Raw genomic sequence first — 144179 nt, 5'->3', positions numbered from 1 at the left:
TGAGGTTGTGGGCGGCGGTGTCTGGGTCGGTGGGGTTGGAGGGTGGGTTCTGGACGAGGGTGTTGGTAAGCTGGTCTTCTGTAACTTTGCTCCAGCATCGGCGGGGTGGCTGTTGGGTACGATGGTGCTCGGTATGTTTCTTGTAAGTGAAATGGATGCAGTGGTGGTCGGTCCAGTGGAGTACGGTGGTATGGTTGAAGGTGATGTGAGTGCTTGAGGAGAAGATAGGGTAAAGCGTGTGGCCAGGGATGTGGGTTGGTGTGTTGACGAGTTGTCTGAGGCCGTGGTTGGTGAAATTGTCAATCAGGGTGGTGGAGTTGGTGTCGTTGTTGTTCTCCAGGTGCAAATTTAGGTCCCCGAGGAGGATGTAATCTGTCTAGGTGAGTGCATGGGTGCTGGTGAGGTCGGCGAGGGATTCGCTGAAAGGTGCTCGTGGTCCGGGGGGTCTGTAGATGAGTGTTTCTCTGAGAGTGGTGTTGGGGTCGGTGTGGATGCGGAAATGTAGGTGTTCGGCGGTCTTGAGGGAGTCGTCGGTGTGGGTGTCGACTTTGAGGGTGGATTTGTGGGCGATGGCTATTCCTCCTCCGATTCCGTCGGTGCGGTACCTACGGATGATCTTGTAGCCGTCTGGGATGGCTATTGCGATGTCGGGCGCCGAGGAGTCGTTCCACCAGGTTTCGGTCAGGAAGGCTACGTCTGGGGCGTGCTTGCATGCGGAGCGGGTGTTGAAGAGTATGCAGTGGAGGTGGTTTGTTCCGGTCTTTGTTAGTTTCGTTGTTCTGTCGCAGGTGAATCTGCAAGGGTCCGTTGGTGTTCCTTGGTGAGGACTGGAAGCATGCTGGGATGCGGCCGGGATTGAGGGCGTTGAGTTGGTCGGGCGTGTAGCAGCGTCTGGAGGTGCAGGGGTCTCGCGGATCCGGGGGTGTGGCGCTGGGCGCGGTCCAGGTGCAGACGGGCGCAGACGGGCTTGGCTCTGGCACGCCAGAGGTGCGCCCGCTGTGCAGCAACCACCATTAAGAATGGAGGGGGGAGGGAGGAGCAGCTGGGAGGCGGGAGAAAGCGGCGAATGGGGGTACGAGGGGGGCGGGACCGCAGGGAGGCAGCGGCGGGGAAAGCGGCTCAGAGAGAGCCAGCAAGGGGGAGCCACAAGGGTCAAAATCAGCAGAAAAACCAGAAAAAAGGCACAGAAGGAAACTGAGGAATGAACTGCACAGTAATTCAGCAAGGCACAGAAAACGAGTCACAATTACATGAACGGCACAATAATTCAAGGCACAGAAAACGAGTCATAAAACTTAAAATGGTACTAGGCACAAATCTAGTGACGCTTACCAGAGCCCACTAGACACCAGGGATGAGGTGCAGGCGGATGCCTGGGAATGGAGGAGGGCCTCGAACACGTGATTGGCAGCGTGTGCGGGTCAAGGACAAGGGAACAGCTTGGTGGTGCTGCGGACGTGGGGGAGCGATCTCCTGACCAAAATCAGGTCAGAGGTTGCCCACCCTCGACGCGCAGCGACCGCCATTAAGAAGGGAGGGAGGAGCAGCTGGGAGGTGGGAGGGAGTGGCGAATGGGGGCGCGAGGGGGGCGGGGCCGCAGGAAGGCAGCAGCGGGGAAAGCGGCTCAGAGAGAGCCGGCAAGGGGGAGCGCACAAGGGGCAAAAGCAGCAGAAAAACTGGAAAAAAGGCACAGAAGGAAACTGAGGAATGAACAGCACAGTAATTCAGCAAGGCACAGAAAACGAGTCACAATTACATTAACGGCACAATAATTCAAGGCACAGAAAACGAGTCACAAAACTTAAAACGGTACAAGGCACAAGTCTAATGACGCTTACCAGAGCCCACTAGACACCAGGGATGAGGCGCAGGGGGATGCCTGCGGGTGGAGGAGGGCCTCGAACACGCGATCGGCAGTGTGTGCGGGGTCAAGAACAAGGGAACAGCTTGGTGGTGATGCAGACGTGGGGGAGCGATCTCCTGACCAAAATCAGGTCAGAGGTCGCTCACCCTCGACGCGCAGCGACTGCCATTAAGAAGGAAGGGAGGAGCAGCTTGGAGGTGCGAGGGAGCGGCGAATGGGGGCGCGAGGGGGGCGGGGCCGCAGGGAGGCAGCAGCAGGGAAAGCGGCTCAGAGAGAACCGGCAAGGGGGAGCGCACAAGGGGCAAAAGCGGCAGAAAAAACAGAAAAAAAAGGCACAGAAGGAAACTGAGGAATGAACGGCACAGTAATTCAGCAAGGCACAGAAAACGAGTCACAATTACATTAACGGCACAATAATTCAAGGCACAGAAAACGAGTCACAAAACTTAAAACGGTACAAGGTACAAGTTTAATGACGCTTACCAGAGTCCACTAGACACCAAGGATGAGGCGCAGGCGGATGCCTGCGGGTGGAGGAGGGCCTCGAACACGCGATCGGCAGCTTGTGCTGGGTCAAGAACAAGGGAACAGCTTGGTGGTGATGCAGACGTGGGGGAGCGATCTCCTGACCAAAATCAGGTCAGAGGTCGCTCACCCTCGACGCGCAGCGACCGCCATTAAGAAGGGAGGGAGGAGCAGCTTGGAGGTGGGAGGGAGCGGCGAATGGGGGCGCGAGGGGGGCGGGGCCGCAGGGAGGCAGCAACGGGGAAAGCGGCTCAGAGAGAACCGGCAAGGGGGAGCGCACAAGGGGCAAAAGCGGCAGAAAAAACGGAAAAAAAAGGCACAGAAGGAAACTGAGGAATGAACGGCACAGTAATTCAGCAAGGCACAGAAAACGAGTCACAATTACATTAATGGCACAATAATTCAAGGCACAGAAAACGAGTCACAAAACTTAAAACGGTACAAGGCACAAGTCTAATGACGCTTACCAGAGCCCACTAGACACCAGGGATGAGGCGCAGGCGGAAGCCTGCGGGTGGAGGAGGGCCTCGAACATGCGATCGGCAGTGTGTGCGGGGTCAAGGACAATGGAACAGCTTGGTGGTGCTGCGGACGTGGGGGAGAGATCTCCTGACCAAAATCAGGTCAGAGGTCGCTCACCCTCGACGCGCAGCGACCGCCATTAAGAAGGGGGGGTATGAGCAGCTGGGAGGTGGGAGGGAGTGGCGAATGGCGGAGCGAGGGAGGCGGGGTCGCAGGGAGGCAGCGGCGGAGAAAGCGGCTCAGAGAGAGCCGGCAAGGGGGAGCACACAAGGGGCAAAAGCGGCAGAAAAACCGGAAAAAAAGGCACAGAAGGAAACTGAGGAATGAACGGCACAGTAATTCAGCAAGGCACAGAAAACGAGTCACAACTACATGAACGGCACAATAATTCAAGGCACAGAAAACGAGTCACAAAACTTAAAATGATACAAGGCACAAGTCTAGTAGCGCTTACCAGAGCCCACTAGACACCAGGGATGAGGCGCAGGCGGATGCCTGCTGGTGGAGGAGGGCCTCGAACATGCAATCGGCAGCGTGTGCGGGGTCAAGGACAAGGGAACAGCTTGGTGGTGCTGCGGACATGGGGGAGCGATCTCCTGACCAAAATCAAAGGTTTCAGGCATTTTTAAAGTAACTTGGTCAACTTATAATAATTTCACAGAAGTGATACAGGCACATAGTACCCTTTACAACTCATTTACACTACAAGATACTGTAGCAGTTATTCCTGCTATTGAAAGGTTTGCCTTCCTATGGCCATTTTAGCCAAGAAACAAATGCTAATATGACTAGGGTTTTGTTATATGCACAGAAAAATATGAATTTAGTTAATATCCCCCAGGTATGTGCTCAGGGTAGACTACCAGGCGAGACCTGCTTGTGGATACGCCCTTCAGAAATCCCCACAGCCTCCGGACTTGAATATATGTGGTTGGGCCTGAAATAGTCTTTTCAGTGACTGCCATCACGAATCACTCAATTGCATGGAGACGCCGACTCAAGAGAATAGATCAGGTGAAAGTAAAAAGTGAATTTACTCACTGTGCCAATGTGCAAAGGTTGATTTACCCTGAAGCGTTTTTTGTGAATGCGACGGTTGTGGCTGTGATGATTTTAATTACATAAGCATACTTTTAAACATTTTAGAGACCAAAACGTTAATGTTAGTACAACAGTTTTTTAACTTAATATTTTTAGTACCTTATAGAAAAAAGTTTATCAGAGACAGAAACTAAACAATAAGAAATAAACACAGTTTTCCATAGTTAACTTGCCTTTCATTTTGTGACTTGATTAAGAGATACTATTTACTTTGATACGTAATTAACAGCAATAATTTTCTGTGATATTTGAGCTTAAGATTTCATTTAGCCCCTACTTCTGAAGATTTCATTAAACCCCTACTTCAATATTTTTTTTTTTTGTCAAACTTTCTTTATTGAGTTTAAAAAGGGCTCATTACCATTCAGACACAGTGCAGCTCAAAGAAGTCATCAAACATTACATATAGGTTGCCTGCCAAAGATATAGTAAGTTGCTGAAAAAAGTGACATTTCTAGTACCTCAAGCAAGGTCAGATCAATCTACGTAAACATTTAATAATTTGGGTGCCCTACTTATCCCCTCCGTCTCCCCTCTAATGATCCCAAACAATAAACCATGAGTGAGTGCGGTGAAACCGTGTAGCATGTGATGAGTGTGAAGTGAGCCATAATCATGGAGCTTCGTATGAGTGATCACATGTTTTCTGAGGGGTGACCATAAAGTCCTCCGGGAGGATCAGAATTGAAAGAGGTGAAGTGCTCTCATGTGAGTGGGACAGGTGCTGAGTGGGAGACCCTCCCACTGGAAAGTGACAAGGAACCCCCATTGATATTCAAAATTCTTATAGTTATCCAATAGAATGTCTGCCATTCTTTCCATTGTCAGCACTTACCAAATCCTGCTATTGTGAGAGTGAGGGTGCCATGGTTTTCCTCTAAGCTGCCGCTGAGGCTGTCTTAGCTGCTCCTAAATACAGCCACATAATGGAGTGGTCGCTGGAGGTTTGGCGCTTAAGGGTCTTGTATCTTATAACTAATGGAGCAAAGCCTGGTGCAGATGGAAAAGGATAACCCAATATAGTTTGAATTTGCACCCAGATTTCTTCCCACTGGAGTCGAATGATCGGACAGTTCCATCAAATGTGTCAGAAGTCACCAAATAACCCACACCCTCTTCAGCATAAGTCAGATGTGTTAGGATAGATTGTTTTGAGTTTGGTTGGGTAAAGCTACCAATCAAGCAGAAGTTTATAATGAGCTTCCTTCAGTCCCAGGGAGTGATTAAATCTAAGGTTGTCTGTCCATAGCTTCTGCTATTGTTAATCCATCATTGGGTCGCCAAGAACTGTAATCCAAAATTGTATATGGACTGGCGTGGACAAGGGGAATATCTCAAGCAGGTGAGCATAAAGGAAGGAGATAGAGCCCTTAGCTCCTGCTGCTCATCATACACATTTTTTGACGGGGTGGGATCCCTGGTAGCTGCTAGTCACATAACTGGATGGAGGACCCAGTGTTTCAGTTGAGTATAGTGATATCTCTCCGAGGTGAGTAAGCCAATGTCTTGTTGGCAGTTTTCGAAAGTGAGACAGAAACAGTGAGGCATCCCCCTCTCTCCACCAATCAAAGAGGCACAGTGTGAGAGCAGGAGAGAAGGCAGGGTCAAAATGAATGTGAGTGTAGGGGGAGGGGAAGGTAGCCCATCCTGCCACCCAAGTCACAGAGTCCCACACTTTAAGGGTCATTTGAGTGGGTGTGCATAGGGATCAATCAACTTTCGATTTCCACAAAATGTCCCACACATAGAAACCAACCACTGCTCTATCCATAAAGAGCTAATGTATGTCCGATTCCCTCAGCGCCCACTCAGATATTACTCTCAGTTGCTCTGTCTTATAATATCGGAGAAAATCAGGCAATATAAGGCCACCAGCTTCCTTCGGCAGCCTCAATTGTTTATAGGGAAGACAGACTCTATAGTCCTGCCATATGAAGTGTATCACCAGGGAGAGAAGTTCTGAAAAAAAGTCCCAGTGCAACTCAATCAGGAGGCCTTGGAAGAGATATAGAATCCATGGCAAGACCATAATTTTAAATGCATTGATGTGCGCTAGCCATGATAAGTAGATGGGCACCCGTCGTTTAAGTTGTGGTTAGAGTTGGCAGAGAAGTGAAGGAAAGTTGGTGTGGCAGAGGTCTGAGATCTTGGGGGTGATTTTAATCCCCAAATATGCTAAATCTTTCTTTGCCCACTGAAAGGGAATTACACTAGTACCTCCATCTCTGGCAAGGGCAAGTTCAAAGATTTGTGAAAGTTTATGCTGTAGCCTTCCATGGTTTCATAGTGGGTGAATTTCTGTTGCAGGGCTGTCAGTGACATGGAAAGGGATGTAAGAGTGAGTAACACATCATCCCCGAAAACCAAGCTTTTGTTGTCTACAGAGCTGAAGGGGATACCTCGGATTGTAGATGTGGCTCTTATTTTGGCAGCATGAGGTCCTACAGTGAGTACAAATACAAGTGGTGAAAGGAGACACCCTTGACAGGTACCACACCCTAGTTTAAAGAAATCTGAGCGTATTCCGTTAACCAACACCTGCGAACGTGGATTTGCATAGTCGCCTGGACCACAGCTCTGAAGCATTTGCTAATGCCAAATTTGCAGGGATTGTGGAAAAGAAAGGACCAGTCAACCCAGTCAAAGGCTTTTTCATCATCTAACACCAGGATTGGTGGGATTGGTTTTTTGGTAGCCAAGGTGGACCATCCTCCTAAGATTTGCATGTGCTTGTCTTCCCTAAATAAAGCTTGATTGGTCTGGATGGACCAAATCTGGTATAATACCAACCAGTGTAGCGGCCAGCATCTTAGTGTAGATTTTCACATCCAGATTAAGCAGGCCTATGGGCCTCTAGGATGAGCAGATATTCAAGTGGTGTATCCTTGCTCAGTGCCTCAGACGTGTATAGGGTTTTGTAAAAATCACGAAGCCATTTGCCATATCTTTCTTGGATCTGACCACCTCTCCCGTCACTTTGTTGATGCAGCTAATGTGGTCTTTCTTGTGTTTGACTCATAACTGTCATGCCAAGAGAGTGCCCACTTTGTTCCTCCTATCTTACCTCATGTGTTTAAGGTGTACCAAGGTAAATTCTGCTCTATTTGTGTATATTGCATTTTGTTTCCTTCTCAGAGATGTGACCTTTCTCTGTAGTGTTAGGGTGGAAGTATCTTTATGGGCTCGTTCTGCTATTTGAAGCTCTGCTTCAAGCGCAAGTCTATCTTGGGCTTTTTGTTTAGTTAACACAGATGAAAGGGAGATACATTTTCCTCTAATCACCTCCTTGAAGATGTCTGATATATATGTTTGCTGCTTGTCGGTGTGTGTGGGGTAGAATATCTGGATTCCACTGTATTGTATTATATTGTATTTGATTGTTTTTAGGATTTTTGTATATTATTGTTCCAGACATATTTGTTGTCGCAACTTGATATGCATATAATAAATATATTAAAGAAATTTATGATTGATTCAATTAAGTAAGTCTTAAAGAACTAAACAAGCAGACACAAATGGAGTGTTGTTAGATCCATTATGAAGGAAATTAAATTCTATATATGAATATAGCATGGTGGGATTTGAGATACAATAATCTTCTGACATATCCTTTAAATATATGCTCATTAGATATAAACGGTGTATTTTTTTATATATATATCCTTATAATATAATCTAAGAGTAGCTCGACTATTCTTATCTCTAATTGTGTATTTCCCTGGCTGAGCTACTATATTATAGCAGGGACCCTCAGTGTAACTTACATTGCAGGTGAGTGCGAGTCCTGTGCATCAGTCTGTTGAAAGTAGCTCGAGACACTGTTAGTGTCTGTTTTTTTTTGAGGCATATGGAATATGGCTGCTGATGCAAGTAAATGATTGGTGAGTAAGCACTCCCTAGGACACTCCCAGGTGTTGGTTGGGAAGACAAGCAAAGGGCTGCAGCCTCCTTAGATATCTTGCTGCCCTCCTCTGGGTTGCTGGGAAGGGTCTACTCAGCTACAATGTCCCCCTGGAGAAGTGCTCAGGCTGAGGGCTCAGAGTGCACTGCCTCATCGGGGATGCAGGGCTTATTTACTCTGGAAATGGAGGTGGGCTCCGCCATGATGGGCTGGTAGCTGGTGGGTCAGCACCCAGGCAAGTTTTACTAGCACCAGACTGGAAGTGTGTAGTAGATGAAGGTGAAATTGGCAGTAACACAGCAGGTCTATCGTTTAATTTAAGATTCACCAAGTGTGCCAGAAAGGGGACCCTGGATGCACATTCCCCACCTCATACTTTGCTCCTCACCTTGTCTCCAGGTGTGGGATCTGGGCCCTGTAGGCCACAGGATAGCGGCTGTAGCCCTGGGTCCCTAGTGCTGCCGGAGATGCAGAATTACAGGGCTGCCAGTTGTGGGAGAAGCATCTGCCATTTGTAATGTACAGCACTCAATGGTGGAACTTGTGCTAACATTACCCCTCATGTTTCAATACCTGGGCAGTCTTTCACCTACAGCCAGTGTAGTGCAGTTGTGTAGACTATCCCCCTGGATCATCAGTGTGGTAGCAGTGTTGTTGAGCACTGCTACAGCGGAACACTGCATATCACATCCACAATTTTGAGAGCAGGCAATGGGGCCTTTCCAGGGAACCACAAGGCTTCCGCTGGGTGGCACTCGCAGGGACCCAACAACCTGCATTCATGTGTCCTCAGGTTGCTGGGTTGGAGCAGTTGAAGGCGTGTTATCCCTCGAAGCCCCAAGTTCCTTGGAAGGGACGTGTGAAAATCTTCTTGCATCGCAGTCTCTCGGTTCCAGGGCGCCGGGCTAAGCTAAAGTTGGAAGGCCGCTTGGAGGGTGCAATGTTTAATGCAATGGTCCCTGGCTCAGCCCTCAGCTACTACCTTGAGGTGAGTAGTTAGTAACTGACATAGCTGTTACACTCGGCAGGTTGTTGTGTCTCTACCCAGGCTCCACAGATATCAGGAGCATCAGTGTAGATAATGCCTTCGAGGTCCCTCTGCGGCATCTCTGGGGGTTACGTTCAAGCCCCTCAGTGTCCGCCCCCATTCTCAGCTTCCTACGCATCAAGACAGGGCTTGAAGTGTCACCGATAACTGCCAGATATCTTGATTTGTGGAGCAAATGCAGTGGAGCTCCTATGGATCGCGCCCGTGCGGCAATGATGGTTGGCCACGCCAATCTGACATTTCATTTGTTAGTATAGCTAGTGAAATATTGTGTTTTTCAACTTTATTAGAAATTAAGAATTAAATATTGATCTTGCAAAAATGTTAGTTTGTGCCTTTTTTATACAGATTTGACTGCTGAAAATTTTTTAAAAAAAGAATTGGGATTGATTCATCCGTTTACAATTTATAAATAATTCCAAATCATTTTTCCCGGCGCAACCATAAAGATCTCACTCTTTTTTTATTGAAGATTCAGAAAGACAAAATGCAAATTACAAATTCATCCATAATCATATCACAATGTTGTAATCTTCTCAAAGCAAATACAAGGTATAGATTTATGCACAATCTTTTAACAAACTATTTCATTATGATCTTCACAAAGCCTATACAAGATACAGCTTCTTTCACAGTTGTATCATCAACTATTCCATCTTGCATTTTAATTCTCACAAAAAAAACTATATGCCGGACATACTCTAAACCTAGACGATTTTGTCAAAGGAATTAGAAGAAGGACATAAAAACCCAAAATTCTCCAAACAACTGACTAGAATCAGCTATAATATGATCCAAAATAATCCTCTAGATCATGCACAAGATGCTGCCTTATCCACAATCAGTTTATAGAGGGAACCCGATAGCACATTGAACTTACAGAGCTCGCCAAAATGTTTGGTATTGGTGTCTCTTTTGTGCAAATGTCACTCAGTTTATCTTTCCATTGATTTTAAAGAGGAGGTGCAGCTGACTGCCAGTGGGCTGTAATGATGAACCTTGCAGTCAAAATGCTGACAAACCGTGCCCTTCTTGCCCACTTTGAAGGTAGGCCTAGATGTCTTGAACCTACCCTTAAAATAGCCAGTGCATCTGGTGGATTGATCTTGAGTAGGCTACTGTACATAGCTGCTAACACGATTTCTCAGTAGACCAGGAGTATTTTACATGTCGTCATGTGAAGCCAGGGGCCCACCTTCCCACATCTTGGGTATGTGTTTGGAATCTCTTAGGCCTATATTTATATTTTTTTAGCAAAACTGCACAAAAGCTCAGCATCAGCAGAGCTGCATGTCGAACACAGGATTCATTCCAGGGCAGTAGTGGCTGGAGTGCTCCTCTGATCCCTGAAGGTCAGTGCATTATTTCTATAATCAAAGGCACACTCTGTTAGAGGCACAGGTCTGAGGCAATGATATTTCTTGATGTTAGAAGCTGTCTCCGAACCGGCAACGAAAGCAGTAGGATATCTTATTCTTCTTTTCTAGCTTTGAGCAGAGTGTACAACTTACATAGCGAGAAAAAGGCTTTCTAAAAACAAGCAGCATGTAAATCATCTTCTCAGAATAATATTGTGCAGGCATTAAGGGGGTCATTCCTACCCTGGCGGTCTATGACCACCAGGGTAGGTGACGGAGGAAGCACCGCCAACAGGCTGGCGGTGCTTCCGGGGGCATTCTGACCGCGGCGGTAAAGCCGCGGTCAGAAAAGGGAAGCCGGCGGTTTCCCGCCGGCTTCCCGCTGCCCCAGGGAATCCTCCACGGCGGCGCTGCAAGCAGCGCCGCCATGGGGATTCCGACCCCCTTCCCGCCAGCCTGGTTCTGGCGGTTTTCACCGCCAGAACCTGGCTGGCGGGAACGGGTGTCGTGGGGCCCCTTGGGGCCCCTGCAGTGCCCATGCCATTGGCATGGGCACTGCAGGGGCCCCCTAACAGGGCCCCACATAGATTTTCAGTGTCTGCGTGGCAGACACTGAAAATCGCGACGGGTGCAACTGCACCCGTCGCACCCCTTCCACTCCGCCGGCTCCATTCGGAGCCGGCATCCTCGTGGAAGGGGGTTTCCCGCTGGGCGGGCAGGCGGCCTTCTGGCGGTCGCCCGCCAGCCCAGCGGGAAACTCAGAATGACCGCCGCGGTCTTTTGACCGCGGTACGGTCTTCTGCCGGTTCCCGCCGCCCGCCAATCTAGGAATGACCCCCTAAGTGTGTAAACTGTCATTGCTAAAAGCGATGGCAGCCTAAATAGTGTAAAATGTAAAATTAAGCTAAGACGGAAAACCAGAGTGGGCCCAAGAAGGCCTCACAACAAGGGTACAGGGTTGTAAGGCTTGTTAGGTTTCAGGAATGGGTAAATGTACGGGGTAGTAAGGGTTATTAGGGCCAGATGTAGCAAACGATTGCGACTCGCAAACGGGCCGAATCGCAATTTGCGACAGTGCAAAATCGGAAATGGGATGCAAAAAGCCCATTTCCGACTCGCAAAAAGCGATGGGACCCGTTTGCGAGTCGCATCCGGTGCGACCCCATTTTGCGACCCGCAAATTGCAAGTCGCAATTTGCGAGTCGCAACCCATATGCAATTGCAACTCGCAAATTGCGACTAGTTGCAAAAAGCCCAGTTTGCATGTCCCATTTACCACTAACTCAGAGCAGGTGGTAACCATTACCAAAGTATAAAAGGGGACCCAGAAGGCATCTGGGTTACTCAAGATGGCGGAGATATACCTGATAGCAGTGAGGAGGAGAGTCTACGCAGCCCAGCAGAGGAGGAGGAGGGGCCACAGACAGGAGAAGATATATAGAACCAGACAGAATCTTTTTTAGCAAACTGAAGAGGAGATCTATGACAAATACCGCCTTAGCAGCGCAGCCATTCTAGAATTAATAGATTTACTGAAACCACAGCTAGAACACAAGACTCTGCGTGGCTGCGCCATCCCTACGCATGTGCAAGTACTATGCGCACTGCACCTCTTGGCCTCAGGGAGCTATCAGGGGGTCATTGCCGTGGCAGGAGGGGTATCCCAAAGTGCAGTGTCAAGGTTCCTCAGGGCATTCCTAGATGCCTTAGTCACGCACATGTCTCACTTCATATACTTACCAAGGAATGAGGCAGAAATTAACAGCACCAAGCTGGACTTTTACCGCATTGCCCACTTTCCTCATGTCATAGGGTGTGTAGATGGGACACACATTCAAATATGCCCCCCTGCTAATCTGGAACACATTTTCCGCAACAGGAAGTGTACCCACTCACTCAACATACAGGTTGTTTGTGATGCCCATTATGTCATCACGGACATCGTAGCTAAGTTTCCTGGCAGTACCCATGACTCATACATTTTTAGGCATAGTGGGATACATCAACGCCTGGAACGTGGGGAATTTGGAGACGGTTACCTCCTAGGTAGAGCCACAGACACTTGCAGACATACACACAGGTCACTGTGCACGACAATCTGGACTTCCTAACCGTGTACTTTTGTGCCCAACAGGTGACAGTGCATATGCTCTCAGGCCTTGGATCATGACTCCGTTTTTAACACCCAGAACTGAATCAGAGAGGCAATACAACAGTGCGCATAAGAGGACCAGGAACCTGATCGAGCGCACCTTCGGACTGCTGAAGGCAAGATTCAGATGCCTCCACCGCAGTGGAGGCGCCCTCCAATACACCCCCATTACCGCTTTCAAAATTGTGGTCGCATGCGCCATCCTCCACAACATAGCCACCCGACGTGGGCTACCTCTCACCCCTGCAGACCCAGATCCTGATGATGAAGAGCAAGAACAACCACATCGCCATCATGGGGATAGGAGTCTAGCTAATCAAGGCAGACTGAGACGGGACCACATTGCAACGCAATATTTTGGACGGTACGTGTCAACTCCCACCATACTCATCTATTAACCATTTGTTAAGTGGAACAAAAATAACTGTTTTATTAATGTCATGAAGAAACTATATACAAGTTGAAATTGTCCATGGGCAGGAAAATGCCAACCAGTCATGTGGCACATTAACACCATGTGCCACATTAATCTGTCCTGGCTGTTATCTATGATCTCCTGCCCCTCCTGCCAGCCTGGCTGGTCCCTGCTGCGTCCATGGTGCTGTGCCTACCACTCCTCAGCACCCTACTGTCAGTGGCAGAGACACTGCTCACTGTTGAGCCCTCCTCCCAGGTGTATTTGTTAACTTCCTGGCTGTGATGTCATCATCATGTGCCAGGAAGTGTTTCCAGAGTGTTCTGGTATGCTTTCTGGAGTGTTCTGCTGCACCTGCAAGCAATTTTGAAGGTAATCGCAATTTGCGACACCCACTCGCTAATTGCGAGTTCGTTTTTTGCACACTCGCAAACAGTGACCTCGCAAACTGCGGACTCGCACACAGCGTTGCGAGTCCGGCTGCGAGTCGCAAAATCGGATCGCTTTTTTTTCTGACATTCCAATTTGCGACTCGCATTTTGCGAGTCGCATCAATTCGCAAAATGTGAGTCGCAATTTTTATTTTTGCTACATCTGGCCCTTAGAGTTTAGAGATGGGTAAAGGTATGTTGTGATAAGGTTTTTTAGGGTTCAGAGAAGGGTAAGGGTAGGGTGTAGTATGGGGCAATAATGGTGTTTTTATGGTTCCTGGATGTCTAAGGATATGTAGTAGTGACATGTTTTTAGGGATCAGAGGTGTGTAAGGATAAGGGATGTGTAAGGATTCAGGGATGGGGAAACAATTTTAAGGGTTTTTAGAGTTTCGGGCGGGTAGCAAAGGGTTTCAGGATTCAGGTATGGGTTAGGGGTATACATACATACACATATATATATATAGGGGGTCATTACAACATTGGCGGTATAAAGCGCTTACCGCGTGCAGAAGACCGCCAACACACCGCCGCGGCTGCGGATTTCCACCACAGCTATTATGACCCACAGCTCGGAATCTGCCGAAATTCAGACACCCACACAACTCCGCCACACCAAAGGTCAGTGATGAACTGGCGAAAACAAATCCTCCACCATCACACCAACAGAAACACGCCCATGCTATTACGACCCACGAATCCACGCAGCGGTCCTTCAACCACGGTATTCCATTGGCGGTACACACCGCCGCCCTCAAAATACACACACATCTCCAAAACACCGCCACATTGGACAATTCAAAATACACACACCTGATACACATACAAACACCACTCCCACACACCCAACACAATATAAAACAAACACCCACATCACCCACAAACCCCTACGACCACAAAAATCTGAAAGAAGGCCAGAGAGAGACTACAGCAATAGACAACCCCACCACACAGAGGCACACAACACCATCACCCATACAACATCCACGCTCAAAACACCACACACCACCACACATAACCACACTCATCAACACATGCACCACCCCACACATCACCTACACCACACCATGTCACGCCAAAGACACCCCAGGTTTTCCGAGGAGGAGCTCAGGGTTATGGTGGAGGAAATCCTACGGGTAGAGCCACAGCTATTTGGAGCACAGGTGCAGCACACCTCCATAGCCAGGAAGATGGAGCTATGGCGAAGAATCGTCGACAGGGTCAACACTGTGGGACAGCATCCAAGAAATCGGGAGGACATCCGGAAGAGGTGGAACGACCTACGGGGGAAGGTGCGTTCCGTGATATCCAGGCACAACATCACGATTCAGCGGACTGGCAGCGGACCCCCACCTCCTCCCGCACAACTAACAACATGGGAGGAGCAAGTCTTGACCATCATGCATCCTGAGGGCCTCGGAGGAGTCGGTGGAGGAATGGACACTGGTAAGTCAAATCTTAACTATCATATCCCCCACCATATCTGCATGCTATCACACAAACCCACCCTCACCCCCTCCCCTATCACGCCAAATCCTCAATAATGTACTCATAACACAAACCACACATCCCAACACCAAGCCCTGCATGCAACACCAAAGCATGGTCACCCCTCACTAAAGCATGCCCACAGCACATACCCTTAACACCCCACCAACCATCATCACACAAGCCCCCACACTGGAATGCTAGCACTGGGGTACACGCTCACCCACCCATTGCACACCATGACACACACACATGCAATATTCATGCTTTTATACCCCTGCAGGACTACTACCCAACGTCACCAGACAGGAGTGTCCAGACATCTCTACCCCACCCACAGAAGAGGCCCACAGTGATGACAGCAGCTCTGGCCAACTGGATCCAGATGACCAGCCCGGACCATCGTGGGCATCGAGACAGTCGGTTCCCCTTGCACAGGCACAGCCCAACACTGACCTTCCACCCTCTGGGAACAACAGCACAGCACCCAACCAGTGGGCCCATACCTCCGTACCCAGGATACGTCAATAGCGGTGTGTCCACCACTACAGGGAACCCAGGATAACCCACCACCACAACAACAACAGGGACCTGGGGGCAGTGGTAGTGGGCACACGGTCCAGGGGACGGAGGCACAGTAACACAGGGGAACTGGGAGGGCCGCTGTGGGACAGGGGGCGGACAGGCCAAGGGAACCCACTCTCCACGAGGCCCTCTCCTCCATCATGGGAGCATACCACCACTCCCAGGAGACGATGGCGATGGCCCTGGCCAAGTTTCAGGAGACCCAGCGCATGCAGGACGAACTGTATTTGGGGTTCAGGGAGAAGCTTAGAACCATCAGCTCCACCCTGGGCACCATCGTAGGGGTGCTGAAGGATATACAAAAGACCATGAGGGACACCGTGGCACTCCAAGGGTTCCCCTGACACTAGCATGGACGATGAACTGCCCACCACCTCCGCCGGCACTAGTGGACAGGATGCCCCGCCACAGGACCACCACACCAGCACCCCACCCCCTGCAGATGGACAACCACCCTGCAAGCGGTCCCTGAGATCCAGGAACAGGACAGAGCAAGATGGCAAGACCCCAGCCAGTAAATGAGACCACCCTGATTGTCCTCTCACTTTCCCACTTTGTTACCCTGTCCAGATTGTAACTGCCCCAGCTCCACTTCCTATGCCCATATGGGTAATGCACCTGTGTGACTAATAGACTGGACTCTGCCATGGACATTCCTCCACCATCACCCATCACCATTTTGCCACCCCCTCCAATAATTAGCACTTCAATAAACACCCTTGAACCACAAAACAATCTAGAGTCAGTCTGTGATTTTGAAAATGTGTATTAACTATGACAATGGCAAAATCCGTTCAAAAATGTAATGTCAACATACCTATGTCACACATCACAAGTCCATGAAGGATGCAAGCAGATGACACACGTTGGTAACCACACCTGTGAAACCGTAATGAAAATGTACAACTCAGTTACCATATACTGCTTGAAATAGACAGACAGGATAGAGGTAGAAGTGTGAAAGTGAATGTGATAGTAAAAAACTTTTTCTCACCTGTGTTTCACTGGAAATATTGCTGTATGACTGACTCCCTGTTGTCTATGTCTTCTTCCTCAGCTTCATCCTCATCACTGTCCACAGGCTCCACAGCTGCCACAACACCGTCATCTGGACCATCCTCCTGCAGAAAAGGCACCTGGCATCGCAAAGCAAGATTGTGAAGCATATAGCAGGTGATGATGATCTGGGACACCTTCCTTGGTGAGTAGAATAGGGAAGCACCTGACATATTTGAGGCACCTGAACCTGGCCTTCAGGAGGCCGAAGGTGCGTTCGATCACCCTCCTAGTTCACCCATGGGCCTCATTGTAGCGTCCCTCTGCCCTGGTCCTGGGATTCCTCACTTGGGTCAATAGCCAGGACAGGTTGGGGTAACCAGAGTCCCCTAATAGCCACACACGGTGCCTCTGGAGTTGACCCATCACATACGGGATGCTGCTATTCCGCAGGATGTAGGCGTCATGCACTGAGCCAGGGAACATAGCATTCACGTGGGAGATGTACTGGTCTGCCAAACATACCATCTGTACATTCATGGAATGATAACTCTTCCGGTTCCTGTACACCTGTTCACTCCTGTGGGGGGGGGACCAGTGCTACATGGGTCCCATCAATAGCACCTATGATATTGGGGATATGTCCCAGGGCATAGAAGTCACCCTTCACTGTAGCCAAATCCTCCACCTGAGGGAAAACGATGTAGCTCCTTACGTGTTTCAGCAGGGCAGACAACACTCTGGACAACATGTTGGAAAACATAGGCTGGGACATCCCTGATGCCATGGCCACTGTTTTTTTAAATGATCCACTTGCAAGGAAATGGAGCACCTGCACGTCAGGGGGTATTCCAGTGGGATGGCGGATTGGTGAGATCAGGTCTGGCTCCAACTGGGTACACAGTTCCTGGATTGTGGCACGGTCAAACCTGTAGGTGATGATCAAATGTCGCTCCTCCATTGTTAACAGGTCCACCAGCGGTCGGTACACCGGAGGATTCCGCCATCTCCTCAAATGTCCCAGCTGACGGTGCCTAAGAAGGACAACATCGACCACAGAGTCAACAAAGTCCCAGGTATGTACCCACAGCTACACAGAACACGACACCAAATACAAAACTCATTCTGTATGTGTGTTGATTGTAGGCCTAGGTATGTGTGACGCAGTAGTAAATGAAGCCATGTGGGCCCCTGAAATGGCGGCTGCCTGACCTCTAAACTGGGACAATGGGGTGTGAGGTATCTGCGCTGGCGTTGTACACCGTCGTGGTAGGCGGTCGAAGACCACGGCGCAATGCTGCATTGGTTAACATTGGACCCTATGGGTCCCAGGAGCCAATGAGGAAGTGCGCCGGCGGTGATGATACGCACCGCCGCGGATGTCACCGCCACGGACGTGACCGCCATTTTCTATCTGTTCAATCACTTGATATCTGATCTTCGACAGGAGAGGACCTACACTGCAAGTGCTGCTGTGACCTCGGTCTGGAAGAGACAATGGCTGCTGCGTCTGGGGAAAGGGCCCCTGCCTTCACTGCTCAGGAGTTGGAGAAGCTAGTCAATGGGGTCCTCCCCTAGTACATGCTACTCTACGGTCCTCGGGACCAACAGTTAAGTACAAAGGGAGCACGTTGTATGAGCTATGCTGGGTGGAGAGGGCTGAATTGCAGTAGCAAGGGGGCAGAGTTAAGCGACCATGAAGGACTGTGAATGCATGTGCCACATGGCAAGGGTAGGGATGGGGGCCACTCACGTTGACGGTGCACTTGTTAATGACTTCTCTTCTTCCCCTGTACATGTCATGTAGGTCAGCGCCCACCAGAAGAAGGACATTTGGCATGCCATCGCCAAGGACGTCCGGACCCTGGGGGTCCACCAGTGACGGGGCACCCACTGCTGTAAAAGATGGGAGGACATTCGCCGCTGGAGCAAGAAGACGGCGGAGGCTCAGCTGGGGATGGCCTCCCAACGTGGGAGGGGTGCCCGTCACACCATGACCCCCCTGATGTTCCGGATCCTGGCGGTGGCCTACCCTGAGTTGGATGGGCGCTTGAGGGCATCACAGCAGACACAAGGGGGTGAGTACAACATCATTCTGCTGACTTTTCGCACAGTGGAGGGGTCTGGATGGGGGAGGAGGGCTGTGAGTTCCCCTAGGCCAGGGCGAGTTAGGTAGGCTAGGCCCCTCCGTAATGCATGCCATGTGGCACTACACCCCACCTCTGTAGAGTGCCAAGTACAGGTATACATGCCCCTGTGTCATCTATGTGTGCAGATGTCCACCATAGCCATGTAGGCCAGATCCCAGGAACTGCATCTGTAGAGGCCAAGAGCACGGCGTAGTGCAGGGGGCTGCTGTGTCTGTATTGTCCGCCAACTGTAGCGGTAAGCCATGCACTCTCCTGTCTTTCTTCTGTTGTCCCCCCCCCCTTTTTGTGCTCTCCCTGTTCTTTTGTGCTTCAGCATCATCAGGCAGAGGTACAGTGGCACCGGAGCACGAGGGACCTACATCCCACATGGCCATGGTGGGCGACACCACAGACTCCGAATACACCAGTGGGACGGAGGGCAAGGGGAGCTTCACGTCGGTCACCGGATCACCAAACAGCGACATGGACTCGTCCGCCGATGGGAGCTCCCTTGTGGTGGTGGCACCATCTGTGCCCCCCACTTCTACAGGTACAGCCACCAGCCCCCTACCAGCACCACCCTCCCAGCAGCCCCTCAGCCTTCGCTCCGTGCCCGCTCACCCAGGAGGGTGGGCATCACCTTCACCCCAGGCACCCCAGGCCCTGCCCCAGTCACCCCTGCTGCCCTCAGTGAGGAGGCCATTGACCTCTTCAGGTCCCTCACTGTTGGGCAGTCTACCATTGTGAATGCCATCCAGGGTGTAGAAAGGGAGGTGCAACACAGTAATGCATTCCTGGAGGGCATTCATTCTGGTCAGGCTGCCCTTCATCGAACCCTGCAATCTCTGGCCTCAGCCCTGATGGCAGCCATTGTCCCTGTGTCTAGCCTCCCCCCTCGAACTTCCTCCACCCAGACCCAATCCCCTGTACCCCAGCCTATCCCAAGCACACCATCAGACATGCATGTACACACCCAACACACAAAAGTAGATCAGGCAAACATAGGCACCACATAACCCACAGGCACTCACGCAAGCATCACCCACATACAGACACAGCAACATCCACTGCCTCCACTGTGTCCCCCTCCTCGTCGTCTCCCTCCTCCCTCCCAGTGTCATCTACACTCTCACCTGCATGCACTACATCTACAGGCACTAGGACTCGCACCAGAACACCCAGCACCACACCCCGCTCACCTGCACTCACCACCCCCACTACCATTTACACATCCTCTGTGTCCTCTCCCAGTGTGTCTGTGACGCCCCCTCCCAAAGTACACAAACGCGGGCACCCACACACACAACATCCATCCACCTCACGACAGCCTCCAGTACCTGCACCTGCACCCAAATCACCTAAAGTGACACCTCCTACAGCCACCTCCTCCTCCTCCACTCCCAGACCCCCTCCAGCTACCCATCCCAGTGTTCGTCAGAAACTCTTCCTCAGCGTAGTTGACCTCTTTCCCCCACCCCCACCCCTCCAATTTATAGGTCCCGTAGTAGCACCTCAGCCCAAAAAAGTCTGGTACCAGTGGTGCGTGTTAAAGGTCTGTGGAGTGCACCGGCCACCAGGGCAGCCAGTGTGACACGGAGCCAAAACAATGGCAGTCCACCCCCTGTAAAGCACCTTAAGTTGGAAAGTGGCCGACGGGAGAGGGTGAAGACTCCTGGCGGAAAAACAGCTCACAAGGGTCCCGGGGGGAGTGCTGAGTCTGCTGTGACTCCTCCCAAGGTGTTGAAGGGGCAGAAGAAGTTTCCAAAGTCTGGGAAGAGCAGCACGGCGGAGAAGGCCTCCATCCTCCCCGCCGGCCGGGATACCACCGCCAGAAGTATTGTCACTGGTCCGGAGACCACCACCAGAGTCAGTGCCCTGGAGGGCACCAGTATCGTCACAGGTCAGGAGACCACCGCCGGAGTCAGTGCCCTGGAGGGCACCAGTATCGTCACTGGTCCGGAGACCACCGCCGGAGTCAGTGCCCTGGAGGGCACCAGTATCGTCACAGGTCAGGAGACCACCACCAGAGTCAGTGCCCTGTAGGGCACCAGTATCGTCCCAGGTCAGGAGACCACCGCCGGAGTCAGTGCCCTGGAGGGCACCAGTATCGTCACAGGTCAGGAGACCACCGCCACAGTCAGTGACCTGGAGGGCCTCGGCAGCCACTGCCCCGCTGGGCACTGAGGGACCGTAATGCCACACACCGCTGCACAGGTCAGAGACAGCAAAGGCAAGCACCGCTGAACAGGGCAAAGCACCACCATGGTGAAGACCGCTGAACAGGTTAAAGCACCGACATGGTGAAGACCGCTGAACAGGGCAAACACCGCCATGGTGAAGACCGCTGAACAGGGCAAAGCACCGCCATGGCAAAGCACCGCTGAACAGGGCAAAGCACCGCCATGGTGAAGACCGCTGAACAGGGCAAAGCACCGCCATAGTGAAGACCGCTGAACAGGGCAAAGCACCGCCATGGCAAAGCACCGCTGAACATGGCAAAGACCGCCATGGTGAAGACCGCTGAACAGGGCAAAGCACTGCCATGGCAAAGCACCGCTGAACATGGCAAAGCACCGCCATGGTGAAGACCGCTGAACAGGGCAAAGCACCGCCATGGCAAAGCACCGCTGAACAGGCCAAAGACCGACATTGTGAAGACCGCTGAACAGGGCAAAGCACCGCCATGGTGAAGACCGCTGAACAGGGCAAAGCACCGCCATTGCAAAGCACTGCTGAACATGGCAAAGACCGCCATGGTGAAGACCGCTGAACAGGGCAAAGCACCGCCATGGCAAAGCACTGCTGAACATGGCAAAGCACCGCCATGGTGAAGACCGCTGAACAGGGCAAAGCACCGCCATGGCAAAGCACCGCTGAACAGGCCAAAGACCGACATGGTGAAGACCGCTGAACAGGGCAAAGCACCGCCATGGTGAAGACCGCTGAACAGGGCAAAGCACCGCCATGGCAAAGCACCGCTGAACATGGCAAAGACCGCCATGGTGAAGACCGCTGAACAGGGCAAAGCATCGCCAACTCAAGCATTGTTAGCCCATGTGCAGCTGGGACAGTGACGGAACAGGGACCGTCACGGGGAGAGTGATGCACTCCGGGCACCAGTCCCCCTCCAGAACCAGTGGAGAATGTTATCCACTTGAGAGACTGTGGCTTTGCACTCCCCAGGATGGTACAGTGGGCAACCCACCCACTGTAGAGACTTGTGAGACTGTGGCTTTGCACTCCCCAGGATGGTACAGTGGGCAACCCACCCACTGTAGAGACTTGAGAGACTGTGGCTTTGCACTCCCCAGGATGGTACAGTGGGCAACCCACCCACTGTAGAGACTTGAGAGACTGTGGCTTTGCACTCCCAAGGATGGTACAGTGGGCAACCCACCCACTGTAGAGACTTGAGAGACTGTGGCTTTGCACTCCCCAGGATGGTACAGTGGGCAACCCACCCACTGTAGAGACTTGTGAGACTGTGGCTTTGCACTCCCCAGGATTGTACAGTGGGCAACCCACCCACTGTAGAGACTTGAGAGACTGTGGCTTTGCACTCCCCAGGATGGTCCAGTGGGCAACCCACCCACTGTAGAGACTTTAGAGACTGTGGCTTTGCACTCCCCAGGATGGTCCAGTGGGCAACCCACCCACTGTAGAGACTTGAGAGACTGCGGCTTTGCACTCCCCAGGATGGTACAGTGGGCAACCCACCCACTGTAGAGACTTGAGCGACTGCGGCTTTGCACTCCCCAGGATGGTCCAGTGGGCAACCCACCCACTGTAGAGACTTGAGAGACTGTGGCTTTGCACTCCCCAGGATACATCAATGGGCATGGAGCCCCGTCGTGGATCTGGCGTGGTGCTGTAATCCGTCTGAGGTGCCCCCCTTCCCTTCCCCCTGAGGTGCCTGGTGTATTTCTATCTGATGCCCCTGCAGTGTTCTCTCCGTTTGTGGACAGGTATCTAGTGTGGGCCTCGCCCATGCATTTTGGGCCCAGTGGTCCACGGACATTGAAATGTGCATACCTGCAGTACTAATCGTGATGTATATATTTGGAAAGTGTATATCTATCTGTATATAGCAGGTTACTGTATTTTGATACATTACAATGTTTGAATTGATTTCGTTTTGTCTTTGCACTCTTCAGGGGGGTTGTGAGTTGTTACTGTGCTGTTTCGATATGCATTGGTGTGTGTGTTGTAGTGTGCGAGGGTCGGGTTGGGGGTGGGGGTGTTGCGTGTGTGTCCCCCTGACTTTTGTCTTCCCCCTCCCCTATGTCGTAGGTGCAGTACTCACCGTTGTCTTCGGCGCCTACGTTGCTGGTGATCGTAGATGAGCAGGAAGAGACGCGCAGGGAGTATTTGTAGTTCGGGCTCCATGGTAGTCTCCTTCCTCGTGGAGTGTGTTCAGGTGAGCGTTTTCCCATTGCAAAAGCTGTTTCCGCCGTGTTTTTATCCGCGGTGAAACCTGCCCCGGAAAAGATGGCGGATTGGCGGGTTGTGATACTGTGGGCGGTACATTGTCTTCCGCCTGTCTGTTGGCGGTGACCGCCGCGCTGCTTGTCTGTACTGCCGTGGCGGTCGGAGTGTTAAAGTGGCTGTCTATGTTGGCGGTTTCCGCCACGGTCATAATTCCCTTTTTTTGGTCCACCGGCCTGTTTGCGGTATTACCGCAGCTTTAACACCGTCCGCCAGGGTTGTAATGACCACCATAATCTTCATGCTCCCACAGCCACAGCCATAGAGTCCAATAGTGGCGGTGCATGTGCGAGTTGGGCTCCCTACTAGTATCCAAAACACTTTCTTCCAGAACCACACTACGGAAGAATTTACATGCACTACGTGGCATGTGTGTCAGCTCAAAAATGTATTTACATAAATCCACCATCAACAGCGATAACTGGGACACCAGAACACAGACCCAAGTCAGAGCATTTCTTGGCCTGACATGGTATGGGGATTAGCCAATACTCCTCCACCACCCAGCCCACTTTTGTGATGGACTTGTAACTTGTGCCCCCATATGTCGGCCCCAATTCTGCAACCTACTACACACCTGCCTAACTCATGACCCTCCGGCAACGTGGCTGGGAGTTTCGGCATCTCGCCAGGTGCTGCAGCCTCTGTTCTATTTGTTGGCTCTCCAGTCGGGTGGGCTCTATGGCATCCTGGTGTCCCTCATCATCAATACAGTATTCGACTGCGTTCTCCTCCCTTGGTGTCTTGAACCACAGGCACTCTTCCACTTGCGTCCTCTTTACTCCCAGACTGCAGGCTTCTTCGTGATATATCTTTTAGCTTAGGAAACCATATCGGGGTCTCACCCCTTCCTCTTTCCTGTAGTCAGGGAAAGTGTCCCATGGCCTGTGGGGAGAGAAGACCGACTTCCCTTGAATTAACATGAGTTGAAGGGAACATTTGACACAACCAGGTATGTCGTCCGCCTCCTCACAACAACACAGTTTGCCTGTACGCTCCATTGCTGTTTTGTCTAATGACTACAAAACCAACAGTGATACATCGTAGAATGGTATGGAGTAAAGCCACCCTGCTCCAATTGGAACAGATTTATTTGGGCTTGTTAGAATATTTAGGAAACCTTAGTGTGAATTTTACATATTAAACAAATAGGGAAATCAGTCTGTATTTCAATGGTAACAATTTATCAACCCTCTTTAAGAAAAGCTTTAGAAGTGCCCCATGCTAAGAGTCAGAATTACCCCCATCTCTAAAGATAAATTAAAACTGAACTTATTCTAGAGGCCCAGTCAAAAGGCATCAGCTTTGAGTAGAATTGTGGGTAGGCAATTTTGGCAACCAACTCTTGAGGTTTTTCAAATATTCAATCATTTTGGCTAAGGGTCCACTTCTACTAATTTTAGAAGTCTTGGATTGGGAAGGTAAGAACTTTGTGCCAAACAAAACCATTAGTTTGGAACTTTTCTTAAAGTAACTTTATATAAATCCTAGATATATTTCCAGCTTCCATCTGGAGTGACACTTTTAGGAATTGCTCATAAAACGGCAAATTTCTAATTTACCACTGCTCAACCTTCTCTTGGATTCCTCCCTTAGAGCACCAAAAGCAGCTCCTCCCAACTGGCTTTGAAATAATCATTTTTTTATGGAGGAGAAGAACATTATACTTATTTTTTAAACAAGTCAAAGGCTGGTGGGTAGAATCACAACCATCCATTCTTGACTTCCACTGAAGTCTATTAAGACTCTTTCTAACTTTATGACAACTAACATCAAACCACTCAGTAGCAGAATACTGTTAGTTGATCTATGAGTTGCCCATTCCAAAATAGATCATGTTCCCCCCACAGTGCTACTTTCGCAATCTTTGAGTTTTTCATTCCTAAAGATTTCAATAGAGGTCTTAAGACAAACGGCCTGATTTGGAGTTCAGCAGTCAGGGTACTACGTCACAAACATGACGGATATCCCAACTGCCTTATTATGATTCCCATAGAATATAATTGGATCGTAATACGGCAGATGGGATATCTGTCACGTTTGTGACAGAGTATCCCCATCTGCAAAACTCTAAATCAGGCCCAATGCCTCTTCCTTTTAAGAAAATGTAATACAATGGCTGCAGGGAACAGTGCAGCAATTACACAAGTTTTAATAAACCATGGACCTCATTTACAAGAATCTGATGCATCAGCTCTGATGTGTCTTATTTCTTGCACTGTCCTACGGTCCCTTAAAGACACCATGGATGCCCTATATTTACAATACAGAGCTCCATGGCGCACATTTCTACAGATGTGTCAGAAATTCTGATGCATCTGCTGTGCTAAACGGATGTATTGCTGGACTAGCATAAAAAAATTACGCTACTCCAGCAATGCAAGGAAGGCTTCCATTGACTAAAAGCCCTGCGTCAGTTTAACTCCTGCTCTGAGCAGGCGTTAAATTTTTGGTACAGTGAAATCGCAGAATGACACATTGAAAACTTGTAAATTTCACTGTGCCAGTTCTGCGTGGCTTTTAACTGGGGAATGCCTACCTTGCATACAATATACCTGGTGCAGGTATACAGTAATGAGGCACAAGGCTTTATAGGCTGGCACAATGGTCTCATTGAACCCGTTTGTAAATGTGGCACACTGTAGGGGCCTGCTTTGCGTCACTGCTGCATAAAAAAAAAAAATGATACAGTGGTGGTGCAAGGGGCTTGTAAATAAGCCCTCATGTTTCTAATGCCATATGATCACTCTTAATGAAATTGATTATTCTATAGAATTTCACGAATGTAAAATATTCTATTGAAATAAATGCATAATCAATCATGAGTGGGTAACTTCCAATTTTAAAGGTAGGTGTAGCAGAGCTATCAGATGTAAAAATAGCAAAAATGTTGGCCCCCTCCAAATATCATCTGCAACTGACTAGCAAGATGCAACAACTTTTAAACAAGTCTTATAGAGCGCACATTGCAAGAGCCATCATAAATGCAAAAAAGCGACTACTGTAATGCCTCCATTGTCTGCTCATCAAAAATGTACCTCAACAAGTCATTCAAACTTAGATGGCAAGAACCATTTCACATTTTTCAAACTTTAACTACATCTCATCAATTCCTGAGAACCATGCACTAGGTCCCAGTCAATGCATGCATTTAATGTAAAACTGAAACTTGTTCATAAAGCCAAATTTGGAGAGTCCTTTTCTTACCTCTGAAATCACCTTCCATCATAAGACCCAGAAATATCCCTGAAGTATAGTGGCAAAGGTTTGATCAAGGTCCTCCGGTCTGAACAATGCAGGGCACTTCCCCTTTGTGGACACTGTGGAATACACTACTCAAACATATGAGACAAGTACAACAGTATACAACCTTCCGGAAGGCAGTCAAAACCTGCCACTAAAAATAGTGGGATAGGCCTGAGAGAATACAGCTTTTTTGAATCAGGATGATGATGTTGATGATGATAATGATGGGTCTGCTGAGTGCAATATACCAGAACCGGAGTGATGTTTCCATACATCATGCAGTGCCTAGCCTTTCTACTGCAACCAGAGCAGAGAGTACCCCTAACAAATGGCAGCAATGGACGATTTTGGAGCTGTAGCATGGTTCTAACCATTCTTGATGACATTTTAGTGCAAAGTTTGAGCCTGTCCTTTGACCCAGACTCATGTAGAGTCCATGTGAAGTTTTCACCTCAAAAGGCCTTGTGATATTTCCGACTTGCTCTCATTTAGTGACATCTTCAGACATTCCTATTATCACATAGGCACCTGCAACAAGAAGAAAGTTGTTATGGAAATTATGAAAAAAGTGGGCGGAGTTGGGTGGAGCTAGCTAAAATGGCTTGGATATTCGGCTCGTGAACCTCAAGGTACAAGAAATATCAAAATATCTGATGCTGTTTTCCAATATTTGCTAGAACAAAATAACACATCCAGGAGATTCTACATGAGAGCAGGGATCAAAAGGAAATGAGACCAGTGTAGACGTAGATAGTGCTTAGATCAATTATCTTTAGCCTCGACCCAATTTCCACAGTAGTGTGCAGCTTACAGTGCCCTCAGAACCACTGAAGTAGATCCAGATGTCTATCTGGCTCTCCCTCCTGGGTGATAACCTGTGTTGAAGTGCAGCAATGGAAGGAGATCACTCTATGTGCATTTTGTTGAGCGAAGTGTTTTCCTTAATCAAATGACCAAGGGAGGATATAGTGGGCATAAAAGACATAAATTGGACACCTTGAAGCACCAGATGTCTCAAAGTAGTATCACAATTTAAGTTAAGAACATCTCTAAATTATAATGGCAACAAGTTATTAGTCACAGTGCCCCCTCCGTACTGAACGTTTAAATTACAAAAGCTGAACCAAAAGCTAAGGAGACTCACATTCCTCAGTGTGTTAATAAAGGCAACCCACCAGACAATCACCAGCATTTTAACCCAAGGCCATCAGAGTGTCATTCTTCCCAATACCTTGCCACTAAGGGCCTGTTGTGAGTGATATGGGGTTCCTGCATCTGGAATTACCAATATTCTGGGAGGCAGAAATACCAGGCTACTACACATTTTGTGACTAGGAAATGAGTTTAACCTCCACACTTGTTGATTCAGCACTGATTCCTGATTTTCCCATTATCAACCTTTTTCTGCCCACATATTTCGGTAGGATTTTCATGATGAAACTGTGGTGAATCCATTTTAGTTCCCCAATGGGCACAGGAGACAGCTTTGCCATCAGATTGCAGGCCTGTTGCTGTTTATACCTAGTAACCTTTTACCTACTTAGAATGCTCTGTTTTATCCTATTTATTTCATTATTTCTTTTGGCACTTTGCAACTGGTTACATTTCATAGGAAATGTTTTGCTTTTTGCTATCAGTGTCATTCTGAGAAGGCGTCATCAGTGATGTATGTAGGTATTGTCATCATGTCCCTTTCTTTCTTACGTTTGACAGGAACATAATGCACACTTGTTAGAGATTGTTTATGTAATTGAGGACACAAGTTTGGGTTATAATCAGTTGTTTAGGTACATACCTGAGTCAGGGATCCTTCATGAGCCGTATAGATAAGGTCATTAGAGGGGTTCCTTCCAGATGCCACCTATGCTGCACATCACCTTGCTGAGGAACTCAGCTTTTGTGTTTCCATGGAGTCTGACCTAGAGATCTCATTCCAAGGTAACGAGGGCTGGGGGACGCTTCTCATGCTAATGGTACTAGCAGATTAGGGTTTATCATCACTAGCTCTTGTTAGGGTAGAGATTAGGCTCTCTTTGTTAGGTATTTCATATCTTATGCTTATTGCAATATGGTGGGGATTTTCATATTCACAACTCTCTTCTTCACAATTTTGTTTTTATTATTGCTCATTATCCTAATCATTGCAATTCATGCATTTTACCGTAGATTGCAGTCTTTTCAATAAATATATTGAAAACTCTCCTGCATCTTCTTCGTTGCCTATGTGTGTATGAGACTTATTGCTAACAACAGAAAAGGGTAACTTCCGTTCCACCACAACACCCGAGAGAAGTTGCATCTAGAGTCCATGCGTAAGGCTGCCAGAAATCACCCTTACTGTCTGAGTTTCGGTGAGGTATTGTTTGTGAGCCAGGAGGATTGGGCCGACAGTTGCGACTTCTTGTAGGAGTGATTCAGTCGCCTACAAACAGAAGTGCTGTCGCTCCTGAACGAGCAGTCTCTCTAAGGAGCAAGAGTTCAACTACGACATGGTGTAGGAGGCTGGCCTGGCTTATAGTGGGTACCTTGTGGTACTTACACCTTGTGCCAGGGCAAGTTATCCCTTATTAGTAGATTAGAAGTGTTCTAGCAGCTTAGGCTGATAGAGGTAGCTATAGCAGAGCAGCTTAGGCTGAACTAGGAGACATGCAAAGCTCCTACTATACCTCTTCCCTTAGGAGGTAAGTAATATACACAAAATATACACACACAAACCAAAATCAGGCAAGTAACAGTTAGGAAAGTAGTGCAAACAGTGTAGAACACAATAGAATGCAATAGGGAAAAATAGGCCTAGGGGCAACACAAACCATATACTCCAAAAGTGGAATGTGAACCACGAATGGACCCCAGGCCTAGAGTAGTGTGTTGAGGGTCGCTAGGAGTGTAAGAAAACCCTAAGGGTGTCTAAGATACCCCACTCCAAGACCCTGAAAAGTAGTAGTAAAGTTACCCTACTACCCCAGAAAGACAGTAAAGTCGAGATAAGGGATTCTGCAAGGACAACAACGGACTGCAAAGCACTGAAGATGGATTCCTGGACCTGAGGAACTGTAAAGGAAGGGGACCAAGTCCAAGAGTCAAGCAAGTGTCCAGGGGGGGCAGGAGCCCACTAAACCCTGGATGAAGGTGCAAAAAGGGCTGCCTCCTGGTGGAAGAAGCCGAAGATTTTGCAACAACGGAAGGTGCCAGGAACTTCTCCTTTGGTCAGAAGATTTGGCGTGCTGGAGGATGCAGAGTTATTTCCACGCAGAAAGACCACAAAAAAGCCTTGCTAGCTGCACGAGTCGCGGTTGAAGGTTTTGGGTACTGCCAGGGCCCAGGAGGGACCAGGAGGTCACCCCTTGGAGAGGAGACAGAGGGGGCACTCAGCAACACAGAGAGCCCACACAGAAGCAGGCAGCACCCGCAAAAGCACCTGAACAGGTGTTCAGAAGATCTGAGCACGACGGTCGACTCAGCACAACAAAATAGGGTCCCACGAAGTCAGAGTCCAACTCAGCGAGTTGGGCAATGCAGGACAGAGTCCTTCAATCAATCAATCAATCAAAAAATTTGTATAGCGCGCTACTCACCCGGAGGGTCTCAAGGCGCTGGGGGGGAGGGGGGACCGCTACTGCTCAAACAGCCAGGTCTTGAGTTGCTTCCTGAAGGAGAGGTGGTCGTGGGTCAGACGGAGGTGGATGGGGAGGGAGTTCCAAGTCTTGGCTGCCAGGTAGGAGAAGGATCTTCCTCCCATGGTGGCTTTTCTAATGCGTGGCACGGCGGCGAGGGCGTGGCTGGTCGATCGTAGCTGGCGGGTGGGAGTGTAGAAGGTCAGGCAGTTTTTGAGGTACCTGGGGCCCAGGTCGTGGAGGGCCTTGTGTGCGTGGGTGAGGAGGCGGAACGTGATTCTCTTGCTGACGGGGAGCCAGTGCAAGTCTCTCAGGTGTCCGGAGATGTGGCTGTGTCGGGGGATGTCAAGGATGAGGCGTGCGGAGGCGTTCTGGATGCGTTGGAGTCTTTTCTGTAGTTTGACCGTGGTTCCGGTGTAGAGGGTGTTACCGTAGTCCAGTCGGCTGGTGACGAGTGCCTGGGTGACCGTCTTCCTGGTTTCGGTGGGGATCCATCGGAAGATCTTTCGGAGCATGCGTAAGATGTTGAAGCATGATGAAGAGACGGTGTTGACTTGTCTGGTCATCGAGAGGGAGGAGTCCAGGATGAAGCCCAGGTTGCGTGCGTGGTCCGTTGGTTTGGGTGCGCTGCCCAGGGCAGGGGGCCACCAGGAGTCGTCCCAGGCAGAGGGTGATGGTCCAAGGATGAGGACTTCCGTCTTGTCTGAGTTTAGTTTCAGGCGGCTGTTCATCATCCACACGGCTACGTCTTTCATCCCTTCGTGCAGGTTGGTTCTGGCGGTGGCTGGGTCGTTGGTGAGGGAGAGGATCAGCTGGGTGTCGTCGGCGTAGGAGATGATGTTGAGGTTGTGATGGCGTGCGATGGCTGCGAGGGGGCTCATGTAGACGTTGAAGAGGGTGGGGCTGAGTGAGGAACCTTGTGGTACGCCGCAGATGACTTCGGTGGCCTCGGATCTGAACGGGGGGAGGCGAACTCTCTGGGTTCTTCCGGTGAGGAACGAGATGATCCACTCTAGAGCCTTCTCTTGAATTCCGATGTTGCTGAGGCGCTGCACTAGGGTGCGGTGGCAGACCGTGTCGAACGCTGCGGAGAGGTCCAGGAGGATGAGGGCCGCTGTTTCCCCATTGTCGAGCAGGGCTCGTATGTCGTCAGTGGCTGCGATGAGGGCGGTCTCGGTGCTGTGGTTGGCTCGGAAGCCGGACTGTGAGTGGTCGAGGGATCCATTAGTCTCGAGGAAGGCGGCCAGCTGTCTGTTGACGGTCTTCTCGATGACTTTGGCAGGAAACGGGAGGAGCGAGATGGGGCGGTAGTTCTTGAGGTCGGTGGGGTCTGCTGATGGTTTCTTCAGGAGGGCGCTGAGTTCGGCATGCTTCCAGCTCTCCGGGTAGGTGGCGGTGTTGAAGGAGCAATTGATGATGTCCCGGAGATGGGGTGCGATGACGGAGTCGGCCTTGTTGAAGACGTGGTGGGGGCATGGGTCGGTTGGTGATCCGGAATGGATAGTGTTCATCGTATGGATGGTGTCTTCGGTGCTGACCGGGGTCCAGGCGCGGAGGGTGGTGTTGGGGGGCGTCTGTTTGGTGGTTGGGTGCGTGGTCTGTGCGCCGAAGCTGTTGTGTATGTCGGCGATCTTGCGGTGAAAGAACGAGGCGAGTGAGTCGCAGAGGTCTTGTGAGGGGGTGATGTCGTTGTTTCCGGCGCTGGGGTTGGAGAGCTCTTTGACGATGCTGAAGAGTTCCTTGCTGTTGTGTGCGTTGTTGTCTAGTCGTTCTTTGAATGCTGTCTTCTTGGTGGTGTGGATCAGCTGGTGGTGTTTACGGGACGCGTACTTGAGGGCGGTCATGTTGTCTGTAGTCGGGTTTTTTCACCAGGCTCTCTCGAGGGTGCGGCAGTTCTTCTTGGAGTTCTTGAGGTCGTTGTTGAACCAGGAGGCTTTCTTGCTGTTGGGCCTGATGGGATGGGTTTTCAGAGGTGCGAGGTTGTCAGCGCAGTTGGTGATCCACTGTGTAAGGTTGTTGGCTGCTTGGTTGGGGTCCGCTGAGCTGGCGGGAGGGTTCTGGCTCAGTGATGTGGAGAGCTGGTCGGTGGTGATCTTGTTCCAGCTCCTGCGGGGAGCCTGTTGTGGGTGGTGGTGAGTCGTGGTTTTTCTGAAGCTGAAGTGGACGCAGCTGTGGTCTGTCCAGTGGAGTCCGGTGGAGTGGCTGAAGGAGATGTACTTGCTGGAGGAGAAGACTGGGTCAAGCGTGTGTCCGGCGTAGTGGGTGGGGGTGTTCACCAGTTGCTTGAGTCCGAGGTTGGCGAGGTTGTCCAGCAGGGTGGTGGTGTTGTTGTCGTTGTTGTTCTCCAGGTGGAAGTTGAGGTCCCCTAGGAGGATGTAGTCGGCGGAGGGGAGGGCGTGAGGGCTGATGAAGTCTGCAATGTCTTCGCTGAATTGTGTGCGGGGTCCTGGGGGTCTATAGATGAGGGTGCCTCTGAGTGTGGTCTTGGGGTCGGTGTGAATCTGGAAGTGGAGATGTTCGGCAGCTGTGAGGGTGTCGTCGGAGTTGGTCGTGATGCGGATGGTGTTCTTGTGGACAATGGCGATGCCTCCTCCTGTCTGGTTGATGCGGTCCCTCCGGGTGATCTTGTATCCGTCTGGGATGGCGATGGCGATGTCGGGCGCTGAGGAGGCGTTCATCCAGGTTTCTGTGAGGAAGGCGACGTCTGGAGATGTGGTGTCGAGCAGGTTCCAGAGTTCCACGGCGTGTCTGTGGATGGAGCGGGTGTTAAGCAGGATGCACTTCAGGTGGTTGCTGTTGGTGCTTGGTTTGGCGGGCGCGGTGCGGGTCTGGATGCAGGAGAACTTGCAGGATTGGCAGGTGAAGGGTCCGTGGGTGCGTCTTGGGGCGGCACGGCAGCACCCGGGGATCCGGCCGGTGTTGAGTGCGATGAGGGTGGCGGCTTCGTAGGTCCGGCGTGTAGGCTCGCAGTGGTGGGTGCCAGGGGGTCTGGCGCTGGGCGCGGTCCAGGAGCGGACGGGTGCAGACGGGCTTGCCTTTGGCACGCCTTCGGCGCGCCAGCGGCGCGCCCGCTGCGCGCGGCCGCTGCGGCCTCCATATGAGGGGAAGAGGGAGGGAGGAGCAGCTGGGAGGTGGGAGCGGGGCGGCCAATGGGGAGCAAGGGGGCGGAGCTACCGGAGTGTAGCGGCGGGAAACGAACGGGCGGCGATGGGGTGACGCGACGAGGCTGGAAGAGAGAAGAACACGGTGAGGGCAAACAAGGTAAAAACAATACAATACAGTGGAACAATACCAGGGGCACAGGCACTCGGGGTACAGAAGAAAGAGCGGACACAGGCACTCGGGCACAACGAAGAGGGCGCTGGCGCTAGGTCACTGGAGGCGGGAAAAGGCAGTCAGGGCACAGGAGCACAGGGCACAGGAGCGAGAGCGGTCACGCTGGAGGCTGTGAGGCGGTGAGGGGAGCGACCTGCCTGAGAACCAGGGTCAGAGGTCGCTCTCTCTATCGCTGCGCGGCCTCCATATGAGGGGAAGAGGGAGGGAGGAGCAGCTGGGAGGTGGGAGCGGGCGGCCAATGGGGAGCAAGGGGGCGGAGCTACCGGAGTGTAGCGGCGGGAAACGAACGGGCGGCGATGGGGTGACGCGACGAGGCTGGAAGAGAGAAGAACACGGTGAGGGCAAACAAGGTAAAAACAATACAATACAGTGGAACAATACCAGGGGCACAGACACTCGGGGTACAGAAGAAAGAGCGGACACAGGCACTCGGGCACAACGAAGAGGGCGCTGGCGCTAGGTCACTGAAGGCGGGAAAAGGCAGTCAGGGCACAGGAGCACAGGGCACAGGAGCGAGAGCGGTCACGCTGGAGGCTGTGAGGCGGTGAGGGGAGCGACCTGCCTGAGAACCAGGGTCAAAGGTCGCTCTCTCTATCGCTGCGCGGCCTCCATATGAGGGGAAGAGGGAGGGAGGAGCAGCTGGGAGGTGGGAGCGGGGCGGCCAATGGGGAGCAAGGGGGCGTAGCTACCGGAGTGTAGCGGCGGGAAACGAACGGGCGGCGATGGGGTGACGCGACGAGGCTGGAAGAGAGAAGAACACGGTGAGGGCAAACAAGGTAAAAACAATACAATACAGTGGAACAATACCAGGGGCACAGGCACTCGGGGTACAGAAGAAAGAGCGGACACAGGCACTCGGGCACAACGAAGAGGGCGCTGGCGCCATGTCACTGGAGGCGGGAAAAGGCAGTCAGGGCACAGGAGCACAGGGCACAGGAGCGAGAGCGGTCACGCTGGAGGCTGTGAGGCGGTGAGGGGAGCGACCTGCCTGAGAACCAGGGTCAGAGTTCGCTCTCTCTATCGCTGCGCGGCCTCCATATGAGGGGAAGAGAGAGGGAGGAGCAGCTGGGAGGTGGGAGCGGGGCGGCAAATGGGGAGCAAGGGGGCGGAGCTACCGGAGTGTAGCGGCGGGAAACGAACGGGCGGCGATGGGATGACGCGACGAGGCTGGAAGAGAGAAGAACACGGTGAGGGCAAACAAGGTAAAAACAATACAATACAGTGGAACAATACCAGGGGCACAGGCACTCGGGGTACAGAAGAAAGAGCGGATACAGGCACTCGGGCACAACGAAGAGGGCGCTGGCGCTAGGTCACTGGAGGCGGGAAAAGGCAGTCAGGGCACAGGAGCACAGGGCACAGGAGCGAGAGCGGTCACGCTGGAGGCTGTGAGGCGGTGAGGGGAGCGACCTGCCTGAGAACCAGGGTCAGAGGTCGCTCTCTCTATCGCTGCGCGGCCTCCATATGAGGGGAAGAGGGAGGGAGGAGCAGCTGGGAGGTGGGAGCGGGGCGGCCAATGGGGAGCAAGGGGGCGGAGCTACCGGAGTGTAGCAGCGGGAAACGAACGGGCTGCGATGGGGTGACGCGACGAGGCTGGAAGAGAGAAGAACACGGTGAGGGCAAATAAGGTAAAAACAATACAATACAGTGGAACAATACCAGGGGCACAGGCACTCGGGGTACAGAAGAAAGAGCGGACACAGGCACTTGGGCACAACGAAGAGGGCGCTGGCGCTAGGTCACTGGAGGCGGGAAAAGGCAGTCAGGGCACAGGAGCACAGGGCACAGGAGCGAGAGCGGTCACGCTGGAGGCTGTGAGGCGGTGAGGGGAGCGACCTGCCTGAGAACCAGGGTCAGAGGTCGCTCTCTCTATCGCTGCGCGGCCTCCATATGAGGGGAAGAGGGAGGGAGGAGCAGCTGGGAGGTGGGAGCGGGGCGGCCAATGGGGAGCAAGGGGGCGGAGCTACCGGAGTGTAGCGGCGGGAAACGAACGGGCGGCGATGGGGTGACGCGACGAGGCTGGAAGAGAGAAGAAAACGGTGAGGGCAAACAAGGTAAAAACAATACAATACAGTGGAACAATACCAGGGGCACAGGCACTCGGGGTACAGAAGAAAGAGCGGACACAGGCACTCGGGCACAACAAAGAGGGCGCTGGCGCTAGGTCACTGGAGGCGGGAAAAGGCAGTCAGGGCACAGGAGCACAGGGCACAGGAGCGAGAGCGGTCACGCTGGAGGCTGTGAGGCGGTGAGGGGAGCGACCTGCCTGAGTACCAGGGTCAGAGGTCGCTCTCTCTATCGCTGCGCGGCCTCCATATGAGGGGAAGAGGGAGGGAGGAGCAGCTGGGAGGTGGGAGCGGGGCGGCCAATGGGGAGCAAGGGGGCGGAGCTACCGGAGTGTAGCGGCGGGAAACGAACGGGCGGCGATGGGGTGACGCGACGAGGCTGGAAGAGAGAAGAACACGGGACCTGGGCTAGGCTGTGCATGAAGGAAGTCTAGCAAAAATGCACAGAAGCCCGAGCAGCTGCAGTTCACGCAGTACACAAGATAACTTTCTGGCGTGGGGAGGCAAGGACTTACCTCCACCAAATTTGGACAGAAGGGCCACTGTCGGGGACACTTAGACCCAGCTTCTGTGTTTCAGGGACCACGCTCGTCAGGATGAGAGGGGACCCAGAGGACCAGTGATGCAGAGGTTTGGTGCCTGCGATGGCAGGGGGAAGATTTATCGACCCACAGGAGATTTCTTCTTGGCTTCCAGTGCAGGGTGAAGGCAGGCAGCCCTCAGAGCATGCACCACCAGGAAACAGTCGAGAAAGCCAGCAGGATGAGGCGCTACAATGTTGCTGGTAGTCTTCTTGCTACTTTGTTGCAGTTTTGCAGGCGTCCTGGAGCAGTCAGCAGTCAACCCTTGGCAGAAGTCGAAGAGGGAAGTGCAGAGGAACTCTGGTGAGCTCTTGCATCCGTTATCCAGTGAGATATCCACAGGAGAGACCCTAAATAGCCCTCAGAGGAGGATTGGTTACAGAGAAAGGTAAGCACCTGTCAGGAGGGGTCTCTGATGTCACCTGCTGACACTGGCCACTCAGAGCTGTCCATTGTGCCCGCACACCTCTGCATCCAGGATGGCAGAGGTCTGGGACACACTGGAGGAGCTCTGGGCACCTCCCCTGGGCAGTGCTGGTCAGGGGAGGGGTCACTCCTCTTTCCTTTGTCCAGTTTCACACCAGAGCAGGGCTGGGGGATCCCTGAACCGGTGTAGACTGGCTTATGCAAGGAGGGCACCATCTGTGCCCTTTAAAGCATTTCCAGAGGCCAGGAGAGGCTACTCTTCTCAGGCCCTTCACACCTATTTCCAAAGGGAGAGGGATTAACACCTTCTCTCCGAGGAAATCCTTTGTTCTACCTTCCTGGGACTGGGCTGCCCAGGCCCCAGGGGGGCAGAAACCTGTCTGAGGGTTGGCAGCAGCGGTAGCTGCAGAGAAAACCCCAGAGAGTTAGTTTGGAAGTACTCGGGCTCTATGCTGGAGCCCCGGGGATGCATGGAATTGTCCCCCCAATACCAGAATGGTATTGGGGTGACAATTACATGATCCTCGACATGTTACATGGCCAGGTTCGGAGTTACCATTGTGACGCTACATATAGGTATTGACCTATATGTAGTGCACGCGTGTAATGGTGTCCCCGCACTCACAAAGTCCAGGGAAATTGCCCTGAACAATGTGGGGTCAACTTGGCTAGTGCCAGGGTGCCCTCACACTAAGTAACTTTGCACCTAACCTTCACTAAGTGAGGGTTAGACATATAGGTGACTTATAAGTTACTTAAGTGCAGTGAAAAATGGCTGTGAAATAACGTGGACGTTATTTCACTCAGGCTGCAGTGGCAGTCCTGTGTAAGAAGTGTCTGAACTCCCTATGGGTGGCAAAAGAAATGCTGCAGCCCATGGGGATCTCCTGGAACCCCAATACCCTGGGTACCTAGGTACCATATACTAGGGAATTATAAGGGTGTTCGAGTGTGCCAATCAGAATTTGTGAAATTAGTCACTAGCCTGCAGTGACAATTTTAAAAGCAGAGAGAGCATAAACACTGAGTTTCTGATTAGTAGAGCCTCAGTGATACAGTTAGGCACCACTCAGGGAACACATACAGGCCACAAACTTATGAGCACTGGGGTCCTGGCTAGCATAATCCTAGTGACATATATCAAACATACTGACAACATAGGGTTTTCACAATGAGCACTGGGCCCTGGCTAGCAGGATCCCAGTGAGACAGTAAAAACACCCTGACATATAGTCACAAACAGGCCAAAAAGTGGGGGTGACAAGGCTAGAAAGAGGCTACCTTCCTACACATGGCACCACCAACAACGGTGTTTTAGCACTAATTCACGGATATCCTGAGTGTCTCTGTCTCACAAACAGCAGGCACCCTAAGTACCATTATACGAAGACGTCTGTGGTGTTAGGGGTAATTCTCCTCAGCTGAATAGGGAGCACCTATCTGGGCTATAGGTTGTTCAAGCTTGAACTTTAAAAAGGATTTTCCCCATCTGGTGTTCCTTCTCTGTACCCACTATTAAACATGGCTAACACCATAGGCATTCGAGAAAATGTTAAGCAGTAACAGCTCATGTCGTAACAGATGAAGGCAGGAATGTCACATTTATCACAGAAGCTCATGAAGCTTACCAAACAGAAACATTTTATTCCTGGGTCACCTTTGCGGAAAAAGACGCTACAACATATACAGTTCACACATATGAAATAGCGAACGTAACACAATGGTGCCAAACTTATCAGTATACAGAGATACCACTTTCTTACCAAGAACATCAAAATTGGGCAACCCGTGAGATTAGGGCCCATATTTATACTTTTTGACGCTAAACTGCGCTAACGCAGTTTAGCGTCAAAAAAAATTGCGCCGTCTAACGCCATTCTGAAGGGCCATGCGGGCGCCGTATTTATGGAATGGCGTTAGACGGCGCAAGCAGACCGGCGCGGCCTGGTGTGCGTGGAAAAAAAACACGTAGACCAGGCAGCGCCGGCGTTGGGCAAAAATGACGTTAGGGCATCTTAAAATGGGGCAAGTCAGGTTGAGGCAAAAAAATCGTCTTAACCCGACTTGCGCCATTTTTTAACGACGCCCATCCCCCATCAACATGACTCCTATCATTGTAAAGATAGGAGTCATGCCCCCTTGCCCAATGGCCATGCCCAGGGGACTTCTGTCCCCTGGGCATGGTCATTGGGCATAGTGGCATGTAGGGGGGCACAAATCAGGCCCCCCTATGCCAAAAAAAATTATTTAAAAAAAAAAAAAAAAAACTTACCTGAACTTACCTGAATGTCCCTGGGGTGGGTCCCTCCAGCCTTGGGTGTCCTCCTGGGGTGGGCAAGGGTGGCAGGGGGGGTCCCTGGTGGCAGGGGAGGGCACTCTGGGCTCATTTTGAGCCCACTTGTCCCTTAACGCCATGCCTGACCCAGGCGTTAAAAAGCGGCGCAAATGCGCCGTTTTTAGCCACGCCCACTCCCGGGCGTCTCTTTTGCCCGGGAGTATAAATACCACGTAAAGGCCTGGGAGTCATTTTTTAAGACGGGAACGCCTCCCTTGCATATCATTAACGCAAGGAAGGGGTTCACGCTAAAAAATCACGCACATTCCAGGAACTTTGGCGCTAGACGCCTCTAACGCCATAGTATAAATATGGCGTTAGTTGGCGTTAGTTTAGCGTCGAATTTGCGTCGAAAAAAACGACGCAAATTCGGCGCAAACGGAGTATAAATACGGGCCCAGGTCCCTTAAGTAATGATGGGCCAAAGTGGCCTATGTTTGCCACATACACACCACATCCTGGAATACTAACCATGCAGGCAGCTGATCTGCGCAACCTTTACAATGAGCTAGTAGCACTATACAAATGACTCATTCAGTTTGTAATGCAAACTTTGAATACTACTCCAGCGCGGGTGGTACCAACTGGACACCAATTGGCCATTACTGGGATCAACCCACAAACAGTACATTCTATCATGGACAAGGTGCCCTCGGAACGTGAGAAAATTCCATTCTGGATAGCACAAAAAAAACTAACCAGCTGGAAGCAGTGATTCTCTATATGGGACCCCAAGATAAACACAGATGTTTTACAATGTGCTTTTCATTTAGATTGGTGCCCCCAGTTGATGACTGCACCACATGGGGTACTGTCTTCGCTGCAATTTACACTTCCACGCATGGTATCCAAAACTTGCCAACTTACCAGAGGTGTTAAAACAAATTAAAAATGAACACGGGCTGCTCCAGCCATGGATTTGGGGATGAAACTGATGCATAACTCGAACACAGTATCCTCAATAATACCCAGTAACATTAAAGGGGAAGCGGTAGCGTTGGCTATACGCTAGCTGCTATGGGAGATTCCACAGTTGGAACCTGAGCCACAACTACTGAAAATGATTTCCGAAACCTGATCTTGTATAGGACGGAATAGTTTGGGAGTCAAGCCGAAAAAACTGGAAATTCAGAGTACCACTCCTAAGGACAATACTAAATAAGCACAAGAGGGTTCCAAAAAACGCTGGGATAAACAAAAACAAAATAAAGACAGAAGAAGTCAGAGAGCAGACTCTCCACATCCGGAGAGCTCTGAAAGGAGGTATAATCTCAGAAGTAGAGACACTTTAAAAACTCCTGACAGATATACTGATACACATCCCTCTCGTTCCTTCCAGGACATGCCGGATAAACGGAGTGAGAGAGCAGGCCGGTCAGTGTGTTCGTGTCCCTTCGTGTCTCTACGGAGTCTGAGCTAGAGACCTCATTCCGAGGTAACAAGGGTTGGGGGGCTCTTCTCATGGACATGGTACTGACAGATTAGGTTTAACACACCTGGCTCTCTTTAGGTTAGAGATTGGATTCATCATGCTAGCGTATAAAGACACATTTCATATCTCATGTAATTTTATGTTATTGTAAGATGGTGGGGGTCTTTGTATTCATGACTCTTGACTTTATCATTCTGTTCCTTGCATTATTCATTATCCTTATCATTGCAGCCCATGCAGCTTATTGTAGATTGCAGTTTTGTTAATAAAACCTATTGAAAACTTTACTGCATCTCCTACATTGCCTGTGCTTGACTGAGACATGTTGTTCATGTGAGTAAGGGGTAATCCCCATTTAACGCAACACTCCCTAAGATGTTGCACTCTTGAGTCCATGCGTTAAAGCTGCCACAAATCACCTTTCACTGTTTGGGTTTTTGGTGAGGTGCTGCTTGTGAGCCGGGGTGTTGGGGTGACCGTTGTGACTTGTAGGACTAGCATAATTTCCTACAAACATAAGTACTATCATCCTTAAACCAGCAGTCTTGCCTAGAGCAAGAGTCAAACTACAACAGAAGGTAGAGAATGAGCTTCTGTTAATTCCTGGTACCACTTAACCGACAAGAACGGTCCAAGATGTGGCTGTTTATTACTCCAATGCAACACAAACTGACAACATTGTCTACTGTGAACCTTCACGGTAAGTGGATCCAACCACTAGGTCTGTACCAGCTCCTGTGTTTGCACAGATTACTTCGGGTTACTTATCAACCTTAATGACTTTTCTTCAACTTCATCTTCATCTGCAAACTGAAACTCTTTCAAAGACACTTAAGCTGCACATATGGCTTAAAAATAACTATTTGGTCTATCCATGATATTATCTGTGGATACTACTGACATTGCTTCCCTTTCTGCTATGGATTGGTCTTGTGACTGTTTTCTTTCTCCTGATAAATGGTCATTATCTTCCTGAATGCTCTGCTGTTGACCAGTGGATAAAGGTTTAACACCATATCTCTCCTCACGTAAGGTTCAAAGAGACTTTTCCCTTAAGAACATTTCAGCAGTACCAATTCCTGACAGGATTGTTTGGGATAAAGTACCATTTGATAAATATGGGCCTACTGAGGTTATTCAAATTCCTTATGCATTTAAGATTTCAATGACTGATGTAACTACCCCTGGTGTTGTTTCTGGTAGCTGGGATGTTAAATCAATTGATTCAATGCTCTCGGAACTGCAGGATTACACTGTATTTGAAAGTAAAGATGTGTATATGAACACAACAAATTATGGGGAAATGTTCTGTTATGATTGGAGACACTACTTTCTGCACCAAGCAAACAGACGTTGAGCAATACTTAATTACACCCAATGAGAACATTGTTCAACTCCACCCGTGGGAAACCCTAAAACACATGTAGTTAAATTTGCACATTTCTCTGAACATGACACTACAAATGAAGAGTCTTATTATTTTAAATTACCACCTTCTAAAATGCAGAATATTTTGCTAAACACACCAAATTAAGCTATTCAGATTCCTTTGTTTCCCGGCTTGCTAATGAAGGTCATGAATACTAGAAGTACAATATTGATGTGAAAAGTATATGGGGAACCCAATATTGGTAAATTCAGGGCTTTGTTTAGAACATGCCTTATTCCTGTACAAATTATTTTTTAATGACACAGTTTAAGAAACATCCTGCTCAGGGTTAGCAAAAATAAAGAAATGAATGCACCCAGTATCCCTGCACCAACCAAATTCACCAATTGCCAAAGATACTTAAATGTCCCCGAAGAAGGACTGAATGTTTGGGTCCAGAATGGTACCTCTACCTTCTCTTTTTAAAGTCCTGGTGGGTGATTATTGTGCCCTTTGGACAAAAATGGATGTCAGGCATTTTTGTTCATTACTCAGGAAGTTTCAAGATTAGCCGGCCAGACCCTCGTTACATCTCAGGTGAACACTCTGGTATAGTTACAACATACAGTGTAGGAAAGCTGTGCCAACAGTGGTTAAGCACTAAACACCTTAGCAGCAGTTAAAGAACATCTTAGTCTCCTATCAGAGGAAGTAGACGTGCAGGATTTCTTGCTAGGTCCAAGAAAACCCCGCTCTAAAAGATTCCTGTATGGAATATACAACAAGATCTGGAAGCTTTCTCAAATGGAAGCATCTGCACATTTAAGGCAGATAGATAAGGAAAATATAGAAAAGGCTTTAGCTGTTGTAGAGAATGGCATGAACACTGTCCAACAGAACATATACACCCAGTAATGTTGTGTCATCTGTGATTGACATCATTCAGAATGACATGTCCTTTTACAACAAAGTCATCTGTGTTCCATCATATAGTTGGGTTGGACATTGCAGATTCTGAAAAATGTCCACGTCCCTTGGAAATACATAAACAGTAGTGAATTGTTTGCTGCTTTTAATTTGTCCAGGGAGCAACAGATAATGGCTAAAAAGAAAACAACTTACACCATGCTTAACAATGAAAAGTTTAAAAATCTGCCTTTCACTGTAGCAGACACTATCAACAGTATGGTTAGCAGATGGTGTTCTAAATCTGCTGATTTACACCTTTCATTTTACAAAATGATTGAAAAATGTTGCTGTGGGCAGATATGAGCGGCTAGGAGATAGCTATATTAAGGAAGAGTGGGGGTTGCCTTTCAAGTTCAAATGTATGAATGGTGAAGCAAAGGTCTTTCTGAGTGGAAGTGGATGTGAGACTACTTTTAGTCATTCAATGATTTGCAAGCAGGTGTCCTTTTATGGCTTTTGCAATGCGAAGGTCGCAAACTTGGCATGCTTTCTGAAGGGTGCTCCCGTCCCTTTGATTCATCCAGCATTTCATAATCTTTCAAATGGAAGTTGTGTGATTCTGAATGATCAGAGTTGCTGCAGGATGAGGCTGGGAACTGCCTACGCAGCTTCTGTTACTCAAATGGTAACTTGCTGTGGCAAAGTTTTATTCCCCCTCACACAAGAAATAAGGGTAGCAAACATGGGCCTCACATTGCTATTGCTAATGTAAATTTTGACAAGCTGAGCAAACTAAAGGTGCTATCGTTTAAAAACACAAGTGGCGTTGACATCGGCCAAGGAGACGTACAATCTCCGGATAGCGAGATCATCAGCCAAGATTCAAACCTTATTAAATAACAACTTCCCGAAGCACTTTGTAGAGCTGGTCTGCAGGATTTTAATGCCTTGAGCACTGCATGGATCGTAAACTTTTTAAGGCTGTTGGTTCTGTATTTGTTTACTGTAGGAAGGTAGCTTCTTTCTAGCATGGTAGACTCAGATCTGACCTCTCCCCAAGAATTAGGAAAAAAGGCAGACAAATGGTTCAGAACAAAGGTGAGCAGAAAAGCTCATACAGGGGGTGACAAGGAAAAGAAGAAAGAAGGTAAAAAGACTCAGGACAAGGGTGGGGACAAACATAAAAGTAAAGACTCCTCCTCAGGTCCACAACACTCCTCTGGGGTGGGGCTGAAACTTCTTCCTCTTCTGCACACAATAAAAAGTCTTGGTGCTATGTGTGCAGAGTTAAAGGCCATAGGCCAGGGGACAAATCTTGTCCACGTAAAGCCCCGGAGCCTACCACCACTACTACAGCCACTTCCACTTCTAGTGCCCCTAGTAGCAGTAGTAATAGTGGTGGTACTACTGACAATAGTCAAAGCAAAGGTGTGGTTGGGTTCACTTTTGGGTCCATCATAGAAACTGGGGTAGGTGTAGAAACCCCCAAGACAGTTTCTGTCTCACCTGGTGGCATTGGCCTTGCCACCTTGGCTACTTGTCCCCTTAACATGGATAAGTACAAGCTTCAATTGGAATAAATGGTGTTAAGGCCCAGGCCTACAGGGACACAGGTGCCAGCACAACTATAGTGACTGAAAACCTGGTGTCACCTGCACAAAACTTCCTTGAACAGAAGTACCAGGTTACTGATGTCAAGAACTCCACTCAGTACAACTTAGTTGGGGTGGAGTTATTGGCCCTAAACAGGTCATTCCCTAAGAGACAGTCGACAGGTAAGCTAGGTGACACCACCACCTGTTTAGGGCCAGTAACTCCACCCCAACTAAGTTGTACTACAGCTAAGGGGAGAGACTGAGTGTATATCCAAGGAATTGCTTCCTTTAATCTCAGATGAGATTAAGAAGCAAAGACGAGAAGGATACCTGAAGCCTCAGGATCCTCCTCGCACCACAGGTAAAATGGGTATGAAAGTTATGGGACAGCAGCCCTGTCCTTATATAGAACCCTTAGGACAGGAACCCTGTCATGCCCTACCCCAAGAGGGACAACAACCCTGTCCTCTCTTAGAGCCATTTGGACAAACTTTTTGCCCAGCTCTAACCTTGCTAAGACAGCATCCCTGTCTGGCATTACAATCTGTAGGACAGCAACCTTGTCCTGACATATGACCCCAGGGACAGTCATCCTGCCACACTTTAAAACATTTTCCTAACCTTCAAAATAGGGAACCTTAGAGTTCAGACTTGTACTGTTCTCTAGCTAAAAATCTCCACACAGGGTGCTTCACCTCCCCACAGGGGAGGGACCATACAGTGGATGATAAAGGGAGTAACCACTCTATTTCAGATCTACTCTCCACTTATCACCACTTAAACAATATAGTCTCAACTGGCCAAGGTTAGCCTTATTGATCTTCGTTTGGGGATGGGTGGGCGGTTGAGTATGAAATAGCCTGGACCCCAGTAGTTATGCTCTCTCCCTCTAAATGGGTTGTTGGATACTGTTAACACAGTATTCCACTCATAACTTGCATACTGGTGCCCCCTTATAAGTCCCTAGTATATGATCCCTAGGTACCCAGGGCATTGGGATCTGAGGGGATCCCTATGGGCTGCAGCATTTCTTCTGCCACCCATAGGGAGCCCATGCAAAGGCTTCTACGGGACTGCAATTGCAGCCTGTGTGAAATGGTGCATGCACTCTTTCACTGCCATTTAACCAGCACCAGGTCCCTTATAAGTCACCCTTATTGCAGGCTTTCCATCCCTGAAGGCAGGGTGCAGATTACCTGTGTGTGAGGGCAGCCCTGCACTAGCAGAGATGCCCCCACAACCTCCAGGATCACTTCCCAGACTTCATGAATGCGGGATGCTATTTTATGGGTGCTCTGGACATAAGTCACTACCTATGTCCAGCTTCACAATGGTAACTCCGAATATGGCCGTGTTTTGGTATCAAACATGTTGGAATCATACCCCAAGGCTTTTGCAAGCATTGGTTGTATGATTCCATGCACTCTGAGGGCTCCTTAGAGGACGCCCAGTACTGCCATTACAGCCTTCTGAGGTTTTCCAGGCAGCCCCAGTTGCTAACACCGCACAGACAGGTTTCTGCCCTCCTGTTGCTCAAGCACTTCGAGCCTAGTAAGGCAGAACAAAGGATGTCCTTTGGGAGAGGGGGTGTTACACCCTCTCCCTTTGGAAATAGGTGTTACAGGCTTGGGAGGGGTAAAGACTGTTGTTCTTCACCGGTGGTTCTCTGTTTGCGCCTTCATCCGGGTTAGCAGGGGCTCCTGTTTTCCCTGGACTCTTCACTGCATCTTGGACTTGGTCCCCTTCTTCCACAGGTTTTCAGGTCTAGGAATCCATCATTGGTGTCTTTCAGTCTCTTCTGGTTCGTGCATAATCTTCTTTCTTGTTTTCTTGTGTGTTCTAAGAAAGTTATTGTGATTTACTCCTACTTTCCTGGGCTCTGGAGTGGGGTCAATTACTTACCTTTGATGTTTTCTAATACTCCCAGTGCCCCTCTACACACTACACTTGCCTAGGTGGTAAACCAACTTTCGCATTCGACTTTCTTAGTATATGGTTTGTGTTCTCCCCAGACCCATTTGTAACTATTGTGATTTTCACTATTTGTACTGTTTTTTAACTGTTTTTACAGCTACCTCTGCATACTAGTGTATATAATTTGTGTATTACTTACCTCCCAAGGGAGTATAGCCTCTATGGTGTTTTTGGCATTTGTGCTACCAAAATAAAGCACCTTTATTTTTGTAACACTGAGTATTTTCTTTCATGTGTGTGAGTACTGTGTGACTACAGTGTTATTGCATGAGCTTTGCATGTCTCCTAGTTAGGCCTTGGCTGCTCATCCACACTACCCCTAGAGAGCCTGGCTTCTAGACACTGACTACATTTTACTAATAAGGGATAACTGGACCTGATATAAGGTGTAAGAACCTTAGGTACCCACTACAAACCAGGCTAGCCTCCTATATTTACATCTTCCAGACCATCTTCAGAGTCATTTCTTCAGCCATTCATTCACACTTTTTGAGTGTGTTTGGTGGATTTCCTATAACTTTGGCGCTGAATGGCAGAATACTGCTACTGCTATTCTTGATATGAAGTGGTTGTGCATTCTCAGCTAAGAGGAGTGATGGAGCTACCATCAGCCCAGCTGCACCGTGACTGCATGATACTGTGTTTTGACGCTCCGCTGCTGGAAGAACTGGAGCATGATTGGGCATTGTCATTCTGGCCAGTTCTATGGTGCGTGAAACCTGTCTTTCATTGCATCTGATGCCTCTTTGAATGTATGCTGATAGTGTGTCTTGCTGTACAGCCAGTGCCTCCGGTGGACAAAGAACTGTTAATGTCCTGATGAGGGTTCATTCATGGTTGAATGAGGTTGATTCGCGAGGCCACTTATGAGCCGCCTCTTGTGAACTACCTGGCTCGTGTGACATATGGCCGAATAGAAGGTGCCGCCTACGTGGGTGATCTTGCATCTGAGTCTTCTGTGCACTTCTGATCCATGGATCCTTCTGCCAATCCTGTAATTAATTTGTCATCTGCTGAAGTGGAGTCCTTCCTGGATGAACTCCTGTTTGATGACTTTGGAGACTTTCTACAGGACCACACATACTGTTGAAATGCGACCATTGGCTTCTTTTCAAAACTATAAAATGTTATACCGAATTGCCTTATTAATTTGGCTTGTGTTTGGCTTGCCTTTGCTTGTCACGTTTGACATGATATCGCTTTCTGTGTATTTACCTTAGATCTAACTAGTTTTTAGGCTTTTGGTTTAGATCATTTTTAGATTTGGACTCATGCACCCTTGTTAGTCAGTTAGCATCCTTGTTCCTGCAATTGGGGAGGGTGTGGTAAATCCATTTTAGTTCCACACTGGGCACAGGAGACAGCTTAGCCATCAGCTTGCAGGCCTGTTGCCCTTTTTACCTAGAAACCTTTTACCTACTTAGCATGCTCTGTTTTATCCGATGTATTTCATTATTTCTTTTAGCACTTTGCAACTGCTTACATTTCATAAGAAATATTTTGCTTTTCGTTATCAGTGCCATTCTGAGAAGGCATCATTATCAGTGATGTACATAGGTATTGTCATCATGTCACTTTCTTTTTTACGTTTGACAGGGAGATAAAGTGCACTTGTTAGACATTGTTTATGTAATTGCCAACACAAGTTTGCGTACATAATCAGTTGTTTAGGGACATACCTGCGACAGGGATCCTACATGAGCCGTATAAATACACCTCACCTTCGGGACATTAAAACAGGTTGGGGTGAGTTAGGTTCTTTTGATTGTCAGCATTATGTCATATGCACATAGCATTAGATTTAGTTCTCTAGCCTGGGTACTGATGCCTTTAGTTCTGTGGATTGTCTCAGAGTAGCTGCTTATGACTCCAAGCTATTAATAGGGGCTGGGGTGATAAAGGCTCCACTGGCAGCTACCACAGACCAGGGTAAATGAGTCTGAGGGAAATATGTTCCTGTTGAGCACGACAATTTCTCTGTTATCTGTTATACAACCATCTTACTTTGTTGACAAAGTTTTGTCCTCAACTCGCCTTTTCTGGGGTACAAAACATGTATCCCTATGTAAGTTGTCAAAGGCCTCCTCAGCCCCCAGGGAAAAAGCTATTGTGTCATCATGAGCTTCAAGTATGTCCATAATAAGTGCAGGAGAGTTTGTAAATGATTCCTCTATGCCCAGTACAAATCCTGCTTGGTCCTTGTTAATTAAGAGGGGAATGACATGCTTAACCTAGAGGTCAGCACTTTTCCTACAGGTTTTATATCTGTTTTTCATCTGAGTCAAAGAAATTAGTTTACAGTTTGAGCAAAGACACAAATATTTATTAAGCTTGGCAATTAGAAAGAAGCTTGTCCTGTTGTTTTTCTGATGTGGTATCGTGTGACAAAACAAGACAAAAATATTGGCGCTCATTATGACACTGGCGGTAAGTCCTGTTTACCACCATGCCGACTGCCGCCAACATACTGCGGCGATATACTGCTACCCATATTAGGACCCACACATAGCAATCCATCACTATACGGACACAAACATAAGTCCGCCAGCCCAAAGGTCAGTGATAAAATGGCCGTAGCAAAACCCACACTGTTACGCCAACAGAACTACGCCCACAGCATTATGACCCACGAATCATAGCGGCAGACTTTCAACCGCGGTAAAACATTGGCGGTACATATCGGCACGTTCAAAATACACATACACATACAAAACAACACCACATTGGACAATTCAAAGTACACACACCTGACACTCATACACACACCACACCCACACACCCACACCCCTATAAAACACACACCCACATTACCCACATCCCTTTACGACTCAAAGAAATTGACAACTGAGAGAGAGACACACCAAGAGCACCCACAGAACCAGAGCAAAAACACCATCACCCATACACTATCCACACACCTCACAGCACACACCCCAACACATCACCACACACCCTCACACACACCGCACACATTACACCCATGGCACCACAAAGACACCCCAGGTTCTCAGAGGAGGAGCTAAGGGTCATGGTGGAGGAAAGCATCCAGGTAGAGTCACAACTATTCGGATCACAGGTGTAACAGACATCCATTGCAAGGAAGATGAAGCTATGGCGGAGAATTGTGGACAGGGTCAACGTCATGGGACAACACCCAAGAACAAGGGATGACATCAGGAAGAGGTGGAATGACCTACGGGGGAAGGTGCGTTCCGTGGTAGCAAGACACCAGATAGCAGTACAGAGGACTGGCGGTGGACCCCCACCTCCTCCCCCACAACTAACAACATGGGAGGAGCACGTCTTGGCAATACTGCATCCTGAGGGCCTGGCAGGAGTAGCAGGAGGACTGGACTCTGGTAAGTCAAATCTTTACTACTTTAACTCCCCTACCTGCATACCATCACATACCCCCACCCCTACCCTCGCCCCCATCACCCCACCACCTCACATACACCCCCACCATCACAACCCACCCATCCCAGTACCCAGCACTGCATGCACCAACAATGCATGGACACCACTCACAGCCCTGCATGGACTCCCATCACCACAGCATGCAGACTAGGGAGAATCACCTAGCCCACAAAATAACTACTCACACAAGGCAAAGCTGACAGGGCACTCACAACCATAGAGGCCAACACACCCATGCTCAAGATGTCACACGCAGAAACAATAACACTGCATTTACATCCCCACAGGTCCCTCACACAACGTCACCGGACAGGAGGTACCAGCAACATCCAGTCCCCCGCCAGAAGAGGCCCACAGTGATGACAGCAGCTCTGCTCATCTGGATCAGGATGACCAACCTGGCCCATCAGGGACCTCCAGACAGTCGGTTACCCAGGCACAGTCCCATACCACCACAGCGCCTCCCCCCTCAGGAAACACCAGCACAGCACCCACCCAGCTGGCCCATCCCTCTGCCCCCCGGACACGTCAATCAGCAGTGTGTCCACCACTACAGGGACCCCAGGCAACCCCACAAACACAGGATGATCAGGGACCTAGGATCAGTGGCAGTGTGCACACGGTTCATGGGACAGAGGCACAGGACAACAGGGAGCTGGGAGGATTGCTGTGCGACAGGGGGAGGACAGGCCAAGGGAACCGACTCTCCACAAGGCACTCACCAACATACTGGGAGAATACCACCATTCCCAGGAGACGATGGGCCACATACTGGTCAAGTTGCAGGAGACCAGTCAGCTGCAGGAGGGACAGTACCTGGGGATCAGGGAGGACTTGAGGGACATCCACACCACCCTGGTCACCATTGCAGGGGTGTTGGCAGACATGGCCAACACCATGAGGGAGGCAGTGGCACACCAACGGGCCCCTGGCACTAGCCAAAACGATGAACAGCCTTCCACCTCCGCTGCCACTAGTGGAACAACAGGCCACCAGCACCCCTCCCCCTGCAGAAGGAGAACCACCACGCAAACAGTTCCTGAAATCCAGGCAGATGCCAGAGAACATTGTCAAGACCCCTGCCAGGAAATATGACTCTCCTGATTGTCACCTTTGTGTACCACTCTGTCACCCTGTCCACCTTGAACTGCCATTGCTCCACTTCCTATGCACCCTTGGACAATGCACCTGTGATACAAAGAGACTGGACTTTATCCTGGACTCTCCTCCAACATCACCAAAGCCCACTGCACATCCCCATTCAATTGTCAGCAAATAAATAAACACCCTTTGAAAAAATACAAGTATGTAGTATGTCAAATGATTTAAGTATGTATTCCTTTAACAATCTGTAGACATTGCAAGTAGACTGTACAGTAATGTATACATAGGTATGACCTGTATTGTGCTGCAGTCAATACACCAGGAGCCAGAGTAGGGCACAAATATCTGTGAATAGACATGTCAAAGGGTAAAGTAAGTGGCCATAGTAGTGGGAAAAGCAGCCTGCCAGTGAAAATTTACAACACAAAACTGCAATGGAAGGTGAAGTTACAGTGTCTTATCTGTGTGTCACTGGAAGTACTGTTGAATGATAGATGATCTGTTGTCCACATCCTCATCCTCTGCGTCCTCTTCGTCACTGTCTACAGGCACCACCGCTGCTACACAGCCATCTCCAGCCTCATCCTCATGCAGAAAAGGCACCTGGCGTCTCAAGGCAAGGTTGTGCAACATGCAACATGCCACGATGATCTGGTACACCTTCTTGTGTGAGTAGCACAGGGATCCACCTTTTAGATGGAGGCACCGAAACCTGGCCTTCAGAAGGCCAAAGGTTTGCTCTATAAATCGTCTTGTTCGCCCATGTGCCTCATTGTAACGTTCCTCTGCCCTTGTCCTGGGATGCGTCACAGGGGTCAGTGGCCATGAGAGGTTGGGGTAACCAGAGTCACCTGTAAATATCGAGCGATACCTGTTAGCCAGACACTAACCCCTAGGACCAACCCCACACCCATAAACCAACATACACCAGGTGGGGACCATGGGCTCACCTATTAGCCACACCCTGTGCCTCTGGAGTTGAGCCATCACATATGGGACGTTGCTATTCCTCAGGGTATAGGCATCATGCACAGACCCAGGATACTTTGCATTGACATGGGAGATGTACTGGTCTGCCAGGCATACTATCTGCACATTCATGGAGTAAAAGCTCTTTCAATTTCTGAACACCTGTTCATTTCTCCTGGGGGGGATAAAGGCAATATGTGTACCATCAATTGCCCCAACAATGTTGGGGCTATGTCCAATTGCATAGAAGTCAGCTTTCACTGTGGCCAAATCCTCCACCTGGGGGAAAACAATGTAGCCGCGCATATGTTTCATCAGGGCAGACAGCACTATTGACAACATTGGCTGGGACATTCCTGCTTCCATGGCCACTGTCACTTGGATGGAGCCACTTGCCAAGAATTGGAGCACAGATAGGACTTTCACAAGAGGGGGGATCCCAGTAGGCTGACGGATAGCTGAGATCAGGTCTGGCTCCAATTGGGCACATAGCTCTTGGATTGTGGCCCTATCAAGTCTGTAGGTGAGGATAATGTGCCTTTCCTCCATTATTGCCAAGTCCACTAGGGGCCTGTACATGGGGGGGGATGTCTTCATCTCCTATTCATCCTCAGTGGTTGTATTCTCGGGGGTAAAACGATGAGCATCTGGTCAGTTTTCAACATTTCCTCAATGTACAATGCATTGCATGTTGTGACAGAAACAGTATGTTTTGTTTAGTCCCAAAATTTGCTTATCTGGGCTGTGACTCAGTTAGGTACCATGGTCTGTCACCCCCTGAAATGGCGGACGCCTGTACTGTGTGGAGGGACAGGTGGAAATGAGGTAATGCGCTTATGTTGTGCGGCGGGATGCGATCGAGTACCACCGTGCAACTCCTCATTGGTTATCATTGGGCCCCATGGGTTACAGTAGCCAATGGTGATGTACGCCAGCGGTGACGGTACGCACTGCCGTGGATGTGAACGCCATTTTCCATCTGTTCACTCACTTGCTACGTGACCTTGAACAGGAGAGGACCTATACTGCAAGTGCTGCTGTGACCTGTGTCTGGAAGCGACCATAGCTCAAGTCACTGGGGAAAGAGCCCCTGCCTTCACCGCTGCGGAGTTGGAGAAACTGGTGGATGGGGTCCTACCCTAGTACTCATTGCTTTATGGGCCTCCAGACCAACAGGTGAGTACACTGTAGGCACGATGCATGGGGCATGAATGCATGGTGTGATGTGTGTCAAGGCCTCGTGTAAGAGGGGGTGGTGGAGGGGTCCTGGGCAGAGTGCTGCATGTATGGTGGACAATGTATGTGCGTAAGGGGATAGGAGGGATATGTTGGGCCATAGGTGTAACAGGCCAGACTGTATGACTGATCCTTTTTCCATTTTCATTTTTCTGCAGGTCAGTGCCCATCAGAAAAAGGGTATATGGCGTGCCATCGCCAAGGACATGCAGACCCTGGGGGTCTATGGCAGGTGGAGCTCCCACTTTCACAAACAGTGGGAGGAACTGAGACGCTGGGCTAGGAAGATGGCAGAGGCCCAGCTGGGGATGGCCTCCCAACGAGGAAGGGGTGCCATTCGAACCCTGACCCCCCTGATATTCTGCATACTGGCGGTGGCCTATCTGGAGCTGGATGGGTGCTTGAGGGCATCACAGCAGCCACAAGGGGGTGAGTACAGTTTCCAAATCTGAAAATTGCGCATGGTGGGGTGGTCTCTGGGTGGGGGATGTGGGCCTATGGGTGCCCCTTAGGCCAGGCCAGACATTGCAGGGTAGGTTCTATGTTGGGCAGGGGCTGATGCACTCCACCCCCAAACATGCTAGTGGGCATCCACTACTGGGTAGGGATCTTTGGGTATCAGGTATGCTGCTATTGGCATTAGGTATTACTGTCCATGGCCTGATGACTAGCATTGTGAGTGGTAGTGCATCGCCTAGTGCATAGGGCTGTCCCCTGTGTCTTGTTTACACCACGGTGGTGTGGTTGCTGGCACTGACCAAATGTATCCTCTGTCTCTTCCCCCCCCTTTTTGTTTTGTCACCCTGTCCTTATGTGCATTAGCATCATCTGGCGGAAGAGCAGAGGCACCGGCGATGGAGGGAGCTGCATCCCACATGGCCCTGGAGGCCAAATCCACCGACCGTGAGGGCACCAGTGGGACAGAGGGCGAGGGGAGCACCATGTCAGAGACAGGAGGGGACAGTTCGGACAGTGATACCTCCTCCGATGGAAGCTCCCTGCTGGTGGCGGACAACTCTGTGGCCATCCCAACTACAGGTACAGCCGGCATCCCCATACCAGCACCGTTCTCCCAGCAGCTTCTCAGCGAGTTTCCCGTGCCCGTTCACCCAGGAGGGTGGGCATCTCCTTTGCCCCAGGCACCTCAGGGCCTGCCCCAGTTAGCCCTGCTTCCCTGAGTGAGGAGGCTATTGACCTCCTGAGATCCATCTCTGCTGGGCAGTCAACCATAGTGAATGCCATCCAGGGGCTGGCAGGGCATTTGCAACATACAAATGCATTCATGGAGGGCAATCACTCTGGCGAGGTGGCCCAACAGAGATCATTCCAAGCTCCGGCCTCCTCTCTGATGGCAGCCATTTTCTCTGTCTCTAGCCTCCCCCTTCCAACTTCCTCTACCCAGTCCCATTCCCCTGAACCCCAACCTATCCCAAGCACACAATCAGACCTGCATGCACCCAAGACAACACACAGGAGTGGGTCAGGCAAACACAAGCATCACACATCATCACACAGGCACTCACACAAACACCATCCAGAAGCAGACACACCAACATCCACTGCTTCCACTGTGTCCCCCTCTTCCTCCTCATCCACCTCCCACCCAGTAGCGTCTCCACTCACACCTGCATGCACTACATCCTCATCCACTACCACCATCACGCCCATCAGTACACGCCCCTCACTGGCAGTCGCCACCCCCACATCCATGCACACGTCCCCTGTGTCCTCTCCCACTGTGTCTGTGCCCCCTCCTCCCAAAGTACACAAACACAAGCACTCAGACACCCAACAGCCATCCACCTCACAACAGCATCCAGCACATGCACCTACACCCAAACACAGCAGACAAACACCTCCTACAACCACTCCACTGCCAAACCTTCACCCTATTCCCGTCCCAGTGTCCCTAAGAAGCTTTTTCTCTCCACCCTTGACCTCTTCCCTACCCCTACCCCCATCCTTCACTTCAGGCCACGGTGGGCAAAACCCAGGCCAGCACCTCATCCACCCAGTTTACGGCCACTGTAGTTTCGGCACCTACTGCAGGTGTGAGAGGCTCCAAGGAGACACCCATCAGCACTGGCAGTGTGCCTGCACCAGCTGCCAAGGGCAAGGGCAAGGATGCACCACCAGCTGCCAAGGGCAAGAAGGGACCACCAGCTGCCAAGGGCAAGGAGGCACCACCAGCTGCCAAGGGCAAGAAGGCACCACCAGCTGCCAAGGGCAAGGATGCACCACCAGCTGCCAAGGGCAAGGAGGCACCACCAGCTGCCAAGGGCAAAGAGGCACCACCAGCTGCCAAGGGCAAGGGCAAAGGGCCTGCCCCTGCAGGCAGAAGGGACAGGAGGCCTGGTGCTGTGACAGGATCTGAGCCCCCACCACCAACCATGGCGCTTCAGCCGCCAAGGCTGCAAGGGAAGGGCTGGAGCCTCCCCCCACCACTGGCAGCACCGCCACCAGCACCAGCACTGCCACCACTGTGCAGCCGTCGCCGCCGGTGACTGGACTGTAGTCCTGCCTCTATGGAGTGTCATGCATCCTGCCCATAGCAAATCTCGTGGGTCTGACACCCAGGTGAGAGACTGTGACCTCGCACTCCCCATGTGCTGCATCAGAGGGCACAAAGCCCCCTCCAGAACCAGTGGAAGAAGGCATCCACCCACCCCCTCCTTGCCAGGATGAAGCACACTGGGCACAAGCCCCCCTCCAGAACCAGTGGACAAAGGTATCTACTCATCCCCTCTTTGTCAGGATGAAGCACACTTGGGCACAAGGCCCCCTCCAGAACCTGTGGAAGATGGCATACACTCACCCACTCCTTGCCAGGATGAAGCACACTGGGCACAAGGCCCCCTCCAGAATAAGTGGACGAAGGCATCCGCTCACCCCCTCCTTGCCAGGATGTAGCACACTGGGCACAAGGCCCCCTCCAGAACCCGTGGAAGATGGCATTGACATCCACTCACCCCCTCCATGCCAGGATGAAGCACACTGGACACAAGGCCCCCTCCTGAACCAGTGGAAGAAGGCATCCACTCACTCCTTCCTAGCCAGGATGAAGCACACAGGGCACAAGGCCCCTCCAGAACCAGTGGAAGAAGGCATCCACTCACCCCTTCCTTGCCAGGATGAAGCACACTGGTCACAGGGCCCCGTCCAGAACCAGTGGAAGAAGGCATCCACTCACCCCCTCCTTGCCAGGATGAAGCACACTTGGCACAAGGCACCCTCCAGAACCACCAGTGGAAGAAGGCATCCACTCACCCCCTCCTTGCCAGGATGAAGCACACTGGGCACAAGACCCCTCCAGAACCAGTGGAAGATGACATCCACTCACCCCCTCCTTGCTAGGATGAAGCACACTGGTCACAGGGCCCCCTCCAGAACCAGTGGAAGAAGGCATCCACTCACCCCCTCCTTGCCAGGATGAAGCACACTGGGCACAAGGCCCCCTCCAGAACCAGTGGAGAAGCCATCCACTAGAGAGACTGTGGCTTTGCCCTCCCCAGGACCAAGCAGTGGGCAAATAACCCACTAGAGAAACTGTGGCCTTGCACTCCCCAGGACCAAGCAGTGGGCAAACCACCCACTAGAGAGACTGTGGCCTTGCACTTCCCAGGACCAAGCAGTGGGCAAACCATCCACTTGAGAGACTGTGGACTTGCACTCCCCAGGACCAAGCAGTGGACAAACCACCCACTTGAGAGACTGTGGCCTTACACTCCCCAGCACCAAGCAGTGGGCAAACCACCCACTTGAGAGACTGTGGCTTTGCACTCCCAGGACTTCACAGAGGGCATGTAGCCCCCTCCAGGAGCAGTGGCCTTGTACCATCTTCCGGCTGAGGTGCCCCCCCTTCCCATTCCCCTTGAGGTGCCTGTGTATTTTCGACCTGATGCCCCAGCAGTGTTCTCTCCATACTGAGGCAGGAGTCAAGTGGGGCCTTGGCCAATGTGATATGGCCCTGTGGCCCACGGACACTATGAACTGGGCAGTGTCCCTTCATTTGTATACCTGTAAATACTGTTTTTATTTTTGAGGACGTATTTCTAGTATTTTATCTTATTGCACTCACTTTCTTCAAATCATTTTGTCCTTGCATTATTCCGGAGGGCTACGGGGTGAATATGTAATATTACTGCATCTGTTTGTGTGTATGGTGTTGGGGGTGGGGATGTTGCGTGTGTGTGTGTCACTCTATTTTTCCTCCCCCCTCCCCTGTGTGCTAGGCAGCAGTACTCACTGTGGCCGTCGTCGCTGGCATTGGTATTCCTGGTGTAGGCAGTGGTAGACCAGCATGGGGAACACCTGCAGTTCGGGCTCCATGGCGTCGTGGTTCTTCCTTGAATCTCCAGATGTGAGTCCTTTGCCTTCTGTGTACTGTTTCTGCCGTGCTTTTGATGTCGTTGGTACTGCCCCGGAAAAGGTCGTGAATAGGCCTTTTGTAATATTGTGGGCGGTATATTGTCTTCTGCTTGGCTGTTGGCAGTTACCGCTGCTGTGCTTGTTGCTACCGCCGTGGCGGTCGGTGTTAAAGTGGCTGTCTGTGTTGCCAGTTTCTGCCATGGTCAAAACATTATTTTACCACCGGCCTGTTGGCGGTATTACTGACACTTTATCACTGACCACTAGGGTAGTAATGAAGGCCATTGTGTCTTAAATGTCATTTTTTCAAAACTATCACCCCATTAAAGTTTATAATATGAAATTTACACATAATGTGGTGATATTTTTGCAAAACATATTTAGGGTAAAATATTTTTGCCATGAATATTGTGATATAGAACCTCAGACGTAGCACGTTTCCCTCTTTGGCTTGTCAGAAGGCTTCATGTAAAAGGGTAACAATTTCAGTGAACTAAATTCTAAGAGAAAGCCATCTTCCCCCATTGTTTTCTACTTATTCATCTTCTCAATGACTTCTGCTATTTCTTCCTCCAAGATACACCCTAGAGTTGGGCTTTTATCTCAGAGGCTAGAAAAGGATGTCTGAAGCCACGTAGAACGCATTTGCTCTTGCTCCAATGTGTCCTCAGCTTCAGAGCAATATAGAGCACAGAGGAAGGCTGCAGACACTATGGTTATGACTACCTGTTGGGTCATCAGTCACTCCTGTTGATCTTTGATCACTTGGATAGTGGACATATTGTCTCTCATGTTGATGTGAGGGGCATGTATCTTGCTTTTATTTTGGACTTTATTTATAATTTTTGTTAGATCACAAAAAATACAAATAAACCAGCCCACTTTGTGGGTAAGCATTGATTGATAACGACAGTGTCAGTAATAGAACTATGCCAGTGTGGTACAGTTTAGAAACAAACCTCCTCCCCTCAATGTCTCTTATCACTAATGTCAAAGGGGTGAACTCTTCTGGGACCTCTGGCTAGGAGGGAACTTGGGCATGCAGTGCGTTATGAAGAGAAAGGGTGATGGGGTCAGCCCTGTCTGGTCCCTCTGGTGATGTCAAAAGGGGCTCTAAGGGTGCCATTAGCCCGTATGCAGACCGCAGGTTGAGAGTGGCCAATAGGTGTGGAGCGAGGAGGTGTTAATAGGTTGTCTAAAATAGCACCATGAGCCCGACCAGACCAGGGGCGTTTGAACCATCAAGGAAGTCAATTGCTTGTATTAGCTCCTCGATCGATATACGTTTATTAAGAAATTGCCTTTGGGCATCAGTTATCCAGACCATTGCAATTGCCAAAAGATAGTCTGCTAGAGCTGTGTCGTCACTGGTTGTGCGGAACGTATACAAATGTACATAATATAGAAGGAGCTCAGTAAGAATGTCACTGTTGTCAGTCACTTCCGTCCCATCTGATGATTGCAGCTCTGGTATATAACCGCTGCCCCTGGGCGGGCAAAGGAGCCTCACCAACATACGGCCCAGATATTGTCGGTCCTTAGAGTATTTCTCCAGGTAAATCGCCTCATGCTCAGCCAACTCCCACTATTCAACCCACAGTGTAGCACAATGATATAACTGGGGCCCATGGCATTGTTGAGTGTCTCCTTGATATCTATCAGTTTGGCTTCTACACAAGCTAATTCTTTACACAGATCCCACAGCATCCCTGCATGTTTGGATATTCATTGTCATAACTCCATATTGTGCCCTATGTGGTGTAGGCTTTACTTGCAGGGCTCATGTCATACTTCCATTATGGCACCTTCATGTCTCAAGCACTCCTTGACCCCCTTCCCCAGGAAGCTTAAATGATTGTACCTCCTGTTCTGTTGCTCTTCAGGTTTAGTCTGCATTGCACCTGCAGATTATTACATGTCTTTAGGACATGTTTTGCTATCAGGTCCATACGCCTCTAGGCCCTGGTCCAAGGGCTCATAGTCAGACATGGTTAAAAAAAGGGAAGAGCCTCTCTCTCTTAGGTCCCCATAGGGAAGCAAGGGTCATAAAAGTGTTAGTCAGAGGAGGTAAAAAAAACAATAGCAATATTCCTTGTATTATTACAGCCCAGGAGTACTCTCAAGCAGGAGTACCGTGCATGGATGGGAACATAAGCTGGAAGCAGGCCCAGGTCAGAAAAGGATAAAGTGTCCCAAAGGGTCCCAAAAATTATCCTAAAACAGGAGAAGTGTGGCACAATGGTTAGAGCGGCAGACCCTGATTCAGAGATCTGGCCCGGGGCCAGGGTTCAATTCCCGCCTCAGCGGGTCTTGGGCTCAATTCCCTTGGACCAGCTAATTCTCGCCTCGGTGCCTAATCTAATTAATGGGTCCCGCTCTGTAACTCTGGGCAATAGCTTGCTTAATCTCCACAACAGCCCTCACAGCGCTTGGATACCTGGCTTCACCCTGGGGCATGCCAGGAGTGGGCGCCTCACAGGGAAAAGCCAGGAGGGGTTCCACAGTGGTATGTGTACAGCACCTTGAGACCCTAACGGGTGAGTAGTGCGCTATACAAGAGCGAAGTTTACAGTGTTCACTTCGCCATGCCCTTTCAGCCGGGGTGAGGCGGCACCAGCGTGAAGATTTCTCTGAAGTTGCCAAACGCGAAAGAAACACGCATCAACAACTTCCCTGAGGTATGCACATGTAGCCCAGAGGCTACGCATATGTCCTTCTCCCAGGTGGGGCTTACCAGCAAGTGCTGCTGCGTGGCATCTCAGAGACTAAAACAGCACACGAAGCCCACCGGTCAATGAACAGGAATTACATTTCTGTAAGTTCCTTTACAATTTATAAAATGAACATATGGAATCTAAAGTTTTTATTTAAAGAATATTTGGAGCTGTGAATGGGAATGATGGGCGCAAAACACGCCTGGGGGAAAAACGTGATGTACCAAATATGGTCATGGGAAGAGAACAGCGCAGAGGGACCTTGTTGCTGCAGAAAAGCAAAAGCAGTTAAATAGCTAAAAACGCATTACCCAAATAACAATATTCATATAATGAATACCATTATCACACAACTGTTAGCGTAACATACAAAACAGAGAAGCACTTATCTTGACTGTGCAGCAGCAAATACAGAGGCAATCAAGAATGGTGCTTCACTGTTTTTTTATGTTACATCCATCTACTATTGGTGGACTATGATAGAGGCGTGGTTCAAAGCCTTGGGGAATATGTGATGCATGTTGATATGTTTTACTGTTTTTGATTGGCTTCTGTTTTTGGAATAGTAAATAGAGAAAGCATAATTGAAGCCTACAGTACTCCCATAGAATCTACCTTGACTTGATGACCAAAGTTGGCATTTAACACTTTTTGGTACTATTTTAATTGAAATCTTTGAAAATGAATATCTCTGGGTCACCTTATTGGACTTTTTTTTTATTTGGTGTCATTCTATAAATGAAAATGTAATCTAATTTTCTAATTTGTTTAATTGTGTTCTGTTTTCAATTTAAAACTGTTTTGGTGCAGCATAAATAATTTATATATTGTTAAGTTAAACCTCTGTACTTGTGTGCTCGGAGCCATCGCTACCAGGATGTTGAGCTCAGGCTACCAAGGATTCTGATTATTACTCAACGTGGTTAGACACCCCCATTTGACTAATAAGCCATTTATTAGACTGTCCCAAAATACTGACCACCAGGCTGCATGAGTGCAACATCAGAAAATAAGCAACATTCTTTCAATGTACAAAATTCCACTAACAAAGCAGAAAACTATAGAGTTCGAAGAATAATCAGGTGTGTTCTCCAAGCCATTGTGTAACTTCTCCTAATCAGTCTGTGGCTAACATCTTACAGTCTTCAGCTCCACACTTAACAATAAATGCACAGTTAAGATTTGGCCACAAAATAGAACAAGCAACTCTTATGGTGGACTCAGGTGCCACTGGCAATTTTATTGCTATAGCTTACTGTTCCAGTATGAACATCCCAACCATTAGGAAAGAAAGACCTGAAACAATGCGGGCAGTAGCTGGTACCTTACTTACCTCAGGTCCGGTTACTGTCCATAAAGGAATTTTTGAAATTATATAAACTCAAGACACCTTGGTCCACCACAAATAAATTCAATTTGATGTCATTGCTGCCCCACAATGTGATGATAGGGATGCCCTGGCTCTCTCTTCACAACCCACGCATTGATTGGAAAAAGAAGTCTGACCTTTGACTCTGATTGGTGTACTCAGATCCTTCTGTCCTCAGCGAAATCACTGGACAACAAATCAGACTCAATCATTTCATTGCACTCTCAGCCCCGAACCAAGATCATGTCCTTGCCACAGCCGCAGAACAAGACACCATACTACCCACAGAATACAAGATGTATGAAGATGTGTTAAATTGTATCAGTGCATAAATCTTGCCTCCTCATCGCAGTTATGATTGTCAGATAAATCTAGTACCAGGAGCTAAGATCCTGTGTAGTAGGATTTATGCTTTGACGGAACAAGAGAATCAATATTTGCGAGAATATCTGGACAAATATCCACAAAACGGTTTTATCCTTTCATCAAAGTCAACTGCAGCACCGCCACTTTTCTTTATCCCGAAAGTGATGGTGAACTTTGCCTGTGTATGAATTGTAGAGCCTTGAATAATAATATCATAAAAAATATGTAGTTTACAGGGGAGGAACATGGTGGGCGGCAGTAAGGTCACGTGCTGAAGCTCCTACCTTCGGGTTTCTTTTTCCCCTTTCTTTTGATCCTTCCCCCTGGATCCTCATAGCAGTGTCTAGGGGGAGCGCATGAGCGCAGGGAGACGCTCCCTGTTTGCAGAAGAGTCCGGGGCAGCAATTTGGATTCCGGCCGCCCTGGAACTCCAAAGGAGTCATCAGGCAGCGTCAAGCGTTCCCCTCCGGGGGAATGCTGGCAGAGGCAGCACTAGCTGTCAGGGGACTACGCGTGCTGGAGGAGGAGGGTCCCAGGGGCCTCCAACTTTACAGAGGCCGGTGAAGGGGTAAGGAAGTCGGTCTCTGAGGCTGGTACATTTGCCTCAAACCCCCCACTGGTAAGAGATTCATTTTTTAATACGGTTGGAATTGAGGGAGGAGGAGGAAAGGGCAAAAGTTTGCTTATGGACCAGGGCAGTGGAGGGGAAGGGCAAAACTTGGGAGCTAACCGAAGAAGTCTTCAGGAAAAAAGAGAGGGTTTAAATGAAATAAAATCAAAATTGAAACAGAGATCTGCTGCAACTATTACTAAAATCACCCCCTCCCTGTGGGCATATTTTAGAGCTCTTCCTACGATATCCACTACCTCCGAGTTATCAATGAGTCAAGAAAGGGTAGGGGAGGGGGCATCTGCCCTGATTCCCTTAGTAGACTTACCCTCTAATGTACCCTCTGTTTTGTCCCCTGTGTTCCAGAAGGAAATTGTGGGGAATGGGACAAAGGAAGCTTCGCATTGCCTGGCAGAAGCAGGACCTGTAGAGCTTTTACATTTGCCCGATAATCAAACTCAGATTATAACTTCAGAGCCTAATACATTGGAGAGTATGCTTGTTTCGCTGACAGAGAGTATAAAAAAGGGGTTCTCAATCTCAGAGGCGAATCAAGTGGAAATAAGGTCAGCTTGTGAGTCACTCAAGAAAAAAATAGATTTGTTGGCACTGAGGACTCAGGCCCTTGAGGAGTCGGTCGAGACTTTGAGAGAGGATCTGAGGAGAAACAAGGAAGAGATCCAATTGTTAAAAGGGTCGGAACGGGATTTGCAGGAGAAATTGGAACATCTAGAAAATAAGTCTAGAAGGAATAATCTCAGAATTTTGAATATTCCGGAAGGCATAGAAGGTTCTGATCTAAAAAATTATATAGTTACTCTTATTAAAAAGGTAATCCCTATTGATGACACTGAGATTGAGATTTCTAAGGATATTGAGAGAATTCACCGGGATCCCTTTAGGAGGAATCCAAACATTAAGAAGCCATGGAGGATTTTGGGGAATTTTCAGACTTATCTTTTGAAAGAGAAAATTCTTACAAAAGCTTTAGACCTTGGATCCCTGGGTAGTGGTGAAATGAAATTTGAAATTAGGTCTGACCTCTCTAGGATAACATTGAATAGGCAATGGGAGCTAGGAAAACGCCTGGAGGAATTAAAAAATTTGGGAGCTGTAGCTCGACTGAATTTTCCTGCAAATTTGCGTGTGATGTTTGATAACAAAATGTATAACATCAGGCATCCTACTGCAGCGGATGATCTTTTAGATGCGATAAGAAAGGGGAATTTGATTTATGGAAGGCAGGGAGCTCATGGCATTCTAAATTGGGCCAATGGGTCAAGTAACAAAGGTGGGGTTCTCCCAGGGAGGGGGCGGAGGGGCACGATAGGGGGGGTTTAAGGGTGCACCAAGGGGGAAGCATGTGGGGAAAAAAGTAAAAATAACCTCATACACCTCATACACCTTTTACACCTCGGGTTTATTTCTACCTGGATAACAATCAAGGGGTCCAGGGAGATAGGAAAAGCTCAGCCCAATTGATGTCATGGAATGTTAATGGGTTATGTGTGAAAGCTAGAGCAAGAAGAATCTTGCAGTTTCTTAGGGATTAATCAACCCATATTATACTCTTACAGGAAGCGCACTTAACTAAAGATGAGAGTGTAACTTTGATCAGATCACAATACTGGATAGGAGACTTTGTTACCACCAAGCATAATTTTAACACAAAGGGAGTGGCAATTTTGGTGAAGAGTCAGTTGAATTTAACTCTATCTAAGGTGATAACAGATGAACTAGGGAGATGGATTATACTCAGGTTGCAGCTCGGCGGTAGGGCTTTTAATTTGGTAGGGTATTACGGTCCTAATTGTGACGATTTAGAGCCTCTTAGGGAGGTTTTTTTCCCAGCTTTTGAGTTTTTCAGATCCAGTTATTATGTTGGGTGATTTCAATGGGATTTTAGATAACAGGCTTGATAGGTCAGCAAAATCGAGGTCGGTTGGCACTCCAAAGTCCCAGCAATATTTAAAGTTAATGATGAAAGATTTTAGGTTGTGTGATTTGTGGAGGCAGAGAGCAGGGCAGAAGCAGGAATCCTCATTTCATAATCGAAAGTATGGTCATGCATCGCAAATTGATTACTTCTTAATTGATTATACTATTTGTGATTTGGTGGAGACTATAGCTTATTCACCTGCTCACTTATCAGACCACGCAGAAGTGATGTTAAGGTTGAGTTGTACCCATGGGGTAGGCGGGGTGAGAAGGACCTTTGATCGTACTCTTTTATTGGAGGTGGAGGTGATTTGTGTTCTCCATAAGGAGTCTGAGGATTTTTTTAGATTGAATCAAGGGTCTGCATCAAGAACGGTAGTATGGGACACCTTTAAAGCAGTAATGAGGGGTAAAATCATAAGCCTAGCGAGTTATAGGAATAAGATGTACAGGGAAGAAGTGAAACATTTGGAACAGCAAATTGCGTTATTTAATACTTTTTATGATATGGGCAGGGATGAGGTGTATTTGAGGAATAGGATTTCCCAGCTAAAATCACAGTTGGAATCCATTGTACAAGTCAGGGTTACGAAGCGATGGGAGGCAAGGGAGCAAATTCAATTTGAACATGGAGAAAGCATGGGAAAATTATTGGCTTGGAAGAGCAAGAAAGATCAGACACGCAATATGGTCAAGGAATTGGTGGATACGCATTCAGGGGCGAGGGTAACTTCTTTTGAGGCTATAGGAGAGACCTTCCATAAGTTTTTCTCTGTACTTTATATGGAGGAGAGAGAGGTGAGTGATGGGATGATCGATGAATGGTTGGAAAGGGATGACCCCCGCTTCTTGGAGAGTAAATAGAATTATTTATCCAGACCTATTATGGAGGGGGAAATAAGAGCGGTGTTAAAAGAAAGTAAAAGGGGTAAGGCCCCTGGGCCAGATGGAATCCCGGTTAGGTTTTATATGGTATTGGGGGATGTTATAATTCCTACTCTTCTGCAATTGTTTTCAGAGATTTTTGAGGGAGGAGTTTCCTTGCCAGTTTCATGGCAGGATGCTACTATCTCGCTCATTTTCAAACCTGGAAAATCCCCTCGATGTGTGAGTCTTATAGACCAATTTCTTTGCTTAATAGCAACTATAAGCTGTTCGCTAAGATATTGGCAAACAGGTTAAGTATTGTGGTGAGTGATTTGGTTCATTCTGACCAGAGAGGATTTATTAGGAATAGATTTTTACATGAGCAGACATTTACCTTAGTAGGGGCCATTGACTTAGCAGCCACGTTTCAAGATCCTTTGGCTGTTATAGCCGTAGCTGCAATGAGAGCCTTTGACAGAGTGAACTGGAAATATTTGTATAGGATTCTCAATCGTAGTAATTTGGGGCAGAAATTCTGTCATGTAATACGATCTATCTACTAGGTACCCAAGGCTAGGTTGTTGGTTAATGGTAGGTTAACGGACCCATTTTGGATCACCAGGGGTACTCGACAGGGCCGTCCTCTTTCCCCTTTGTTGTTCAGCCTGTACATAGAACCTCTGGCCAGGAGAATCAGGCAGGATGTTAGAATGCTCCCTTTTAGGAGTAAGGGTTGGGTGAAGAAAGTTGCCTTGTTTGCTGATAATCTTTTGATTTATACCTCTGACTTGTTGACAGTGAAGCCTATTCTGTTAGATATTACAGAAGGCTTTGGCAAGATTTCAGGCTACTGCATTAATTCGGATAAGACCGATATCATGGTCTGGAATTTGAAGAGTGCAAATTGGCGTACTACTAAATGTATGAGATATCTAGGTTTACCAATTGTTTATGATTTTAAATGAATCCCCGTGATAAACATTAGGTCTGTTATACCAGAGTGTAGTAAGTTAATGCTAGGTTGGCGCCATCTGCCTCTTACACTTATCTGGAGGGTCAATTTGGTAAAAATGATAATACTACCTAAGTTGAATTTTCTTTGTAATTCTATCCCTCTATATATTGATAAAAAAAATTTGGCTATGCTCCAACAGAAAATCAATACTTTTATTTGGGCGCACAAGGGTACCAGGATAGCTTGGAAGAAATGACGTAGAAGAAGGGAGAAGGGTGGTCTGACACTTCTTGATATTCAATATTATGCGTGGGTGTTCCATCTTAAGAATGTTAGGATGTTGTTCTCCTCCCCGGATTTGTCAGTAGTGGGTACAATGTTTTATTCTATGGTGGCCACCGAAAAGGGTGCAACCAAGAACCTTTTGTATAAGTTTGGTGATCCAAAGTTTTTTAAGAAAGTGAAATTGAAAATACTAAAAGATGGCGCTAAGGTATGGTTTGAGGTCTGCAGAGTGGCTAAAATACAATATTATAGTTTGAGGGCTCCTGTTTGGGATTCTCCAGGTACCCCTGAATGTTTAACAGATGTATTGGCTCGGCCTCTTAAAAGGGAAGGACTTGAAGTTTGGGGGGATCTGAGTAGGGGAGGGACTTTGTTATCTTGGGATGAGCTTTTGGAAATAACAGAGGGATCCCTCTCTAGATTAAAGTATGTACAATTGAGGAATTGGGCATGTGAGCCCACAATTATGTTTGGGTCTGTGAATCGATTAGAGGACACTTTGATAATGAATTATGCACGTTTACAAAAAGTTTCAAATGGTATTGGGGGATCCTGTATGTTCTAGAGGGTGATTTTGGATTATCGATTGCCCTTTGGGGGGAGGAGTTCCCTTTAAGGCAGGTTCAGGTGCAGAAATGGTGGGAGTCATAAATGCAAAGGGTGTTTAAAATAGTAAAACCTGCATCACTGAGAAGGAACCATCCTTATACATTGCATAGGGCTTTCTTCTCCCCTAAGAGGCTTTCTAAGATTAGGGGAGGAGAAGAAGTGACTTGCGCAAAATGTGGTTTGTCCGGAGCTTCTGATACGCACATGTTTTTGGGCTGTCCAGTGGTGTTAGCCTTTTGGTGAAAAGTATGTATATCTCTCTCAAGTATCACTCGGCAAAATTTCTATCCAACCTTATCTTTAGTCATTTTCATGGTACTAGAAGAGGAGGAAGTAGTGAATAAAGAAACAAGATCAATACTTTTCTATGCAATACTTTTGGCCAGGAGGGAGATCTGTGGGAAATAGATGGCTCCCTCGCCCCCCTCTTATTTAGATTGGCTTAATGCCTTGATGGGAATTTCAAAATTGGATGTGGGAGCTAGTAAATCAAATAAGGAGAAGTTAAGATGTGGTCTCGTTTGTGGGAGTGGCATAGCACTTTAGTATAATGCACTATTTGTATTTGTTGATATCTGTCCTATGATTACAAACTTATCTACTCTTGTGCCTTTGACAAATACTGCGGTCTAAGGCTGAATGAAAGAGAGCACTATTTTCCCTGGCACCAGACTTCTCTAGGAAGGGTGAACAATACCGGGCGATATGGAGCAGTTCTGATGGCCAGGGATGTATGAGGACAAAAAAAAGAAAATTGTATCCGTTACCTCTTTTTTCGGTTCTATTAGACCAAGGAAGATTGCCAACAATCTATAATAAGTTACACCTTCGAGAAGCGTACCATCTAGTAAGAAAAAGGTCGGGAGAAGAGTAGAGACTGTTTCGCACATGTTATGGTCTATTTGAATATTGAGTGATGCCTTTTGGCTTATGTAATGCTCCTGCAGCATTCCAATTTTTTGTGAACAATGTTTTGCAAGAATGTTTGGATCGGATTGCCATTGTATATATCAATGACATCCTGATCTATTCAACATCAGTGGAACAGCATGTGAACCAAGTGTGTGCAGTCATGGGAACCCTTCAACAACACGGTCTTTCTTGTAAGCTCACTAAGTGCGATTTTCATACCACCCAAGTAGAATTTCTAGGGTTCATTCTTACCCCCAAGGGGTTACTATGGCAGAAAGAAAGATCCAAGCAATAAAACAATGGCCTATTCCAAAGAATATAAAAGACACTCAAAGATTCCTGGGCTTTGCAAACTTTTATTGAAGATTTATTGAGCAGTTTTCCACCAAATCAGCCCGACTAACCAATCTACTCCAAAAAGGAGTACAGTTTCAATGGACTGAAGAAAACATGAAGGCCTTTCAACAGCTGCAAGAAGCTTTCATCACAGTACCAGTCTTAGGACATCCAGATACCACTAAGCCATTTATTGTGGAAGCGGATCCTTCTGATTGTACGATAGGAGCTGTTCTCTCTCAAAGAGATGTGAATACAAGCCAGTTACACGCAGTAGCCTTTCTATCCAAAAAGATGATTCCAGCAGAGCTAAATTATACAATAGCTGAGAAAGAATTACTTGCTGTTTGCTCTGCTTTTAAGCAATAGCACCATTATTTGTTAGGGGCACAATATTCCATTACTGTGTTCACAGACCATGGTAATCTACAGTTCCTCCCTTCTGCCCGAGCCTTAAGTCCTCAAGAGTTGGACCGTATTCTTTGCAGAATTTGATTTTGTGATTACCTTCTGTGCTGGAAGTGACAATAACAAAGCGGATGTTTTGTCAAGGCAGGAAACTGTAACACATAAGGATACTGTGCAACCACAATTAATGATATTGCACAATCAAATAGTTGAAGCAACCATGTCAGACAAATTATTTGATCAACTGAAGCCGGAAATGACCCTCATTAGACACTCCAATGGCAAACCCAAGATACAAATTGTGTAATAAGGGAAGGTATCCCCTTTCAAGGATCAAAGCTTTATGTACCCACCAAAAGATTGCAGTCAAGTCCTTCAATGGTGTCATGGTCACTCATTGGCAGGTTAACCAGGTCAACTCTGAACTCAAGAATGAATAAGTAGAAATTTGTGGTGGCTCGGTTGGAAAAGAGAGATGACACAATATGTTTGAGAATGCGATGTATGTGACAGAGCAAAGGCAGATCGAACAGAATAGCGTGGATTACTACATCCTTTACCCACACTTCAGAGAGCTTGGGATGATATATCATTAGATTTAATCACTGCACTACCCAAAGATCATGGAAAAGACTCAAATTTAGTGATTGTCGATCGATTGTGAAAGATGGTTCACTTTGTGGCTTGTGGAAGATCATGAATTTACTTCTCAGTCATTTAATATGATTACATGGAGTACCAAAGACTATCAGACAGAGGCAGTGAATTCACTTCTGTGTTTGGAAAACCTGGTGTGCAGCTCTACAGATACAGTGTCACCGATCAACCAGTTTCCATCCAGAGACGGATGGGCAAACAGAGGGCGTTAATCAGAGTTTAAAACAATACTTGCATTGTTATGTAACAGAAGTCTCTGAGTCATGGGTCTCCATGTTATGGGAAGCAGAATTTGCTTACAATAATCTACATAACACCTCAACGTGCATACCACCCTTCTTTGCCAATTATGGATACCATCCACATCACCTGCCTCTTGATCTACAGCAAGTAAACTCAACATTCCCTACCATATCTCATCAATTACAACAAATTACGAGTTTGTCATCCCAATTGTGAACTAATGTACTGAGAGCTAAAGAACAATGTAAACATTTTTCAGACTGCAAAAGGCAACCAGCTCCTATGTTTCAACTTGGGGATCGAGTTTGGTTGTCTACAAAACATTTGCATTTCAAGAAACCAAATAAGTTATTTCCCAAGTTTATTGGGCCATTTCCTATCAGTGAGATTATCAACCCAGTCACAGTATGATTGACGCTACCATGCTCAATACACATTCATCCAGTGTTTCATTCTTCACTGTTAAAACCTGCACTAAACACAGCAAAATCAGGTCCCCCTCCTGTTTTGATTAATGATCAGTTGGACTATGACATACAATATATTAAAGGGGTGCGTCGCCGTGGTGGTCAGCTTTGGTACTTAGGGCCAGATGTAGCAAAGGTTTTTACCCATTCTGTGTCTATGGGAAAAAGTGTTCGTACATATGGCCCTAAATCTCTTGGAAAGGCTTTGGTCCAGAAGAAGACTCATGGGAACCATTCAAGGCAATTCATGCACCTCATCTGTTGAAACGTTTCCTATGCCTCCTAAGTAACCAGGTCAAGTGATGGCCTTGTAGGGGAATACTGTCATAGCCCTCATAGCCTTTCTCCATTAGATCAGGCCATCCTTCTATATTAAAACTATGCTAAGATGTACTAAGACTATGCTATCTGTTAAGACATATGTTGTAACTAATGAATGACCATAGTAAATGAATGAGAAAGACATGTAACTGGCATGTTGTTCATTGGCACATAAAAAACTTACTAAAGACATCAGTAATTCAGCACAGCTGTATATTTGGGAGTGTGTGTAAAACATTGCATTGTTGCGCGATCCTAATGGAATGTTGTTAAGTTTCAGGTTAAGCCTTCTATTGCCTCACGAGGCTGCAGAAATAAACGTTATCCTTCGAAAAGCCGTGATATAGAAGGGAACCACGCCCTGAATCACGTCCTTGTGATAAACTTGACTCCAGAGAGTGAGCAGCTCCTGCGCTTGTTTGAAGCCTCATTTAGCCAAGGTAGGAAATGCAATACTGTGATTGTTGGTTTTGTATTTAATCAATCATAGAACTGAGCTGAAAACAGGCCATGGTGATGTATATGTGCATCGCACACTTAGGGGCATATTTATACTCTGTTTGCGCCAGATTTGTGTCTTTTTTTTTACGCAAATCCGGCACAAACTTAACTCCATATTTATATTTTGGTGCTAGACATGTCTAGTGCCAAAATATTGGAGTTAAAGTCATTTTTTGCCTACAGAAAACTACCTTGCATCAATGAGATGCAAGGAAGGCGTTCCCGGGCAAGAAATGACTCTAAGGCCCTAGCACCTTATTTATCCTCCCATTCAAAAATCACGCATGGGGGAGGAGGGGTCAAAAAATGGTGCAAAGCTTGATTTGCACCATTTGTTAACGCCTGAGTCAGGGCAGGCGTTAGGGGACATGTGGGCCAATTTCCATGGTGTAAACACCATGGAATAAACCCACAAGTGACCTCCCCAGGCCTCAGGGTCACCCACACAAGAGGGACAGTGGAGGTTGGGGGACCCCATCCCAGGTAAATATAGATAAGTAGGAGTTCCGCTTTCAGCCATGGTCCAGAAACCTTTCTTCTTCTTGGGCTGTTTTTCACGCAGCCTATATTAAATACATTTTTTCTTGCAGCCACATGGGCCCCTGCCTTATACTTTAATTTCTCAGTATAAGTTACGTATGATGGGTGTAGTCTCATCTTCTTTCAGGTCATCAGTTTTGTCTTCAGTGCAGTAAGTTTTTGCAAGATGTTTACTGTCAAAGTATAAAGATCACTGGGTGTTGCATAAAAATGTTGTATCTAGGGAACATATTTTTTCTGTTTAAACAGAGTTTGTTTTGAAATCAGGAAGAGGTACAGATTAGTCCCTCATTTATGGCAAAAGAAATAGATAGGATATCTAGGTCCTAAAAAGTGTAGCGTTTAAGATGTTTTTATTTTATTAGTATATGTGAAAGCAGTACCCTTGGCAAAACAGACTTCATGATGCAAGGACTTATTTGTGGGATGAAGAAGAAGGAATAAGGTAGACAAAGAAGGATCAGGTAATGAGAGATTTTCTGCATACCCGGGGCATATTTATGAGAGGCTTATGCCACTGTTGTGTTACTTTTGTGACACAGTGGTGGGGCAAACCTCTCACCCATATCTATGAAGGTACGCAATGTCACTTTGCATAGCTTTGAATGGGTTCATATATATGGAGTAAGGCAAGGTGACGCAAGTCACTGCTTTGCCATACTTTGTGCCAGGGAGGCATTTCATGGGCGTTGCAGTGGGTTTTCCCAAGCAACACCCATGGATTTTGACACTGCTCCAGATTTACAAAATTACGTAAACCTGGGAAGGTGCCAAAACTTTAAGGCCCTGATTTATACTGTTTTTGCACCGCATTAGCATCACGTTTTGATGCAAAAGTGGCGTAAACTTACAAAAGACATTTATTTCTCCTTGTTTCTTCCGCTTTCAATGAAAGAGGAAAATGCCTCTCAGATTATATTTGTTCAGGAAGGTGCCCCTTCCTGCAGAAAAAACAATCCTGCAACAACATAGACACTTTTGCACCAGGGGGCAAGGATACCTGCATTGGTGCTAGGCTGCCAGAACAGTGCCAGCGCAAGGGTAAAGCACAGGAATGCACCATATTGCAAAAGTATTCCTTTCCTTTCACTTTGGCATAGGCCAGCGCAGCAAGATGACTAGGGCAAATCCTCCTAAATATGCTCCATGGTTTTTTGTGAAAAAGTTTATCTTTGAAGTTTGCATAATGTTATTTTCATGTCTTGAATAGAAAATAATTCCTTTCTGCTTTTATATTGTTTTACTTGAATAACATCTCATCATCTTATGGAGTGTTTGTAAATTAATGAAGAATAAAAGCAATTACCATCTTTATTCTGTTCCAAGATTTTCAGGTAGGTTTTGCGACTCACCATTTGCGAGTCACAAAACCTGATGTACAACAGTGTCTCAAACACTGTTAGCAGTTCCCAAATGTGTCGCTGGGTACCTGCCTTCACACACACCAGGGCCTCGGATCATCGCCCACATGCATCCTATCTTCCTGTGTACCACACAAGGGCCATCAGACCCTCGGGGATCACCCCAACTGGCACAGCTAGCTCTACTGAGTAACAGGGTGCATCAGGCACATGCATTCTATCCAAGCTCACCTCTCCATTCCTGATCTCTGCTTGCAGCCCTGCAGGCACCACCACTTGCACCCTGCCCTTGTCTCATCACCGGGGGGAGTATCATGCGATCTTTATGTTCAAGGGACACTGCCTACTAGTTGGCAAAAGCACAGACATTTCTTCGATACCCCCTTCGCTACGTAAAGATGAAACAGAAAGCTGTTTTTGACTAACTGATATGCAGAGAGGTGGTAGCAGGGGCGGCTGGTAACTTTAGGAGGGAGGGGGTGGGCGGGAAGCACACTCACGCTTATTTATTCACACATGCATGCACATCCATTCACAGAACTCATCAACATTTAAACATACAAGCACGCACCAACCATTCATTTAAAAAACACACACACACACACTTACCTTCAGCTCGGAGGTCCCAGGAGGGTTGGGACTGCTGCCTTCCCTCACTGGCTGACCTCAGGTTAACCAATGAGGGAAGGCAGCAGTCCCAACTTCGTCACAGAGTGGGATGTGGTCTGTGAGACTTCTGACCCTACCCCACTCTGTGACGAGGTGTCACTGATTGACACTCGCCCTGGGCGCTTCAGGGCTTAAACCTGAAGCACCCAGGTTGAAGTCAATGGGTGACGCTTCCCCTCGTCACCGAGGGGGAGGGCCTCGAGGCACCTTTGCTAAGCAGAAGAGGTCAGGCCCATAGGAGCTGTGACCTCTTCAGCCCAGCAAAGTTCAGCTCCGACAGCCAGGAGTCTGCACAAATCACGCATGTCTTGCTCCTGGCTGCCTGAGCTGAACATGAAGAGTGTCTGTCAGGCTGACCTTTGCTCAGGCTGACAGACACTCTTCATGAGGGGCAAAAGGTGGGGGGGGGCGTGGCCCCTCCACCCTAAAGGATGGGCTGCAGCTGTTTTCCAGTAACATTGTCGAACTGGCCAGGAAAATAACCCGCCCCGAAAAAGACGTCCCATCCATTCCTACAGAAACTGCCCCCAAGGCCATGCCAGAAGAGACCACTTGCTGCCCTGAATATGTTGATGAGCTGCATGTGGGTCAGTGCTCCAGGCTGACTGCATGTATTGCTCCGCCATGCTGCACAAGTTGAGGAAATGTTTCAGAGTGATTCACTGTGGAAAATTCAGTGTGTAGATCCAGATAGGGACATCCACCTGTTGATGAAAGAAGAGACTGTCTCAGCGGGGACAAACAGGGCCTGTGAGTGACCTACTGTTGGAGAGGACAGACGTCAGGCAGATGTCTGCATAGCGTCTCTCCAGAAATTTGATTTTTTTCCTGATGTTGTGCATCCCATAGTCCTACAGTTTTAATAGGATAAATATAACTACAGTAACAAGAACTGTAACAAAATCAAAGAACTACAAGAACTACTCTCAAAATTGAAACGAGCACTCAAGTCCTGTAGGTGACATCAGAAGAACGTAACATCCTTTTTAGGTCACTTAACGACCTGTTGCAGATATGTGAGTTCAGACTGCCAGTTGTACAAAAACACTTTAAATAAGTACTTCTCAATGCAGTGCTATAACATACATATCAGAATCAAAGCTTCCACATTGAAGTACAGAAGATGTTGTAACACCCACGATAATGTGCTGCATGGCTAAATACTTATAAGGTCCTAAAGGCGAGACATACTGGATATGTCAATGCCTGTTTCAGAGACACTGCCTGCTCTGAAAAAATGTTTGCACCCTCATTTACAAAGAGGAAGGGGCCCCTTGGCAACTCCCTTCCCGTTTGCGAATGGGTTAAAACCAATTTCAAATTGGTGTTAACTGTAATTGTTTTGCAACCGCCTCTACGGTCACTAAACAATCATACATATAACTGCGGCTCGCAATTAGAAAGGGCTACCCTTGGCACGCCCCTTCTTAATTGTGATTCGCAAACCTATTTTGTTATTCTGTAAATAGATTACCAAATTGCAAAATAGCATTTGTACATACCAAAATGCTTTTTTCTTTGTGCAAACGGCCGATTCTGTCAATCGGGCCGTTTGCGCACAGAAAAAAAGCCTTGTACATTCGGCCCTAAGTTTCCTATACAGCTATTTATGTTTTAATATGTTTTTAGATAGGAATACCAGTGTTTTGTTAACATTTGATTGCCATATGTTAATTTTAGTCACATGTATGCTTTTTTTACTTGTCAGCTGTAGATGGCGCCTGACAGCTTGCAGCAGCAGCCGCCTCATTCATGTCTCCTCATGGTTGAGTTTCATTAACACAATGTTTATTAATTAATTTTTGTGTAATATTTTTAAAACGCCAATATGGTTTCGTTTGCGGTGTAATTTCATGACGTTTTAGTGATCGTTGATTAAAGAATGATTTACCTATTTGATATCTCATTCTGTATTTTTTTGGGTTTGAGTGTAGACTTTTATAAATACGTATAGTATTGTTCATTTTATTTTGTGCTATGCGAATAAGTATATTTTACAAATTCCGAGCCTTGTTTTTCAGACGTATGCTTCATAGTGAACATCAAAAATCATGTCATTTCATTTATTACAATATAGCAGCTTTCACGTGGTGGTAGAATGTGGAGGCAGTGGTGATGTCACGTTGTTCTCAGTAGGAAGTATGGATCTGAGCTTATAGTGCAGTTTGTAAAACGATGGAGGTGAGATATTAGTTCTCGACTGCACTGACACACCCCCGGGTTAAGGAGGGTTTGTGTGTCGGCTGCAGCAGAAGCAGACGTTGTCTAGCAGTCTGATCTTTTAATTCCTCTGTGAAGTTTCACGCTCATTGAATACAAGCTTGGTCGCTGCAGCGGGTTAATACAAAGGAGAAGCTATTGCTAGCCTACGGTGCTCGAAATTACTATAGTAATCACTTGTGTAAATGCCCAATAAATATGCACAAATAAATACAATTTAATACTTTACACATTACCTCTAGGTTAAGCCTGTCTGCTTTGCTGCCAAGGTTCATAGAAGAGTTGAGAATAGGTTATTGTGGGGTTTGCTTGTGTTTCACCCTGACAAGAACTGTGATTGCTGCTTGGGTAGAGTTGTACCCCCTCAACTGGTGACCCAATTTTTCTATGTGGAGCTTACAGGGAAAATATAATTTTACAGAAAAATAATGCTTCACTCTACAGCACTTACTTGTATGCCACCTCCATCTATCATTATATTACATTTTTACACAGAGCAACACAAATATGTCTTCTTGCTAATAGATTTTGAAAAGAGGCTGTGGAGAATCTCTTTGGGTTTTTTTTCCATTCAGCTCTAAAGTAAGTGGGTAGGATTGCCCAGGGGGGTTTAGCATCTACTTCATAGTCAAATTCACTGTAGTCAGACAGGGGATAAGTAGTAGAAAGAACTTTTACAAGACAGCGAGACAAGCACTATTGTAATCGCCATTATTACAAAACTAGTATAGTATTTGTTGTGTGATAAGTGCAGCACTATTGAAAATGTATACAAAAAATGCTGACCTTTAAGAAACGAAACATAGAATATTGATAGAAGACAATAATTAGTTGAGATCAATGTTGTGAGAAAAATCTGAGCATTTGTATTGAGAATTCCCTAAGGGATGCTGAAAACTGCAATTGTCAAATAGATATTATGGTTATATGGATGAAACCTTATAAAGCGCCTAGAAACAAAATTATATGCTTCCAGAGACAGTGTTATCTGAAGTAATAGTCATTTGAAAGAACACAAACCATACTAACTTTTATACAACCGACTGGATAAACGAAACGGAAGTATTTATTTCCAGAACAAGCCTGTCTGCTCTGATACTATTTTTGCAAAGCGGCCGGTTTTATCGTTTTCGCTGAACGGGCATAAATATCTAGGTGTGAAGCCCTATGTTAGTGCTGATTTCAAGTGCTGGAATATGTTACTCTTGTCAAGAGGTGTACTGAGATTAAGGCTTCACATTTCTGGAACTATTGGGTCTCTACTGATCCTGTCCATACAGATTTGCGTCTCATGTTGACTATATGCAGTTGCTAATTTATTCATGTACTGTGCCGTCTCGAGTCAGACGCAAGGGGAAGCGCGAACTGTCAAGAATCCTTTGTGAAGAACAAGCATTTTCTAACGAAAATAATACATTTTGGGGGATTTCCTATCTAGCACTATAAATATGCCGTCTGCTAAATGCGCAGTACTATACAATAGCAAACAATCCTTTGAATATCTCTGGATGTTGTGGTGTTTAAACCCTGAAAAGGGCTTAAACAAGCTTGGTACGTTGCGCGACGATATTTTAAATGATACATGCGACTCGGTCTTATTTGGTTCCGGTCGGCGTGGCTGGGTGCGGCCTGGTGCAAGACGAGCCCTTTTATTCGGGGCTCCGTCTTACCTCGCGGCTCCGAGTGAGCCCAGCCACGCCTCTTCTTTATTTTATAGCTCCGGGCTGGAGGCCACGGAGCAAACCAAAACCACACCACATCAGGTGAAATCCCTCGGAAACATCCGGGGATTTCACACGGGGTGTTACATAACCACAGAACACCCCTCCTTAACACGAAGTGTCGGCTGGCCAGTTACGCCACTGGCCAGCGACATTACATTACTCCAAAAAATGCAAAAACAACAAAAACACCAAACAGACTATTCAGTCAATAATCACACAGATGATCACGTAGACGGGTAGAAGGACAGGGATTGCCCCGCAAACCATATCTGGCAGATCCGGATCGTTGAGACGCCACCTCAGTGGCTGGACCACCAGTCACTTGTTCAAATGGGACAGGCTCAGCACCATCAACAGTGCGACCCACAGGACCACACAATGGCACAGCCTCTTCAGGACTTTCAAACACCGGGCCACCCTCATCAGCATCACCAACTCTTTCGGCTCAAGAGCATCTGGCATCATGAAACCTCTTGAAAAACAACACATTGTGGGTCACTGTCTCGGTACACTGCTGGGAAACCACAGCAGATCCATTCCTTTGAACAATTCTCCATGGGACCGTAGAAAAAGGCGTACAAAACTTACTACCCGGTAGGGTTTGCTTGAGCAACACATAATCACTCACTTTCAAGTCCGACTGGGTGGCTCGCCGGGCACGGCTGACCTGTAAGTTGGACATCCGCCGTTTCTCCTGAACAAATCTCGGGCCAACTCAGGAGGAACCCAAGAAGAATGATGAGGAATAGCATCAACAGAGGCCCTCCCAAAAACAACATGACTCGGAGCTAGGCTGGTTGTGGAATGAGGCGTTTGTCGATAATTCCGTAAGAATGAGAAAATGGCATATTCAACAGACTGGCCACTGGCCACCGCAATTCGTATCACCTTATTCAAAGTCCGCATGAACCGCTCTACCTCACCGTTGGCTTGAGGCCAACGAGGGGTGACCCGGCGATGACGGGTGCCAGTGATCTTTAGGTACTCAGCCAGTTCTTTGCTCTGAAAGGGTGGCCCATTGTCAGTCTTAATTTCTGCAATAAGACCATGGGTGGCCATCATTTTCTCTAACACAGAAATCACCACCTCTGCCGTGAGTACAGGAATAATCTCCACCTCAGGATACTTTGAGAAATCATCAATTATGACCATCAGGTAAACTGCCAAAATCCAGACATGCGGAGACCCATGGACCTGTTGGGGTTGGTTCAGTCTCAATGGGAACAGGCCTGCTCGACTCACCAGTAGCCTGACACCAACGGCACGACCTGACCAAGCGTTCAACCTTTTCGTCCATGAGGGGGAACCATACCTTGGATCCAAGGCGGCTCTTCGTTTTGACCATACCTTGGTGGCCATTGTGTGCCAACTCCACAGCTTTGTCAGTGAGGGATGAAGGGATAACCAAACGACTTCCCCTTAACAGGCACCCTTGAGAGTCAGTGGTGAGCTCACCCTTCACGCTATAAAGACTTCCCAGAATACCTTGAGAGTCAATGTTTAATAAAGGCAATTGGCTTTTGATACGATGCCATTGATTACTCTGTATGGCTGCCATGACTTTCTGCAGGCACTCATCCGACTTAGTTGCTTGTATGATCTCCTTCATAGTCATTGGCAAAGGCCGGGATCGATCAGTTACATATCTAACATATTCTTCCATTTCCTTTGCTTCTTTGACTTCCACCTCTGATACACTCCTAGGATGTCTCGACAGATAGTCAGCCGGGTTTTTGGACCCCGGGCGATATTCCAATTGACACCGATAATCTTGCAATTGTTGCATCCATTTCTCAATTTTTGGCGGTGGCTTGGATGCAGTTCCATTGAACAGGGGAAGCAGTGGCTTATGGTCAGTGGTTACGACAAACGGGCGGCCATACACGTAAATATGGAAATGCTTGCAACCCCAGTGGACCGCTATGGCTTCCTTTTCAATTTGCAAATAACGCTGTTCAGTGTCAGTGAGCGAACGGCTGGCATAGGCAACAGGAGCCCACATTCCTTCTCCCTGTTCCTGCAGCAACACAGCACCTAAACCCTTGGGTCCCGCATCCACAGCGACCTTGGTATTTCTTCTTGGATCAAAATATTTGAGCACCGTGTCGCTGGACAAAGCTTCTTTGATTTTGTCAAACGCTGTTTGTTCAGAAGACCCCCATTGCCACGATTCAGACGCCTTGAGGAGATTTCTCAGAGGTTGGGTTAGATTGGATAAATCTTTTATGAATCGACCACAGTAATTTACCATCCCTAGAAAGCTTCTGACCTCAGAGACTGTAGTGGGCGGTGGCGCTTCCTTGATGTCGTTTACCTTTGCGGGGTCTGGGGCAACCCTGCTCTCCGAGAACATGTAACCAAAGAATTGTATTCTGTCTTTTAGAAATTCACACTTTTGTCGATGCAAAGTAAGTCCTGAGTCCTGAATGCGTTGTAGGACTTTTTGTAGACGGGCATTGTGTTCAGCAATGGTGGGGGCATGGACAAGGATATAGTCACTGACATTTATTGTTCCCGGCAAACCCTCCAACAGCTCCTGGATAACATTTTGGAATACTTCCGCTGCACTGGATACCCCAAAACTTAGGCGTTTGTACCTCCTGAGCCCCACGTGTGTAGAGAAAGTTGTTATGTAGCGGGATTCCGGGGCCAACACCAACTGGTGGTACCCAGACCGGAGATCAAGCTTCGATAACCACCTAGAATCACTGAGCTCTCCCAAAATGTCATCAATTGTAGGAGTCAGGTGTCTCTCTCTCTCTCTTAATGGCCGCATTTGGGAGACGCATGTCCACACAGATTCTCACCTCGCCTGGTTGTTTAGGCTTCCGAGCTACCACAATGGGAGATACCCAGGGGGTGGGCCCAGAAACCTTCTCAATGATTCCAGCTTTCTCCAGATTGTCTAATTCTTTCTCCACCTGGGGTCTGAGATGGAACGCTACTCTCCGATGGCGGAGAGCTATCGGTTGAATTGTGTGATCAATGTGGAGCTTGATCTCCCGGTCTCGTAGACACCCAATGCCATTAAAGACTCCATGGTACCTGGCTACCAACTCCGTCACCGATTCTTGGTGAATGCTGAGCGCAAATGTTACTATTTGTAACTCCTCCGCCGCCCGGCAGCCTAGTAGCATGCCAGTTCCTCCCTCGGTCACGTAAACCTTCACCGATATCGACTGGTGTCCATGAGTGATAGTGGTCTGGAACATAACCCTCAGGGAGAGGGGGGTGCTCTGCCCATATGCATATACCTTGACATTGGTCTTGGTCAATGCTGGAATTGGGGACATTTGGCAATGTTCTTCCGCTGCCAGTAGGTTTATGGATGCTCCCGTGTCTACTACAGCGACCACTTCATGATGAACCATGAGTATCTGGCACTTTGGAAGTTGCGCTTGGCGATAGCTGGTAGGCATGGCGCAAAAAGGGAGTGGACGACATGAATAACCGCTTCGTCATCATCCATGTCGCTCCCTCGCTCCGATTTTGCAGGAGGGGCATCTTCGAGTGCTATGTTGACGGCTGCCCCTCGGGTGCTTTTGGACCTGCATACCTTTGCGAAATGATTAATCTTCCCACAGCTCGAGCACACTTTTCCCCTTGCTGGACACTCGGAGGCTCGATGTGGCACTCCCCCACAATACCCACATTGTCTGGGGCGTGGACCACTCACTTTCTGTGGGGTTTTCTTCCGTGGTGTCATGACTGCATTGGTGACCTCTTCTTTTATGAGGCGTTGCAATGCCGCCTCCATGTGTGAGGCCCTAGCTTTTGAGAGCTCCTTTGTTCGGCCCAGCTGTAGAATATCCGGTAATGATTTCCCGGATTCCTCTAGGATGCGTTCCCTGAAGGGGAGGGAGGCACACCCTTGTATTAACTGTCCTCAGACTTCTTCAGTCTCATCATTGAATCTACACGTGCCCGCCAGTTCTCTTAGTCTTAGGTGAAAAGCATCTAACGATTCATCCATCTGTTGTCTTGCTTGTCTGAATATAAACCTTTCGTAATCAGTATCGACCATTGGCTCGAAGTGGAGATTGAGGGCAGCTATGAGTGTCGTATGGGTTTTGGGCGCATCTTCCACAAGGTTTTTTGATATTTTATACATGTCTTTACCTCCTATGTGGATGAGCATGGCGCGTTTTTGGTCATTTGCTACTTTCGTGGCCTCAAAAAACAGCAACACTCTTTCTACCCATTCTCTCCACTTGGGTGCTTGCGTAGAGGGAGCCCCTTCTACCACAAAAGGTTCTACTGGGGGTATGGCAGACATAGTGGCTGGGGTACCGTTAGATGGGTTTCTTTCTACTGTGCCTGTGGTGAATTACCGGCTCTGGAGGGGGCACTTGTACTCACTGTGTCCAGGTATGTACTTTTACTGTCCAGCCTTCCTGTGTATTATCCTTTTCACCTGATAGGCATCACACAGCAGTTTCAGTAGGGCGTTCTTATTTCTTCTTATTTTCTTATTTCTGCCTTTTCCTTTTTTTTTCTTGTGTGGGTGTCTGCCCGCCGCACGAGCACCGCAATCGGAACGCAGCCGTGGCGGGGTTCAAACTCACAGGCGAGGATTCGCCTACCTCGTCACCACTTTGTGGTGTTTAAACCCTGAAAAGGGTTTAAACACGCTTGGTACGTCGCGCAACGATATTTTCAATAATGCACGCGACTCGGTCTTATTTGGTTCCGGTCGGCATGGCTGGGTGCGGCCTGGTGCAAGACGAGCCCTTTTACACGGGGCTCCGTCTTACGTCGCGGCTCCGAGTGAGCCCAGCCACGCCTCTTCTTTATTTTATAGCTCCGGGCCGGAGGCCACGGAGCAAACCAAAACCACACCACATCGAGGTGAAATCCCTCGGAAACATCCGGGGATTTCATACGGGGTGTTACATAACCCCAGAACACCCCTCCTTAACACGAAGTGTTGGCTGGCCAGTTACGCCACTGGCCAGCGACATTACAGATGTTTTAGGCAACATATTTTGCCTTGGATGCAAATAGGGTTGACGGGTGCAAAGGTTGTGAGCTGGTATGAGATTCATTCAGGACACTAGAGGTAAAGGGCCCAATTCACACGCTAAAGTTGTAAATCTATACTCGTACAAATGCTTCTATGCAGGAGTGCATACTCAGGGTTTTTGGATATTCCACAAATTTCCCCAGCAGTAATACAGGAATATATACCAGTCTCACCTTTTAAAGGCCTACTATTTGTGACTGGTATTTCTTGTAAAACTCATAATTTTCTGCAGTCGAAATAGCATTCACAACACAATTCCGCATTGTAGAAAGCAAACGCCTCTGTGCAATTGAATAGTTTTTCTTTCTCTTTTTGTTCCCCATTTTGAAAACATTTTCCCTGTGAAAAAGTCCCCACTTTTCAACACCCCTACGAAGTTCTCTTTCGACCATGGAAAGGGATTTTCTTCATCACTTAATTGAATTAAATAATAAATAATTTATAGTGCCAGAAAGGGACTGACAGTTTTTGAATGCATACATTTTTGGCCTTTTGTGGGCTATCTTGGACCGTGGGGGAAGCCTCAAGGTGTCCCCCCCCCCAGGGTCCCAGTCAGCTCCCTCCTGCGGGAGTTGGCACTGCTCCAGCAAGCAGAGAGCTGCATTAAATAGCAGCTCTCTGCTTGCTGGAGCAATGCTTTCATCTGTTTGGCTGCATGCATATCTGTTTGACAGCTCTCACTCAAGGTGCCCCCCCCAGGGTCCCAGTCAGCTCACTCCTGCAGGAGTTGGCACTGCTCCAGTAAGCAGAGAGCTGCATTAAATAGCAGCTCTCTGCTTGCTGGAGCAATGTTTTCATCTGTTTGGCTGCATGCATATCTGTTTGACAGCTCTCACTCGCAGAAAGTGAAATGTTTGCTCTAAAGTGAGAGCAAACAGCTATGTCTTGGAGGAGGCACTGAGGGGTGGCAGTACCCCAGGGCATTGTGTGCTTAGGAAGGAGGGCCACAAGGCCCCTCTTCAACAAAAAGAGCCCTGGAGAGGTGGTGGTCCCCAGGGCTATCAGGGACCAAAACGGACTCCCTTCATGGAGCGCTGGACCCCCCACTCATTAATTCTAATTAAAGCCCCAGGGTGGTGGCGAGCTACGAGGACGGGCAGTTGGCTCCTGCTGCAATAAAACAATGCCCTGGGACTTGACCCACTCGGGGGCTTCAAAAAAACAAAGCTTGTGGGCCCACGCTTTGTTCAAATTTTCAGCCGATCTTCAGACCGACTGCGATTCCTGCTGACAATTTTTTAAGAAAATGTTTTTTTGCCTTGGGTGGGGTGGGGGTGTGTAGGAAGTTGGCTCTGTATGCACTATTTCAAAGTAAGGAATAGTAGAGGTAAGATAGTGGCAAAAAGAGATAATACTAATGCTCTATTTTGTGGTAGTGTGGTCGAGCAGTAGGCTTATCAAAGGAGTAGTGTTAAGCATTTGTTGTACATACACAAGCAATAAATGAGGAACACACACTCAGAGACAATTCCAGGCCAATAGGTTTTTGTATAGAAAAATATATTTTCTTTGTTTATTTTAAGAACCACAGGTTCAAGATTTACATGTAATACTTCAAATGAAAGGTATTGCAGGTAGGTACTTTAGGAACTTTGATTTAGCAAAATAGCATATACAGTTTTCACATAAATCACATATAGCTATTTTAAAACTAGACACAGTGCAATTTTCAACAGTTCCTAGGGGGAGTAAGAGTTTGTTAGTTTTTGCAGGTAAGTAAACCACCTACGGGGTTCAAGTTTGGTTCCAAGGTAGCCCACAGTTTGGGGTTCAGAGCAACCCCAAAGTTACCACACCAGCAGCTCTGGGCCAGTCAGGTGCACAGGTCAAAGTGGTGCCCAAAACGCATAGGCTTCAATGGAGAAGGGGGTGCCCCGGTTCCAGTCTGCCAGCAGGTAAGTACCCGCGTCTTCGGAGGGCAGACCAGGGGGGTTTTGTAGGGCACCGGGGGGGACACAAGTCAGCACAGAAAGTACACCCTCAGCAGCACGGGGCGGCCGGGTGCAGTGTGCAAACACGAATCGGGTTTTCAATAGGTTTCAATGAGAGACCAAGGGGTCTCTTCAGCGATGCAGGCAGGCAAGGGGGGGGGCTCCTCGGGGTAGCCACCACCTGGGCAAGGGAGAGGGCCTCCTGGGGGTCACTCCTGCACTGGAGTTTGGATCCTTCAGGTCCTGGGGGCTGTGGGTGCAGAGTCTTTACCAGGCGTCGGGATCTGAGGAACAGGCAGTCGCGGTCAGGGGGAGCCTTGGGATTCCCTCTGCAGGCGTCGCTGTGGGGGCAACTATGGCTACTCACGGTCTCGCAGTCGCCGGGGAGTCCTCCCTGAAGTGTTTGTTCTCCACAAGTCGAGCCGGGGGCGTCGGGTGCAGAGTAGCAAGTCTCACGCTTCTGGCGGGAAACGCAAGTTGTTTTAAAGTTGCTCCTTTGTTACAAAGTTGCAGTCTTGGGTGAACAGAGCCGCTGTCCTCAGGAGTTTCTTGGTTCTTCTAGAGCAGGGCAGTCCTCTGAGGATTCAGAGGTCGCTGGTCCCTGGGGAAAGCGTCGCTGGAGCAGTGTCTTTAGAAGTGGGGAGACAGGCCGGTAGAGCTGGGGCCAAAGCAGTTGGTGTCTCCGTCTTCTCTGCAGGGTTTTTCAGCTTAGCAGTCCTCTTCTTCTTAGGTTGCAGGAATCTGAGTTCCTAGGTTCTGGGGAGCCCCTAAAAACTGAATTTAGGGGTGTGTTTAGGTCTGGGAGGGCAGTAGCCAATGGCTAATGTCCTTGAGGGTGGCTACACCCACTTTGTGCCTCCTCCCAAGGGGAGGGGGTCACATTCCTATCCGTATTGGGGGAATCCTCCATCTGTAAGATGGAGGATTTCTAAAAGTCAGAGTCACCTCAGCTCAGGTTGCCTTAGGGGCTGTCCTGGCTGGCCAGTGACTCCTCCTTGTTTTTCTCATTATCTCCTCCGGCCTTGCCGCCAAAAGTGGGGCCGGGCAACTCCACTAGCTGGAGTGCCCTGTGGTGCCGTAACAAAGGGGGTGAGCCTTTGAGGCTCACCGCCAGGTGTTACAGTCCTGCAAGGGGGAGGTGATAAGCATCTCCACCCAGTACAGGCTTTGTTACTAGCCACAGAGTGACAAAGGCACTCTCCCCATGTGGCCAGCAACATGTCTCGAGTGTAGCAGGCTGCTAAAACCAGTCAGCCTACACGGGTAGTTGGTTAAGGTTTCAGGGGGCACCTCTAAGGTGCCCTCTGGGGTGTATGTTACAATAAAATGTACACTGGCATCAGTGTGCATTTATTGTGCTGAGAAGTTTGATACCAAACTTCTCAGTTTTCAGTGTAGCCATTACGGTGCTGTGGAGTTCGTGTATGACAGACTCCCAGACCATATACTCTTATGGCTACCCTGCACTTACAATGTCTAAGGTTTGGCTTAGACACTGTAGGGGCACAGTGCTCATGCACTTGTGCCCTCACCTATGGTATAGTGCACCCTGCCTTAGGGCTGTAAGGCCTGCTAGAGGGGTGACTTATCTATACTGCATAGGCAGTGTGAGGTTGGCATGGCACCCTGAGGGGAGTGCCATGTCGACTTACTTGTTTCGTCCTCACCAGCACACACAAGCTGGCAAGCAGTGTGTCTGTGCTGAGTGAGGGGTCCCCAGGGTGGCATAAGATATGCTGCAGCCCTTAGGGACCTTCCCTGGCATCAGGGCCCTTGGTACCAGAGGTACCAGTTACAAGGGACTTGCCTGGATGGCAGGGTGTGCCAATTGTGGAAACAAAAGTACAGGTTAGGGAAAGAACACTGGTGCTGGGGCCTGGTTAGCAGGCCTCAGCACACTTTCAAATCAAAACTTAGCATCAGCAAAGGCAAAAAATCAGGGGGTAACCATGCAAAGGAGGCATTTCCTTACAGGGTGGCCCTATGGGATCCGACCACCAGAGCTAAGGGGTCAGGGTGTCCCTACCCATGCTACCTTTATTAAATCTTTTTTTCTCGGAATCCCAAGATGGTTGCCAACGCTTCCTTGTTTCCTTTATCTTGGCTCCCTCTTCACGGATCACCCCAAATCTTTCCAGACAGCAGCTCACTTGGCTGTTGAATTGTTTTGCAAATATTAATGAAGATTTGTTAGGTGGCACCTAAGATATAGGCAAGCAAAAAACAGCTCTTTCCACAGATTCTAGGTCCTAGCTATAACTACCTAGTGGTGACCACCAGATATATGTATATATATACATATGTACATATCATTAGTGATGAACAAACAAAAACTACGATACTGGAAGAAATGCAATTAATGTACTTTGACCACCAAACATCAAAAAGCAGGGGCTGAGGACACAATATGGGCGGAGGCCATATAACATCAAAAGGGTCTGGAGGAACAGAAAAAGATGTTGGAGAGGGCGTGCGAAAAAGCAGATCCTCATTGCAACAGACAGAAGAAGTAGTACCATCAAAAATGGAGAATAATTTGGTGGTTAATTTATCTGATCACCCATTGCATTGACAAATATGGAACTAACGGTACTGAATAAAGAATTATCCTTCTGTCATCAACAACATCACAATATGCTACCAATAAAAACTGAGGTCTACAATTTTATAAGGAAAATGAAACTTGCCAAATACTTGTCCAGTATAACAGATAAAGGTCCTAGTAGAACATCAGTCACTGCCAATATAGAATGTCAGTTAAATATAGAACAAAAGAGTGATATCAAAACAATGAATGGCCTCATGCATAACCTAGATGATGAGGAACTATCAGAATCACAATTAATAGAACATATAAGGTTTGATATCAATGACCATGAATAAAGTACATTAAAGTCCAAGTCCAATTTCTGTCCAGTTTTACCACCTGGTAACAATGTGGATGTCTTCTATGAGACGTTCGTAAGGGATCTGGACAGGATGCCTAATAAATACAATGGGAAGACCAATGAAAACTTGATGAAACAAGAAAGAGAGGCTTTGAACAATCTTATGTCCAAAAATTAAATCATTTCAAACCAGCCATCAAGGGCGGGAATATTGTTATTCAAAATAAATCAGACTACCTAGATGAAGCTTACAGACAGCTCAAGGATGTGAAAAATTACAAAAGGCTATCATACAATCCCATTAAGGTGATCACGGATAGTCCCAACAAGAAACTCAAAGAATGGCATAACCAACGATTACTGAATGAGGACGAACTCCAATTCCTTACCGCCTGGTAACAATGTGGATGTCTTCTATGAGATGTTCATAAGGGATCTGGACAGGATGCCTAATAAATACAATGGGAAGACCAATGAAAACTTGATGAAACAAGAAAGAGAGGCTTTGAACAACCTTATGTCCAAACATTAAATCATTTCAAACCAGCCATCAAGGGCGGGAATATTGTTATTCAAAACAAATCAGACTACCTAGATGAAGCTTACAGACAGCTCAAGGATGTGAAAAATTACAAAAGGCTATCATACAATCCCATTAAGGTGATCACGGATAGTCCCAACAAGAAACGCAAAGAATGGCATAACCAACGATTACTGAATGAGGACGAACTCCAATTCCTTACTATTACACATCCAGTGATGCCAACCATTTATTTTCTGCCAAAGATTCATAAAGTGATACATAAGCCTCTTGGTCGACCTACTGCACCAGGGTATGGTTCAGCCTTTGAAACCTGTCAAAATATGTTGATTATTACATCTTTCCAATGGTTCAAACATTATCATACACAGTTTAAAATTCTGTTGATTTCCTGAGACGGATTTCTAAAATTGGTGTCTTTATATACACCTATCAGACATGACATTGGCCTTAATGCTGTTAAGTATTTTTTGAGATGGAGAAAATGAAAAGAGTCCAAGCATTCAGACATGCTATTGGAGATGATTGAGATATGTCTGTACAATAATGTTTTTCTTTTTAACCGTGAAGTATATCAACAGACATGTGGGACAGCAATGTGGGTTTCCTTTTCTCCCAGCTACGCTAATCTCACGATAGGCTGGTGGGAGACGGAAGTCGCATGGCAAGAAAAATACAATGAGCTTGTGTCCAATGTCATCCTTTGGTTCAGGTACATTGACGACTTATTCCTAATTTGGAAAGGTACACAAGATCTTTTTTTGGAATATTTTGAAGAGATTAACTCAAATGATTGCGGTTTAAAATTCATATACACTATAAGCAAGCAAAAGATTGACTTTTTGGACATTCATGTGTTTGTACATAACAACAAACTTGAAACAACTTTATATAGAAAGCCAATACCTACAAATAGTGTCTTACATGGCTGAAGTTTGTTGGAGCTTAGTTATTATAATCAAAATTAACATGAAATGTTTGCAAATTAATGTATAATGATGCCGCACAGTAATTGTATTACTGTGTTTTACTAAACACGTGTTTGAGATGTGCCCATGGGGAGTGGCCACCAATGTATACGATGATTAATGAAATTGATTAATAATGAATTATTAATGTACTAATGTATGATTTTATGTTAGCATTAAGGATTACATGTTAAAGTTTTTGCTGAATTAATTTCTAGTCCTTAGTTAGCATGAGTCCGGGCTTAGCTGCTGGTCTCATATTAAATGTGTTTTTCTAACGTGCAACGTGCTGACTTGCTGAAGGACATGTAGCTGTACTTTTCCAGAAGCTAGAAGATGTGTGTAACCATAGTAAATTCTTTTTCATGAGACTCGACTTGCTCAAGGAGACATTCTTGCTGAATGCAACAGTGTAAACTTGCAACAGGTACAAGGTCGCCTGAACTGGTAAAGACAATGGAACTACTGACTGAGCCTGAGAGACTAAAATTTGTACCTGACATTCTACCCGTTGGAGACGTCAATTACAGGAGCCAATAAACTACATGAGAACTGTTCTAAAGTGACAATTCTAATGGGGTGATTATCTGATCATTGGATGGAGATAATGCTGCACCAAAGTTTGCCCAATTAGAAATTAGGGGACTGTACAACAAGTTTGATATAATCGTATGACACGAGGAGAAATCAGCCATTACGTGCCTTTGCTATTGCCTAGACACTTTGTTGCTCTGTCTTAAAGGCTTTGCGGTTTCATTCGTCGAACCAGCTTTACCTTTGTCCTGCCTGATTCATACTTTTCCTCCTTATGAGGGAAGTGTCCCATATTGCCTGTCTTGCTGAACTTTGCTGTATTTTCTGACCGATGGCGAATCAACTGATGTCCTGAGGACGAAGACTGACTCTGTATGCTAACCCATTACGGAGGGTAACTATATAATGATGAAATTGTAATTGTCTGTTTACCTTTCCTTTCTAGGTACCAACTGCTTCTTTTGATAGAGACCATAGATAAATGTTTTCTAAATTTGTGTTGCTAAATTGTTTTGCATGAAGCCCAACATGCTAATGTTAATTCGAGGTTAGTTAAGGAGTTCACTAAACAGACGCAAATAGACAAATGACTGAATCAATGCTTTGTTGAATGATGTGCTAATGATACTCTGCTAAAGTTAATCCATGTTGACGTCGTGTTTTGTTCTAATGTTTATGATCTTTGCTTTGATGAAATCTTATTCTAGTTGCCATATTGTGACATTGTTGATGTGTTTTCTGGTTTTAAAATTACGTAAATCTTACTAATCTTTGTGTAGTTATTCATGGTTGAAAGGTCATGGTGTGGCCAAACCTTATCGATGCATTTATCCAGATTAGTTTACCTTCACATATTGAATATTGGGAAAATTATTGACTTAGTGATTTACATGCTGATTAGTTGTCTCGTCCTAAGGTGTCTTCAATCAGGGTCAAAAGATTAATTGGCCTAAAACGAGTCCCAGATGAAGTAAGTTATCTAAGACGGGGCGGGTTATCAAGTTTTCACCCTAGAGCTTTAATTAAGAGAATTCCATTTGGTGAAATCATTTGTACCAAAAGAAATTGCTCCTTGGAAACTGATGTGGACTTTCCGTTTAAAGAAGTAAAGAAAAGATTCTCTAAGCAAAGTCATCCAGCAAGGTTTATTGAACAGGGGGCAGTTAGAGCCAGTAGTTTATCACTTCCGGACATTCTGATAGATAAATCATCATTGACGTCTGATAACTCATTTGTTGTAAGGATGATAACTTCTTACAGTAAGGAGAGTAATGCCATCAAAAAATCTTTCGGAGAAACTGTCATATTCTTTTGAGTGATGGAGACAACTCAAAGGTGATAGGATCTAGACCACAAATTACATTCAGGAAGGCTCCCTCACCTAAAGATAAACTGGTTAGAAGTCATTTTGTAGACGAACAATCTACCACATGGCTAGGGACACAAAATAGAGGATTTGTCAAGTGTCTCAGTTGCAAAGCATGTAAGATTGGAAAAAATGTCAAATATGTCAATGATCCTGAAAGTAAACAGATAACGATAGAAGAGAGGATTACATGCGGGACTACTCATGTTGTTGATGTCATCGAATGGAAATGCAGTCTGAAATATATTGGAAGTACAACTTGTGGCCAAGCGCTTAATGGCATCACAAAGTGAAGATTGGCAATCCCTTCGATATTATGGTTTAGCACATGTACCTTTAAATGAAAGAGGGGGGATAAGACTCTACTACTGATAGACTGGAAAGTAGGTATGTGATTAGATTATGGACCAAGATTCCAGAAGTGTTCAATACTGATGAGGAACTTCATGTCCATCTGTGATAGCTATATAATTGATACCATGGACTACTGGTAGGCGACTATACAAGTCTATATAGATATACAATGATAATAAATGGACAATAGGATCAATGGACTGAACAAGGTAAGATGGCACTAAGCCATTATTTATCACTGTTTACGCTTATGGTCATATAGAAGGATATTTACACAATGTGAACTATATACAAAAACAAGACACATAAGTGGCTGATTTATGATGTGATAATGCAAACCATTTTTCTTTGATCCAAAGATGCCTGTTACTCCCAACACTGCTTCTGGTGCAAAGGTATTTTCTGTAATTTCTTTAATTGGCTTTGCAGGTTGACAGATGAAGAACCACCTCCAGTATGCCAAGCATCAAACCGTCACTGCACAAGCTTCTCTTGTGTGGGAGACAGTAAATCATATCAGTGTTTATGGAATTGATCAATGGTGTGCTTGGTGATACCAGCAGCATTAATTAATTCTTAGGTTGATATCCAGACTTTCTTTGTGGATGGCTCCCGCATAGTCAAAGATGTTTCTCTAAAAGGTTTGTCATTGTAGAAAGCACATTCTTAACTCTTCTACCAAAACGTCCATTTCAACATCACAAAACGTATGTTTTTGTTTGCGCATTCCATCAGCCTTTTCTTTATCCTCGCTGGACTTTGTAACAACTCTCCAATACTCTTCTGCTGTGTGTATCTTGAAAGTGCTAACCAAGCAATAAGGGATAGTTAACTCATTTCCTGGTTCCTGATTATGAGGTCATCAAATGTCGGTCCAACATCCAAAATGAGCGTTTCTTTATTCTCAACTACTTCTAATTCGCAAATATGGAATCCAAAGAAATCACTATTGAGAAAACAAGCTTTTCAAACATATGATATACCAGTTCGATATTTGTGATTCCTCATTTATCACAAATAATAAATATGTAAAAACATAAGGCCCATAGTCTCTTACACACAAACATATATAGTCTCACACACACACACACATACACACTCACACAGACATGCACATTGCTGTTTCACTCTATAAATATAGCAAACATAAAGACAGTAACATGACACACAACATGAAATATTTCTGTTTATGAGCCAGAATAAGCGGTTCCTAAAACAATCTTTTTTTGTTTTTCCAACTTTTTAAATTTTGTAATTTATTTTGTTCTTTTTCAAAAAAGGGAGTTTAAACTAAGTGGGAAACAAGGGTATCACAACTTGACGGTTATATTAAAGCGTATTTTGTCAAACAGTTGTGTTGCCTTACAAGTTTGTGTGCAGATGCTGAATGCTTTCCAACCACAACTATTGGCCTGCATGTCCTGCAGTAGATACACTTTCACTGGTATTCCAGGAAGACCTAAAGGCCCTGGTCCACAACACCTGGTGGCTCAGAACCTCCAAGAGCCACAGTTGGCCCTGTTGATTTCGATGATTATTCCATATCTTGCTCTCTCTCTACTCTTTCCAGGTGTTGAGGGGGAATGGTTCCAATGTGTTTCTACATGCCTGAAGTACCATGCGAATATTTTTTTCCATTCCTTCAGGAAATTCTTTTCTAGCATGTGTTGCATTGCAGCACCTTGCCTACCAAAAGAAGACAACATTTATAAGAACATTGAAAGGAAATTTATAAATTGCTCCTGATAGACAACCTCTTGGATCAGAGTTTTGAAAAATTGATTCTTTCATAGCATACAGAACGTGTTACGGTGAGACCCGGAAAACGAAGCAAAACCCACTTGGAGTTCCCACTGGGGCATACCATTGGCTGATGGACTCTTGGTACATTTTGCAAGAGTACTGCAGGGCTTTAAAAAGACACAAACCCCTCTCCCAAGAAATAAATGATACATATTTCATTTTTCTCTACAAAAATTAGTGTAGAAAATAAAGAGAAAAAGAACAGTATTGTTAAGTTTAAAAAAAATGATATCACCTTATTCCGTGCACAGTGTGTGTCATGTGCAATGGGGGCTGGCCTTTGTCCAGGTCCCCTGCCCAAGCCAACCTGGCTAACACTTATTCGCTTTTTTTCATTTTTTCAGACACTCTTGTAATCCCTTGGTACTTGCCATGCAAGCTTCCACCCCATGGTATCAGAGTACTGTGCAAGCTTTCCTCAGGAAGAATGCATGTACCACAGTACCATGGGGTGGACGATGGCTCCTGCAAGAGTATTGTGGTGGCCCAGAAAAAAAAGATATATTTTGAAATCATTGTGGAGGATCCCTCTGGGTCCTCCCACAAGTAGATTGAGGTCAGGGTGTCTCTAACTTGGCCTCTTATGCCTTTTTTAACAAATATTCCCAGGACACAGGACCAAGTGCCTGAGTTTTTTAATGGCAGCTGTAGCATTTGCGGACAGCCATTCAGATCACTTGAAACAGTGGACTCGGTAATGAAATGCCTGTTGGGAGAAAAAGCTCCCTTGGACAAAATTGTTTAGGTACCACCAGACTCTCATAGGACCAACTGTTCAGCAATGCCTCATTTATGAATTAACACATTTACACACTGTTTGTATAAAGTTCTAACTTTAAGCCAAATTTGGTGTAGCCAATTTGTGCGTATCAGAGAGCAAAGTTTCCTATGGGAATTAACATGGAAAGTAAATTTTTTGGGACCCTGGCCTTTTTCTTGTCCATACTTGATGGATCAATGCCAAATTTGCCATGAATGAGCTGTTGTGGATAATGTTTTTAAAGTGTGATGCAAATCTGTCAAACTGCATCTCAGTAACCAAAACATGCTCTCCCTAGAGAAACTCTGCCCTAGCTATAACTACACAGTGGCAAATGCCATTGTGTAATATATATAGAATAGGCCCCTCGCTTTCATCAGAAATGTATATAAATATCATATTACATTCTGCAAAATTGTACACATGGTTTATGCTGTGACATTTTTCATGTTTACTCTTTAAAAAAAGCAATATTTGTTTAAAGTAAAGATGCAAGGGGTTAAATATACACAGCAGTGTAAAATCACAAGGAGGTCTTTGGACCATAATGAGAGTACTTTCCATGTGAAAAGAAATTGTAATGCTTTAAATAGTGTTTTTTTCTATTGTTGAGTTTTTTTCTACTATGGTAATAAATTTGAATTTGACCTTTGAACTACAGTAAAATGTGTTTGAATGTTTGCTTAATATTACAGCTGCTCTAAATAACGTGTTATTTTGGGCATATTTATTTTTCATTGCAATGGCAATCTATCTATCTATCTATCTATCTATCTATCTATCTATCTATCTATCTATGTAACTATCCTTTCTTGAGCTGTGAAAGATGTACAAATCTAGAACAGCATAAAATTATTCTTAGGCAGCAGAATCCTGAATTCTCTTTGCAAATCCTACAAGAGTGCTTGGAAAGTAGATATGATGCTTCTGACAGACAGCAGATCTCTGTCCCTGCATTGCAAAGCATAATATAAGTTTACCCTATTTGATTGCTACCCTATCATTAACGGAATGGTAAAGGCACTTAGGCTGCACTCAAATAAAACAGAACAAGCATGAAGCAGTGGCCATTCAGGGAGCATGCAGCAGTCACCTGCCCTCCTGTATGCTCATCCCTAGTGCCTAAGTCCACATTCACAAAGTGGAAGCTGTCCATGTCACCCCATGCAAATCCAATACCACCCCCTTTGAGAAGTCATTATGGTATCAATGGTTTATGATGACAATTGTGATTACAAACCATTGATTCATACCAATGATGTGGCGTAATGGCCAGAGCTGCTGACTCTGGAACTAGGGAACCAGATTTGATTCTAAGCATTGGCTCAACATCCTATGATTTTGGGCAAATCACCTAGGGGCACATTTATGAGCCACGTGTTTGTGCCTTTGCGTGGCTTTTCATGGCCCTGTAGATATGGTGTAAGGTAACGCAGTGCAAGTCACTGCGTTGTCTTACACTGCGTCGTACCATGGGCACTATGGTGGATGTTCCTACGCAACAGCTATGGGTTTTGACGCATTCCCAGATTTACAAGAATCTGTAAACCTGGGAATACATCACAACTGTATACCTCCCCAGGGCAGGTGCAACAAGAAGAAATATCTTTATTTCTCCTCATTGTTTCCTCTTTCCATGTGTGCTGCATTCTGCAGTACGAATAGAAAGAGAAAAATGCCTCTCTGGTGTCACTTCCTGCCCAAAAGCAATCTTGCTGACAACGCAGACACCATTACACCACGGTGCAAGGGTGCCAGTGTTGGTGCTAGGCTGAGATTTGTGGACCAGTGCAGGGAGAAAGGACCGAAATGCACTGTATCTTGCATCAATAGGAAAGTGCAGGGATGCATTGTATTTATAGCAATACAACACATCCCTGTATTTTCCTCTGTTCTAGCACACACAGTTGGCTTCCTAGCACCAACGCAGGCAGGGTGCCTGCATTGATGCCAGGCTGCAATTTGTGCACCAGTGCAGGGGGAAATGACAGAAATGCTCTGTATGTTGTAAATACTGAGCATTTCTGCACTTTCTCTGTGGCCCAGGGTAGCACACCCAGGTCACTTGCTCTGCTGCCCTGCGCCACAGGGCTTGTAAATATGCACCTTAATCTCCCCTGCCTAAAATGAAAACTAAGGCCCGTATTTGCAAAAAAATTATGCAGTGTGGTGCTGCAAGCCAGCTTGCTGCACTGCGTTACCAGGAAAGGGCAGGAATGCATTGTGTTTACCGCAATACAATGCATCACTGTGCTTTAGCTTTGCGCTGCTGCACAACTGGCTGCCTAGCACCAACGTAGGCACCCTTCCACCATTGTGCAAGGGTGCCTGCATTGCAGGGATGATTGTTTATGTGCAGGAAGGGACACCTTACTGCACATGAACAATCATTAATGTCATGTTCCTCCTTCTATGTGTGCTGCAGAATGCAGCACAGATAGAAAGAGCAAAAAATGAGGAGAAATAGTTTTATTTGTCCTTGTTCTTCCACTTTTACACCATCCCTGCATTAGGCTCCATGGGTGTTGCATGGAAACACCCACAGCAACACCCATGAAATGCCCCTTTCACACAGAGTTATGCGCGAAAAGGGCCCATATTTACAAGGCCATAAAATATGGCCTTGTATATATGAGGTGACACACTATGCCACTGGAGCATCACAAAAGTTACATTCCGAGCGTTAATGTGCTGCAGGTGCGTTGTAAATATGACCCTGAATGTCTCCTTTTGTAATGAAACTTGTGCTCATGTAAAGCTCTACCTTCGGTCGAGTTTGCTCTGTAAAACTACAAAAAAAAAACCTTCTCCTTCTAAATTGCAAAGAAGAGCAGTGTGCAAGGACCTTGGCGAATTCCAATGTACCTATTGCACACTGCGATTTAGGGTTTTACAGTTGCCAAATCTGTGATTTTGTGAACCAAAGGCTATGTGACTGCTAACTCTTTAACACATTTGGCCCTGTGGGTTAGCTTCAGGAATCATAGGTTCATTTCAGTTCAGAGGAGCAAATGGATCTAATTTTGGCTTAATTATTTCAAATGTTGTGTAACAGCCTCCTACCTCCTTCCCAGAAACATTTCAGAGAGATTATAAAAGGGCAAAACTGAGTGAGTTACAAGAACACATGACTCATCTATCAACTGTCTGAAGGGAAGTGCCATGGCCCTTTAAATGACGTTGTAGAACAGAAGAATGCTGACTCAGTGAAACAAATAGAAGACACACATTCTCAATGGAGGAGTGAAGGGACCGTAATCTTTCACCCTATCAGATTTGTGGCATCAGGAAAGACACATTTGAAATTGCCTGGCGGCATGATGTACACACTGATGTGAATTACATAAGTATTTTAATTTCAAAATAGTTTTTTTTCTGGCTGCTGTAATGGGTGATGATGTTTCAATGGTTTGTATTTTAAAGTTGTATTATCAGTGGACATAACAGCTGGAACAGGGCCTACCTAAGATATTAGTTTACTGCTTATTTTCCTTCTATTGAACATCCGACAGGAAAGAGAAAGCTGCTATGTGTCATCCTTGCATAGCCTCTGGCCGGGGGAGCTGCTGGAAGGTTTGCAGACAAGCTGGAGGCGGTGACATCATTGGTTCCATGTGGAAACAGCTGACGCGCTTGAATGAGAGACAATTAGGAGCACATGCTGAAGTCAGCATCTGGCATAGATGAGGAAACCCGTTGACAAGCTATTTATACTCTGCCACGTCACCCGCAGCACATGAAATAAAGAAAGGACTTGGATAACACAAAGCAAGAGGCATTCTGGTATATTTATGAGTGGTGTGTGCCATTCTTGCACCAAGCAAAGTGGTACAGGCGTGGCGTAAACCACTAAGTCGTATTTTTGAAGCCATGCAAAGTCACTTTGAATGGCTTTGCATGGCTTCAAAAGTTTTTGACTCTTTTACAGATTTACCAAACCTGGTAATGCTAGGACTGCGCCAAAAAAATAAGCTTCCCCAGGAGAAGCGTAACAAAGAGAAATATCTTTATTTCACCTTGTTTTCTCCTCTTTCTATGTGTGCTACAATCTGCAGCACATATAGCAAGAGGAAAACGCCTCACATGATTGCTTTTGTGCAGGAAGGTGTCCCTTTCTGCACAAAAACAATGCTGCATGCAATGCAGGCACATTTGCCCCATAGTAGAGCTAGTCTTCCCAAAGGGCTCTGGCACAGGAGAAAGTGACAGGAATGGGGCATATTGGATAAATATGGCGCATTCCTGCCCCTTCCCTGTGATGCAGGGCAGTGCAGTAAGGTGACTTGTTGTGCTGCCCTGCGCCACAAAACCCATAAATATGGGCCCTAGTAGAGCAGAGGTCTCCAGCATTTCCTATAGTGAATGAATTCCATCCCAGGTTATTGTCTAATATGTGGATTACCTAAGTGTACATAAAGGTCAAGTAACTTAACAGTGCTGCAGGAGTGCCCCAAATCTGCTCAAGTCAGCTTACAGAATTAATGACACAAGAGCTGTATTATTGAAAGGTTTACCTGTGCAGCCCCCAAGGATCAGTTTTCGCCCTTTTCACTTGTTCATGAATCACCTCTGAAAAGTGGTTTCCATGTGGCTCAATATATCGGATGCCACTGCTTTTGTTTTGAGATTTAAGGCCCCAAAGACTGCTTCTATCTACCTAATTCACATGAAGTCAGTTGTTTGAATTCCACAAACAAGAATATCGAAAATGTTTTTTTTAAACATATAACTAGAGAGATTAGCAGTAATATATTTTGCAAAGCATACATGGGGGCATGTTTACACGAAAGTGGTACATCAGCTATGATGCGCCACTTTTCTTGCGCCCCCTCCACCCCCCTAATGTCACCATGGTAGCGCTGTATTCACAATATGGTACAATATGGCGCACGTTAGCACAAAAGCGTAAAAAAATTTGACGCTATTGTGGCGCATTGGTCGACTAGCACCACAAATTATGGCTCTAGTCCAGCAATGCGTGTGGAGACCGATTCTAAACAATAGGAGCGTCACTTTAATGCCGGCCTTCGGCAGATGCTAAAAATAATGGGGAAAATGGCACAGTGAAATCTCGGAAATTTCACGGTAAGATTTTTCTGGGCCTCTTAATAGGAGAGCACTCCCCTTGCATACATTATGCCTGGCACAGGCATAATGTGACGCAAGGGGTTACAAAGTGGCACAATGCTTGCATTTCTTTGTAAATCTGGTGAGGGGAAAAGGACTCCTTGACGCCACCTTAGTCTGAAAAATGGCGCTAGGGCTTGTAAATATGCCCCATGCTTTTCATAGCTGTCTACAAGTAAACCTGTGTATTCAGTCATAGTCATATGTATTACCTGTGAGAGGATCATGACACACAAATTAATGCATTTAGAGATTGCTATAAAAGTTTAAGCACTCTGAAAAGTAAGAAAGAAAGAAAGAAAGAAAGAAAGAAAGAAAGAAAGAAAGAAAGAAGGAAAGAAAGAAAGAAAGAAAGAAAGAAAGGAAGGAAGAAAGAAAGAAAGAAGGAAAGGAAGAAAGAAAGAAAAAAGAAAAGGAACAAGGAGACAAAATAGGAAAGCGAAAGGCAGAAAAGGAGGGCAAGAAAGTGAAACAGAGTGAAAGCGCATGAAGAAGGAAAAAGAGGATTAGAGGAAGAAAAAGAGGGAAAAGAGGGTAAAAAGAAAGAAGAAAGTAAAATGAGGGACAGTGATGGGGAGGATAAGTAAAAGGAGAGAAAGGTGAGAAAGGCAAAAGAGACAGACAAACAAAATAGAACAGAATTAAAATACTAGGTTCTATCATTGCAATAAGGTCCAAGACGTGCATGTCTTGTGACCTACTCAGAGATGTTGACCTACCTCCATATATCTGAACACTCAGAATTATATCATACAACATTTATGCAGATAAGACAGATAGTCTCGGATGCTAAGTTACACCACAGCAAGAACACAGAGCCCACTGGCTTCCTTCGACAAAGGGTTTCTCTGTCATCAATAAGTGTACACAATATAGGCACAAACAAAACAAAAAAAGAAAGTATACATCAACTGTCATCACAACTACACTTATACAGAATATGACCAGACATCCAATTTATTTTTTCAAACTACTCAACACCCTCCCACACCTTCTCCATCTTACACATGCAATACATGCTCCCCAGCAAGGACACAGGAGCAACACACTTCACCACACTCTCAAGCACAAAACAGCAGCCCAGTACTCCAACATGCCTCACATCCAAGAAACGCAAGTTATTACAAGGACAACCCAGTAAGCTCAAAGGACCTGGGTACCAATATATCAAACACAACACCAGATGTGACTCATTTGAATTGAGAAGCCTCATACAAAAGTTAGAGGATTCCCAACAACAATTATGAATATGGAAATTATCAACTCAAGTGGACTTAACAATGCTGCAAATACTATATATAAACTGTTAAAGGAACGTAAGTGAAATGTACAACTCAATTTAACATACACAATACTGCATGTACTAGATGTCCACTGTTAAACAAACAAAAACATTTTGGATTAATAAACAGTTTGAAATGATTTACAAGCAAAAAATGCATAAACGAAAATCCTGGACAAAACAGGTCTCAATGATACATGTATTAGCTTCATAAATATATGTCTTTCTATGTGTGACAATGTGAAACAAGCAGTGCAGATGACGCAGTGTACATAAAAATTGTTCAACAGACAAAAGGCATTATAAAACATAGACACTGTGAGCTCCCATTGGTTGTATGAGTCTCTAAGTGCAAACAAAATATAAGGAGGTTCAAACTGTCAAGCCACCTTTGTATGTCCTTTACAGGTGGCAACTTATTGGGAACATTGTTGATGTTTCGACCACAACCTATTGAAGGGGTCTCCTCAGGTCATCTGACCACCACACCTGTGTGATCAAGAGGAAAAGAACATGGCCACAGCACAATCATCAAATCAAATCCTCTTGGTGGCAATCCAGATATATTCGCCCACCAGAGAAATCCTGTCATCAGTATTCAATACCTAAAACAGGTGAAGAAAAAATAAAAATGAGACAGGCCATTCCATGGCCCAATTATGATATGAATCAACTTAGTCTCAACACAAGTCTGCAAATCTAAGAGTGATCATCAGATAAACATTCCAGTGGGCACAGAGCCTAAAAATCAAGTGAGAGGGGAACCTGTTACAAATGGCATGCAATTAAAGAAGAAATGGTTGCAGTCCATCGCCATAGAGTGGTCATGCAGTGCCATGCAGAAGTGTGCATGTTATAGCCTAATACTCCTCATACAGCAGGGGTTCCCAAACTGTGCGCCATGGCACCCCGGTGCGTCATTAGAACTAACCAGGAGTGCCGCACACATCTTGGGGATGTGGTACAAGGAAGTTAATGAGATTTAAGGCAGGGGCCACCCACTCGTTCTTTTTCTTCCTCCTAGATGTCTTTTAATTCTAATATTAATAGACAAGAATTCTGCCAACTGCCTCAGGCTGTCTGCGACGCAGACATTGACTCCAGGCTGCGCTCGTAAGTCAGGGTTATGGCAGGCACAAATCATGCACTCTAAGCATGCACAGGCAATCCCAGATTTGCCAGGCTGACAAGCTCACAGTCTTGAGGCTTGTGATTGTGCACTGATGCAAACAAGGATAGTGACATGCACGCTTCAGGGTTTTGTGGTTAGGGTGTGAGCAAACCACTGAAGGCCTTATTTCAAGATTCATTGATAATTATAATACCTTCAGCGGCCTCATCTCAATAATTTTAAGGGAGAAAAATGGAAGTACTCCCGAGGCCAGGCTTACATCGCCCCACCCAAACAAAAAGTGACATAATGGGGAGCCACGGGCAATGGCCAATAGGTCAAGGGAGCCGCGGGTTGAAAACATTTGGGAACCACTGGCATACAGCCTTGTGGCTCTGGGGCCTGACACCGGAGTAAAGTCTGCGGGTCTAGAACCTCTATCGTGCAGCTTGCTCTTTTATCTGAAGATAACCTGTGACTTTTTGGTTTGTACTTTGAGAGATGTCTCACCCTCACCGAGGTCCCTCGCAGTGACCTGTTGCAGAGTTTACTCTTGTTGTGACAGTTGACGCAGTTTGCGGAGGTGCCCCCTATACATATGATTTACACCAATGACTGCTGAGAATCCATCTAGAAGATCAAGACATATTGAAGGGTGCCGGCCAAGAGGAGGCTTTTTGTATCTTTGGAAGAAAAAGGCTCAGTTTTTGCGATATTGACAAACGTGCATACTGAAAGGGGAGAGTGCCTAGGGTGAAGGGCAAAGCCTTCAATGAACTGAGCCTTCAAGAGAACGGTACTAAGGGCCTGATTTAAGAAAAGTTAGCTTCACCTTTATGTAATTTTTTGATGCAAAAGTGGTGCAAACTCTCAAAATTCAATTATATTTTGGAAGTTTGCAGCACTTTTGCGTCAATAAATAACGCAAATGCGGCGCTAAAAAAGTATAAATCAGGCCCTTATTTTGTAAGTTTGCGCCTCTTTTGCATCACAAAAATGACACAAAGGCAGCGCTAACTTTTCATAAATCAGGCCCTAAGTCTTACTTCACCTCAGCATTTATCAGGCACTTGGCCTGGGCCTCACATCGAATTTTAACATTCTGCTATTCTTGTGTCTACTTAATTGTTGGGGAAGCCTGGTTTACTTTGTGTAGTAGGGTCAGTGTGTCAGTCATTTAACACTGTAGCAAAATTTACAAAGTGCTATGTATTTATTCAATTTAATTGAATTGTTAGCATGTGTATGCCATTTTCAACTCAAGTTTGAGAATCTTTGATGTGGGCAGTCTTAAAGCAACTCCTTTCAATGAAAATTAAGAGGGCCTGACAAAGGGTTTCAAGTCCAGTGTTTTAACAAGACTAGTATTTGTTTTAAATCAATCTAGTGCATGTGTGATTTTAAAAATAGGATTTGTTTCTTTAGGAGCAGCAATAATGTCAGCAAACAGCTGACTGACCATACACTCTAAGGCTCAGATTTATAATGGGCTTGCTTTGTCCTTGCATCACACCACCTTGTGTGGCTCTGCGTGGCTAAGTAAATCTAGAGTAGAGCAAGGCAGCGCAAGTCGGTGCCCTGTGTTATTGTGTGTTCAGAAGGCGATCCATGGATGGAGCATGGGCGTTCACATGCATTCACCCATGGTTTTTTGCCCATTCCCAGGTTTACTAAGACTAGTAAACCTGGGAATGAATCAAAATGCTATGCCTTTCTAGGTGAGATGTAACAAAAGGTAATATGTTTATTTCCCATTTCTATGTGTGCTGCATAGAAAGAGGAAAATGCCTCTGATGATTGTTTTTGTGCAGGTAGTTGCCCCTTTGTACACAAAAACAATCCTGCCTGTAGCGCAGGCACCTTTGCCTGGTTGCACAAGGGTGTCTGCGTTGGCAGCCATAAGTGTGCCAGTGCAGAGAGAGCAGGAATGCACCATTCGTTAGTAAATATGCTGCATTCCTGCTCTCTTAATTTGACGCAGGACCACAGCAAGTTGTCATGCTATTTTGCGTAGTGCCAAATATTGATAAATCTGGGACTAACTGAAGAAATTGTCTTGTGGATGTGTCTGTATCACCAACACATTTGGGCCCATATTTATGAAAAATAGCGCACAACTGCGTGAACACAGTTGTGCGTCATTTTTCTTAACGCAGGCTAAAGCCATTCCTTCCGCCATCCAGGCACCATATTTATGGAATGACGCACAAATGTGCTAAAGAATGGCTAGCATAATAAAGAAAGACACTAGACAGGAGTGTGACATCAGGGGGAATAACGCTAGTGGGTCAGAAATTACGTTAGGCTGGTTAGTGCTAAATTATCTGCCGCTAGTCAGCCTAGTGTCATTTTCTGACACACAAGCAGCCAAAAAATGACTCCTGTCTAAGTTTAGATAGTAGTCATGCCCACCACCCCAATGACCACCACAGGGGAGCAGTGCCCCCTGGGCAACCGCTAAATGCCCAGTGCCAGACATGGGGCCCCATATAAGGGGCCCCCAATGGCACTTGAAAGAATTTAAATATACTTACCTTAGCTTACCTGGGATGGGGTCCCCTCTCCTGTAGTGTCCCTGTGATGTGGGTCATGATGTTGACGGGGCATGGGGTGGGCATCTTTGTGCCCATTCCATGGTGTTTCACCATGGAAATGGGCCTACATAGAACTTAACGCCTGGTCTGACCCAGGCATTAAATAATGGCGCTAAGCAGGCTTAGCGCCATTATTTGGGTCTGCCTTCTCCCTGCACATCGTTTCTGCGACAGGAGATAAATATGCCGCTGGGGGGCTGGCATCATTTTTAGGACAGGATCGCCTACCTTGCATCTCATCGACGCAAGGTAGGTTCACGCATCCTACAAATGGCACTAACTCAAATATTTTGATGCTAGACAGGTCTAGCGTCAAAATATAAATATGGAGTTAGGTCAGCGTCGTTTCAGTGCCAAACTAAAGGGCGCTAAGGTGACACTAACCAACCATAAATATGGGCCTTAGGTTATGCCACATTCTATTTAGAAATGTCTACCTAAGGCTATATCATTACAGAACCTTGTCTCAAAGCACTTTAAACAGTCAGACTCTTCAAGACCTTTAACTAATCCTGGCCAGAATGCTGTAATATGTAGCCCTTCAGTTTCAGGCCCAGCACAAACAATAAAAGCTACTATTAAAATGTTATGTATATTTGGCCTTGCTTATGTGAGACCCCCCCCCCCCCTCTTTTTCGTCTCCCTGTTTGAAATTACTAATGAACATTTTGCCTCAAGTGCACCTGAAGGTAATAGTCTCCATTTGTTGTTCCTCTTAATTCATGCCCTTTAAAGATGAATAGATGCCCTCAAAAGGTACAAAAGCAGGTGAATCATATAAGCACTATTTACATATACACAGTTTGTGCTGAATTAGCTTCATTTTTTTACGCTAATTCAGCGCAAACCTAACTCCATATTTATACTTTGGCGCTAGACACATCTAGGAACTGGTCGCCACTTGGGTGGACTTATGGTACTAGTGTCTGTTATGGATGTTAGAATCTTTGATTTTGTTAAGCAAATTCTCAGAATGCCTACTGTTGTTTTGTAAGCATTAATGTTTGCATCCCTCTAAATGTGTCATCTTTTGATGAAAACTTAATGAAATGAGGGTTTGTCATATTTAAAATGTCTCTAACCTCAATGGTTTTAAAAGCAATGAATCCTGATTTAAAATTCGCTCTCACTTGCTGCGATGAAGCAATGTACCGCCTATTGTCATTTCAGCTAACAAGTTCAGGGGCAGCTTTACTAAGCTTTTGTACTGGGTTTGCTTCATGAAGATGGAAACCACAGCAAAATATTTATTTTGAATGTGCTTTCCAGTGCAAAAATTGATGTTCCATGGGCATTACCATGCAACCATCATGGGTTTTGACATAAGCCCTATCTACTAACCACAGTATACAGGGTTTCGCACTAAATAATAACAACTATTTAAGAGTGGGGTTAACTTGTAAAAATGCTTTTATTTCTCCAGAAGTTTCCCACTTTGCTTGTGTGCTGAACTATAAGGCACACTTCCAATGTGGGCAGTTTTAATGTTTGTCTAGGCATAGTATTTTGCACTGGAAGTGAGCCCTTCAAGTACAAACCCTATGCTACTGTATATGTCACACACACACACTTGCACTATTGTGCAAAGGTGTGTGCATGGCTCTAGGCAGTCTAATTGTGCACTAGCTCTAGGGAAGGAGTACGGAAGGAGTAGGGCAGCGCTTTACCTTAGTAGACATTGGTATTTCCTGCTGTCTCCCTCTCAGGAAACCCAGCGAGTAACCCTGGTTGCTTCGCTGCATGAGTTTCTTTTACTTTATCCTCTCAGTTGTAAAGAACTGATTATGAAGTGCTAACCAAGTACTAAATAACGTAGTTAATCTTAATAGTAGGTTTTCCTGCGATAGCCCTTTGTGTATCACATTCTGTTATGACAGAAAACTGAACCAATTGTTTCTGCCAAACATTTTACACTTCTTAATATTTTTAAGGTGGTTGGCCTTGGAGCCAGTGATCATCGTGGTATGTAACCCGAAATACACTAAAACTGTGAACTATGCTTTACAATTAGATCTTATTTAGTACCAGATCATATTTGCACTCACTTTCACTGCATATTCCTCATTGCCCAGTCCCCTTTGACCATGGTATCTTGCAAATTCTGGTCAAAATTCATCCTGCCCACCCACTCATTGGCTCCCTCTCTCATTACGAAAGTATAACATTCTTCAGGCTCACTTCCACCAAACACTGCTGTTGCTTTCTGGATAATTTTACCTAATTAACATGGCCTGAAAGAAGAGTAAGAAATTCAGTAGCCCCTCCACACATTCCTCACTGCAGCATCTGCTTTGGATCTCTACCGGTGCCAATTTCTTCAATACATCAGGCATATCTGTCTCTCATTTGTCTCTCTGGGAAAATGAGTTTGAATGATAATTCTTGTCTAAATTAAAAACATATTTTGACTATTATGGAAAAAGTCTTTCAGACTTTTGCAACTCATTACAACACTGCCTCACCTTCCTCCTATTCGGAGTCATAATGGGGTGTATCAATGAAAACCACTGAAAAGTTATCAACACCTCAAAGGGTGCGGTAACTGATTCGCAAGGGGCAACAGCTGACACTTAAGGGGAGCAGAAAGTGGCACACTCACAATGAATTTCCAAACGAGAAGCATTTGTTTTATAAAAGTAGTCTGCTGAATTCCCTCCTACCCCTGCTATACACCCCCACCCCCTCATGGAGTTCTGCCATCCCCCATTGGGGCTGTAGTAGCCAGTCACAAATCATGACTTGCCTAATTAACATTCATTGGGAAGGTTATTTGTAACCCTCTGTGAATGCCCATTTTGCAATCAGATCTATTATTGCATAGGTTGCAACACAAAATAACAGTCAGGTTGCAATAAGTTGATGTGCAATTCCCCAGATGACCCTTCTTCTATCCATAACTAAGGCCCAGGATTCTCCAAACTTTTTTCTCTAACACGATGTGCCTTGTTTTTAACTGCCTTATTCTTTACTTTAACGACCTGCTCGATCTCCTTCAATCTGGCTTCTGTGCATCCCTCTCTACTCTAACAGCACCCATGCGTTTCTAACTTTATTACAGTGGCCCATCACAGTCATCTACTGTATATACTAATGCATTTTTATATTTTTGCTGCGTTTGACATGGTTCACTTTCATACTTTTTTCACTCAAAACTCTAGGCATCAGCGGATCAGAAGTTAAATGGGTCTTTCTGCACTGCGTGTTGTAGCTTCATGGCTTCTGGTTTTGGGGTTTGGAAACCCTTTAGTTCCATCCTAGAACGTACTAGTGTACATGTGTAGGAGGCTGGCCTGGTTTGTAGTGGGTACCTTGGGTACCTACACCTCCTTACACCAGGTCCAGTTATCCCTTATTAGTGAAATGTAGTAGTTTTCTAGCAGCTTAGGCTGATAGAGGTAGCTATAGCAGAGAAGCTTAGGCTGAACTAGGAGACATGCAAAGCTCATGCAATTCCACTTATAGTTACACAGTACTTTTATACACAAGTAAGGGCAATACTTAGTGTTACCAAAAATAAAGGTAGTTTATTCAGGTGACACAAGGCCAAAAATATCTTAGAGGCAATACTCCTTCTGGAGGTAAGTATTATACACAATATATATACTAGACACCAAAATAAGGTAAGTAATTAGACATAGGATAGTGCAAACAATAGGAAATTCTATAGAATGCAATGGGAGAAAATAGGTCTAGGGGCAACACAAACCATATACTAAGAAAGTGGAATGCAAATCACAAATTCCCCTCTAGACAAGTGTAGTGTGTGCAGAATTGCTGGAAGAGTAAGAATACAGTAAAGTTAAGTAAATTACCCCACCCCAGAGCCCACAAAAGCAGGAGTAAAGTATTGCAAGTTTCCTTAGGACACACTACAAGTCGTGATTAGAGTTATTGCAAGAACCAAGAAAGACTGCAAACAACAAATTGTGGATTCGTAGACCTGAAGACCTGCAAAGGAAGGAGACCAAGTCCAGAAGTCCAGAAGTCAAAAAAAGCTCCAGGAAGGACAGGAGCCCCTGCCAACCCAGAAGAGGGTGCAAAAGAAGAGTCCCTGGTTGGACGAAGACTGCACAAATGCACCCAAGGAAGATATCAGTGGGTTCCAGCATGATGCACTGGATGTCCCACGAAGAGAAGTTGGATGCAGGTGAGTTTTGGTGCTGGAATTCTCCAACAAGCATTGGTTCCGGCAAAGTCGTGTTTTGCATCAACTTGGCACTATCTGGACCCAGGAGGGACTTGGGGGCTTCAACTCTGTGTGAGGAGGAAGAGGGGGCTCTCAGCACTTCTGAGAGCCTTTTAGGATGCCAGATAGCACCCACGGGAGTCCCAGGACATGGGGACAAAGGAGGTGCAAAATTCGGCTGGTGCAGCATTACAAAAGAAGGTTCCACGCCGCCAGAGAACAACTCAGCAGGTTGAGCATCACAGAATAGAGTGCTGGGGACCTGGGCCAGGCTGTGCTTGAAGGAATTTAGCAAATAGTTCACAGAGGCCTCAGGAGGTGAAGAAGACTCAGTGCACAGGGATACTGTCTTTCTCAGGGAAGGCAAGGTGTTACCTCCTCCAAATTGGGACATCAGGACCTCAGGACAGTCTGTGTTGATGGGGTCCAGCTTCTGTGTTCCAAGGAGCAACTCCTTACCAGGAGAGGAGTCCATGAGAACCGGTCATCGACTTAGAAGGTGCTTGCGTGAGCAGGGTAGTGACTCAGTCACTTCACTGGAGATTTCTTCAGTCCTTCTGGTGCAGGGAGTCCCCAGAGCATACACACTGTGGAAACTGTTGCAGTTGCTGGCTGTAGCTGAAGTTCCAGAGGAAAAGTAGCCCTTCTGGACACTTTGTTGCTGTTACAGCGGTTCCTGGAGCAGTCTGCGGTTGATCCGAGGTCAGAGGATGAAGTAGTAGTTGCAGAAGATTCCTGCTGGAAAGTTGCAAGTAGAATCTGAAGAGAACCCACAGGAGAGACCCTAAATAGCCCTGATAGGAGGATTGGCTACCTTATCAGGTAAGGACCTATCAGGAGGGTTCTCCGACGTCACCTGCTGGCACTGGCCACTCAGAGGCCTCCAGAGTGCCCCCACACCTTGCAAAGCAAGATGGCTGAAGTCTGGGACACACACCGGCAACCTATCTAACTGCAGCCTTTGAAAAAGCGCAGATTGAGCAAGAATGTCTTTTGAGAACAGAGGGCTGGCCTAGGCAAAAACAGTTAGATAGAGAGAAATAAAACAAGACCATAAAAGTTGCTATTATAACAATAATAAAGTGAAGCTAAATAAAATATATCTAGGTTAAAGTGCACAGCGGCAGGCGTAGTATGTTAAAATAACGTGCATGGAGCTATAACTAAAATGGCTACACAACACCCTCCCCTTGTCGGTTGAAGGTGGTTCATGGCCTAAATATATAAAAGCTACTGAAACTCAACCTGAGATATAATTGTAAAAAATGTCAATATTGACAAGTTAAAAGGACACATGAGCGCATAAAAGGACAATTTAAAACTGTTAACATGCAGCATAAAAGGGCCAAATTTCAAGAGTGAGAGTTATGTTTAGAATTTCCAATCTGTTCAGGGACAATGGAGGACAGGAAATCTTCCACTTCGGCCGGTGTTAAAGTTGGAAAGGCATCGCCAAGAAGGACCAAGGAGCAGTTCTATAGCCTGAGCCTCAGCCAAGACAGCATTCCGTGGTGTGCTCAATAATGAATTAAGAGCTACATCCTCCAGGAAGGGCAACTCATAAGCAGCTTCCTGTAGCAAACGCACCCTCAACGCCCATGTCTGGTAATGAGCCCTCAGCAAGAACATCAACAGATCAGCATCCAATGAAAGGAAGGGCTGCGTAGAAAGACAAACTTCCAGTGCATGTTCGAAAGAGCACCAAAAGCACCGAAACACAAGCTGCACACAATGCAAAACCAGTCTGAATGACAGAAGCCAGTCACACTCCAATTGCTCGAGGAGTATCATGCGTTCATGAGACAGCTGCGCTGATGGGAGCGCTTTCATTCGTCCTTGTAGCAGCAGGACAGCCATTGCGCATAAAAAATAGCAACAGCAAAATGCCAACTATTATAGCCAAAGTTATTGGAAATCCCCTGAAAATACTGAAGAATATTGAGTGGATGGCTGATGGTATTAAACGAATATGGAGGAGAAGGTGTGAACAAAACCAGAACCAACAGCCTTAAAGAAATTTGCAATTCCAGTAGTACTGGACTCATTAAATATTCGTCCCACGAGTTCACCAAAGTGTCTTGGAAAGTTGGTACTTAAAAAGGACTGTATCTCTGCTGACAACCTTGCTACCTGAAGTACATAGGTCTTGCATGCATATGTGAGAGCCACATATTTTTGAAACAGTAAAGCCTTGAGTTTGCTCAACTTGTCAAAATTCACATTAGAAGTAACAATATGGGGCCAAATGTCAGCTACCTCTTTTATTCTAGTGGGATTCCCGCAGCATGTAATAATCTTAGAGACCGAAACAACATAAACTATTCAAGCTTGCATCCGACAAAAGTCTTCACCATTGTGGAGAACATATCTGCCGTTTGAAAGCACCTGGAACGTAGGTCTAATCAAGGGGACTGGAACTCCCTTCAGATAACAAGCCACGTTCGCTGCAGACGCGTCACATGGCCCATGCAAGGACAGCTGTTTACAAACCATCGAATGGCTGACAGAAGTCTCGCATTCACTGCCACTAAGAAAGACTTCTTTCATGCCACTGAGACATTTGTATGAGAAGGGTAGCTCCCATACCTCATGGATGTAACTATCTCCCAGGCTTTCATATCTGCCTACCGGAATGTGTTTTAAACAGGACGTGAATTGTAATGTGGAAATAGGCAGATTAATGACCCAGTGTATTAACCACTCAGCAGATGGTATTTCAGCCACAGTAAAAGGCAACTTTTCTAACTTTTCGATGTTTAGCATGACATAAGTCACTTCTTTCTTAGCCATTAGTTGTTGTCGTCGGGTTAAATTAAAAGTAGAAAATATTTCCTTTGCGCTGACGTGTTGCCAGGGAACGTGACCTGCTTTCAGTGTTTGAGGTGTCCAACCCAACTGCATAATGGACCTTAGTTGACTCTGTCCATGATGTAAGGGAGACATATCTGTTTGTATAATGTCTATTGCAGAAGAGATGATGTTATTTAAGGTGTATATTCGGTCGGACAGGGTATTAATCCCATTATCTACAACAGCTAATATCTTCTGAAAATTTTCCTGATCTAGTTGCCTTAACCGGGCAGCAGCTTCTTGTTGTGAAAGCTTCCAGATTTCATTATATACTTCATATAAGAAGCGTTTTCTGCGGTGTTTTCTGGGGCCTAACAGGAACTCCTGTAAGTCGGTGTTATTAGACAGGAGACTGAGGTGTTCTCTAACTGCATCTAGTGAGGAACTCTTTAACCGTTGCTGGCATAGTTTCCCTATACTATATGTTGTTATTATACCCGCATGATCGGACGATATAAAGCGAGGGTCCGGCCTACTAGTTCTAAAACCCTCTGAGGAGTTTATAAAACATTTATGACTCTCATTGGTATCTATTGGCCACAATAACCACCCGCCAGGACGTGACAGTGAAACATTAAACCTGCCGTTCTGGACCCATTCATCAAGCTGGTCTTCAGTTGCATTAAAATATTTTTGTCATTTATAAAATTTAGCAGGGGCATGAATACTGGGCGTGTTTAATTCCTTAATGTTTGCTAAGCCTAAACAACTTGTTTGTTGTACAGTTTCATTGAAAAATATAATTTGAACAGGTATCAGGCATGCTCTAAATAAAGCTTCCTTTCCCCATACTTGCCAGTATCTAGTTCCCCACACACTTTTTAAGTCAATCGACTTCAGCCAATATTCATAGCCTTCTATAGTCAACCAGGAAACAAAGGAACCCGAATAAATACATTTCGTATTTGTCAATAATATGCGTATGTTTTCTGTAGGTGGCAATTTAAAATAATATGACTCATCATTTTTTACATCATGTCCAGAAAAATATGTAAACTTTTCAGAATATGTTTTAGAACTCCCTTGCGGTGGAGTAGGACAATGTTCCCATTGCGTGTAATTAAGAACAGTCTTTAAGCTACTTGTTCTGTGAATGAAATGGTGCCCATAATAATTATAGCACAACATATCACCATAATTCTCTTTAGATTGGTAAGCATCTTTGTTTTCAAATACAGTGTAATACTGCAATTCAGTCATCATAGAATCAAATGTTTTCACATCCCAATCATCAGAAACAACTTTGGACATTATTATATCGTTCATAGCAAGTTTAAACACATATGGTATTTGAATGGTTTCTGTAGGGCCCTATATATTGAATGTTACTTTATCCCAAACAATCCCATCAGGAATTGGTATGGAGTAAACGTTCACAAAAGACAAGTCTCTGCGGACCTTGTGAGAAGAAAAATGTGGTTTTAGGACCTCATCCACCAGTTCAACCGTTGATTTTTCAGGAAGAAAATTACCATGTATTAACAAAAAGAATGTTATAACAAACCCAATCCAAAGCAGGAAAGCAGTAAAGTCAAGGAAAGCCACAGATATTTCCATGGAAGAATAAAATAAGTTATTTTAAGCCAATTTATCAGCTTACATGTATTGACAGTTGAGGTGTTGAAGAGGTGAGTCTGAAACATTTTTGTTGATGACGGCAAAATATTCAGAAGCAGTTCATGCAAAAACTGGAGCTGTGTTTATAGGTGGAGTTGGTGTTTCCCGCAGTAACACAGAATAAATGTCACCATCCGTCTCTGTTGAAGTTGTGGCAAATCAATCACTTATCTCTGTATTATTTGATGTCAGTAGAACTAATGTAAGATCATTTTCCACCCTCCCCAAGCTCGGAGAGGTATCACTGTTGCTGCTTACAACTTGTAGAGGAACTTCTTGACCAGTAGTGAAAGGGATTTGGGAACTACTGGTTGTTCCTTTTGATCGGCTGCGCAGGATTGGTCACATGGTGTAGTTTGACATTGTCGATGGAGACAAAGCGATTTTCTTTGGAACCTGCCAACGCTGGTAGAATGACAGTTCTGGTACCGTGTATTACCAAGACTGGGACTGGTACATGATAAGAAGGACCAAATTCCTTTTTCACAGCAACCTTTTCATGTACTAGATCCCCGACTGAAGGAATCCAGCCTGTAGGCGTTACAGGTACATCCTTAATTCCTGTAAGACAGTGACACATTCATGTATGTCAAAGGGTGTTTCTGCCGCCACCACGCCAGGACCATCGAGATCTGGAACATAAAACATTTGAGTTCCGAACAGGCACTCATATGAAGTACGACCCCCTAGGGACCTTCTAGGCAGATTGTTAAGTGCTCCCTGGACTCCATACAGGTGATTAAGGCAACTACGACCTGTACCTAAGACTCTGGCTGTTAAGAATTGCTTTAAATCATGGTTTAATCGATCCACAACACTATTTCCCTCTGGATGAAATGGAGACGAGTACTGGAGTTCGACCCCCAACGAAGCTATGGCATCCCTGAATGCTCTTTAGGCAAAAGCAGGGCCCTGGTCCGAATGGAAAGCCACAACTGCATATGTACCGATAAAGACAGGCAAATCTTGAATAACAGTCCGAGCGTCAAACGAGCGTTGTGGCCACACCCATAGAAATCTGGAGCAGGAGCCAACAGCGACTAAGATGTATTTGTATGCACTGTCCGGTGTTAGGGGACCGCAATGGTCCAAGTACACACATTGTAAAGGTTTGTTGGAAATTAGGAGGGGTGTCTGCGGTGGGCAGTGGAAACTTTAATTTGTTGGCAGATGTCACAACAATGGACAGACTACTTGGCCTCTTTGAATAAGCCTGTCCACCAATAACTGGCTTATGACAATGATATTGTAGCCGCCACACCAGCATGGGCAGATGTTACCCCCTCATGCGCTGCTTTAATTAACTCTGGTCTTATATCTTTGTTTGAAATATCTCGAACCCCTACACCTGGTATTTTAACCACAGAGTTTAGGCAGCCTCCCATTCAGTAGGAATATTTAGCAGGAAATGCTTTTGGATAGGGCGTACCATCACTAGTAGCTTTCACGGCACCCTATATGTCTTCATCCGGGTTTGCAGCTAAGCGGGTTACTGCAGCAACAGTGGCCCTAGCTACTGCTGACTTTGCGGCTTCATCAGCCAGTGTATTCCCAGCCTCGTGCATTCCAGTGGGCTAGTGTCCAAGTGTATGTACAACATGGACATTTGGTAGCGTTTCCTTTAGATCAGCTACTTTCCCCCACAGAAGTCTGTGTTTAATGGTGTTACCTTTACATTCTCTGAACCCGTTTTGGCACCAGAAATGCAGGTATTCATTGAAGGACTGGACACAATAATACGAATCACAGACAACGTTAGTTGTGCAGGATCTGTATGTTCCATTGCCATCACCAGAGCATTTTGCTCTGCTAGTTGTGCTGTGCAATCCCCTAGGGTTTGAGTGTATGTATGTTGGGGACAGAATTTATTATCCTCCATGTAACCGCTTAGGACTGTGCAAGCAGCGAAGTATTGATGTTTTGTGCCAGTTGCAGGTTGTGCAGAGCCATCGGTGTACATGACTATTTGATACTGATCAATAGGCAATGTATTTGCAGGAACTGGATATTCTAATTCATATTGCTAAAATTCTTGAGTTTTTTATTTTGGGTCAAAAATGTAGTCTACATCAGTGGCTGTCAAAGACGTGGCCCATTGTATCCAACGTGGATGTAATGCTTTAGCGTTCAGAATGCTGGCTTTTGTGACAGCCTCAAGGGCTGGAATGGGAGAAACAACAATAATGCGTTTGCCCTGGGCTAGAGGTCTTTCTTTACTGACAGCTATCTGAACAGCAGTGAGAATTTTCTCAGTGGGAGCAAAGCGTTGTTCTGCCGCTGAGTACAAGTGTGATTTGTATGCAATCGGGACGGTCTCACCGTCATTAAAGGTCGCATAGGTGAAACCAATGGCACCAGCAATTACTCTGATGACCAAGTGTGTTTTATTGTCCCTTGTATGTAGCTGTTGTGCTGCAAACATGTCTGTCTGCAGGTCTCTGAGAATGCATGTGTGTTCGACTGTCCAAAATGTACTTGAAAAGTCAGGGCGTATTAAGTCATATAAAGGTTTTATGCGTGTTGCATAATCTGGAATGTAAGTTCTGCCAAAATTTAGGAAACCCAATAGAGATTGGAGTTTTTTAATCGTATTTGAAGTTTGTAACTGTACACATTTGAATGTGGCGCTAGGCTCTTTCCTACGCGCGATAACTCATATCCCAGAAACAGGACGCTGAGGAAGGCAATTTTTCTTTTTTTTTAAGTTGAATTTGTAGCCAAATTCAGCACATCCCAGAACAATGGGGGCTACCTGTCTTAGATGTTGTAGCAATTCATCATCCGTGAGATAGGTATCATCTACATAGGACAATGCTTCAGGGACAATGTCTTGCAAAATTGCAGTCACATGAGCTGCGAACAGTCCTGGACTGTTCTTGTACACCTGGGGTAAACATCAGAATTTTTTCTGGGAGCCTAGTGTGCTGAAACTTGTTAAGTCTCTACTCTCTGGCGCTATATTCTGTCAGAAGGAACCATTGGAAATATCCAGTGTTCTTTTGTATATTTTGCGCACTATGTTGTTCATCAGAGCTGTGCTATGTGAGTTTTGTATAGCATATGTGCCTGTATGACTGTTTAGGTGTCTGTAGTCTAAGATTACTCTGTATGAATGGTCTGGTTTAGCTACTGGTAATAAAGGATTATTCATTGGGGAAACACAGGGTTCAATTACACCCTGGTACTCTAGTTGTGTGAGGATTTCTCTCATGGGTGCTTTTGCATCATGCTTTATTGGATTGGGTTAAGGTTGGGGTTGATTTTTGATAGGAATGACATGGTAGGGGGATTCTTTATCCCATCCTATGTGGTTGCGATATAACGCGGGAGCCTGCACCAAAACCCAATCGATGGCGTAGGATTCTGCGAGTTCCTCTGGAACAAGGGGCGAGAAAGAACGTTTAGTAACATCTTCCCCATATGGGCAGGTACGGACAAATTTGGGTGGCCATTCTTGTTCAGCCAGCAAAATATAAAATATATATTTACCACGCAATCCCAAAAGATTGTGTCTATTGTGCGTTCAATGTCTCCTAACTGTAGCGTTACTTTGTACACCCTATCAGGCATGGAGACACGCATGTCCGCTGTTTCTACTTGTAGAAAGTCATCAGTTGCTTTCACCTCCAGATGCCCTAGAAGATTCTGGCAAACTATTGGGACCTCTGCTGCACTGTCTAATAGCGCTAGCCCCCACTTCTTGTTCTTCAAGAGGACCCTCTTCTTAAGTGGCATGTTGAACTGCAACTGCTGCCACCTTTTTCTTTTTAAATTGGTGATTTTGTTGGGAAGGTTTCTCTTCCTTTTTAACAGAAACCTCTGTCTCAGATTCACGTACTCTGTTCTTCGCTCCGCCCGCCCACTTCTCTCACTGCGTTTTTCCAATGAGTCCTGAAAGGAACGAGATTGGCTTGTATCAGTATATTGATATCTATCAGGTGTTTTTAGATTATCTCTATTTCACAGGTGATATCTATTCTGTGGAGTCTCCCCTTTCTTTTTTAGTTGTTGGTTGTTTGTTATCCCAGCTTTTTTTGTTACCCTCAGGAGCTTGCTTAGAAAAATCTTGATTTGATTTGCCCTGAAATTGTGAATTGTTTGGTCTGGCCCTGAGACTATCTCGACCAATACTAGAATATGTCTCTGCGATAATCTTTGGCAACTCACGTTCTTGATCCTGTTGAGGAACAACCCAGAGACGCATGCGCCCGCTAATGCGACCGCTTCTCCTTTAAGGTTACTTAAAATAATTGAGGATACTGTGGCAAAGTTGCCCATTAATTGCATCCCCAAGTTTAGGGCCGGGACAGCCCTGAATTCATCTTGAATTTGTTTCAACACTTACTGTAAATTGGCAAGTGTCTGTGTACCATGTGCGGTAGTATAGAGCGCAGCAAATACCGTGCCCCATGTATTACAGTTATCTATTGTGGGTCCATCCCGAATGGCAAGCACATTGTTAATATCCTGTGTTTATCCTGAGGTCCCATATGCGGAAATACTGCGTCCAGTGCATTTATTTTTTGAGCTAGCCAAAACGGAATTTCTTCTCATTTGGCGGGTACCTTACCCATGATTGAATGTACAGTTGCAGGGTTAATACCTGGCATCACTGCATATGGTTGCACTGGAGCAGCACGTGCTGTGTTTGTATTCAATGTTTGCATTACAAACTGTACTAATCGTCTATATACTGACTTCAGCTACCGCTAAGTTTGCTACTGCAGGCTGAGGTGTATAAGTGGCCAATAAAGGCCAGGTAGGACCGTCATTACTTAGAGGACCTAACCTAACTGGTAAAATTGTGTGGGGTAGGGTTCCATCAAGCCAATTATTATGTTTTTGATGAGATAAAGCTATCTCCAAATATGCATATGCTCAGTATTGGACAGGTACGTTTGCAAGTGTATAGTGATGAAATGTATTTGTGTTCCCATCAACTGCTGGAAATGTGACCCAAGAATAGAAGTGTTCTGTTCTATATGCTGCATGTGCATCCACCACAAATGTGACTGGACCCCCCTGGATCGTTAGGCCATTTGCCAATAAATGTGCATTCAGGGGTTGTGTCATATTGACTGCAATTGCTACCTGTTGCGGATTCGCCATAGTAGATGGTAAATTTGTTCAGAGAAGGCACACCAAATGGGGATTTTCCTTTTAGAGTTCAAGCTTGAACAACCTCCAGCGTCAGATAGGGTGCCCTACTTAGCTGAGGAGGAAATCCTCAATACCTCTCGATCACATTAGTCTCACATACACAATGACAAACAGAGGCAGTATATATTTCAATAATGTTTTTAATGAAGCGACTACATCCTAGATAGCAAAGCATGGGCTGCAATAACCAGGACGATATAGCATGACAAGATTAAAATTGTGACAAGGAGAGTAAAGTATTGAAATAACACTACCACATTGTCACTAGAGTCAATAGACTAATTCCTACTTAGGCTATAATAGAGCACAGCCTGTTAAGCTCTAATTCTGCCCTTTAGATTCCCCTGGGAAGACATCATCCCCCATACCTGAGCAAAGGCTGGAATCTCCTTCTAATGTGTAAGGGACAAGGAAGTGTTTTTATAATAAAACAGCTGATGTTCTGAGAAAATGTCCCTACGTAAAGATGTGTGTTTTTCTGTGAATGTCAAAGAAAAAACATATACCATGTTCACCGGCAACCTATCTTACCGCAGCCTTGGAAGAAGCACAGAGTGAGCAAGAATGTCATGATTGAGAACAGAGTGCTGGCCTAGGCAAAAACAGTTAGATAGGGAGAAATAAAACAAGACCGTAAAAGTTGATATTATAACAATAATAAAGCGAAGCCGAATAAAATATATCTAGGTTAAAGTGCGCAGCGGCAGGCCTACTATGTTAAAATAACTGCATGGAGCTATAACTAAAATGGCTACCCAACAGTAGTGTCATGTGATTTATTTATGACCAAACCCTCTTGCCTCCTGAAGGACTCTATAGACTTGTGACGTAAGTGTTGGAATGTGGTAAAGTGAATGCAGGTTTAGAATGTTGAATTTGTGATTAGATGCAGACTAATAACGACGTGTAAGTTACAGCTCCATGTGTGGCATAGTTAATGGCTAGGAAGACGCTACAACTGACAACTAGATCGGTCTTCCGCCAACCATCTTATGACTGCTGGCAACCCTCTGCCATAATTTGGGCGGAGAGCCGCCAGCAGCCATACTGGCGGTCGGCGGTGCAGTGGACGTTGCTCCACCGCCACTTCATCAGAACACCACCCACCGAATTACGTTGCAGTATTCGGCGTGGTGGTGTTCTGGTGATGGGGTGCTGGCGGCAGAGCATGGAACCCGTTCCCTCCCGGGCAACCACTGGTAAGTTGATCGTCCGACAGGGGCGGAGGGTGTTGTGTGGTGTGTGCATGAATGAGGGTGTGATTGTGAGTGTTTAAAGGGGGTGTGTGAGTTTGTGTATGTATGCGGGGTGTGATGTGTGTCAGGGGATGTATCGTGTATGTGTGTGTGCATGTGTATGTGTGTGAGTGGTGTGTGCGTGCGTGAATGGGGGGTGGGGGTATGAATGGGGGTCCCATGGAGTTCAGGTGACAGGGGAGGGGAGGGCCCTAACAGCTTAAAGGGGTGGTAGGGGGGCCGTGGCTGTTTGGGGAGGACTCGGGGGAGAGGGACGGAAGCAGGGGAGACCCCTATCAGTGCCAGGGAATTAATTCCCTGGCACTGATAGTGCCTACCGCCATGGTTTTCGTGGCAGTACAGATGCGACGAAAACCATGGCGGTATGCGGGGTCATTATCCCACAGGCGGACTAGTGATGACTGCTGGGCTGGAGACCGTTGTCTCCACCCAGGCAGTCGTTACCGCTGTGGCGGACGGTGTGGTACATTGGCAGTTTGGCATGAGCCAAACTGCCAAAGTCATAATTTGGAGGTAATAACCGCCAGCCTGTTGGCGGTGCTTCCGCCAAGTTAACACCATCTGCCAGGGTTGTAATGAGGGCCAAAATGCAGGTACAACCAGTTTTTGAAAGTGCCGCTAATAGCAACAGCAAATTGCAAGATAACACTGTGTTCAGAAGCACTGAGAGGCAGTGATCAACCAGGTGTCAGACAGTACAAAGAGACACCTAAAAGCAAAGTGATTCATGTACGAGAAACAATCATCTGCTTACCAGAAACAATTAAAGAGAGTGATCATACAGCAGCACTGGGGGGTGGCCCAAGGAGAAGTACCAAGGTTTGTGCGTACGGAGCCGTACATACCTAAAGAGAGAAAGCCCCCCGTGAATGGCAAATGTTAGTCATCACAGGAGGGCCTGCTCTTTTATTTTTGCAGACTGGCTGGCAATGGGGAAGAAAGGAAAGTGCTGCCAGGCTATTGTCCTTGTCCTGTCTGCCTTTTGCCTTGATGCCCAGGCTAAGACGACCTGAGCACTATGATTAAATAGCCCTTGTGATCAAAACGCTAGCCCTAAAGCCTAGAACCAATGGGAGCCCTGGACATAGTAACCAATAACAACCCTATTAACCAATAATAGCCCACACTCCAAGCCCTAGGTCCAGTGCAGACATACAAAATCCTAACAACCCTTCTCTTATCAACCATTCAGAACCCAAACCCTAAGCTCTTGGTCCAATACAAGCTATAGCCTTAGCAATCAATCAGAAATCTAATCTTTTCAACTAATCAGAACCCAGACCCTAAGTTCCAAGTCCAATACAACCTCTAGCAACCAATCAGAACCCTATCCTTTTCAACCAGTCAGAGCACAAACTCTAAGCCCTAGGTCCAAAACAAACCCCAGCCCTATCAACCAATCAGAACCCAGATTGTAAGCCCTGGGTCCAATACAAAGTCTAGTCATAGCAACCAATCAGAACCCTAGCCCTATCAACAAATCAAATCCAAACCCTAAGCCCTAGGTCCAATACAAACCCTAGCAACTGATGTAGTCTAACCTTTAGTAGAATCCCTTTTGTCACAAAAGATTATCAGAATGTGACAGATTATGTTTCATGTTAATTGCAGTTTTAATGGCTAAAGGTAGATTTCGACTTGGGTGGCATTTTAATTAAATGACATGTTAGAAGGATAAAACTTATGTTATAATGTAATTTAGACTCTAGGCTAGCATTGCATATCGAAACAAGAATGAATTTCTAGTGATTAGTAAATGATTAATGAGTTTAAAAATTTGTGCAAAGTGAGAGAAATGCATTTCTCTGCTGTACCTAATGAAATGCAGTAACAAGGATTTTACGTGTGAAATTAAATGTATTACTCGTATTAATTAAATACTATTAAAGCTGAATTTATTGGTTTTCATATGACGTGTGTTTTACTAAAACATGTTAATTAAATGCACTTTATATTTTCTCTTGCGTTAGCATGAGTGAGGCCTGTTGAAGCTTGTAATTTGTGACTGTGCTAAGAAATGCTGATTCATTTCCTAGCGTGAACCTTCTTCTGGGTTATGTTCTCATGAGAAGCTTAGCTAGTTGGTAATAGATTCTATTGCTAAGTATAGAGAGAATGTAGCATAGTGTCCTTGACGGAAGAACAGTGTGCAAAATGGACTGGTATGGTATACAATTGTTTCAAACAAGTGTAGTGTCACACAGATGGAAGATGTTCCCATGACAGACCTGGGAAGAAATTGTACTGTTTCAATTTGGAGTCATAGGATTAATTCCATTGGATGATGCCCATTCAACGTGACATGAAGTGATACCTTTGACGAATCTGAATGGTTTGTGAATTCAAAAATTCAGATGGACATTTAAACTTAGAGCAGCTCCTAGCAGCTTGCAGAGAGCTCCTGACGCTTTGTTTCTTTTCACCTATTTGTTTTTGCCTATCTTAGTTAGTGACCTGCAGCCCAAGATTATATTTTTCCAAATTATTTTTGTTTGTCCTTTTTCAGCTTTTTGTATTTTATCCAAATGTGTTTCTCCCCACACATATATTTCCCTGATTTGGTTAGCTGTAAGGTTGACCTGTGCCCAGCTAAAGGTTTTTGACTCTGTTAATTTGAATTGACCAATGATTGTTAACTCTGAACAATGCATTATTTCAGTATCTCAGATATTTTTATTGATGTTATGCAGTATTCATATTGGATTCTTAGTTTTATTAATGTTAGTACACCTAAATCTATTTCAAAGCTTTGGGCAACCCTTGGTGATTATGTGCCTCTATAATTTAGTTTTGTGCATTGTCTACATGACTTTGAGCTTGTGTTTGAAATAACTTTTCAACTTTATATCCTGATTGGAGTTTCCCTTCTGTGGCCACATTGGTCATGGTGTTTAAATTGTTTAGGGTGTTGTTGAAATTCAGTTGATGGTTCAAACACATTACTTACTGGGGCCAAAGATTCATCCACATGGGCATTGATTCCTGCGAAGGATGAAAATGCTACAGCAGTTCTGGTAGCAGAGTTATGGTTCATACCATAAGGAGGGAGAACCATATTTCTTTAGTGTTAGAGAGATAGGGTTGTCCCTATACAATTGCCCAGTCTAAAGATTGATTACCACAAATCTTGTTCCATGGTTCTGCCTGACGATTGATGAAAGTCCCAGTATCGGACCTAGAAGTGATGGGTTGTGTGAGTATTTATATGGTTTCATGCTTGCAAAGCTTTGACTTGAAAATTGCGGTGAAGTTTGATGTTCTGAAGTGTTTTACAGAGTTGTCCTACTCAAAGTGATTGTGTCACTTTTTGCTTAAAAATGTCTGCGTTGTTGTTAACAGGTCCGTTGTGACCTAAGATACCGGGATAACGCACAAAAGTAGAAGACACTTGGTTAATTGATTGTCTGCAGTGTGCAACTGCAGGCCAACCCAGCCTGTGTGTGCTTTGCTGGGTTGGCCTGCATTTGCTGCTTCTGCCTTAAAAAGGACAGACTGGACTTTGTTGTGTATCCTGATTGAGAAGTTTCTCCAAGGGCTTGGACTGAGCTTGCCTCCTGTTAAGAAGTCTCAGGGACATCAAAGACTTCATCTGCCAGCGCCTGGGCTCTCATGCTGAGACCCCCTGACTTGCCAAGTGGTGCCACATCCAGTCCCTGGGCCCCTGAAAGGAGAAGCTGGCAGAATCATAGAGAAAATCCACGCACAGGAGTAGAGCGGCAGACAAATCGGCATAGGGCCTGCACCGCAGCTGAAAAATCAACTCAGCACCGGTGAAATTGTCACATCAATAGCTCTGCACATATTCATCGCTGCCATGTGTCTGGATTTTCCAGGCATCTTCCCTGGGTGTCAAAATCTTCAACATCATCACACAGACCCAAGGCTGCTAGTCTGGAAACCGAAGCATCGCTTACCTGATGGCGAAAGAATTGACGCACGGCCTCACTTGCGAGTAAGGAATCGATGCATTGCTTGCTTTTCCAATGCATGCTCACCCATACAACTTTATTTTTCAAGCATACCAGGTACTTTGTGCTAAAACAATGCATCCATTGATTTCTATGGATTAAGACTCTTTTTACTCTAAAAATTCATATCTTTGCTTGGGTATGTTGGATTTTTGTTGTTTTGGTATTGTTTGATTTAGATAAATATTGACATTTTTATTCTAAATTGGTGTGGAGTCCTTTTGTGGTGTTTTCACTGTGTTACTGTGAATGTTGGTACAAATGCTTTACATATTGCCTCTGAGATAAGCCTGACTGCTTGTGCCAAGCTACCAAGGGGATGAGCAGGGGTTATCTGAGTTGTGTATCTCCCTTACCCTGACTAGACTGTGGGTCCCTACTTGGACAGAGTGCAAACTAACTGCCAATCAAAGACCCAATTTCTAACAATATGTGAGAATGTTACACAACATGCAGGACAGACTTAAGAGAGATTCGTTGAATTAACCGAGATACGTGATGTGGATTTAGAAAACTTAAAACCCATGAAGAGAAGTTACAGATTAGAGTTCAGTTCAATAGACATAGCTAACATGGAATGAGATTGCACATTAAGGAATTGATTGCCTATATATAGACATGGGGAGCATTAGATAAGTGGGAAGGTAGATGGGCAAAGAAAAGTGATCAGAAGAAAGCAAAGTCAAATGTGCCTCCAGTAGGAGCAAATCAAGCCGAGGACAATATGAAAATGGTGCCCATGAGAAAAATACCAAGAGGTTATGTTCATGTACCTTAGAGTAGGAGTGATATACTGTCATTCACCAAATGATTATCCAAGATTGAGAGAAAAGGCTGTGGAGTGGCACAAGCAGAAAGATTTGTGAAACTTTCAAAATGTCTGTGGGAAGATTTAAATAAGTTGTTTGATATTTGTTGGAAGGTGGGTCATTAATTGTGTGGCCTGCACAAGTAATGGGTCTGCATGCAACCGCCACCGGGAACGAAACACCCCATTGTAGCGCTTGACTCTCATAGGGTAGCATTTCAGAGCAGTCCAAGGCTTACTCAAGGGAGGTGGTGTGGGCTAGTAATCCTCATTCAAAGCACACAAGCATAACCCTCAATAAATGATTGTCCAGTCTGTGCTTTTTCTTTTGATAAAGTAAACGTACATTTATTACTCACACACACACTACTCAATACTATGCAACAATCTACAAATATACACAAAGTGATGAAATCACTCTGGGATGACATTCTGTAATCTCTCATGTCTCCTCCAAGGGGGAATATAAACCAACAACCCACCTGGCAAAACAATCCCTAGTGTCCCACTGAAACATTTGAACATTTGACGGTAATGTGGAATGAGCACACCTACATCTGCAATTAAGTACATCTATCTTGCCAAGAGGTGGCTGTCAGTCTCATTATTCAAATTAACATCAACCGGCAACATGTAGGAATATATTTAAGCAAGTTAAAAATTAGGATTACTTTTGGGTTACTTTCAAATTACTCTTGGTTAACGATCAAATTACTGTTGAGTACATTGCGTAATACCAGCCTACACCGCTAGAAGGCACAGTCCCACAGGCCAAAACAAATGTCCACAAATGCTTGTGCTTTTACCTAGCATTGGAACCCTTGGGGGGGGTTACCATTCTTTTGTCCCACCCTACATAGGGTGGGGACACAAACTATGTTGGGGGGAGGCTGCGCTGCTCCTGCAGTTCCCCTTGCCATGGGCACTTGTTTGGAGGTGGCCCCATCTTCCTGGGACGACCACAAGCTGGTTAGGGGCATAGCCCCCTGCTGGTGCCCTGCAAAGCATTCTGGGGCAGGCCGCATACCAACTGAGCGGCTCTCCCACTGAGCGGTGCTGCTGAAGCTGGTGTTTTGCCTGGGGGAGTGCCTGGTCCCACCCGGACACCCCAACACCAGGTAAGTGCTCCCTCGTAGGAGGGCGGCGCAGGGAGCCCACCCTTGACCTGCGTGTGCTGACGCAGGAGCCGGCCCTTTTCTGGGGTGTCTGCCCGCTCCTGCGCGGGCAGATGCGTGCAGGGATGCAGCCGGACGGGCCACCTGGGGGAGTGCAACGGCACTCCCTCCTCCTCCTCCTCTACAGCTTCGGGCCCCGGGATGGTCCGACCCACTGCAGCAGGGGGGTGCCCGATGTCACCCCCCAATCAGGTTGAACTGCCCAGGCTTCACAGGGCCCCGGGATGGGGTCCGGGACCCCTTCTTCCAGCTCCTCTTCCTGCTGGGGCAGCCCCTGGGCCCTGGCCCACCCCGGTGGCACAGTCTGGAGCAGCGGCAGAGCCCCGCGCGCTTCGCCGCTGCCTCTGGAAAGGTTAAAGGTCGGAATCCTTCTCCCCTTAATATCTCAGGCCCCCAAGTGCCGATTTTCATGATTCCGGCATCATTTCGCTCCTGGTGACAAGCCCTTGCCACCAGGAGCACTCTCCTTAGGCCCCCTGGCCTAGAAGGGTCTCAGATTATAGGGAGACAGTCCCACTGACTCCCTGCGCCAGCCTTTATTCTGGATGCCCTCTTCTCCTGCTGGGCAGCGCGCTCTCCTTGCGTTAGCCCGGTCTTTCCCCCAACTAGTCTCCAGGGGGGTAAGAGGGCCAGTCTACCTGGCCCTGACATGTGCCGTGCTGGTCTGAAGTCCTTCAGGGGCAAAGTCCCTGTCCCAAGGGGCAGTCTGGGGGCTTTTCCTTCCAATTGCCCATGACGCCAGTCTGCAGTCCCAGTGTCCAGCAGTGAAGCACAGCCAACAGAGAGAGCTCTCCCCTGTGCAGGACCTTTTAAGTGGGGGTGGAAGTGTTCAGCAGGTCTGTAACTCTGGCCTATCCAGATGTGCCACATCACTTCCTTGCCCCCGTCCCCTCCTTCCTGCAAAGTCTTCTGGGATAGCTCAAAATGGCATCATCCAGGAGTTAGTTGCCACATGGCTCTGAAAGTTTCAGCTCCTCCTCACTGACATTCCTCTCCAGCCTGCTCCTGGCAGGAATGACAGCTGGCTGATTTATGCAAGGCCCGGCACAAGCAACTGGACAGAGCAGTAATTGGCCCTAATCCTGAGCTGAGTCAGAGAAAGATGACATCCCTGGATGACCCATAAGTTGTAGAACTATGCTCTTGTAACCTACTGCATTATTTTAGTTTTACAGGTTACAGTGTACATTGGTGTGACTCTGGTCTCGGTAAACCCCAGAGGACTGGAGGTGCACCCTAGGCCACCCTTTCCCATTGACATATAATGGAGTATCCCCACAATGCATTTAATGGAGTGTGCCTACAGTGAAAAGACAGTAGGCACACTGACTCTCCCTCACATGTGTACACACCTCTCATGAGGCCTACTCCAGGTCACCACCCACTCTGCATAGTTCCACCTGTGCCAGGCTTACCTAAACACAGTTCTTGGGCTGCGCACACCAGGAATCCACCCCACACAGCCCTCACATGGGTGTACATGCGTATGCACACATGATCCCATGTAAACTGCCCGGGGCCTCCTGCTCTTGCTGCACCACAGCAGCCTTTCCTTAGCACGGCGGCACTGGCAGTAAACATGCGCAGTCCATTTTACCATGTGTTTACTGTGCGTGAGTACCCTCATAGGAGGCACCCTCACAGTAAAAAGTCAAAAACCAGGTGGTCAAAAAGTGAAAAATCAGGGCAGACCTGATGGTCAGAACTATCCTCTCACAATATTGTAGCTCCAACTGATTTGTGGACCTCAATTAAAGTGCATGTTGATTGGCCTGATGATGATCATGAACCTTTGACAGATCCAGTGGCAGGTACACCTTATGAAGAGGCAGTGAAAATGTATTACAAGGTGATTGATTTGCTGAAAAATAAAGTGTCCCCAAAAGATATTGATTGGCAGAAAATTGATGGAACAGCCCAGGAAAACAAATAATTGATTCATGCAAGATTGTTATAAGCTTTCAAGAACCACAGTGGTACTGAGACTAAGGAATCTAAGGATATAGGTTATTTTGTGTTCATATTTATGTAGGGATTGGGGCCATATATAAGCAAGATGATTCAGCAGCACCTGATTAGTTGGCAAAATAAACCAATTGATGAGATCCTGCATTATGAAAAATACTGTAGTGATGAGATAGAGTTGAAACAGAAAAAGGTGAAAGAAAAAGTCATGGTTTTGCATTTGAAAGCTGCACAGAAAGCAAATCAGAATCCGCAGATGATGGTGAACACTAGTGCAATGCAAGCAGTACCACAGCAGATGACAAATGTTGTCAAGTCTAGAAGTAGAGGACATGGGTGGTCATTACAACCCTGGCGGACGGTGTTAAAGCGGCGGTAAGACCGCCAACAGGCCGGCGGTAAACAAATTGGAATTACGACCGTGGCGGAAACCGCCAACAAAGACAGCCACTTTAACACTCTGACCGCCACGGCGGTACAAACAAACAGCTTGGCGGTCACCGCCAACAGACAGGCGGAGGACAAAGTACCACAACATACCAATCCGCCACCTTTTCCGGGTTGGATTCACCACGGACAAAAACACGGCGGAAACAGCACCTCGAAGGGAAAACGCTCACCTCTACACACCCCACGAGGAACCAGGACGCCATGGAACCAGAGCTGCAGATCCTGCCAGCCCTTATCTTCTTGCTCCTCTACCAAGAAGACCACGGTGAGTACTGCACCTACGACACAAGGGAGGGGGGAGTTAAAAAACACGGACACACACACGCAACACCCCAACCCCCACCCTCACTCAGGACAACACACACACTAATACATCATTATACATTATAGTTACACTCCCCAAACCCCCTGGAAGAATGCCAAGAATAAAGAAAATGAGTGTAACCATTGTAATATATTAAAATGCAGTACGCAAAAATATACATATATACACTATAAACAAAATATACACCAAGAATAGTAGTCCAGGTAGTGCTCCATTGAAGTCCGTGGAACACTGGGCCCACACGGTATGGGCGAGGCCCACACAAGAACCCCGACCATGACGGAGAGAACACTGCAGGGGCATCAGATAGCAATAAAACAGGCACCTTATGGGGAGGGAAAGGGGGCACCTCAGCTGGTTGAGTGCATGACGCCAAATCCACGAGGGGGCCACATGCCCACTGTTCAATCCTGGGGAGTGCAAAGCCACAGTCTCACAAGTCTCTACAGTTGGTGGTTTACCCACTGCGCAATCCTGGGGAGTGTAAAGCCACAGTCTCTCAAGTCTCTACAGTGGGTGGGTTGCCCACTGCTGCATCGTGGGGAGTGCAGAGCCACAGTCTCTCAAGTGGATGACAGTCTCCACTGGTTCTGGAGGGGGCCTTGTGCCCAGAGTGCTTCATCCTGCCAAGGACTGAGGTAGTGGATGGATCTCTCCACTGGTTCTGGAGGGGGCTTGGTGCTCAGAGTGCTTCATCCTGCCAAGGACTGAGGTGGTGGATGGATATCTCCACTGGTTCTGGAGGGGGCTTGGTGCCCAGAGTGCCTCATCCTGCACGTGACAGACTCAGTAGCGTCAGTGCCCCTGGCACTCATGGGCCAGCGGTGCATGTGGCAGCGGTGCCCTGTTCACTGGTGCTTGTGGCGGCGGTGCCCTGTTCATCGGTGCTTGTGGCGGCGGTGGCCTGTTCAGCGGTGCTTGTGGCGGCAGTGCCCTGTTCAGCGATGCTTGTGGCGGCGGTGTCCTTTGCAGTGACTCAGCTGCTGGTGGTCCTTCATGGCCCAGCGGGGCTGGTGCTGGCGGTCCTCTCTGGCCCAGTGGGGCTGGTGCTGGAGGTCCTGTCTGGCCCAGCGGGGCTGGTGCTGGCGGTCATCTCTGGACCAGCGGGGCTGGTGAGGCCGTCCTGTCTGGCCCAGCGGGGCTCGTGCTGGTTGTCCTGTCTGGCCCAGCGGGGCTGGTGCTGGTGGTCCTCTCTGGCCCAGCGGGGCTGGTGCTGGCGGTCCTCTCTGGCCCAGCGGGGCTGGTGCTAGTGGTCCTGTCTGGCCCAGCGGGCTGGTGCTGGCGGTCATCTCTGGCCCAGTGGGGCTGGTGCTTGTGGTCCTGTCTGGCCCAGCGGGGCTGGCGCTGGCGGTCCTGTCTGGCCCAGTGGTGCATATGAAAGCGGTGCCCTGTTCAGCAGTGCTTGTGGCAGCGGTGCCCTGTTCAGCAGTGCTTGTGGCGGCGGTGGCCTGTTCAGCGGTGCTTGTGGCGGCGGTGTCCTTTGCAGTGACTCAGCTGCTGGCGGTCCTTCATGGCCCAGCGGGGCAAGTGCTGGCGGTCCTCTCTAGCCCAGCAGGGCTGGTGCTGGCGGTCCTCTCTGGCGCAGCGGGCTGGTGCTGGCGGTCCTGTCTGGCCCAGCGGGGCTGATGCTGGCAGTCCTGTCTGGCCCAGCGGGGCTGGTGCTGGTGGTCCTGTCAGGCCCAGCGGGACTGGTGCTGGCGGTCCAGTCTGGCCCAGCGGGGCTGGTGCTGGCGTTCATCTCTGGCCCAGCGGGGCTGGTGTTGGCGGTCCTGTCTGGCCCAGCGGGGCTGGTGGTCCTGTCTGGCCCAGCGGGCTGGTGCTGGCGGTCCTGTCTGGCCCAGCGGGGCTGGTGCTGGCGGTCCTCTCTGGCCCAGCGGGGCTGGTGCTGGCGGTCCCCTCTGGACCAGTGGGGCTGGTGCTGGCGGTCATCTCTGGCCCAGCGGGGCTGGTGCTGGCGGTCATCTCTGGCCCAGCAGGGCTGGTGCTGGCGGTCCTGTCTGGCTCAGCGGGGCTGGTGCTGGCCGTCCTGTCTGGCCTGGCGGGGATGGTGCTGGCGGTCCTGTCTGGCCCAGCGGGGCTGGTCTGGCAGTCCTGTCTGGCCCAGCGGGGCTGGTGCTGGCGGTCAGCTCTGGCCCAGCGGAGCTGGTGCTGGCAGTCCTGTCTGGCCCAGCGGGGCTGATGCTGGCGGTCCGGTCTGGCCCAGCGGGGCTAGTGGCGGTGGCCTCTTGGGAGCAGGGCAGGTGCTGGCGGTGGCCTCTTGGGCAGCGGGGCAGGTGTTGGCAGTGGCCTCTTGGGCAGCAGGGCTGGTGCTGGTGCTGGCGGTGGCCTCCTGGGCAGCGGGGATGATGGTGGTCTTCTCCGCCGTGCTGCTCTTCCCAGACCTGCTGACTTTCATGTGGCCGTTCCCCACCTTGGAAGGTGTTGCAGCTGACTCCAAACTCCCACCTGTACCCCTGGGAGCGGCTTTGGTGGCTGGAGTCTTCCCCCTCTCCCGCCGGGCACTGGCCAACTTTTGATGCTTCACAGGTGGGGGACTGTCCGTGCTGTGGCTCCGGCCCACACTGGCTGCCCTGGTGGCCGGTGCATTACAGATTCCGGTGACTACAGGCACCACTGGTCCCAGAGATGTTGTGGCTGAGGTGCTAGGTTGGGACCTGGAGAGTCGGTCCCTAGGAGACGGACGGGGTGGGGGAGGTGTGGGAAAGAGGTCAAGGTCGGACAGGAAAAGTTTTTGGGAAACACTGGGACAGGTAGCTGGAGGGGGTTTGGGAGTGGAGGAAGAGGTTGTGGCTGTAGGAGGTGTTCTTTTGGTGACTTTGGGTGAAGGTGCATGCGCCGGAGGCTGTCGTGAGGTGGATGGCTGTTGGTGTGTGCCTGCGTTTGTGTATCTTGGGAGGTGGTGTCACAGACACACTGGGAGAGGACACAGGGGACATGTGAATGGCAGTGGGGTGGTGACTGCACGTGAGCGGGGTGTGGTGGTGTGTGTGCTGGTGATGGCAGTAGTGGCTGTAGATGTAGTGCATGCTGGTGTGAGTGGAGACGAGACTGGGAGGGAGGAGGGAGATGAGGAGGAGGGGGACACAGTGGAAGCATTGGGTGTTGGTGTGTCTGTATGTGTGTGATGCTTGGGTGAGTGCCTGTGGGATGTATGGTGCTTATGTTTGCCTGAGCTTCCCTTGTGTGTTGACGTGTGTGCATGCTGGTCTGAAGGTGTGCTTGGGATAGGCTGAGGTAGAGGGGATTGGGTCTGGGTGGAGGAAGTTGGAGGGGGGAGGCTAGACACAGGGACAATGGCTGCCATCAGTGCTGAGGACAGAGTCTGAAAAGCTCGCTGAAGGGCCGCCTGACCAGAATGAATGCCCTCCAGGAATGCATTTGTTTGTTGCAACTGCCTTTCTACACCATGGATGGCATTCAAAATGGTAGACTGCCCAACAGTGAGGGACCTGAGGAGGGCAGCTCAGCAGGGGTGACTGGGGCAGGGCCTGAGGTGCCTGGGGAAAAGGTGATGCCTACCCTCCTGGGTGAGCGGGCACAGGGCAAAGGCTGAGGGGCTGCTGGGAGGGCAGTGCTGGTACGGGGGTGGCGGCTGTACCTGTAGATGCGGGGGGCCAGATGTTGCCACCACCACAAGGGAGCTCCCATCAGAGGACGAGTCCGTGTCACTGGTGTCAGCTCCTGTCCCCGCCGTGGAGCTCCCCTAGCCCTCCGTCCCACTGGTGAACTCCGAGTCCGTTGTCTCACCCTCCAGGGCCATGAGGGATGCAGCTCCCTCCTGCTCTGTTGCCACTGCTCCTCCGCCGGATGATGCTAATGCACACAAGAACAGGGAGACCACAAAAAGGGGGTTGACTACAGAAGAAAGACATGTTGAGTGCATGCATTACCGCTACTGTTGGCGGACATGACAGACACAGAAGCCCCCTGCACTATGCCGCACACTTGGCCTCCACTGATCAATCCCTGGGACATGGACTACAAGGCTATGGACGACATCTGCGCACATGGATGACACAGGAGCCTGACTAGGTGTACTTGGCACTGTACACAGGTGGGGTGGGGTGCCACAGGCTCTGCCAGAACAAGGAGACCTTGCCTCCTAAACTCGCCCTGGCCTATGGAAACCCACAGCCCACCTCCCCCACCCAGACACCTCCACTGCGCGCAAAATCAGCAGAATGAGAGTGTATTCAGCCCCTTGTGGCTGCTGTGATGCCCCCAAGCGCCCATCCAACTCCAGGTACGCCACGGCCAGGATCCTTAACATCAGGGGGGTCATGGTTGCTCCAGCGGCGAATGTTCTCCCATCTTTTCCAGCAGTGGGTGCTCCGTCTGTGGTAGACCCCCAGGGTCCGGACGTCCTTGGCGATGGCACGCCAAATATCTTTTTTCTGGTGGGCGCTGACCTACATGAATTGTACAGGGGGAAAAGAATAGTTATTACCAAATGCACTGTCACAGTCATTGCCCCCCATCCCTACCCTTGCCATGATGCACATGCACTCACCGTCGTTTCATGCACGCCTCAGTCTCCCCCCCCACATCTTTCATCCACCCCATTCCACACAGGCATAGCCCATACAGCATGCTCCCAGTGTAGTTACCTGTTTGTCTGGAGGACCGTAGAGTAGCGTGTACTGGGGGGACCCCATCAACGAGTTTCTCCAACTCCTCCGATGTGAAGGCAGGGGCCCTTTCCCCATTCGCACGAGCCATTGTCTCTTCCAGACCGAGGTCACAGCAGCATTTGCAGTGTAGGTCCTCTCCTGTCGAAGATCAGGTATCGAGTGATTGAACAGATAGAAAATGGCAGTCACGTCTGCGGCAGTGCGTACCGTCACCGTCGGCGTACATCGTCATTGGTTCCTGGGACCCATATGGTCCAATGTTAACCAGTGCAGCATTGCGCCGCGGTCTTCGACCGCCTACCGCGACGGTGTACAATGCCAGAGCAGTTACCTCACATCCCATTGTCCCACTTTACAGGTCAGGCAGCTGCCATTTGAGGGGCCCACATGGCTTAATTTTTAACTGCGTCACACATACCTAGGCCTAGCCTCAACACACATACAGGCCAATTTTCAGATTATGATTTGTGTTCTGTGTAAGCTGTGGGTACGTACCTCTGAGTTGTTTGACTCTGTGCTCGCTGTTGTCCTTCATATGCACCGTCCGCTGGGACATGTGAGGAGATGGCGGCATCTTCCAGCGTACAGACCGCTGGTGGACCTGTCGACAATGGAGGAAAGACATGTGATCATCACCTACAGGCTTGACCGTGCCACAATCCAGGAACTGTCTGCCCAGCTGGAGCAAGACCTGATGTCAGCTATCCGCCATCCCACAGGAATCCCCCCTCAAGTGCAGGTGCTGTCAGTACTCCATTTTCTTGCAAGTGGGTCATTTCAAACAACAGTGGCCATAGCATTAGGGATGCCCCAGCCTATGTTTTCCAACGTGTTGTCCAGAGTGTTGTCTGCCCTGCTGAAACACATGTGGAGCTACATTGTTTTCCCTCAGGTGGAGGATTTGCCTACAGTGAAAGGAGACTTCTATGCCCTGGGACATATCCCCAACATCATAGGTGCCATTGATGGGACCCATGTGGCTTTGGTACCCCCCGCAGGAGTGAACAGGTGTACAGAAACCGGAAGAGTTATCATTCCATGAATGTGCAGATGGTGTGTTTGGCAGACCAGTACATCTCCCGTGTTAATGCCAAGTTCCCTGGCTCAGTGCATGACGCTCACATCCTGCGGAATAGCAGCATACTTTATGTGACGGGTCAACTCCAGAGGCACCGTGTGTGGCTAATAGGTGAGCACCTAGAAGCAACTCAGTGGGAATGGTTGTCGGGGTCTGGGGATATCCCTCCAGGTTAGTGTGTATCTAACAGTTGTCCCTCGCCATTTGCAGGTGACTCTTGTTACCCCAACTGTCATGACCCCAGTGAGGAATCCCAGGACAATGGCAGAGGAACACTACAATGAGGCCCATGGGCGAACTTGGCGGATAATACAGCGGACCTTCAGCCTCCTGAAGGCCAGGTTCAGGTGCCTCCATATGACAGGTGGATCCCTATTCTACTCACCAAAGAAGGTGTGCCAGATCATTGTGGCCTGCTGTATGCTTCACAACTTAGCTTTGCGACGACAGGTGCCTTTTCTGCAGAAGGATGGTCCAGATGGCGGTGTTGTTGCAGCTGTGGAGCCTGTGGACAGTGAAGACGAGGAAGCAGAAGAAGAGGACATAGACAACAGGAACTCAGTGATCCTGTAATATTTCCAGTGAGACACAGGTAAGAATACAAACCTGCCTACTACATGTACTTTAACACTACTACCTCTCTACTGTCTGTCGTTTTCACCCAGTGCATGGTCACTGAGTTGTCACTTTCCCTTACGATTTCACAGATGTGTGTCCCACAGTGTGACATCTGCTTTGTTTCCTCATGGACTAGAGCTGTGTGACATATACAATTGAAAGAGCATTTTGCCACTGTAATTGCTAATACACTATTCCGAATCACAGACTGACTCCAGATTCTTTTGTGCTTCAAGGGTGTTTATTTAAGTGCTCATTATTGGAGGGGGTTGTAAAATGGTGAGGGGTGATGGTGGAGGAATGTCCATGGCAGAGTCCAGTCTATTAGTCTCACAGGTGCATTGCCCAAATGGGCATACGAAGTGGAGCTGGGGCAGTTTGAGGATGGACAGGGTGATGAAGTGGGACAGAAGGATGACATTCAGGTTGGTCTAATTTCTTGGCGGGGTCTTGGCATTGTTCTCTATCTTTGTTCTGGATCTCAAGGACCGTTTGCGGGGTGGTTCTCCCTCTGCAGGGGGTGGGGTGCTGGTGTGGTGGTCCTGTGGCGGTGCCTCCTGTCCACTAGTACCGGCGGAGGTGGTGGGAAGTTCATTGTCCTTGCTAGTGTCAGGGGCCCCTTGTTGTGCCACAGTGTCCCTCCTGGTGTTGAGTAATTCCTTCAGCACCCCTACGATGGTGCCCAGGGTGGAATTGATGGCTCTGAGTTCCTCCCTGAAGCCCAAATACTGTTCCTCCTGCAGGCGCTGGGTCTCCTGAAACTTGGCCAGCACCGTTGCCATCGTCTCCTGGGAGTGGTGGTAGGCTCCCATGATGGAGGAGAGGGCCTCATGGAGAGTGGGTTCCCTTGGCCTGTCCTCCCCCTGTCGCACAGCAGCCCTCCCAGTTCCCCTGTGTTCCTGGGCCTCCGTCCCCTGGACCGTGTGCCCACTACCACTGCCCCCAGGTCCCTGTTGTTGTTGGGGTGGTGGGTTAGCCTGGGCTCCCTGTAGTGGTGGACACACTGCTGATTGACGTGTCCTGGGGACAGAGGTATGGGCCCGCTGGGTGGGTGCTGTGCTGGTGTTTCCAGAGGGGGGAAGGTCTGTAGTGGCCTGTGACTGTGTGAGGGGAACTGACTGTCCCAAGGTCCCCGATAGGCCGGGCTGGTCATCTAGACCCAGTTGGACAGAGCTGCTGTCATCACTGTGGGCCTCTTCTGTTGGTGGTGTGGACATGTGTGGACCCTCCTGTCCGGTGACGTTTGGTAGGGGTCCTGCAGGAGTATAAAAGGATTTTTATTACATCTGTGTGTGCCATGGTGTGCAATAGGTGGGTGTCCGTGTACCCCAGTGCTTGCATTCCTGTGTAGGACCTTGTGTGATGATGGTTTAGAGGGGTGTATGGGTATGTGCAGTGGGCATGCTTTGGTGATGGGTGTCCATGCTTTGTTGTTGCATGCAGGGCTTGTTGTTGGGATGGGTGGGTTGTGATAGTGGGACATTTGTGAGGAGTAGGAGTGATGGGGGTGAGGGTGAGGGTGGGGGTATGTGATGGCATGCAGGTAGGGTGGGGGATGTAATAGTTAAGATTTGACTTACCAGAGTCCATTCCTCCATCTACTCCTGTGAGGCCCTCAGAATGCAGAATCGCCAAGACCTGCTCCTCCCATGTTGTTAGTTGGGGGGAGGAGGTGGGGGTCCGGCACCAGTCCGCTGAACCGCAAGGTGATGTCTTGAGACCACGGAACGTACCTTCCCCGTAGGTCGTTCCACCTCTTCCTGATGTCATCCCGATTTCTTGGGTGCTGTCCCACTGCATTGACCCTGTCCACTATTCTGTGCCATAGCTCCATCTTCCTAGCTTGGAGGTGTGCTGCACCTGTGATCCGAATAGCTGTGGCTCTACCCGGACGATTTCCTCCACCATGAACCTGAGCTCCTCCTCAGAGAACCTGGGGTGTGTTTGCCGTGCCATGGGGTGGTGTGGGTGATGTGTGGGGTGGTGTGTGTAGTGATAAGTGGGGGGATATTTAGTAGTGTGCTGTGTGAGGTGCGTGGAAGTTCTGTGGGTGATGGTATTGTGTGCCTGTGGATGCTTGGTAGTTGTTTGTGGTGTCTCTCTCTGGCCTTCGTTCGGGATTTTGGTTGTAGGGGTTTGTGGGTGATGTGGGTGTGTGTTTTATATTGGATTGGGTGTGTGGGTGTGGTGTGTGTATGTGTATAAGGTGTGTGTGTTTCGAATTGTCCAATGTGGCTGTGTTTTGTAAATGTGTGTGTATTTTGAGCCGCGGTGTGTACAGCCAATGGAATACCGCGGTTGAAAGACCGCCGCGTGGATTCGTGTGTCGTGATAGTGTGGGCTTATTTCTGTTGGCGTGACGGTGGAGGTTTTGTTTTTGCCAGTTTATCACTGACCTTTGGTGTAGCAGACTTGTGTGGGTGTCTGAATTTTGGCGGATTATGGGTCATAATAGCTGTGGCGGAATTTCCTTTGCCGTGACGGTGTGTTGGCGGTCTTCTGCACGGCGGTAAGCGGCTCTTACCACCAATGTTGTAATGAGGGCCATGGTGTTCAGATAGATCAGATTGGAGGTGTTCCTGATTTCCAGTCTTTGAAGAAGACTGATCCGTGTCATGCGTCAGGAAATGTGGGTCATTGGTGTTGGGAATGTCCATATAATAATGCGAATGTTCAAGTGGAGAATGCTGGAGTTGATCGGGCACAAGGTAATAATCAGGTTTGAATTCAAAGAGTTCAAAAACCCAGAATCCAGAATGTTCATGTGTTCCCAGGACAACAGATGCAGGTAACACAAGCCCGATGACACAGCAGAAGGTGAATCAAATGGTGAATACAAACATGGATCAAAGAGCGTCACAATGTCCCTTAATTGATTTGAATGATGAGGTATTAATGGAAACATTTCACAGTGATAGTTCTGATAATGAGGACTGCATGCTAGGTGCATCCTTAGAGGTAGATAAACATGGTCCCTATGTAAACACAAATGTTATGGCCCATGATATGTCATTCTTAGTCAACACCTGAGCTACACATTCCACTGCTGAACAGCTGAAGTACCAAATGTATCCCTTTCAAGAAAGAGAGTCCAGATGGTAGGAGTTGCCAATAAACACTTGACAAGTCCTGTAACAGAGTATGTTCCTGTTAAAATGGGTTCATTTGAAGATTAGCACCGATTTGTGGTCTGTGATACAAATCCCATAAGTTTGCTAGGACGTGACCTGTGTAAGCTGAACTGTTCCATAAGCTGCACACCTAAAGGAATAACGATTCAGACAAAAGAGGAATATGTGCCCTGTAAAATTGTAGAGCAGTACCCAGGTGTCACATTGTACCCAATGATGACACGTAATGACTTGCCCTAAGATTTGAACAAAACTGTGACACCAGGAGTTTGGGACTTATCAGGAAAAAAAGTAGGACTCATTAAAGGTGTTGAGCCTGTTAAAATAACAGTGAAACCAAATGTATGCATCCAAAAATTTCCATGTGTAATATGTCCCCAGAGACAATTTCTGGAATTACCCCTTTGATTGTTTGGTTGAACAGGGTATTTTAAAAGAAAGCATGGGAAGTCCCTGTAACCTTCCTATTTTAGGATTACGGAAGCCCAATGAAAAATACCTCATAGTTCAAGATTTGAGAAAGGTGAACAAGATTGTCATTCCATGTTGTCCCATGGTACCAAATCCTCCAGTGATTTTAATCAAAATTCCCCGAGAAGCTGAGTGGTTTACAGTCATTGATGTTTGCCAAGCATTTTTGTCTGCACCATTGCATGAGGTAAGTCAGATTTATTTGCAGTCAAATTTGGCAGTCATGTTTTGGCATGGTGCTGAACTCCTCAGGGGTATGAAAAGCCACCATCCACTTTCAACCAGATCTTGAAAAAGAATTTGGAGTGCCTTCAAATGCCCTAACATTCAATCTTAGTACAATACATTGACAACCTGTTGGCTGGGTCAAATACCAGAGAAACATGCAGATTCCATTACCATTTTGAATCATTTAGGAGAAAATGGCCATAAAGTTCTGCCTGCTAAATTACAATATTGCATTAAAGAAGTCCTGTACTTAGGTCACCACATTGTGAAAGGTGTGAGGAAAGTGTCACAAGAAAGAATCTCAGCAATCATGAAAATGAATCCTCCAGTAAGACAAAAAAAATCAGAATGTTTCTGGAATGGTTGGCTACTGTTGTTAGTGGATTCCAAACTTTTCTCTATTGGCCAAGCCTTCACAGAGGCTAACACACAAGATGTGACTGATCCGGTACTACTGGATGAAAATCACATTCGTGCCTTCAAAGAATTTAGAGAAAGCGTATGCCGAGCCCCAGCTTTGGGAATACCTGATTATAACAAATGTTTTTCTTTATTTTGTTGTGAAAGAGATGGATGCACACTTTCAGTTTTGACACAGTTGCATGGAAATGCAAACAAGCCTGTGGTATATTTTTCAGTCACACTTGATCCTGAACTGCAGCATTGCCTGGTTGTTCAAAGGCTGTGTCAGAACTTAGATTCAGCATAGAACAGTGCAAAAGCATTGTGATGGGACATCCACTGAACATTTTTATTCCCCACTCAATGGAGAGTTTGTTAACTCGAACAAAGACCCAATACTAAGTGATCCTTGCCTCTTGTAACGTAAATATAAAGAGATGTTGTGTTAAACCCCCAACTTTGATGCATGTTCCTGTTACAAATTCAAGTGACCATGAAGATGAGGTTGAGCATGACTGTCTGGATGTGAGTGAACTGTGCACCAAACCAAGACCTGGTATTCAAATGTTCCCTTAGGCGAAAGTGACTATGTCATGTTTGTTGCTGGCTCCTGTTGGAGAGATAAAGATGGTACCCTGAGAGCAGGTTATGCAGTTTGCTCACTCTCAGGTGTCATAGAAGCCTCCTGGTTTCAAGGAGTCTTTTCAGCCCAATTAGCCGAATTGGTTGCCCTTACTCGAGCATGCTGTGTTTCTGAAGAGCTTAAAGTGACAATTTTCACTGACAGCCAATATAGGTTTGATGTTGTTCACTATTTTGGACATTTGTGGTCCCAGGGAGGTTTTATGACCTCTTCTGGTTAGCCAATCTGAAACAGTGACAACATTTACCATTTGCTGAATGCAGTACAGTTACCAATACATTTTGCCATTGTGAAATGCCCAGCTCTTAGGAAATCAACTGATTATGTTAACCTGCGTAATACCTATGCATACAAAGTAGCTAGGTACTGTGTCCTTAGTTGTACCTCTTTCAATGGAGAGTGGAATAGTGAAACACAGAATGAAAATGCCAAAATGTCTTGATGACTGCTGTAGACACATGGGAGGAAGTGTAAGGATTGCAGGAAGAAGTATCAGAGGAGGAACAGCAAAGGTGGGTTACAGCCAGGATGTGTCAAAAGGAATGAAGATGACGTTTGGGTTTCAAATGATGGAAGAGTAGAATTGGCAAATAGCTTACTGTCCCCGATGGCAAGACATTACCATGGACAGGCACACGTAGAGACACAATGATCAGAACATTATTCAGGCAAATATGGTTTAATCCTAGGTTTAGAGTGATTGCTGAAGCCACAAGTCATCGATGTGTCACTTGTCAACAAATGAATGTAGCGAAACGTACAGTTGTCACACTCAGTCACATAGGTAGGTCAGGATGACCATTTAACAGTATGCAGTTGGATTTTGTTGAGTTACCAGTGTGCAATGGACTGAGATATATTATAGTTATTGTCTGTAGTATTCGCACTGGGTGTAGGCCTACCCAACAAGGAGAAATGCTACTTAGAGAGCTGATACCTAGGTATGGATTTCTAACTTCTCTAGAATCAGATGGAGGAACTCATTTCAACAGTGAGGTCCTTAAAATGGTGTGTGCGGTATTACAAGTTGAGCAAAGATTGCATTGCAGTTATCGTCCAGAAGCTTCAGGTCTGTTAGAACAGATAAATGGAACACTGAAGTCCAGACTGGTGAAAGTATGTGCATCAACACTGAAATGGCCACATGCATTGCCTCTTGTTTTGATGAGTATGCGCAGCACACCTGACAGGAAAACATCTTGAGGCATGCTATGAGATTGCCAGCAGTGCCTGCAAATGCGCTTGTGAAAATTACAGATGAATTGGTGCTGGATTATTGCAAAGGACAAGCTGATGTGGTGCGTTCTTGGTCTCATCAGGTTGGAGAGGCTACTGTAGAGCCGCAGCAGGAACAATGTGATGACCTATGTCCTGGCGATTGGGTCATGCTTATAAAGCATATAAGGAATTTATGCTTGAAGCCACATTGGAAAGGACCTTATCAAGTAGTTCTTATGATGACTGCAGCTGTGAAGTATGCTATTCTCCTGAATTGGGTACATGCTAGCCACACTTGCAAAGTTTCAGGTCCCCTTTGGGAAACAGCGTCTGGTCCTGAAGAGTTGGTTGCAATGAGTGCAAGGGATCAGGTTAACCAAGCTTTTGGGGCTGGACAAGTGGCTGCAGCACAGATTGCGTCTGATGGCAATTTTGAGCAAGTCAACAACAGTGACAACAGCGAATGGTACAAAAGAGTTGAGGCAGAATTAATTGACTCCCGCAAGCTCGCATGCTAATGAAGGATCAGTCATGCTAGATAAAGAAGTTCTACCCGGAGACAATTGGCCTAAAGAGAAAAATGTGCCTTCTCTATAAGTGCCATCAACTATTACTGAAGAAACTGAAGAGTTGAGTCAAAGTGAAAGTGATGCTGCAAGTCAAGTAAACAGAAGATCAAAAAGAAAAAGAGTGCCAAGCAGAAAGTACTCAGCACCTGAATGGACATATTATTCTGCTGATGACTGGTAACAGGAGTTTGTTGCTTTTTGTGCTAACAATTTGAATTCCGCTCAATATTGCTTTGGAATTGAACTTTGAAATCTCACTGCCAGTGGATGAAGAGAGACATTACTTTTTAGAAGTGGTTATCAGTGATTCCCAACTTTGCCTTTATTAAAGACATTTGAAGTTTTAGACAAAGCTTTTGAACATTTGCAAGTAGAGAAACTCTTGATGAACGTTCTTCAAGATCAAGAAACTTTGTGAATAAGTGCATTTTTGAAAGAGAGTGGTAAATTGCATTGCTCACAAATGCAAAGGACTGAAAAGAGACAGTGATAAACAAAAGTTTCTTTGATTTATTTTATTTTATATTTTGAATTCAATCTGTCTTGGTCTGGAATTAGAGAACTCATGGAGTCAAATCACAGTAGACGTTATGATTGTAAATACATATGTATAGGTTTAGCAGTAGTGAAATTTCTCATGATTTTACTATTGCTTATAGGTTTGAATTTACCTACAGCAAAAGATTCAGATCAGATTGCACCAACACTTGTTTCAAATTTAGTAATTCCTCTTGCAGATCAAAATTTATTTCACACAGGTCTGAAGTATTTACACACAGAAAGTTCTTAAGGTGACTTATCAGCAAATGTGTCTTATAGGTTGTTGTATGAATATGTTGAGACAATGGGCATTAACAACTGTTACGTGTGTACACAGCTGCCTTCATCAGTTAATAGATGAATTACATATCCAGGTTTACTACTCCTAACCTATGGAATTTCCTGTTTTATCAGCAGGAGTATTACCAATACTTATATTCAAATTATGATTTAGTGTTTCAATTGTCCCTGTCATGAAACATTTAGGCAGAATTGCAAAGGCAAAGAACACTGATTATGTGTGAGGTTTCTTTGAGCCTACATTGACATTTGGAACAATATATGCACACAAGAACAATTTAACTTGCATTCTTAGTCCTGTAGAAAAGGATTTCATTTGACAAGTTGAGGAAAGAAGGAGACTAATGAAATCCATAATAGAAAAAGGAGTAGTTTTGCAGAATTGGAAGAAAGATTTGACAGATTCAGTGGCTGGTAATCAAGGATTCCTGGCTATTGATTTGCAACATGTAGGGAAGCTATGCATATATAAAACAAAATCAAAGACTGACACACATTTTGTAGGTACTGGTAATTGTAGACATGTATTTTTGTTTAAAAGTGTTTGTACTTTTGTGCTGAATTGTCAAGACCCGCTACCACAGGTTTTTACTTCATATGTGGAAGAAATGCCTATTATAAGCTCCCGAAAGGCTGGTATGGTACATGTTACCTGAGAGTAATTTTTCCAAAGATTTACCATGTGGAACATTTTAATGGTCCAGTTTGGAGTGAGAAATCAAACTCCAGAGTCAAAAGAGGAGTGCGTGCTCCTGAAATTACAGAAGATGCTTTTGGTGCCATAATTCCATCAGTAAGTGTGATCTTGAATGGCATCAAGATAAAAATGTTATCAACAATAGTAGATAAGTAATCTACAGGCACCATATATGCTATATGGTTAATGGACACAAAAATAGTAGCTATGAGATCAATAGTTTTGCAAAATCATCTTGCTTTAGACATATTACTCGCAAAGGAAGGTGGAGTTTGCAAAATGCTACATGCACAACAATTTTGCACTTACATCCCTGAAAATAGTAAGGAGATAAGAAAGTACTTTTCAAACATGACTGACTTGAAAAGAGACCTGAAAGAGCTGACAGCAACAGGTGCATGGAAAGCTATAGGAAATGGTTTTACAGCCATTGGTAGATGGTTTGGTAATCAGGGAAGAGGTATCTTGGGAACCCTACTGTGGCTCCTATTGATAGTGATCTTATCTGTCCTAGTTGAAGAAGGATTTTATAAACTGAAGATCCTGAAGGAGGAAAGAGCGAAGAGTAGACAGAAATGAGAAGGGATAGAAATGGAGATTAGGAGATGCCTGTATTACAGTAATGTCAAGCAGTTAGAGGATTTCAAAAGATTGTACCTGAATGAACCTCTTCAGTTTGTGGCTGTCTCATTAAAAAATAGATTGGGACTAATTTGTAATGGCAAAGTTGCCATCAAAGGGAGGACTGATGCAGTCTAACCTTTAGTAGAGCCACTAGTTTCACAAACATTCATCAGAATGTGACAGATTATGTTTCATGTTAATTGCAGTTTTAGTAGCTAAACGTAGAAAGCTGCACTGACACATATTTTAAATCTGCACTTGCTTGTATTTCGGAGTTCAACTTAGGTGGCATTTAAATTAAGTCCCATGTTAGTAGTATAAAACTTACGTTACAATGCAATTTAGACCCTAGACTAACAGTGCACATAAAAAATGATTTCTAGTGATTAGTAAATGATTAATGATTTTAAAAATATGTGCAAAGTGTGAGAAATGCAATTCTCTGTTGTACCTAATGAAATGCATTAACAAAGTTTCTCATTTGAAATTAAATGTATTAATTGTACTAATGAAATAAATATCAATGCTGAATTTATAAGTTTGCATATAACGTGTTTTACCAAATAGCATAAATTAAATGCATTTTATATTTTCTTTTGCGTTGGCATGAGTGAGGCCTGTTGAAACTTGTAATTTGTGACTGTGCTGATTAATTTCCTAACGTGAACATTCTTCCAGGTTATGTACCATGAGAAGCTTAGCTAGTTGCTAATAGATTCTATTGCTTAAGTATAGAGAGAATGTAGTGTAGTGTCCTTGACAGAGGAACAGTGTGAAACATGGACTTTTTATTGTATACAATTGTTTCAAACATGCGTGGAGTCACTCAATGTTCCCATGACAAACCTGGGCAGAAATTGGACTGTTTCAATTTGGAGTCATACAATGAATTCTCATTGGATGATGCTCATTCAATGCGACATGAACGGATACCTTTGACAAATCAGAATGGTTTGTGAATTCTAAAATATGGAGGGACATTTGAACTTTGAGCAGTTCCTGGCAGCTTGCAGAGAGCTCCAGGCGCTTTCAGATGCCTTTCTGATCTTGATGCTTTGCTGATGAAGATTCCCTGAATGATGTATCCCTTGGAGAGGTATTTCCCTCTCAACCATCGCCCCTTTTAAAATGCCGTTTAGATTTGGAAATCATTTTATTTTCCTTTTCAAAAGACTCTTGACCGAGCTTCTGACGCTTTGCCTTTTTACCTATTTTTTTGCCTATCTTAGTTAGTGACCTACAGTCCAAGATTATCTTTTTCCGAATTATTTTTGCCCTTTTTTATGCTTTTTGTATTTTGCCTGCATGTATTTCTCCCAATACAGTATTTCCCTGATTTGGTTAGTTATAAGGGTGACCTGTGACCAGCTAAAGATTTTTAACTCTGCTAATTTGAATTGACCAATAATTGTTAACTCTGAGCAATGCATTATTTCAGTAGCTCAGATATTTTGATTGATGTTATGCAGTATTCTTATTGAATGCTTAGTTGTATTAATGTTAGGTCACCTAAATCTGTTTCAACGCCTTGGACAACCGTTGGGGGCAGATTTTTCCCTGCTTCCCTTAGTGCCCCCCCTAACACCAAAATGTGTGCGCCATATTTAATATACGGCGCACCATGTCGATAGTTAGGGAACTAGCGTCAGAATGTTTGACACTAGTTCAGAGCTTTGCGGGATAGCATCAAGTATTTTGACGCAAATCCTGCAAAGCCGATTGAGGCCCATTGTAAACAATGGTGTGCCTCCTTTTAATGCCTGCTGTGAGCAGGCATTAAAAGTGCCCAAAAAAATAACCCAAAGAAATCTCTTAGATCTCTTTGTGCCATTTGTACAGCCCCCCTAACAGGGAAATGCCCCCTTTGCATACATTCTGCTGACGCAGGCATAATGTAGCACAAAGTGTTGCAAAGTGGCACAGTGAATGCGTTGTGCT

Source organism: Pleurodeles waltl, chromosome 1_1 (assembly GCF_031143425.1).
Source record: "Pleurodeles waltl isolate 20211129_DDA chromosome 1_1, aPleWal1.hap1.20221129, whole genome shotgun sequence".
Lineage (NCBI taxonomy): Eukaryota > Metazoa > Chordata > Amphibia > Caudata > Salamandridae > Pleurodeles > Pleurodeles waltl.
Note: the sequence above shows the minus strand (reverse complement) of the source record.